We start from the raw sequence: 139,289 nt of genomic DNA, 5'->3' as shown, positions 1-139,289 counted from the left end.
CCTAAGATTAAATTAAGAGTTGTGCTCATCTGTGTTGAATAATTTATGCCATGTGCTCAGCCGATTTTACTTGCGTGAACGGATCCATGAGACGTTTGTGTTAGGCGAATTGCTTTTAAGGACTAATTCAAGGGTTTTTAAATAAAATTTTTCAAGAAATAATTTCTCTGTTTGTTGTTGTGTGTTCTTTCATTGATAACATTTGCTCAAGTTGCATTTGATGCTTCTCCCATTACATGCATCACTTTTGCGAATGTTGGTGAATTTCACAGAGTTTTTACTTTAAGGTTCAGTTTTTAGACACTTTTCGATACGCAGCTAATGAATTTTATTTGAAAGTATGTTTTTCTGCTTACACGTACACTGTATTCAAGATTTGTGCTCTAAGTATACTACACAGAGGGTCACTTAAGTATCGTTTTTACTTTGAAAATTGGCGCGCTCGTTTAAATGGGATAAGAGCTACAAACTCTAATATCTAGTTCAGAATGACGAAGCAGAAATCAATCTTCGCAGGACTATGGATAAATTTCTCATGACTTTTCAAAGGCAGACTGCAAAAGTTGATCCCGCAAATATTAATGTGGCTAAATATCATTTAGGCAAAGTTAAACTTCAGCGAGCTGGCTAGCGGTCTTCTCCCACTTCAGTATGTGACCTACGGGGTAGCCCGCGGGGAATTGCAGGGCTCCTTGTGTACCCTTTTGCTTGTGTTGCTTTGCATTGTAGCTTTGCTTACTGATCATAGCGGATCAATTTTTGCCTACTTGCCAATAATTGCGGATTCGGCACCTGCTCCCAAGCTCATCATTAGCGATGAGTTTAACAGATGATAAGAGACAACTGGGGACGAGTCAGTAATTTCCAGCTGTTTACAATTACATCGACAACAAAGCAACGCACACATGCACACTCTGTTTTCGTCTGGGTGTTTCCTGCCCGTTTGTCTCATATATGTCACCAAAGTGAATTGACTAAGAGGGAAAAATGCTGTACATTGACTACAGCTGTAGGCAAAGCCTCAATATGGGCCGCTTCAAGTGTTTGCTGGGTGATCAGAAAATCTCTCATAACTCGATAAAATATTTAAAAGATCAGATCAAGCAGATTGTAGTTTTAGTGTTAGGACATGAAAGTATTTCAGGAAATAAGCAAAATCTACTTTTTAAGCCACATCGGCTGGTCTGCTTTTATGGATACTATCTCTTAAATGCTAAGATAACCTTTCCCCAAGCTAAGGGAGACCCTGAACATAAATACAGGTTCGACTTCATGTTATGAAAATTATCCCTGGTCTGTGCATGTGCCAGTGGCTGAGTCTTACATGATCAATTAACTAAGTAAATCTACATATGTAGAATTGATCCATTCAAAGAACTCAACCAGATTTGTTTGTGTCATGGCTGCATGGCCCTCTCCTAGGGGATGGAACTTAATTGGTTGCCACGACAACCAAGACCAAAACAGTTTATTGGAAAACAAAATTATTACTGGTAAGCCCATCCCAGTATACTTTAAACTCATTAGAACCTAAAGATCTTGAGTTACATACATTACTGCAGGTTTCGATCAAAGCATGCTTTTACCTGTTGGTGGCATTGCAGACATTAGGATCTTCTTTGGCACCCTGGGGAGAGGAGTCATCAACATCCATTGGCTCTGTATCTTCCATTTAAAAAGACACCCAGTTTGGGATTAGGAATAACTCTGGAGAAGAAAGGTTTAGAAGATGTTTTGTGTTAGAAGGCAGAGACATAAAACCAGTCTAGGGCTACACTGAAAACTGTAAGTATGTGCACAGAAATATGTTAAACTGAGTTCCTTTCTGTGGTACATGTAGGGTCCAGTTCTAAAAAAAGGAGAAAAGAAAGAAATTCCCCCATGAGCTTGTCTGAGAAAATGTAGTTTCGCGCTTGGTCAACTACATGTACAAGTCTCTCTAGAAGCACTCATCCAACTAGATGACTGAAATTTACTGTGTGCAAAAGTAGGGTTGTCACAAATAACTCCACAGGCAACCAATGAAAATCAAGAGTCTTGACATTTTGTAAATCGGCGATTCTTACTATGTAAATAAATTCCTTGGCTGTAGCTGAAGCAGGGCTTCAAACTAGAATAAGCTATTTTACGTACATGTAAACTTTGATGCAAGTTACTTGCCTAGGTTTCCGCTTCACAATATCTCCATAGTTGTTGCTTAAAAGTTACAATGCGTTACTAGTGTTACTAAACTTGGTTCAGTCCGAATTTGCATGTTATTTGTGACATGCCATCTGTTTAAAGTAAACAATAATTTATTGTTTAAACAATAATTGTTTAAAGTACTGTAGTTCGATATCTTGTGTTATCTAAATAAAAATAGAAGCTTGTGTTAACAATAAAAATGTGTTATTTTGTTTGTTCTTGATAAGGATATAAACACTCTTTGCTGAAAACATATTGTAATAAGGGACTGGTCAAAAAGTATAGGGGGGGGGGGTCACCCTATTTTATTACATAGATAGGCACTAACTACTAACGAGACAGTTGACTACACTTGCTATGTAAAACACAGCCAGCTGGAATTATTGCTAAAATACTCACAAACCTGTTGTGCGAGAAAATACATAGGGTGACAGGCCGCACATCTATTCGGGCATGGAACCCTCTGTTAACCTTTTTTTTGGCTCTAACGAGCATGTCCTTTAATGATTTTCCTTTTTTGTAAGGAAATGATTGGTGGTTCTTTAAAAATTTATTGAAGTTATTGTTGGTTTCGTATAAGATTCCAGTTTTTCATTCAAGCCTCCTTTATAGTAGACTCTAAGGGCTGGTATTGTGTCACGAATGACAATATTTCTTTTTCCTTCTTGTTGTTTTATACTGTAGCAGCTATCCTAAGGTCCACTGTGATTGGCTCACAGAGTGTTAAGGGTTGGGAGGGTTTCAAACCAATAATGTTGTTCATAGGGTGTCACGTTCGTTATCAAAATAAATTGGTCACACGTTTTAAAATAAGTTAATTTAGTTTTCCTTAGACCAGCATTCTAGAGGGTTTTCATGGATTTTACGGGTTGCAAGGGTTTCAAGCGTCGCGAGGGTTGCTAGGGTTTCAAGCGTTGCGAGGGTGTCAAGTGTTGCGAGGGTTTCAAGGGTTGCAGGGTTTCAAGTGTTGCGAGGGTTTCAAGCGTTGCGAGGGTTGCAGGGTTTCAAGTGTTGCAAGGGTTTCAAGCGTTGCGAGGGTTTCAAGTGTTGCAAGGGTTTCAAGCGTTGCGAGGGTTTCAACCGGTAGATCGTCACACTGCTTGAGAACTCTGATAGAGTCATGCCCCTTATTTCCTTTTTTAATTATGTAGTCTTCATGATGGGTCAGTGATGGGTCCACTTCAGATCAACATAAACTCCAAGCAGCTTTATAAACTGTGACCCTTTCGATTCTGTTGCCATCAATGTATTCATGCCGATACCCTAAAAGTAACTTGAAGTCACCCTATTATTCTGATACAATTTATAATAATACAACTGACAGAGAACCACTCGAGTGTTGACATTATTGGCCACTTGTCTGAGTGTGGCAGTTTAACCGATTGTCAAACCCATGCATTAGTTAACAATGATAATTCCGAGCGAAGAGAGTTCATAATCTCGTCACGCGGGAATCCATTATTTTTGAATTCATTTGGTCAGGGAAAGTGTACATTTGACTGTCAGTCTGGGAAGTTCAAAACCTATGACTCTGGCAACCATGTCTCAACAACCTCATGCATGTTGAGAACTGAGAAACTGATCACCTTCAACATGACTTGTAACAGTTGTATGTGGACATTTCACTCTCGCATAAGTATTTGTTTCTCATGCATGTACAATTAGTTGTCAAGTGTGATTATATACTACCGGTATATAAATATTTTCTTCTCCAATTGCCAGCATTTGCTTGTTATTTTCACTGCAGCATTATCCCCTACCATTTCATCCACTCACTACTAATGACTTCACAAGTAGTTATTATTACACTTATTATTAAAGATGGCATTGGTTAGCTGCATTTATTTGCCTGCAGTTATCCACTGTCACACCCATTTCCTGTTGACTATAACTACACAAGTAGGAGGGTCAAACAGGATTACCGGGTAACTACATCTCACCTTCCAATGTTAGAGCCAATGTTGAAACTCGCGACCCTCCCAAGCTACACAATTTACTCAAATTCGTTCCCCCTTCCATCCGTGACATTTTATGGGCATTTCCTCCTCCCCCCTACCCCTCGCCTTGGTTCGCGAGGTTCTGCGATACACGTATTTCCAGTTAACTTGGATGTCTGAATAGACTGTACGGTCGACCCCTGGCTTTATATCTTTTAACTGAATGATTTTTTTCTTATACTCTAACCATCCTTGTCTACAGTATACAGACATGCAAGTCAAAACCCCTTAAAATGGATACGTATTGACTCGAGTCTTCAGTAAACATCAGTGGTAAAACAATTAAATATGTTTGGAAACAAGTTACTGTCCTTAACATATCACTAGTTGTTTAACGAACACGCATCCTCACCGATCTTAACGAGTCAAAAATACTCCGTACATAACCCTGTGCGTCGGACACAAAAAAATGGAGTTCTCGCCTTATTTTAGTCGAGAGACTACAATTTTAATTTGCCACTTTAGATGTCGACAGAAATTTAACTAGAATTTACTGAGACATATTTTGATCACTATTTTGAGGCTTTGCTGTCGGGTTCATTTTGCATATCTTGGCAGATTTTGAAACTGTTGCATGTACCTACATCCACATCTACATAAACTTTAAAATAATTGAATTGAGCTTACAGATGGCCAAATAAATAAATAATAAATAAATAAAATTAATACTGTAGTAGGTAAATAAAAAAAAATGGAAAATGAGATAAAAAATACTAATAATATTAATGTAGTAAATGTCATTTGCTCGTTTTTTCTTGATATACCTTTCCCTTTTCTCTGTTAATGTGATTTTGGAGCTCATCGCAACGCTTGAAACCCTTGCAACCCTTGCAACCCTTGAAACCCTTGCAACACTTGAAACCCTTACAACGCTTGAAACCCTTACAACGCTTGATACCCTTGCAACCCTCGCGATGCCTAAAACACTTGTAACGCTTGAAACGCTTGCAACCCTAACCTCACGACGCTTGAAACCCTCACAATGCTTGATACCCTTGAAACCCTTGCAACGCTCCAAACCCTTGCAACCTTACCCTCGCGACGCTTGAAACCCTCACAACGCTTGATATCCTTGAAACCCTTGCAACGCTTGAAACACTTGCAACGCTTGAAACCCCTGCAACGCTTGATACCCTTGCAATGCTTGATACCCTTGCAATGCTTGATACCCTTGAAACCCTTGCGACGCTTGAAACCCTCACAATGCTTGATACCCTTGAAACCCTTGCAACGCTTGAAACACTTGCAACGCTTGAAACCCTCGCAACGCTTGATACCCTTGCAATGCTTGATACCCTTGAAACCCTCGCAATGCTTGAAACCCTCACAATGCTTGCAACCCTCGCAACGCTTGATACCCTTGCAACCCTCGCAACTTGAAACTCCTTGGACCCTTAAAATCCATGAAAATCCTGTAGAACGTTGGTCTCCGTGACAGGCGAAAAAAGGGGAGAGTGAGAGAGTAGAAAGAAAGGCTCTCTTTCCCCCCTTTTTCCTTATGCCTTTCCTCTTCCCTTTTCGACGCCTGCTAGGCAGGCTACCTTATAAATATGTCTCTTTGTGTTAAGCTCTCTATACGCAATGCTTGCTTTCCATTCAAGTCTTAGAATGACGTACAATCTCTATTATGAAATTTAAATTAACATTCTAGTTTAATTACAATCAACTATCAAACATCATCTCAGGTTAAAAAATTATAAAGGGACAAATAAAAATTAATAAAACAAAGGAATAAGCTATTAGCCAATCAGAGGAGACCTTACGAAAGCTGCTACATCACTCCCTACAATGGGATGTAGCTGAACTGTAAAATGGAATCTATGGTCAAGATTTTAAAAAAAATACTATGTTCCTTCGCTAAATTATCACGATTGACATACCAGTTAAAATTTCAATCAAACTCTACGTAAATTTTCAACATAACATAAAATACCGCAATTACGCAAATGAAGCTGTAAAAGCGGCTAAATTAACCTGGAAATTAATTCATGTGTAACCAAATGTTACCACGGTAAACTAAACCTACGTTAAAATTTACCACGGCTTCGTTACGGTGGGAAATACCTTTACCGTGGTGTGTGTAACCGCACCCAATGTATTCCAATCGACTTTCGATTCTCCCCGGGCGATAAGATGATGCAATTGAGGTTTCAGGCGACGAAAGTGGCAATTCTCTATTTCCTTCTAGTTAGACAAGAATTATTAAACAAGTTTAATTTTGGGGGTTTGAATGACCAATAAATTAAACTCCTGCAGCTTGTGAACTCATTCGCACTGAGCAACGTCGATCATACTAATTTTCATCTCGACCGAAATATGCTTGATCAGCAGGTTTCATTTCCGTGGTCTATTGACGGCTGTATTGACAGAGGTTTCCTGTGAATTCTTTTCCCCAAGAACAGTAAAAAAACACTCAACCAATAATAAGGGTAAAAAAAGAAAGTTCTTACCTTTCACGATTGGATTTTGAGTTCAGTTACGGCCACTGACAGCAGCTACAAAAGAAAAAAAGCTCCACATGCTTTCATGACTCTCTTCTCGAAGCGGGCAAACAGGAGCTTATGTATGCGTAGTAAGATATCATCAGTATCCCCAATCTCGTTCCCAGAGGCCGCGTTGCTTTGTCAACCTGAACGGGCAACGGGGACTTCTGGGATAGTCCGTTTCAACTCGAGTTTTCATTGGCTGAACGTGTGAGCATGAGCAGTAGATTTAGAGTTTTCAAAATGGCGGACAAAACTCCAGTGAAGACTCTACCAGGTCGTGAACGCGTTTGCAGATGTTGTAATTCAGATGTCAAAAGCAATCCGATTGATTTATTTGGAGAAAAAGCAAAGGCTGAAAAACTCTTAAGCAATTTAGAGATAATTACAGGGCTTACTTTTGTTGCGGGTGACGAATTACCTACGTATATTTGTAGGAACTGTTTTAACTATACCGGGCACGATTTACGGACAGGTTTTCAGCGTAAGCTTTCGTGTAAGCCGCTTACAGGGCTTACAAGGCTTACAGATTAGAAATTAACATAAGGGTTACTCTTATTTAAAATTAGCTAGATTCCTTCATCTAAAAGTGGTTGCCATGGCAACGTCACTTAGGGGCTTACAGGGCTTACGGGCTTACAGGGCTTACAGGCTTACAGGCTTACAGGGCTTACGGGCTTACAGGGCTAACAGGGCTTACGGGCTTACATAGCTTACACGGCTTACAGGGCTTACGGGCTTACAGGGCTTACAGGGCTTACGGGCTTACAGGGCTTACAGACCTACAGGGCGTACGGGCTTACAGGGCTTTCAGGCTTGTAGGGCTTACAAGCTTACAGGGCTTACAGGCTTAGAGGCTTACGGTCAAGAAAAATTGCTTGAAGCCAGATTTAGAGTATCGCTCGCTAATATGGGAGAAGATTTGAGGATATTATTTAATCGTTCATACGGTAATAATTTCCTTTTCAGGCCTGCGAAACGTGGACAAGTGAGAGGTTGTGTATTTTAAGGTTGCTAAAACATTTAGCAGAGAGGACTATCCTTGAAGTTTTCTATGAAATCGTTGACTTTTTCGTGCTTGATATGTGCTCTAAACCTATACTTTGCTCAAAAATTACTCTCGTTTGCTCGACTTAGTTGCTCCAAACGCTAAAAGTTGCTGAAAAGTTGCCGAGCACAATTGGCACAGGCCTAAGCTACGCAATCATTTCCCATCATGGTTTACGAAGCAACCATTACACACACAGGAATTGACTTAAAGAAGAAAGCTAGAAACGTAGGTTTCATAATGAATAATAATTTGTCGTTTAGTGCTCACATCAATGAAGTTTGTAAAATTGCTACTCCAGCAATAAGATCAATAGGATGTTTACTTGGTTAATTAATGCTCTTGTTATTTCTCGATTAGATTACTGCAACAGTGTTTTATATGGCATACCTTAATATCAAAAAGATAAACTTCAAAAAATTCAGAATACTGCAGTGCGTTATATGATGAGTTCTAGTGACGTTTCGACCATTGCACGCCTTTATCAAAAAAACGTGCCCTGGCTACCAGTTCAGAAAAGGAGTGAATTCAACAGTCTCCCCTTAACCTCACTACAAGACCATAAATGGCCAGTTGGTAGACTACTTGAAGTCTCTAATAAAAGTCCATCATCCATCACGAACTATAAGATCAGGGTCACGTTCACTACTCTGCCTTATCAAAGAGCTAGAACTGAGCCATTTTGGTTGCGGCCCCTAAACTGTAGAATGGTGTGGAGTCACCCAGCAGGACGAGGCCTGTCAAAAGACGAATGAGCTTATTATGAGCCAACGGTTCGCATGCAGCTGGTGCTGTAAAGCTTCCTACTTTATCTCCAGCCACCTCGCCTATGTCCCGCGCAAGGGCCTAAACTTTCAGGGCGAGAGAGTGAGGCTCACGACACGGCGCAACTCTTCCACACCTTAATCCAATTCACGTGCAAGTGACTGAGATATCATACCCACTCATCCTTAAAGCTCTGTCGCAAAGGGCGTGTGACGAGGCCGCAGGTGCAGATTCACTGCCGCTGGAAGCTGTGGTCACAACATACTAGGTTCGTTCGCTACTGGACTGAAGGAGCGGTGGAGTTCGGCATCTCCCCTGAATTTCTGAGCATTCCCCTTTAGGAATTCTTCTGTGTTCCTCCATCACCTGAGGAAGGGGCTAGAAAAGATGCTCCCAACAAAGGCTGCCTTAGCTTACCGCGGCAGGAGGGGATCCTATCTATGCGGTCGAAACATCAAGATGAAAACAAAGCTCACATCGCGATCGATCGGCACATGGAATGTGCATACGCTCATGGACAGCACCAAAGTTTACAGACCTGAGACGGACAGCTCTAGTTGCAAGAGAATTGGGCAGATACAACATTCATATCCCAGCGTAGTGAGACAAGGTTAGCAAATAAAAGTCAGCTGATCGAAGCCTGGCTTTTTCTCGATCGATCGCTACAGTGAAGAACATCGTCAACCAGGAGTGGGATCTGCCGTCAAAACATATCTGATCAGTACATTTAACAAAATTCCCTAAGGAATCAACGATCGCCTCATGGCTTTTCGGCTCTCTCGCCGAGGAAACCGTTACGCCCCTGTTATCAGTAAATATGCTCCAACAATGACGAACCTTGAGGAGATGAAATATAAATTCTGCAAGGACTTAAAAGACATCATCGAAGGCATGCCAAAGTAGGACAAACGCATTATTGTCTACGCCTCTCATGCTAGAGTGGGCAATGGAGGGAGTCATAGGGAGAAATGGGGTTAGGACATGTAACAGTAATGGACTGTTACTTTTGGATGCCTGTGCATCTCACATGCAGTTTATCGTTTACCCACCTGCACACAGACGTAGTGGATGCACCCACGCGGCAAGCACTGGCATCTGATCGATTATGTTCTCGTCTGGAGAAGAGACAGGCAGGACGTTAGAGTGACAAGGGCGATGTGCAGAACAGACTGCCGGGAATTACCTGAAAACTCAACATGTACAACTAACCTCAAGGCGCTATGACTCCTGTTTCAATAAAAAGGCAGATGCTGACAATAACAAAACTAAACGCTTCTATAATGCCGTGAGGAACATTTATGGGCCTCAGTCCTCTGGAACATCACCACTAGAGGGAACAACGCTACATAGTGAGAAGAACGCCATCCTGGAGAGTTGGGTGGAATATTTCATCAGCGTCCTAAATACGCCCTAGTCCATCAACGTTGAAGCCATTGCCCACCTATATAAGTGAAAGTGAAACAGGCAATCGCGCGGCAATCACGGAGGGATTCCTCTGATAGTCATCGCTGGCGAGATCCTTGCAAGAATCCTCTTCAACCAATGGTCACTTCCCAGAGAGTGCGTATGGCTTCTGGAAGGGCTGTGAAACTGCCAACATGGTGCCGTTTGCTGCACGGCAACTTCAGGAAAAGTGTCAAGAACAGTATAGAAATTTCGACATAAAGTTTATAGACCTGACAAAGGCCTTTGACACTGTCAACTGCTAGGGAGTGTGGAAAATCGTGGCAACTTTGGCTGTCCAGATAAGTTCAACAGTATGGTGCGTCATTTCCACGATGACATGCTTGCTCGAGTACTGGACAATGGAAACTCCTCTGAAGCATTTCCAGTCACTAACGGACTCAAGCAAGTCTGTCTCGCTACCTCCACACTGTTAAGCAGGATGCTAACAGTCAATTTGTTGGCGGACTTCTTCTGCAACGTCGAAGAAAGTGATGGTGGTATCCTGATTACTAGGTACAGGACCGATGAAAGACTATTTACTTGGGTAGGCTACAGGCAATGACCAAGCTCAAAGAGGCTATAGTGTGTGATGTCTTTTTCGCAGATGACTGGATGCTCAACGCTGTCACCGAGTCCCCGTTGAAAAGAGTATCGACTGTCGACTGCTTTCCTAATGCTTCCCACAACTTTGGTCTAACAGTTAGTACCAAAAATACTCAAGTTCTTCACCAGCCTACCCCTTAGAAGGGGTAAGTGGTACCAGCTATCACTGTCAAAAAGGAGACACTCAAGTCCGTTGACAAGTTCACGTATATCTGCAGCAATCTTTCCAGATCTGCGAACATCTACCACAACTTCGTGAAAGTAATTAGAAAAGGAGAGGCAGTGAGACAATTGAGGCAAGAAAGTTGTAGTGAAGAAATTTACAGTATTATTTCGCAGTAAATGCCACACCTCGTGATGTCCGTAGTCATCGTTTACGATGATGAACAAACAACAGGCGTGACCTAGTGTGGGGTATCCGTCCTGACTATGTCTGTAAAGAGGCTGTTTTAAGAGGGAAAGATAAGTGAGACATTTCTAATTGTTAGGAAGGACAACATGCCCCTAGCGAACTGTGCTCGTGTACCCGATGGTGACTATTCAATTCCTGTCACATATTTATCGGTTGCGAGGAAAGTTCTACCTGTGAGAACATTATATGGACTTCTAGGTAATGCTTAAAATGTTTGCTGTTACACTGGCAGCACCAATCGCTATATCTTGAACTTTTCCTTCTCAGAATGCAGATGTCTTCGTGCTTGGAAGCCTGGTGTCATTCCTGACATTTCGGTGACTGTGTTTGACAAGGATTTGAGACCAATCACGGTAACATCCACATTATCCAATACCGTTGAAGCCGTTGTCATCAACAAATCCTTGAAGCCTACAGTTCTATCATCTACAGATCCTAAACAGTATAATTTAATCCCTGGAGCCTGGATCACCCACGACCTTAGCACTTACTGCTAGCTAGACGCTAGTGGCCAAACTCCATAGCTTGGGTGCAATGCCTAAAGCTACCACCATGAATCGGATTACAGACTTTTAAAAGACAGCAACAAAGGGTTAGGCTTGGTGGGGACTGTCACTCAGACCGGATGAGTGTTTTTGCGGCGGTCCCCTTGGGGAACTTGGCCCGGGCCATGGCTATTTCTCAGCTATTTCTCGCCATGATGAATCATCTTAAGGTCCAGGATATAAGACACTTACGGGGAAATTTGGTGAGGACAACGCCATTTGAGCTGATTCCACCATACAGTCACAGTGATATTCAACAAGCTATCAACCACATCAGCATTTAGTCCCGGCAAAATCTTTATCAAATGAATTCATCAAGTAAAAAGAAATGCTGACCCGTTTAACGAGGACTCCTGCTGATTATGCTCCTGACTATACTCTATTCCCAAGAAACCACAACTACTCAGCTGCGAAGCGATTCTTGTTTTGCTGACCGCTTGGTAATTCTAAATGATGATATAATACTTTCAGAGGATCAGAAAAAGGGATTGTGCAGAAATTCTTGAAACATTTTGGACTGTTGGGCATTTTGTTTCTTTAAGACCCTTCCCGGCTGCTGGACATGTAGACACAGCGTATAGTTTTATACTGTATTTCAGTTTTACAAATTTTTACTTCATGAACGATTTATCTAATTTATCTTATAAAAAGTGAGTAAAACAAAAAATATTCCAAGTAGTCCAAAAATCACGGTGCAAGATATTTTTAACACTTAATCCTTTGCGTTTCCTTATTCCAGAATACGATCAATAGAACGCTGCCGAAGTTGTCACCGTATTCTCTCTACTCTCCACGTATCATCTGGTGGTGAGTTTCACGTGCGCTCGCGTACTATCCCTGAGGAAACTAAGGGACAACTGATAGTCTAACATCCTTCCCGCTGTGATAATTTTGTCCGGAAATGGAGTAGTGATTTGGGAAGTTTCGGTTGTGATTCAAACGAATATATGCAGTCAAACCTGCATTAAACAGTAACCCCCTGACCGCGGACAGGTTTGATAAACCTACGAGTGAATCAAGATAATAAAGATGGTGACAAAACCGAGAAAGGGAGTTTACGGAAGCACGACGACAACGGCAGTGAAACGTCATCGCGATTTTTTTTTTCAACCCATTTAACTTCGCTTTCTGAAAGGTGTAGGTGACTTTCTCTAGGTATAAATTATTTGACACCGCATTCAAGATGGCTAAAGACAAGAAAACGGTTGGCTCTCTATCTAGTGGGGATTTCGAATCAAATGATTTCTTGATGAAACAGGGGCGTGGCAAAACACGTGATGTAGTTATAAACAATTTTTCAAAAGAAATTCGAAGATGTCTTAGTTATGATTGGCATGTTAAAAGATGTGGTGAAGAATTCTAGTTGCCACTTGGGCCCTTAATGAACAGGATTTGGGCACTATAGTGTGGAAATGTTAGGCTGAGGGGGATATTGGACGGGGGGGGGGGGGGGGGGGCAGTGGGAGAGAACTGGTGCTATGGAAGTAGGCTATGTTCAAATCCTAACCTGCCCTTTGAAAAACACATTTCTGCTTCCCCCCTAAAAAAATCCATTCTGGTATGCTAGCATGAATCGAATTCATGCATGTGCCCCAATTTCCCTGCATGAAAGTTATTAACTGGCCCTCCCCCTCTTTATAATGACTAGTCTCTAACCTTGAATAAAGGGCTGTTACTTTTTGGTGTTTTCAGTCAGTGGTAAAGAAGTCATGTCAAATTTTGGACATCATCTTTCTAGGACTTCTAGGAAGAATGGCTATGTTTTCTGTACAATATATAATTTTAGGAGATTCTAGATAATATCTAGGAGAACACACTATACAGAAAATAATCTGTACAATGAACAGCTGCGTGTGCACATATATATGGCCTGAGATGACATCATTAGGGAAATAAACAAAAATAATAGGACATGCAAGAGACTTTCAATTCCCTGCTTGCAGCCATTCCCTCCTGTCCCAGTGAACACTCAAAGTCAATGAGAATATGGTTGCTGGATATTGTTTCTTTGAAGTAGTTTTTGCTTGCATACTAAAATGCATGTTTGAGTATGAGTAAACTTAATTGTTTCTCTGTGTAATCTTTGCTAGAAAAAGTGCTGTGTATTACTCAAGTATAGTTGTAGTGACCCACAATAATATTATTAGTTGGGTAAGATACAGACAGCCAAGATTTGAAATCGAAGTTGCATGAGTAAGGGTTGGAGAGGAGTTCTGCCTCAAATTATGTCAAAGAAGTCAAAACAGTCCCTGTATCATTCAATGTAAGCTTATTGGAACAATGAAACACCCTTTAAGTATAATTAATCAAGAAATGCCATAAGACAAATTTTGCAGCATTGTGTTAATTGGTGTGGGGTAGAATGCAAATCAAATAAACAATAAACCAAACAGCTTATAATATTGGTATAATTACACATGAATCTGAGAACACCTTATAGGTTTTCTTTTTCTAGTTTTGATATTTTAGACTATAACATGTATGCATTGTTTGACATTGCATCAAATGGATAAATAAAACAGTTACATTATACGGTATTACAATAATTAAAGAATTATTATTGTCTTCAGTTGTAATATTGAAGTAAAATAATGAAAATAATGTTGTAGCTTGTGCACATTAACTATTACCTTAAGGCTTCAACTACATTGTCGCATGAGTGTAAGGCCAGGTTATCTCAGAGTGAAAACCCGTGAGCCTGAGAAGTAACATGTTTAAAGCTTGAAACCAAAAAAACCCGATAAATCAAAACAATGCACCCAACAAAAATAATATGGACAAAGCAAAGGAAAACATTTAATACAGGCTTTCACACTCGTCTGAGGATGAACCAAGAAAAATGTCTTAGAACATAATTGCTCTTTAATCTATCTTGGGAATTCTAAAAGTGAGTGTTTCTGTCTTGGGACCCAAAATAATATTCTAATAGGAGGAAAAGACAATCAAGGAGTTAACAAAGTGCAAACAACTGACAACTGGAATCCGTGATACACCTCCAACAGCGTGATACACCTTCAACAGCAGTCACGAAAATGTTTTAGCCCTGCTGTCAAAAGGCCATAAATTTTACAAAATATAAGCTTACTAGCTAAAGGTCCAAAAGCAAGCTGAAATTAAAAGACTAACCATGACAAAGATCATGCAGTGCTGATGTGAATTTGACTTGTGAACATGCGAATAACGACTGCAGTTCTCCAAATTCACCGTTAGTTTGTAATCTTATCTCTTTTATGTAGGGTGCTTCTATGTTTTAAAACTGCTTCATTCCAATATGGCCCTTGGTATTGAAAAAATGATATCCAAACGACTATGAAATAACTTTCACTTTAGCGTTTCAACGATTTCTCGCACTATGCAGTTAGTTCCCAGTTCCCCGCTCGGTTGTAAGCCCTGTAAGCGGCTTACACGAAAGCTTACGCTGAAAACCTGTCCGTAAATCGTGCCTCATGTGGTTTTAACCGTGTAAGACAATTTTCCGAATTTCGGGATTTGTGTATCAAGTCTCGAGCAAAGGAAGAGGCATCGGTGAGGTTAAAACGGGGTAAGAAGGTGACAGAGAGTCCGTCTACAGCAGAGCTACGGGAAGCCAAACGAGGAAAAGCGGACACTGCAACCCAGCGTGGGTCGTCATCGTCTGTTTATATGAGGAAGAGCTTGCAGATGGGGCCGGGGATTACTCCCACTTTACCCGGCAGAGATGGTGATGAAGCACCTGTTCAAAAGCAAGTTAGAATCCTGCCAAAGCCACTACAGCCAGCTCCAGTTGTTGAGCCAAGCCAGGAAGTACCAATACTTGCAAAGACCGGCCTTCGTAACTGTGAGGTTCGTTCTGAAATTTACAAGTCGCTTATCATTGAACATTTTCCAATTTCATTTTGTCATGAATAAGTAAGTTTGATTGTATTACTTTTTATTATAATTTGTGGAATAAAGTTGACAGTAAATTGTTAAACTCTCGTTGTGTTTGTATTGTTATAATCTAACAGTCTGACCTTGACACGCCATGAACGTAGTAAATGGCAATACTACAATGAACGCCTGAGTCGGGTTTGGATGTTAAATGCCATTTAGAAAACGACTGAATGTTGTCACCGAGGCATCTGACATAAGGGTAAATGCAAATACAAGGGGCTTTGCTCCTATTGTTGTCTACACCAATATTTAATTCATAACATTTTTACTGTTTTGCATGTTGTGTTATATATGACCCCACAAGCTTAACTGTTAATTTGAGTAAATAAAAATTGTCTAAATGAAATACTAATGAATAATATCTTATGTTGTTGTTTTACTAATTTTAAATGGCAAGTACAGCTGAGGTTGTGATATAAAGAATGCATACCTTTCACAGGGAATTTTTGATGATTCCCAAACTGGGAAAAAAACAGGAAATTCGTGGGGTTTTCTTGGGTTTTGGTTGTAATTTCCCAAATTGGGAAAATGCTACCAAAACCAATATTGGGTTCAAGTAAACCCAATAAAAACCCGCGAATTGGGATTTTAGTGTACCAACTTTAACCCACGAATGGAGTTTTCGCGTCCCATATTTATCCCATTAATGGGATTTTACCAACCCACAAAAACCCCAAAAATGTGATTCAATTGTCCCAGTTGAACCCCAATAGTGGGTTAATACTGGGCCATCTGAAACCCAATGTACGGATTATATTGGAACAGTAATACCCCAACCATGGGTTTTTATTGCCCCAGGTAATCCCCAATTAGTGGTATAAAGTTGGTCCACTTTTATCCCATTAAAGGGATAGTATTGGACCAATTTAAACCCGAGGTATGGGAATATATTGGGATAGTAATACTCCAAAGATGGGTTTTTATTGCCTCAGTTGATCTTCAATAGTGGGATGAAATTGGCCTACATATTTCCTGAATTATGGGATTTTTTTGGTCCAGAATGTCATTGTAATCAATCCAGCAGCCTTTAAAAATATTGGTCCAGTTGTAAAACACAAAATAAAGGTTCGACAATATTAAAATGGTTTACAGTAACATTTATTTTAGATGACAATGCAGGTGTCAATTCAAACTGGTTGATTGTTACTAAACAGGTATTTAATCTGTATCTCTTTATATGTATATATCGTCCAAAAAGTACAATATCATTGAAAAATGTATCATAAAAATATATTAAACTGTTTAACTTAAGTTCATTCATCAATCATAGAGCAATGCCGTTATGCAGAGTCATATTGTCGAAGGCTATTCCGTGCATATATCAAACAGCTCAATTCCTTTATGAACACATCAAATGTCCCTTAAATAACTTCATTTACATGGTTAAGAGCAACACTTATATCAGAACCACTATGGTATTTAGTTATAGCTAAGTCCTACCTGGTAAAAAACAGCGTCAAGTCATAATTATAATAAATGAACCAGTCTCTTGTATAGTTTTTACATAGCGAACATGTCAGAACATTCTTATATTTCCTCTAATACATCGAAGTCTTCGATTTCAATATTCCGCCAGAATATGATTATTCTAAAGGATTCCGTGGACGATTTGCAGCAAAGACCACAGTCATCTGTAGAAACAAACAAGGTGGAAACTTCATCTATAAAAACGAACAAATAGCACCCGACAAGAGACGATCTAGCCTCGTACGATCTCAACGGAGCAACCAAACACGAGTTTCCACACGTACCTTCCTCTTTAATGCGCGATCCAGCTGAGTCATTGTTTAATAGAAGACGATTTTGAAACAAGACAAATGTAAGCAAACCTCACAAGTGAATATTTTGCGTTAAAATCTTTGGATGCATTCATTATAAAGACAATCCGTTTGCAAACCACTGTTGTACTGCACAGAAGTCCGCCTAAAGATTTGAACCAAGAAAACCTGATCTTGTACACATTTCTATTGGTTCAAAAGCCGCACGTGATCGCGCGTCACTAAGCGAAGGCCTGGACGCCAGTTCAAGTACCAAACATGGCGGCAATTCGACGGCACGATGGAGAAGATTCTCTGTCTTTGAAAGCTTTAACTTGTGGTCCGTTTCAGAGTTAAATGCACTTTGCCGACGCTAGCGAAGAGTAAAGCAGTGAGAAGAAAATATTGTATTGTTCTCCCAGGTGAGGGAACCTTTGAAAAAAGGCAGCGGGCCTATTCACAGATGCAGCGAAAAATGTAGTTCGCCGAAAACTCCACGCGAAGCAATCTCATTAATCAGATTGGGCTCGAGTAATTGGGCAAATTTCAGCTCTCAACAGAAGACACCTTGATATCGAGAAAAGTTATGCGCCTAGTGGGATCATTTATAGTTAATTATATTGAAGCGGCTGCATACGATCAAGTGCGTGCACTGAATTACCATACTTTTGGTTTTCAAATAAGCCAACGAAACTTAAACTGTTTTGTTCTAAACTTAGCAGATATGATGTTTATAAAATTAAACTTTTTAAACATTAGTTGTACATTATGTATGTTGGTATTTCAAGAGCAATCTGTCATTTCTTTCAAAACTAAACTCAACATTTGGGAAGATTTACTTGTTACCAAACATTATGTGTATGAAAAATATTATTCTTAATCCTTTTCTGTTTTTGGATTGGAATTTATTCAATATTTCCCGTAAAAGAATATAATTATTGGCCTAACCCTTACACCGTAATGCTAACACAAGATTACTGTATACTTTCCCACCCAATATAATAGTCATAAGAATAACAAATCTAGATTTAATCAAATCCTTTTCCAAGGTGGGGATTTCTTGTCCCTTTCATTCTCCAAAATTGGGAATAACATGTTGCAATATTTCCCAACTTGTGGAAAAATAGCCCCATTATTTTCCCATATTTTGGGAAATAAACCCATTGGTTTCCCAATGTTGGGATCTTGGAATCTATATTGCATATTTTCCCAAACTAAACACGGCATCGGGAAAACGTAACCCTAACTTTAACCAACCCTTTCCCAAGGTGGGGATTTCTTGTCCCTTGCATTTCCCAAAATTGGGAATAACATGTTGAAATATTTCCCAACTTGTGAAAAAATAGTCCCATCATTTTCCCATATTCTGGGGAGAAAACCCATTGGATTCCCAACATTGGTATTTTAAAGAATATTTCGCTTCATTTCCCAAAGTGAACCCAGCATTGGGAAAAATAAACCCAAACTTTTACCAATCATTTCCCATGAGAGGAAAATGTTGTCCCAAACATTTCTCAATAATGGGAAAAATCCCCAACATTTTCCCAGTTTGGGAATTACAAAAAGTTTCCTGTGTTTGTCAGTATGCTGAGATTTTTGGTGTTTGGTTCTTTAAGACCTGTTATGGTTAGGGTACAGTTGAACAGTAAGGCAGGTAAGTAAAGTTGAATATTTTATTAGGAAAGATTTATGATGCTTTTGGATCGGTAAATACTTTGAGTTAATTCAATATTGTTTATAATTGACTGAAATAATCTGCTTTTATTTGTCCTATCAAACTGGATTACTTAGAGGCAAGATAAGGAACACTGCAAGGTCGAGATAAACCTGAACACAGTGGGTTATGTATTGTAGAGTAAAAACCCACGAGTAAGAACCTGAAAATTAAGAACCTGTTAGCCTAAAATTTGCCATTTATACCCCCTACAAACAAGAACCTGTTTAGCGTAGAAAATGAAAAACAGGTTCTTTTTTTTAAAAATCATATTTTATAGTGAAATGCAGCTGTAAAGCTGTGCAAGAATCCTGTTAGGAGAATTAGGAGCTTGGCATTGCTGTGCAAAACAAAAGTGCAAATTTATTGATGTAATAAAAAATAAAGTCCAAGAGGTTAATATTGTTGTATCGCATTTTGAAATTGAAAAGGAGGCTGATTAATTACCATCTTGTTTTGTAGCTTGTTTTTTTTTTGTTTACAGAAATAAGAACCTATTTAAGAACCTAAATAGCCTAAAATTGTGTTAACTACCATTTAAATAAGAACCTGTTTAGACTAACTCCAGAAAATTTAGGTTCTTACTCGCAGGTTTTTACTGTATATTAGTTATTGATCATTTCAACAGGTTAGTTTTCTCAATTGCTTATTTTAAAATATTATGTCATCTTCTTATGATGTATTAAAATTCCACTGAGCAATCTTTCATGTTTATCACTAGCTCTCATCTAGGATAAGGACTATGGGTCCAGAGGAGAGTGAAGAAACTATAGCTGCAGCTAACACCTCAAATTCATATATTCTTGCTGAAGCTGTTATGAAAATTCCCTCTTTGAGAAATGCTGTTAAAGGTTTATATCTAAAGTTAGTTGATGAGCAGTGTTCCAGACTTTGTTTAAGAACAACTGGAGAACCATCAGTCCTCCGTGTACCCAGTGCGCAGCATAAGAATCTTGTAGAATTCAAATGGGAGGCTATTTTGAAGGAGATGGAAGAACGAGCCCCAGATGTTTTGGACTTCTTGGTTGCCATGGCCATTCCGAAGCTAAAGGGCAATGATGGGCGTCAAGTCATACCCCTCTGCACAGCATATGGCATACTGATGAATGTTAGGTGCTGGGAGCTATCACTCGTACAAAAACTCAATGCCGTTGTTCTAGCTGTTGGAAATGCTACAAAAAGAGTAAATATTTACTAGTTAACTTCACTTTTTACAGTTGTGTGGTGCTATAAATAAAAATATTATAAATAATCTGATACAACATAATTTGTTGTATATTCTTTATACTGGCACTAAAACTTTTTTATTATATAAACTGCAGTGTTTTACAAGGATTTCTACCACCGAGAAATGTGGTCTCTGAACACACGTAAAAATACGATATTTTTACATGTGAAGATATCGATAATTTCACTGACATCAGGTTTGTCTCTTAAATTGTACTTAAATTCATTGGTGTATCATCGAAACATCTTCGGGTCTTCCTCGAAAGTGCTCGGCAATATTCGGAAATCTTCGGACATCTTGGGAAATTTTCGGAAATTCTCGGAAAATGTTTGGGAACGTTCGTCTGGCCTTTGGGACAATTTGAAAAATCTTCGGAAATCTTCGGAAGGTGGTCGGAAATCTTCGGAAAATCATCAAAAACACCGTCATCAGTATGTTTATATAATAAACAGAATAATACATGGACGCTTGGAAATATAGAATTTATCTTCTCGTGTTCACATTCGATATCTCACTCGTTCGCTGCGCTCACTCGTTCGATATCGATGTGAACACTCGAAGATAAATTCCATATCTCCGCGCGACCATGTATTATTCTCTATATGATTCTCTATTTAAGGTGAAAAATTTTTAAGAAACTGCACATGATTTAAAAAATAATTAATAAGTCGTTATAAAATTCTAAAGTGAAGAACGTGATATGCTGTTTCTCTTGGTGAAATTTATCTTAATATATTTTAGTATATTTAGCGGCATAATTTTGCAACCTAACAATTAACTCAAAATTTCTCTTCCCTTTCACTTACTTGAAGACCTTCAAGAGAATGAACAAGTCATGTATTGCACAATCCAGGGAAAGTCTCAGAAATATCATGGATATATAGCCTTGGTTCTATTAAAACCTAGCCTCAGTTGTTAAAGCACATGTCGAATCAGGTCAGGACTTGAGGGTTGTATTTGACAACTTGGATTTTAGAATCCTTGCAAATATTATCCTTAGAAATCACCGAAACTCTGACATGCACTGGATTGCCCATTATATTACATTTGAGAGAGTATCATCCAGACACCTAGACGATTCAAAGCCGATTGTTTCAGACATTAAAGACTTTGACAACATCAATTACCTCATGAGCAAAGATGAACTGGAGTGGCAGAGAAATGATTATATTGTCCTTGTTGCCAGAGTTCTCCTTGAGTTCTTTCCATCACTAGGGCCTCTCCGTCTTCCTTCTCATATTTTACACAGGTAATATAATATTTTTAAACATTATTATTATACTCTGTATTCATTTTGTGGTTCCAGAAATGATTCATAAACTACCCTTTTTCACAGAGGGTTAATATTATTCATAATCAGAGGGAGACCAAAATTTTATAAAGGCATTGAAGTTAAAAGCCTAGACTTTAACTTCTAGATGGGCACAGGGGAAGGGTATCTCATCAAAAATAATGCTTTCTATGGGATTTATTAATAGATATTTTCTGAATAAAAAAAGAAGCCATTGTATACAGTAATAACTAGTTGCATAACATATGGACCAGGCAGTTGACACTATGGTTTGAGTTGCCGTGTATAATCGGCTGTGAATTGAACTCCCAGCTATGGAATTAAGTTCTTTTTCAATTGGTTATACTTTTTTTTTTCTCATGATAGTCAGGGACAATCCCTGCCCTCCCTTTCTTGTTAACAGCCTTGTGTGGATTAATGTTTCTTTACAGTATTTTCTATGTTATCACTACCTTTCCCTGAGCCATAGTCTGCTTTAAAATAGCTAGTATGTGTTTTATACACAGCTGCTAGGCTCAGTGTAGTCCATATTTTATTCTCAGTTGCTATAGTTAAGTCTAGTCCATGTAAACTGCTGATTCTTTGTTTTAAGATACTCAAGTCAGATGGCTGGAAAGTCTTGTGTTGTGGGGCTGCCAGTAGTTCCCTTTAATCAAAGTAAAGTTGGGGATGTTTGTCAATACCTGCAGTGGCTAGAGGATTTTTTCTCTAAAGTTTTCACAACTCAGGTAATAATGACAATATTATTGCTGAGCTTGACTAGTTAATTTCCACTGCCTGAAGCAACTGCCGTACATTATCAAAACATAATAGAGTGTGTATAACTCAATGGGACGTAGATTACAGTTGAACTTCCACACTGTGGGTCTTCCACTGTGGGTTCAAAATAACTCAAGCAAGATTTTTCCTGAAGTGTGTTGTTAGTGTAACATATATTAGGCAAATTGGTTTAATGTTCACTTTAAGTTAGGCTGAGCACTCTTAAAAAGGACAATAATATTATTTGTTGGGGGGGAAAGGAGATGGTGTATAGAGGAGGGGGTAAGTTGTTGTGTTGAGTATTAAGTTTGTTGGGTTTTTGTTCCATGGTGTCAACAATTTTTTTCATGACCTGCAAGCCTTGTTATTCATTTCTGTAGGTTTTTTATTTCCAGTTTGTTACAAAGGATTAAAATTTACCCTAAAAACATTCAATAAATGTGACATGCCAAATAATGTCATGCATAAACAGGATGAATCTCCTGCAGCTGATAGCAGTGCTAGTCAAAACCAGCATGCTGCTAGCTCTGAGATGGTTTTGGAAAAAATCAGAGTACCATTGGCAGGTGATCTTCTTGGACGAGAAAGGGTGACCAGTGCAAAGAAGACTCGTTTGGGGTGTGATAGTTCTGTTGAACGCTTTGACAACATCGTGGAGTGTCCAGCCCTTTGGCATGCAAAGCAATCATTTCTCTCTGTAAGTCTGCTCTATAAGACTTTAATATCACCCTGTATTTCCTTAAAACCCTTAAGTCCCAAGAGTGACCAACATCAATTTTCTCCTAACAATATCAACTTATACAGAATTAAAGAAAAGTTTATGAGAATAAATAAAATGATCACCTAATATATAAGGGAACTGTTTTGATCTTTGAACAAATTCTCTCAACTATATAGCTACTGGTATATAGGAAATATATGAAATATATGTAAGGAAATTTATGGAGATTAGTTTGGAGAATTTGTATGTGGATTTTGGGGCTTAAAGTGTTACAGAATTAGTCAAGAGAATTTGATACAAGAACGAACCATTTTCTTATAGACTATAATTTTATAACAATTTTTTCTTTTGTTGATGTTAAGGGCAAAAAATGATTCTAAAGACCTAATGGCCAGATTAATGGGTATAAACTTTACTCAAGTTACCAAATACTTGAACGATATCCGGTTCCTAAAATTACAGATTTTAGTCATTTATGTAAACTCCACATAGCAGCAAAGATTTGCCAAAAAAACTTCTAAGGCTTTGTGTTTTGAGGTGGCCATTACATGTAAAACCGTGCCTTGAACGTATGAAAAAGGTGTCTGAAATGATGTTTATATTTCCTAACTAAAATGAGATAGACCGAGCACAGTACTTAAGCAGAATCCTGATCTGATGACATTGAATGATGATTGTGAACTTCCTCATCACATTTTGTTGCTGAGTTTCAAGTTGAGGTTTAGTGTTTTAAAGTGTTTGACCCTATTTTTAAATTGACTTTAGTATGTTTGGGAGCAATTGTACAACAACACATCCATTGGTGGAAGAGACATTGGTACACTTTATCACCTGAGGCAACATTTTAGATTGGTCAATGTCTCTATATAACAAAGTACAAAAAAACTACAAGAGTGCTGAAAGCCTCATGTTGTCTACAACCAAGGCGTATTTGTGTTCTGCTTTTATGAAATGGGCTGGTCTTCAGACGCTTGATGATAAACTAGTCAACTTGCCAAAACTTCCATCTGAGACCGACTCTGCTGAAGTGAAGAAAGATTTTCTTCACAAGCATATAGGAAAGTTTGTCGATGAATTTGTGCTTGTTGAATTTGATGTTGAGAGAGCTTGGAAGGAAGCTAGCCAAGAGCGCCAAGAGCAACAAAGAACACCCCTATCTGTAGCAGTACTCACAAGCCAGAGTCTAGGTTAATGTAAGGCAAAAAGTTAATTTAACTTTGGTTTGTAGCCCTTAGAGTTCACTCCTATAGGTATTAAAACATGATATTAGAATGCATGGCAGTCTGTACTATACAAAGGGCTGGGGATGGGGGTTAAATTCCTTTAACTAAAAGTATGACCCCCTGAGCTACTTGTTGAAAAGAAAACAAACTAAGAAAAAAACCTGATAATTAATTGCAGACACTCAGCAACTTCAAGATCTTTTTCTCAGACCTGAAAATTTATTATCAAGTAAAATGATTCATTTTCTTTTTTCATTAAAATTGGAAGTTATAATAATAGTCATTGTTTCAAGAGGTTCAGTCCAACAGCCATTACTGCAACCCCGTGCAGCTATTAATACAATAACACAACAAACCGCCTTGTATTGTACACTTAATGTATATCAACCTAGTTAGTAACGTACAGACATAATTGACCCTGGACAAATTGCTTATCTTCCAGCAGGTGGAAGAGGAGCAGTCCAACAGCCATTACTGCAACCCCGTGCTGCTGTTAACACAGTGTCACAACAAACCAGTAAGTGTTACAGCCTGGTATTGTGCCCTCAATGTATATCAACCTAGTAGTAACTTATACAGACTTAATTAACCCTGGATAAATGCTAATCTTCCAGCAGGTGGAAGAGGAGCAGTCCAACAGCTAAGCCATCACTGCAACCCCGTGCTGCTGTTAATACAGTGTCACAGCAAACCAGTTAGTGTATTAATAGCACTTAATTGGTATTAGTTAAGAGATATAATCTTAGACCAAGTAACGTACAGACTTAATTAACCCTGGATAAATTGCTTATTTTCCAGCACGTGGAAGAGGTACAGTCCAACAGCCATCACTGCAACCCCATAATTCTGTTAATACAGTGTCACAACAAACCGGTATTGTGTTACAGCACTCAGTATTAGTTAATAGATATAATCTTAGACCTAGTAACTTACAGACTTAATTAACCCTGGATAAATTGCTTATTTTCCAGCACGTGGAAGAGGTACAGTCCAACAGCCATTACTGCAACCCCATGCTGCTGTTAATACAGTGTCACAACAAACCGGTAAGTGTGTGTACACAGCACTTGGTATTAGTTAATAGCCACAATCTTAGACATAGTAACGGACAGACTTAATTAACCCTGGATAAATTGCTTATCTTCCAGCAGGTGGAAGAGGAGCAGTCCAACAGCCATTACTGCAACCCCGTGCTGCTGTTAACACAGTGTCACAGCAAACCGGTAAATAAGTGTTACAGCACTCCGTATTAGTTAATAGCCACAATCTTAGACCTAGTAACGGACAGACTTAATTAACCCTGGATAAATTGCTTATTTTCCAGCACGTGGAAGAGGTACAGTCCAACAGCCATTACTGCAACCCCATGCTGCTGTTAATACAGTGTCACAACAAACCGGTAAGTGTGTGTACACAGCACTTGGTATTAGTTAATAGCCACAATCTTAGACATAGTAACGGACAGACTTAATTAACCCTGGATAAATTGCTTATCTTCCAGCAGGTGGAAGAGGAGCAGTCCAACAGCCATTACTGCAACCCCGTGCTGCTGTTAACACAGTGTCACAACAAACCGGTAAATAAGTGTTACAGCACTCCGTATTAGTTAATAGATATAATCTTAGACCTAGTAACTTACAGACTTAATTAACCCTGGATAAATTGCTTATTTTCCAGCACGTGGAAAAGGTACAGTCCAACAGCCATTACTGCAACCCCATAATTCTGTTAACATAGTGTCACAACAAAGGGGTAAGTGTATACAGCCTGGTGTTGTACCCTCAATGTATATCAACCTATAGCTAGTAGTAAATTTAACTATCCCTGGATAAATTGGTTATTTTCCAGCAGGTGGAAGAGTTGCAGTCCACCAGCCATTACTGCAACCCTGTGCTACTGTTAACACGATGTCACAACAAACAGGTAAGTGTGTACAGCCTGGTATTGTACACTCAACGTATATCAACCTAATAGTAATTTACAGACTTAATTAACCCTGGATAAATTGCTAATCTTCCAGCAGATGGAAGAGGTGCAGTCCATGGCCAACAGCCATGCATTATTGCAACCAATACAGTATCACAAGAAACTGGTGCAAGTGTAATTTAAAAAGTACTTAGTATTAGTTAATAGAATTAATCTTAGACCTTGTAACTTACAGACTTAATTAGCCGCGGATAAATTGCTTATTTTCCAGCAGGTGGAAGAGTTGCAGTCCAACAGCCATTACTGCAACCCCGTGTTGCTGTTAATACAGTATCACAAACTGGTAAGTATATAAAGCACAAATTGGTATCAGTGTGTAATGTTACAGCTCAAATTGATTTCTTGTTAAATTTTGATTTAACTTAAGGTGATTGTCAATTTCCTTTGTTTTGTAGCTGTAATCGTCGTTATGAATACAGGTATGTAGATCAGTTAAGCATAAGTTACAGTTTCCAATAACACTGCACTAATAAGTTAATATTTACCAACAGCTGGAAGAGTTACCATGCCACATCCAGATCATGCAGATCGATCCCTCTGTGGCAGTGCTACCACTTGGTGAGATATACAGAATGTTACTTTTTTTCCCAGTCTGGAGTTAATAAGAATACTTAGAAATACTCCCTAGCAAGTACCACCTCTTCAATTTTACTGCAAACCTTGAGACGGAATCCACCAGGAAATTGAGTAATTTTAATTCTCAGTGGACAAAAACCTTGTACCAGAATATTGCATTCTTTCTTACATTTTTTTAAGGCCTAAAGATGTAATTAGTCATCTCTAATAACACCAAAGAAAATTTCTCATGGGAGTGTGAGAAAATAATGTGAAATTTCACAAGAATTGTGAAAACACAGGTAAATCTCTGAAAATTTCATGTGAAAGATGTATTTTTTTGAAATTTGACATTCATATTCTCAGGCTCCCATAAGAAATTTTCTTTGGTGTTATTACAATTAATGATTTATTACCTCTTTAGGTCTTGAAAAATGTAAAAAGGAATGCAATATGTTTCAAATTATTCATCTGGTACAAGTTTTTTGGGATCTTGTTTACTGTGGGTAATGTCGACCGAGATATCGGTCGATATAGCGGTCGATATAGCGGTCGACACTCGGTCGATGGTCGGTCGACACTCGGTCGACACTCGGTCGATACTCGGTCGACACTCGGTCGATACTCGGTCGACGCTCGGTCGACACTCGGTCGATATAGCGGTCGATAGTCGGTCGATAGTCGGTCGATAGTCGGTCGATAGTGGTTCGACACTCGGTCGAGACACCGTCGATAGTCGTTCCAGATGTGTCTCGGCCGATATAGCTTTTCGTTCACCGACACTTCGCCGACTTTTCGCCGACACTTCGCCGACATTACACCGACATTTCGCCGACACTTCGCCGATAGTTGGTCGATAGTTGGTCGATACTTGACCGATGTATCGGTCAGTAATTGGTCGACACTCCGTCGATGGTCGGTCGACACTTAGCATTTCCTACATTTTTTAGCTTGGAAAACAAGGAATTAGAAAGCATTTTCTGGCTTGGACCTAACTGTTTTTTTAAATTGTGTTCTGCTTTTTTAATTTCAAACTTCAATGTACTTAGCCAAAATTCCGGATTAATAGCTATTAGTCATTTATCTAGCCTTTTCTTTTAATTCATGTGAACGGGATTTAGCCTATCTGTATCGATGCCCACCACCTTTTCGCAGACGTTTCCTCCCGTCGTTTTTTTTTTCAGGGGTGGGAGTCTCGCTACGCGTTGCCGGCTAGAATTGAATCATGAAGAAGTCCGTCAAGTGAGAATGATAGGCCTTCAGCTTCTTGTTATGTGATTTATTCCCACCGTTTAAGGCCTATATCTGGCTGATTTTTCCTATGCCGAGAATTTTTCAACCGACTCAGAACTACATTGATGAAAAAATGTATTTACGGTTCATTTTTTCAAACTTGTTTTTCCTTAACAAGTTAAGATGATATTAATGTTAACGCGGCGCATACTGTTTTTCTTTTCGTGGATGACCAAAAGTGACTTACCATCCAATATTAATTTCTGTATACGCATGGTCGTCTCTATTTTGAACAAAATATAAATATAAAGCGAAAGGACAGAGCAAAAGGACAGGATAATGTAATGAGAACGTAGCGTATCCCACAATAAATGAATGTGTTCAGTCTGCTGGATATTTTTGTCACCTTCCTCGGCACATTATCAGCGCGTTTTATCAATAACTGATCGTTAAACAAAGGACTGTTCCCGTCTTCAATACAGAAATATAGAAGTTTAATTTGTGGTCTATGCACAAGCGAGAACTTGGCGTGATGAAGCAGGTCAATGCCCGATAATAAAACATGTGTATTCCTCGCTCTTAAAGCATGTCATGAACAGTAATTAATGACGTCTTTGCTTAAAAAAAAGCCATTGGACTCACCTGATAAATTAACACACGACTGATATTCGAACGACAGTTAACCGATATACCACCGACAGTTGACCGATATACCACCGACAGTTCACCGATATACCACCGACAGTTGACTGATATACCACCGACAGTTGACCGATATATCACCGACATATGACAGATAGCAAGTCGAGGTGCGTCGTCGAAATATCGACCGATACTCGGCCGATAGTCTATCTCACTGTCGACCGACTATCGACCGACTATCGACCGACTATCGACCGACTATCGACCGACCATCGACCGACTATCGACCGACTATCTACCGACTGTCGACCGACTATCGACCGACTGTCGACCGCTATATCGACCGCTATGTCGACCGATATCTCGGTCGACATTACCCACAGTAAACAAGATCCGTTTTTTGTCCACTGAAAATTAAAATTACTCAATTTCATGGTGGATTCCGTCTTAATTGGTTTTGCATTTTCTTGTGGTAAGCAATAAATTATTTTAAAATGATTCAATAAGATTGATAGAAAATCCACTTGAGAGGGCCACACTGCCAACTGAACTCCTGCCCACTTCACTTTGCAATTTCAGTCTGTAATTTATAAGGTCTTTCTTGATTTCTGCTTGAATACCCTCACTGAACAAAGGAGTTGGCTCATTATCTGACTGATCTCTTGAAGAATCACATGGTTGATCAGGGTACCTGGTATCTACACAGTCCATGTCATCTGCAGCTCTTGCCAATAGGCAGTCATCACAAGCACACTGAGCACTGTGAAAATCACAGCACATATGTGCTGGTCCTTGGGTGGAAGGAACTTTATGATCAAAATAATTTAGAATCATTTTTCTTTTACATTCTTTTGACTTAACGTAGTTTCTCATCACATCTGTCATATTTTTTCGTGATCTGGAGATGTCATGTGAGTTATAATATATGTCAGCCCTGGCAGGTAGACCATCTCTCCCAGCTCTGCCCACTTCTTGACAATAATCTTCCATTGAGTGTGGCACCCCAATGTGTACAACTCTTCGAATGTCATTACAGTCAATACCTAGTCCAAAAGCAATGGTTACAAAAAGAACACGATGGGTTGAAGTGCCCTGTACTAATTCCTCCACAATCCTAGAGCGTTCACTTTTGGGATATTGGGCATGATATTGGGTAAACAATCTGTTTTTGGCCAAGGGTTCAGCATTAATTGGGCGGATAAAATTGATCTTTACCCATCTTTGTGCTAAAATACAAAAAGCAGTCGGAAATAGTTTCAAGGCTTCCATAAATCAACGTAAGGGGCATCTTTACCTTATAGGCTTTCAACTCAGCAACTATGGGTTCCAAAATTGAATCAAGTTTCTCATCACCTCTGTCAGGACGAGTGTGCGATGCATAGTAAATGTTTGCTCTGTTTGGGTTACTTTCAACAATTTTTGGATTTGAAAGCCCCAATGTTTCCACTATGCTACATTTAGTGGCACTTGTTGCTGTTCCTGTCAGGGCCACAACTGGTACTAAGGGGAATAAATTGGTTAGAAACCCAATCTTCCCATATGCTGGCCTGAATGTGGACCTTAAATACAAAAGGGAAAAGCCCTTATTGAAAGAAAATTCACGTAATCTTTAGCAAAATCTTTTTTTATAATTATCTCAGTGACTCTGGCTTCCTGGCATAATTTAATTACGGCACTACTGTATATAATAATAATAAGAGTACTGTAATTAAATTAAGTTAAGCCAGGAAGCCAGAGTCACTGAGATAATATTAATAAGCTTATACCTTGCACATTAAAACTAGCTTTATTTTCTTGTTATTGGTGCAACAAAATGTTGTTGTTATCTACTACAGAAGGGACCAGTGGAAACATGTATTTTCAAAACTATATCAACATTATAAGCCAGTTCAGTTCCTGTATGAATGTCACAGGACAAGAAGGAACAACTATATTACTTTTTTTAAATAAGATCAACTTTCACTTCAAAATTCAGTATTAAAATCCAAGCTACATTGTGACTAAAACTTTTAAGAAGCTTAAGGCTTATATCTTATATGTAAATATTAAAATAGAAGATTTATTGACAGATAAATAAGATTTTAATATAGTACGCATGTTTACTATTCTATAAAAAAATCTGTATCTTGTTATTAATTTTAATTGGCTTCATTTAAAATAGTGTGCAAAATAGTGTCCGACTTTTAGTCTTTATTAGATAACTATTTTATTTTATTATTTATATTATTTGTTAATAACGTTCATATATAAGCTTAAATGTGTGATTAAGGGTGTGTTCCTTTCGGTGAATCCAAAAACGGATTTTAGATCTAAGAACGGATTTCGCGTTCCTTTCGGCAAATCCAAATCCAGATTTTTGATCTGGTGAATCCTTTTTGAAAAAGGATTCATTGGATTTGAAATCCAAAGAATCCAAATCCAGATTAACGGATTAGTGATCTACGCTGTTCCATTCACAGTGGATCCGAAATTAGTCAGATGATCCAGCGGTATTTCCAGTTGAAGTATTCCCATAGAGGCCGTAGAGTTTCCTCGTCGCTGTTATTTGCCGCAAAACATCTGAAAACATTAGAAGATTGTTCCTGGTACATTAAAATATCCGTATACTAACCATTTGTCTCTAAAGATTGCTTGAAATCAGAAATAAGTAGTAACAAATGAACTGCTATCTAACTACAAACTCGCTTGTAGACGCGACAGGCACTCGATCGTGTTACATAAAAAAATCCGAGCTATGGCACTGGATCAAACTGGCCGACATTCTTTAGATAATTTTCAATTTTAATGTGCTTCTTTCTTTGTCTGTTTTGTATGTTCCATCGTCGCTATTCGAACTGCCGACCGCTAAATTCTGCACGGTATAATCGCATAATTTGTCAAACAGTAGAAAACACGTCATTTTTTGAAAGGCTGTCGTGCATAATTGTACGCGTTGGCGAAAGGTTACCAAGGTTACAAATCCAATTTCGGATTTCACGTTCCTTTCGACCGCGAAATCTGGTAAATCTAGGATCAAAAATCCGTTTTTGGATTCGCCGAAAGGAACACACCCTAAGCTAAAGTACACTAACCATTGTTGAACTAGGTGCGCCTCATCGATTACTATCGCCTGAACACTTTCTTGGAAATGCTTTTCTTTAAGCATTTTCGCGGTGTTCTTGTGGTCAACAAAAACCTCAGGATGACCGAACAACAAACTGCATTTCCTCACATCTTGAGGCAAATTTACTTTATTCTCTCCTTCCTCGTCTTCCACACTTTGCACGACACAGACATTTAAAAATTATTCTTATTTTTTAAGTTGGTCCTTCATTAAGGCATTAAGAGGAGAAACAACTATAACGACAGAGTTTTCTTCTTGCTTGTCCCCTCTGCTTCGAAGGAAATCAAATATTGCAGGCAAAATTTGATAAATTAAAGATTTACCAAAACCCGTCGGCAATACGGCTAAAACGTCCTCTCTTTCAACACAGACAGCCCTGATGGGTTCAAATTGTTCCCTCTTTAGTTCCAGGTCTGGTTTGCCAAGTTTTTCCAAAGAGAACTTAATCGCCTCGTGAAACGAATCCTCTGAATTAGACGCCATTTTCCAAACTGGTTTGGGCGTGCGCTGTCGGGACGACAACAAGAATCCTGTTGTCGGGAAACGGATTATCCCAGAGGTCCCGATCCCTGTCGCTGACCAAAAGGATCGCGGCCTCTGGGAACGAGATTGCAGTATACCTCTCCCCAGTCTCCACCTGTATCCAACCAAACTCATGGCTTCGATGACGTCACCTTATCCCACTAATCAGAAGTTGTAAACAGGACATTTCCGACAAAATACTAGCGCATTGTAGCCCTTTTTATCGTGTGTTTTGACATGACTTGGATGCTTCACTGGGTCTGACCCTGAAACTGTGGAGTTCTGTAATGTTCTGGATGATTTCTTTCTTCTGCAGAAGAATCTTCATGTGACTCGTGATACTAGTAATCCTCAGGGGCGGATCTAGGGGGAGAGTGCAGGGGTGCGCACCCCCCTGAGATGACCTGCGCTTTTCTAATACAACTGGTATTCTGCGAAAAAAAAATATGTGGTTTGTGGTGTTGAAGTAGAGCAAGAGACGAGTGTTCCTTCTCCTAAAAAAAATCCTGGATCCGCCCCTGATCCTGGCTCCCATGGAAATATCCTTAGGGGTCCCTATCCTTGATCTTGTGCTCACCAACGATGAGTTTCTTGTCGATGACGTCTTGGTGCATCCAAATGCCTTTGACTCTGATCATCACCCTCTAACATTCAAGTTACATGTTAAGAAAACAAGGCCAAGAAATGCTCAACGTAAAGTTTATGTTACAGATCAGGGGATTTTAATGGTTTACAAGAGACATTAAGAACCCTACCCTGGGACCTGGTAACATCAGATACTAGTATTGATACAAGTTTAGATCTGCTGATTTATTTCTGAAATTTAAGGATCTTAGAAGGAAGACCAAGAAGCTTATTAATGTTAGCCATCAACAGTATCTTCAGTCTCTGTCTGGAAAACTCCAGGAAAATCCCAAGCATTTCTGGGCATTCTATTCTATCAAATCTAAGACAAAACGAATTCCTGAAACTGTTATCTATGGAGACACCAGGTCTAGAGATTTGAATTCGAAAGTGGAGTTGTTCAATGTGTTTTTTCATTAAGTCTACTCTAAATCCACTACTGATGTTAAACTGTTGGCCACAGATGTTGTTAATCCGAACTTGTTATTTGAAGTTGCAATAACAGCTCCAGAGCTTGAAGGAATTCTAAGTAAGATCGATGTAAACAAGGCACCTGGTGTGGACAACTTACCAGCCTGTATTTTACGTACTTGTGCAAAAGAGCTTTCTATTCCACTTTCCCATTTGTTTAATTTATCCCTGAGGGAAAATGCCCTCTTTATGGAAACCAGCCAATATTACCCCAATTCATAAGGGAGATAGCAGGGAGCTCGTTACCAACTACAGATCCATCTCGTTATTGCCAATCCCGGCCAAGTGATTAGAACGTATTGTTCATTCTGCTAGCTATGATCATGTCTCACCATTTTTAACTGAGTGGCTACATGGTTTGAACCTCAATTGATTTTAAGCCATCATCAATGGGCTACCGCCCTTGATAAAGGCAGACAAGTTGATGTAGTCTTTTTAGACTTTTCCAAAGCCTTTGATAAAGTGAACCATGCAGTTTTGTTGCAAAAGTTGTGCAACTTTGGGATCACTGGCTCATTATTACAATGGTGTGAAAGTTATTTAAGCAATCGCCAACAGAGAGTAGTGCTGGATGATGGTATATCCTCTTCCTGGTCCGATGTCTCATCTGGAGTTCCTCAGGGTTCTTTATTAGGGCCTTTATTTTTTGTTATATTTATTAGTGACCTTCCCGTAGTAGTAGTTCCTGGCAGTACTATTGCTCTTTATGCTGATGACTGTAAATGTTCTAGAATCATTGACACGACTGGTGATCTTGAATTGTTTCAACAGGACCTGGATAGTCTGCATCAGTGGAGTGTCCGGAATTTCATGAACTTCAATGTCAAGAAATGCAAAATTATGAAACTTACTAAGAAGATTCATCCACTCACTTCTAGTTTTTTCCTGGAAAACTCTGAACTGGAAGAGGTTAAAGAGTTTAAAGACTTGGGGATTATTACAAATCGTCACTTATCATGGAACCCACATATAGATTACGTAGTATCCAAGGCTAACAGAATGCTCGGTCTGATTAAGAGAACTTGTAAAGGTCTGGATGACCCTAAGACCTTGCGTACTCTTTACTGCTCATTGGTCCGCTCAAATTTGAAATATTGTTCAGTGGTGTGGTCCCCATATACAAAGAGAAATACTGATAAGCTGGAAAGAGTACACAGAAGAGCGACTAAACTTATCTTAAAAAGTGATGATCCCTATGACATTCGTTTGAAGAAGTTAAACCTCATGTCAGTGGAGAAGAGAAGATCACTGGCTGACGTGACTTTCTTATGGCAACATTGATATTGACATCAGTAAAATTATAGATTTCCACTCAGAAGCTGACCGCTTCTCACTTAGGGCTAAGGACTCTTTAACTTTAAAGAAGAAATATGCCAGAACTAATGTCTTGAAGTATAGTTTTTTCCATAGAATTACTGACCAGTGGAATCAATTACCATTAGACATTCGTGTTTCTGATAATGTAAATATTTTTAAGTCTAGAGTTAGGAAATTTTTCAGTGATTTTTAAGTAGCTTTTATATTCCTGTATTTTCTGAAACTATTATTTTATTGTGTTTCTATATATTTTTAGGTGATCTGTTTTTATTTGGGGTCTAGGACTCCTTTACAGTTCATCCTTTGGTTTTTAATCCATAGATTGTAATAAATAAATAAGACTTCATGGCGGCCATATTTGTGTCCCAAAACAATGAGATGGCGGCCATGTTTGTGTCCCAAAACAATGAGATGGCGGCCATGTTTGTGTCCCAAACCAGTCCTGTAGGACTTGAACTCTTTTCTTACGTAAACGCTTTCTTTTGTTCCAATAAATTTGCATAGATGCTGGCCACATGAGTGAAAACATTCAATTGCCATCAAAGTTTTCAATACTCGTGAACGAATAGCGACGCAGTTACTGCTCAAACTTGGGGGGTATTACCCCTGAAAATCCCCATCGAGCAAAATTAAAATGAGAGATGTCTGGCCAGACTTATTTCAAGTCTATTTATTTGTTTCACCACAGAAGAAAAAAGAATGAAAAGACGAGAACACAGAAAAAACACAGACACAAAGTGCTGCGGAAGCTCAAAAGGAAACCATAAGGCTTATAGATATTGGGCTCCCTCGGAGTAAAAAAGTATATGTTTACAAAGCCAGGTTCGAGAATAAATGTATAAAAAAGCATAGTAACAAATAATGGTACACTTTGGAAAAACAATAACTATTTATATATGGCAAGGCGGATATCCCCATCTGGGTGGGTTATCTCACATACCTGGGGACCCCACCTACATGTAAATAGGCCCTAACGAAAATCAACAGTAATTTACACAGGAACATCCTCCTGGCGAGTTCATGAATGCTCCCCATTATCAGGCAAAGATAATTTTTCAACCTCAGACAATAAATAATATAAGTGCGTTTGTTTCAGCCATGATTATATTTTATGTCAAGTCTTATTTTTCTTCCCAAAATGATTGACCATTCTCAAACACAATTAATTGCTACCTATTTACTCTTACTTTTAAATATAATAATCACTATAAAATATAAAAAATAAGTGTTTTAAAAGACCGTCTTCCACCTTACCAGTGACCAAACGAGTGACGCTGTCAGCAACTGGTATAAAATTAAAACCATTCAGGACGAAATCTTTTTGAGTACAACAAAATTGTACATGTGTGATCCCCAATAGCAACACAGTGATTATTAGCTGAGATTCTTCGTAATATCAGTGAGCGGGGTCATGAGATTTTTAGAGTGTTATCACCCAGGACTAATTCTCACAATATGTTTAGAAAAGTTTCGCCACTATTTTGATATGAAACGTGTTGGGTAGAAAAAAGAATATTAATTTGAGGATTGGTACTACTGTGGCTCATAAAGGACAGCAATATATTTCACAGTTTACATTTGCAACTCGGATTTTCATTGCAGAAATCCGGGTTGTTCGATTTCAAAATTGGCAACTCGAACTTTTACCGCAAAAATCCGAGTTCTGGGCATTTCAGAATATACAAGTGGAATTTTTACTTCAAAAATGCGAGTAGTGTGAATCTCAAAATATGTAACATGAATGTTTACCCCAAAAAATCCGAGTTGTGTGCATTTCAAAAATTACAAAACCAAAAAACTCCTAAAATATCATCAATGAACCAATGAATATCTTTTATCTGTAACTGGAAAACGGAGACTGGACCAGATCGAAGAATTCACCTCAAGATTTTAAGGAAGTAGTCCGTAACGTTTATAGTTCATGGACGGATCTAGGAGGAGGGTGCAGCGCACCCCCCTTCCCCCGCCACCCCCTGAGATGACCTGCGGTTTTCTAATACAACTGGTATTCTGCAACAAAAAAAACTATGTGGTTTATTGGTGTTGAAGTAGAGCAAGAGACGAGTGCACCACCTCCAAAAAAAAATCCTGGATCCGCCCCTGTAGTTTATACTTTTTGTCTGAAATATAAATTGAAAGAGCTCTCATTGAACGAAGTCACGAAAAAAAAACTGACAAAAACTAAATAAAAGAAAAGAGTTCGATTAGAGCCAAGTGAATAACTCATGACTGCTGGATTTACAATCATGGTATTTTCACTAAATATCTTCCCAAATTTGATATCTACTGTGTGCGAGAGGTGTATCACTTATAACATTTACTTAGTTTGATTCTTGTCTTGTTTTCTTTGATTTTGGTATTATGTCTTAGATTAAAAAGAAAAATATTTTGTGTTTTAGTGTTTCATTTTGATTTCTCAGCTTTAATAACTTTGATTTCCAAAATCTATCGCACATGATTTCTCAAACGGCGTTTTTTATTTTCAAAATGAGATAGATGCGGACTTACCCATGTGACAGCGTCAGAAGTGGGTGGTCAGCAATTCTCAAGGCCAGGACACTCATACAAATATCATGGCCAAACGAGACAGAGAGGGCGTTTTCGGAGGAAGCTCCGTCAACAACCATCAGACCAGTCGCAGAGACTGTTAAGCTAAAACAAAAGTATTTATTTCAACGGAGGGACTACTGGACATCGCGCTCACTAATCTCAAGAAAAACATCATACCTGAGGGGTGTACTTAAGGAAAGTGTGGGTAATTAAAGTTTTGCCGCCGATGCCATCAAACCCAGGCCCTTGCTTTTCGAACTAACATTGTGGAATTGGATTTTGGGGGAAAAAATTGTTTGTACCATAAATGTCGACTGCTTATATCCAACCTTCAAATTCTTGTAAAGGATTCCTGTCCCAGACCCTGAAAACTATGTCTTTCTCAGGGGCACATTACCTTCAAGGCCAAATAAGGGAGTGTCCCCCCCCCCCCCCCCCCTCCTTTCCGGGAAAACACGGCAAACATCTACAGAAGAAAGAATTCTCCAGACAATAAGTATATGATCTACCGTTCGAAAGAAAAAAAAACAAATATTAGCTGGAAGATCAAAATGGAACACTAAAACCAAGGATATTTTTATTTTGATCAAAGACAAAATATCAAAGTAAAACAAAACAAGACAAGAACCAAACTAAGTGAACTTTATAAGTGATACTCCTCGTTGCCCTCGAACACGGTAGACATCAAATCGGCAAGGTATTTTAGAAAATATTATATTTTTGTTTTTTTCTTGACTTCAGAAGCGGCTCTTTCAGCTATATTTCAGACAAAAAGGCTGGTAAGTATTCGTATAAAAGCAACGGACTACTTTCTTCAAATCCTCAGAAGTCGTTAAGTTGCGTGAATTCGATCGTTAGTCTGACCTAACCTACGTTTTTAATTTTCCAGCTTGATACAGATGAAAGAAATTTTTACTGATTCATCGATGAATTTTTAGGGGGCTTTTTGGTTTTGTACAAAGAGGGTCTTAATGGGGTTAACCGATAGGCGTAAAACGGCCGAAAATTTAGTCGATAGGTATTAAAATTGAAAAATTTTAACCGTTAGCCGTAAATAGGGTAAAAAAAAGTTAAGCGTAAAAGAAATTGTTCCCTAGATTTGCTACTTTTAAGGAAGGTACTAAACTCACTTATGGTTGCGTTTTTTATTTCGCGGCTAGTTTGGTTCTGTACGCACGTTAGGTAAAGCGCCTTTTAGGTGAAGACCAAGACCCATTTCCATTTCGGCCGCTCTCTCGGGGAACTTTTTTTTTTTCTATAGCGAAAGTGTGGCTTCTTGTTGGGGATTAATATTTGCAATTTTCAGGAGGTCGTGCCCTCGAAACACTTGTGAAACAACACGAAGAGATCTCACTGTTTGTAAAACAAGTTGCCGATAAACAACATTTCCCTGTTTTTCTCTGACGCTACAGTAGACATTGCCATCCCTAGTCCCTGTACGGCGTCTTCCCACGCAATTTCGGTCAAGGCATTTCGGTGGCGAACTCGATCGGACCACGTGACCCGAAACGCATTAGCCGCGCGAAATAATAAGGCCTACGGACAAGGCAAAACGGCTGACAGTGGTTCCGTACAGTCCTTCGCTACCATTAAAAACACTGGACACGGGAATTTTGTTATTGGTCGATTTCACACTAGAGCTAGAAACGGATTATCCGTCTGAGACTAGCCTGTGTACAGTATCCCCCTTTCCGACCGACACCCCCTCTCCGATTTTTTTTCTGAGGGGAAGGGGCGGTTGTACACAGGCTATCTGCAACGGATAATCCCGTCTTCAAACTGTCCGTCGAAGTTGAAGGATAAAGTCAGGCGGATTGTTCATGCAAAATTAAAAGAATTCCATTTTCAAATTAAGACGTATTACCTATCTGACGCGAATCATCAAACGGATAACCCGTCTCACACGAATAATCCGTCTTTAGTGTGAAAACGGCCATTTCTGTTCTAATGAATGTCGCGCCCCGGCCTTGAGTTAGGCGTTCGCGTGTGTGCTTTGCTTTTTCACAAAGATTATTTTTAAATTGACTATTGACATTTGTATGTGTAAAATAATATTAGAAGTGGAATACTTTATAAAAAGTATGATCTATCAAATGTTTTTCAAATTTTTCACTTTTTTGTTAACCGTAACTGAAAAAATTAGCCGATAGCCGTAAAAGAGCCAAAATTTTAGCCGATAACCGTAAATGCCACCACCCCATTGAGACCCTCGTGTAGCGAGCGAGTTGCTCGAACATATCCTCACAATAGTTTTGGTCAATCTATACAATCAATCTAACTCCCTTAGAATGGTAAAAAAAGGATTGCAAAAAAAAAGCCGATATTTTTACGCCGAATAAAAATATACTGGAATTCAGGTAAACTGTTTCCGCGTCCATCTGATCCTGGCAAGGAGATAAGAGAGAGAGACGTTTTTGGCCTAGTGAACTGACTGCATTTGGAATAGCCGTTATGGCTTTGCCGGCGATGCGAAGGCACTCCAGCAGAGAAAAAAACAACCGATCTGATTCGAAGCGTTTTGTTGAGACTACAGGGTCTGTTACAGAGAAGTGTAAACGTTAACCTAGGCCTTTCGTAATACATAGATAATTTTTGTAGCCCTTAATTTCTCGAGCCTTTAACTTTTGTAATGAACAGGTTAAGGCTTTATTGGTCGGCAGCGACCTTGCGGGAGCTACTGGAACTACAGAGCCAATGATAGATTCGTTAGAGACGAGTGATAGAAAGAAGATTGGACCGTAAAGAATGCTTAATATATATGCTTCTGACTATAGTTTTAAAAGTCCGTCCCTTCCGTCAATATTTCACTCTGATCGTCGGTTCAAACCCACATGCTGCGAACCAGAACTAATATTTCAGGTACGCAAGCCAGAGCGAGCACGGTGCCGGTACACGAATACAAGCAATAAAGTAAAATAAGTCCCTGTGCCGGGCACACGTATTTTTCTTGTTTAGTCCTGGACAATCCACTACTTTGCTTGCTCGTAACTCCCTGCTACGCTCACGTTTGAAAGTGGGTTTAGATAGGCAAAATGGAGGAAATATGCATGTGTACAGTTCACACGGTTACCCAAGGTGTGAAATGTACCAATACCCAGCCACTGGTCATGCTCGGGGGCCAAGTGTGAACAGCCCCTGGGAGAGACAGTCCGAGCCACTTGACAGAGGTCACCGACGTGTACAAATTAACCAGACTGCGTGCAAACAAAACTGTTAAAATGGTTTGAAGTATCCTAAAAATTTAAAAACGGAAATTGGCGAGGCAAAGCTGCTGGAGAATCCCAACTGGGAGTAACAAAGCCTAAAAGACATCGCGCAATTTTAAAGGAATGATAATTACACAAACAAACAGTACTTGTCTGCTCTTGTTGTCGCTGCTGTTCTTTCGTCACTTCTCCCACCAATAGTGATAATAATTATCATAAAACAAAGTAAAAATGGACAAGCCCGTTTTCACCCGAAACATGGATTCAGAATTTAGCCGGTATAAAACAAAATGTTAAACAAAAGTCAAAAAGGAGGCCGCTTATTTGCATAAAGGAAATACTGTAACTGAGGTTTTTAATGGCGGTTTCAAGGATGGAGTTGACACTAAATTTTTCTTGGTTAAAAAAACCTTGGGATGATTCGTTAGGGGCCGCTTAAAACAGGTTCATTGTGACTGAAAGTCAAACTGATGGGGATATGGGAAAAGATACGCTACGGCAGGCGACAATGGATAGATTTCAGAGTTTTGTTTGTCATTGGTGATATCGATTTTACTTAAAACCGTACATCTTGACAAACTTCAATTCATAGTCAATCACTGATGACAATTTTACAGCGATCGGACAAGGATCAGGGGCACCCAATGGATCTGTTCCTCAAAATATCTGTTCTTCAGGCACATTTTTGCTGGCTGGGAGATGTGGAAGAAATAATAGTCCTTGGAAGGAAAGTGTTGCTGAGAAAAAGATAATTCAGGGTGTGGGAGGGGATTTGAAGTCTAGAATAGCTGCTACGGGTTACTTGTATTGGTTACTTACCACTTAAGATCTGAATTGTGCCCTATGAAACTTCCCAGTAAGTCGGGTTGGAGGTTGTAAGTTTGCTGGCTGGGAACTCTTCCATCAGTCTTGCTGGGAGTGAGGAACAGATAATTTTTTTCCAGCAATCTCCCAAAATGCTTAAAATAGTCTCAGAAACTTTATTCACGCTTTGTTGTTGTTTTTAGGTCTTTTTCTCAAAATTTCCCGTTGGGTGCCCCCGAAGGATAAAATCACTTTTAAGGCGCTTGAAAAATATCGGTATATATGGTCTCCGAAAAACTGAATTGTTCTTGATTTCTAGACCGCACGGCGCGTACATGGAGATCGGTCTCAGTTTGCCTTACTGTGAAACTCGCAAAACCGTGGACACCAGAAATCTTTCTGGAATCTTATTAAATTGTGTTGCGAGAAATTAGCCAATAAAACTAGAGATGACTAAACCGCAAACAGCAACGGTAATTTTTCTGTGAATTTGAGGCCAGAATTCATTTCGGTTTTGCTTTGTTATTTAAATTTGTCAATCCCGCTGAGGATTAAAGAACAATAGCCTTAATTTGCACAAGAAGACAACAAACTCAAGGATTCTGTTAGTTGTAGTAAAATAACGTCATCGTGCAATTGTCCTAACAATCAACATTCCTGAAATTTTTCAGGTGTTCACGGTTTATCTGAATTTGACAGTTAGTACCTCAAGTCCAAAGGCGAATGCCCGGCAAATGCGCTTCGGGTCATGTGGTCCACGCAGAGACCAAGAGAGCAAGATCAATCATGACAAATGCTCTATCCAAGGGCCATCAAATCCCCAACCCATGCCCTGCTATAACGGAAATGACTGAAATGGAAAGAGGTAGACGGACTCGTGCATTTTGAATTTGCTTGACTTTTGCTGAGTTTCGAGTTGTTTATCACCAGAACTGCTACCCCTTCCCCAGTGTAATATTATTGCCTTGATAAATGCAGTTAAAGTTAGCTCCATCCATAAATTAATTAAAATGTTGCGCTTGGACATTGATTTCATCTGTTGGTAGTCTACGCATTGCTTAATTTTTAGAGACGATTTTAAGAACACCTTAAGAACATTTTCAGGCTGATTTTCGACAAACACCCGTTATATAAGAACAAAATCGGCCTGAACCCCCAAACTCAGGGACGTGTTCTTTTATGCGGGTTTTTACTGTATAACGTAAATCATTATTATTATTATCATTTAGAGGAATTTCATTGGCAAGGCGGGGCCCAGTTGTCGAGAAGTGGTCATTAAAAGCATTAGAAAGCTCACTAGAGTTGATCCTCGGAGACCCAGGAGCGGTTAGTCGGGCCGAGAGAACAGGCGGAAAAGCCCCTGGGTACCGACTCTCACCGGACCATTTCCAAACGGTCAAGCGAATGCTGGCTCCTGATTGGGCACAAAAAATTCTTTGTATTATTGTGCCCAATCAGCGAACAGCATCTCTGAGTTCTTTTCATGAGGGTCTCAATGGGGTGGTGGCATTTACGGTTATCGGCTAAAATTTTGGCTCTTTTACGGCTATCCGCTAATTTTTTTCAGTTACGGGTTAACAAAAAAGTGAAAAATTAACTTCTTTTGTTTCAAAAAGTTAAATATTAATTAACCTGTATTTTTTGTGTCTTTAAAGCAAAATAAAGGTCTTAGGATCATCTCGGGATATGAAATAAGCTATTCTTTTGAAAAATTTTAACATTTGATAGATCATACTTTTTATAAAGTATTCCACTTCTAATATTATTTTACACATACAAATGTCAATAGTCAATTTAAAAATAATCTTTGTGAAAAAGCAAAGCACACACGCGAACGCCTAACTCAAGGCCGGGGCGCGACATTCATTAGAACAGAAATGGCCGTTTTCACACTAAAGACGGATTATTCGTGTGAGACGGGTTATCCGTTTGATGATTCGCGTCAGATAGGTAATACGTCTTAATTTGAAAATGGAATTCTTTTAATTTTGCATGAACAATCCGCCTGACTTTATCCTTCAACTTCGACGGACAGTTTGAAGACGGGATTATCCGTTGCAGATAGCCTGTGTACAACCGCCCCTTCCCCTCAGAAAAAAAATCGGAGAGGGGGTGTCGGTCGGAAAGGGGGAGACTGTACACAGGCTAGTCTCAGACGGATAATCCGTTTCTAGCTCTAGTGTGAAATCGACCAATAACAAAATTCCCGTGTCCAGTGTTTTTAATGGTAGCGAAGGACTGTACGGAACCACTGTCAGCCGTTTTGCCTTGTCCGTAGGCCTTATTATTTCGCGCGGCTAATGCGTTTCGGGTCACGTGGTCCGATTGAGTTCGCCACCGAAATGCCTTGACCGAAATTGCGTGGGAAGACGCCGTACAGGGACTAGGGATGGCAATGTCTACCGTAGCGTCAGAGAAAAACAGGGAAATGTTGTTTATCGGCAACTTGTTTTACAAACAGTGAGATCTCTTCGTGTTGTTTCACAAGTGTTTCGAGGGCACGACCTCCTGAAAATTGCAAATATTAATCCCAACAAGAAGCCACACTTTCGCTATAGAAAAAAAAAAGTTCCCCGAGAGAGCGGCCGAAATGGAAATGGGTCTTGGTCTTCACCTAAAAGGCGCCTTACCTAACGTGCGTACAGAGCCAAACTAGCCGCGAAATAAAAAACGCAACCATAAGTGAGTTTAGTACCTTCCTTAAAAGTAGCAAATCTAGGGAACAATTTCTTTTACGCTTAACTTTTCTTTACCCTATTTACGGCTAACGGTTAAAATTTTTCAATTTTAACGCCTATCGACTAAATTTTTGGCCGTTTTACGCCTATCGGTTAACCTCATTAAGACCCTCCTACACAATGAGGTACCAGGAATCTGTTTTACATCTAGGCCTTTATTCTTGTTAATCTTCTTACGACTTCTACTTACTCTACTTTTCTCTACTTCTACTCACTAATTCAAGTATAGTAGCGGTTTTAATAGCCAAAGCTGGACATGTTTGGGTTAGCTGACCGGAAGAGTTTCTATTGTATATCTTATCGCTAACATTGTGACAGGTTTGCTATTGTTAGGGAATAGATTAGCCTATTGCTACGCACAGCCGCAACTAATAAGTACCAAAGAACGAAGGTCAGCTCTAACACCCCAAACACGACCACCTGTAAAAAACTAACATCTGACAATGCCAAGCGATTAACATTCCTAATGTGGCAATGAGTAAATTCGCGAGCTAAGCATAAATTCAAGTACAAGTAAAAACAAAAGATCAAAACAGGAAAACAGTACGTGGACAAAAACAAGACTTAATGAAACAAAAACTAAACTCAAAAGATAAGGTATATAGATCTGTCTTAAAAATAACTTTCAAAATACTTCACAACACTTTATAGAGCTAAGTAATAAAAAGGCTAGGAACATTTTCACAAATCTGTCATGAGACAGTCTGAATAAAACGCTGGGGTATAATAGGGTTCGTACTCTTTCGAGCTCTTCAAATTAGCTTCAAATTCCAAGATTTTCCATGACTAGTTTCTATGACGTTTTTAAGTTTTCCGTGGCCTTGGGTTTAGCTTTGACTTTACAAATTTTTAAAGCTTTTATGTTTTAGGGTATTTTTGACCTTAAACAGTTCAACAGACACCAACTCTGGTGTCCACCTATTAAAGTGTGCGCCGTTCGCGCTGTTCAATCACTTGTCTCCATCTTATCTTGTCAAGTGTTTTGTCATCTGCAGTAACTAATCCACCAAACGAAAGTACTTTACGGATTTGTTTTACTTCTCTCTTCTCTTCTCTGTGGTAATTCTTGTTTTCTCAGCAGCTTCGCTGTCGGGTTCAATCGGAGATTCCCTCCACAGATATCGCCCTGGTTTTGTATGATAAACAGAATTGTTCGAAATTTAAAAGATAATTTGTAAGAGTTACGTTTTTGGCCCGGCCACTGCCCTGAATGACATTCACCTCTTGGCAGGGGAGCCGGTAAGGATTTCCCAGAGGTACGCACAAAAAACTGTCTTCTAAAACAAGAAAAGGGTACAATGTCTCCTGCTAAGATTTATGTTAAGTCCTTTAGCAATTCCTCATGAAAAGTTCCCTTTCAGATTTTCACGGTAAATGAAAAACTTGACTAAAGGGCAATGAATTAAACGCACAACATTGGGTCTTGATGGAATCCAGCGGCGGATCACCGCAGGATCCAGACCTTCAGATAAGGGAAAGGGGGGGGAGTCATCCAGACCCTGCGATAGGGGAGGGGGGGCGGTCTCCAAATTTTTTTCCCCGCCCTTTGGGCCTCAGTTTGGTCTAAAAAGAAGGGGCAGTCGGGCCCCTCCCCTGGACCCGCCACTGGAATCACATAAATCCGTCTGCATCCTTTAAAATAACGAGCAAAGTCTTAGGGCTAGCTTACAATTGAAATTATCCCCATGATGATCACGCTTTTTAAAAATATTTTCACACACGGCAAATTCCTAACAATGTTGCGGTATTGCACACGGTCGCCCTTGGAATAATATATAATATACTTAGGAATCCATTCGCAACTTTAAGAAAGTAAATTTGAGGATAACCTGACCGGTTATGACGCTAAATTTTGAACTGTCATAATATGGTACGTTTCAGATGCCTTTCAGGGCATCAAGCTGAAAAATAAGGAAACTATTTCTTGGTTTCTATATAGCGTGAAAGTGAGTTTGTGCAGCACCTATTAAACGATATTCTGGCATCTTAAGGTGCTACGACAAGTAGCCCTGTCGTTTGTTTTGTAAGAAAATTGTCCTCCAGGGTAAAATCGCACTTAAAATAGTCTGACTACCGTATTTATTCGATTAAACGCCGAAGCGTTTATTAAATTTTTGGCGTTTATTCAAGGGCGCCGTTTATTTCGAAATCAGCGACAACAGTTATTGCATCGTTTGTAAATATTATGTAATTTAAAGGTTCCAATGTCTCCCCTATTTTGCTGAGACAGAGTCGTAAATGCCTGGATGGTGTAAATTTCCAAGTTGTACCGAGGTTTTTCTTTTTTATAGCTGCGGCGTTTATTCGAGGGCGGAGTCTATTGTCTTGTTAATTTTTCTTCCTCTGCGGCGTTTAATCGAATAAATACGGTAACTATTTGTGTTCAGAATGTAGAGGGAGAGGAGAGCACTGGAAAATAGGAGCACGGAGCACGGGCTGAAGGGGCACGGGAGGCGGAAGAGGAAAGAGCGGGAGTAAGAAGCTCTAAAAGAGTAGGAAGCGAAAAAAGAAGGGAGAAATTGGGTTAATATTTCGCAGGCGAAGAGCGGGTAGGGGTACGGGAAATGGGAGGGGTACGTTGGGCAGAAGAGGAAAGAAAAGGCGGAAGGTGGTAAATCTGAAAGGATAGAAAGTGGGAGAAGTAGTAAAAAGAATCCATAGGAGGAAATTCATCTCCATTTTAAAAAATATCTGTGGACGGGGCTTAAGGGAAAGTTTGGTCGTCTAGAAAGTTTTGTTGTTAGCTACTCTGATTGGTCTGGTCGATGTCCGAGGACATGTAGTAGCCATTCTTTCCTCCTCGAGATCCTAGGAGATAATTTGTACTTTTTTCCGAAATTTCCAGGAGACCTTTTTTAAAAATCGCAATATCTGAGTATTAATATGAAAAACATAACCCCCGAAAATTTTTTGGTTTAATTAGTGGTAGAAAAACTCGAAATATCTTCGACGACTGGAAATTAACTAAAGTAGGGCCGTACAGTGGAGCCAAGTAAAGGTCAAGTGCTAACAATTTCTCAGTTTCTTAGTTTTATTTATTTCATTTATAAATTTTTAACTGTTGTTGCGCTTTCAACTCACTGATAAAAGCGATCTATCTGAACTAAAAGTTCAAAAATCTACGATGTACTTACTAGGCTTTTTAAACCTACCATATCATTATTTACTAACTACTTATATAGACGTAAAAATGTCATACAAAAGATTTTACTTCTCAGCGAATTCAAGTCATAAGTTACACTTTCATTGCTAAATACATTAAGTTCCGATCTGCAGTGAGTTCACCGCACAACATTGTCATCTGTTTTTACATGAAAAAGAAAACGACGCCGGCGTGTTTCTTACCTCGGCCAATAAGAGGGCCCAAATGGCTTGACCATCGGACTCTAAAGAGGGATGGGCGTACAGAGAAATAAAAAATATCTGTATCCTTAAAAGAAAATAAAAAATTCCGTCGTTTTTACTCAAGAAGAGTGGAACAATAGTTTCCTTGTTTCGCGCCGCGGAGACGAGTGTTAAAATGTAAAAACACTTGTTGAGAAAACCTCACTGTAGCTATTCTAAAAAAACCCGCCTCTATCCTATCATACAAGAGTTGTATCACGTTCGTAAGACACGTAGGTAACAATAACTTAATCTGGAACTCAGATTTCACACTGTCTTACGCTCCCATTGGCCGTGGGAGATCTGGGTAAGAGAGTCACATATTCGCGGACTCCTACAAATATTTTCGGGATAGTTACGTACTTGTGCTCTTTCGCTTTTGTCCCCTTTTTTCTTTGGTCAGCAAAACTAGCTTAACCATTGCTCGAGTGGAAGCGCAATAAATAGACGCTTTTGGCCAGGCATATCCAGTGAGCGAGGCAATTATGTCAACGGCAATAACAACTGGCCGATCCAAACCACTGTACTTTCTGAAGGTGCTGACAACAATTTCGTCATCAGCATCATTATTTTCAGCATCCGTGGTTAAACCAAAATGCTCATACAGTTCAAATGTAATATCTCCTGGGATAGCCTGTTGCTTCCCAAACAAAACAGCTATATCGCGTTTCCCGTACCCCTCTTTCAGCAGCGACTTAAGTACTAGAATCAAATAAGCAATTTGTTTTCCCTCTGGGTACTTTACAGAAGAAACTTTTTCTCCGCTAAAATCGTGGCCTATTGTTAGTTGTCTTGTGGCCTCTTCACCAAGACGTCTTTTTGCATAATTGAAGATCTCTATGGAGTTTCGTATGACCTTTTTTAGTCTACGAGAAGGTTGAGGCATAGTTGGTATGCCTGTTGTGAAGGTATGATTGATCTGATTTCTGTCCAAGAAAATCCACAAATAGCCTGGGCCATCATCTTGGCTATTGTTGCAATCTGGATGAAATCCAGCGACTCCACTGGCTTCTTGTTCAGTGTCGGATTCGCTGGAAATCTCCCCATCACTTTCGTTATCACAGGCGGAGTTTGATTCGTGATTAGAGGCACGTTCAAAAACACTCGTATGTTGTCGGACGAGCCCTCTTGCTTTTTCTAGCCAATCTCCCTCTTTACGTCGAAAATTTTGGACCTCATCCAGAATAACGTGCCAGATTTGGGGAAACTCCTCATTCATGAAGGCTTGTCGTGTACGGCACTCACATATGCCAAGTTTCCTACAATAAAGAGGAAGAACAAGTGTATTGTACTAGAAAATAAAAACTCCTTATACGCAAGAATTGTTGCAGCTAAAGCATGCAGTTGCTTACTAACGCAGCAAGTACAGTCGGTTGCATCTTAGCGTGTGCACGTGATGAAAAAGCATGTTCTAATTGGATGCAAACATGACATGTTTTGCCGCTGAAAACTCGAAGTTTGGGATGGCTTTAGACGAATGTTAACGTGCAAAATAGGTGGCTGTCATACTCGTCCCCAAACCAGGTGACCAAAAGAAAGGAAGGGCTCTGAGGACGAGAACAGGTGGCTGTTTGTCGGTTAAAGCACCTTACTTGATTTGTTCTTGCTCAAAAAACAAAAAAAAAAACAGACAAAAACATTCATGGGAAGAATTTTTAGACGTTCCGCAGAATTTCTGGAGCTGCAAACTCCAAAGATTAATTCTTAAAAGAAAGTGTGCTATTCTGGGGTGAAATATTCCTGAAAGTGGAGAAACATTTCTTGCATTTTGGCGTAAACAACTGAAGCCAACAGCAGCTAAAGCTTTTGTATTTCACGTGTGAACGGCTTTTTGACCCAAATAGAGCAATCCGTTACGGTTAAACAAAAGTGACTACTAATTAAGATTAGCGAAACGTGCTGATAAAAAACACATCAACAACTTAAACCGCTCTGGCAGGACAATTTAGCGGCGAAATACCTAATATTTGGCACCCCATTCTCCGCCAGTTAGAACATGTTTTTGTCCTGAGTCCACGCTTTAATAGATGCAAGCGACCAGAGCGACGGTATTTGTTCTTTTTAAAGAGGGATATTGTAGTTCAGAAAACAATGAGTAATAGACCTGTTACGCGGCGGCGATTTTGTCTCAGGAGATTTAAAAAGCTTTGCTTATGCACGGCTAGCCTCGTAGAGAGAACAAGGCTAGCCGCGCAAAAACAAAGCTTTTTAAATCTCCTGAGACAAAATAGCCGCTGCGTGACAAGGGCGTATAGGCCTTATCAAGGTTTTGGAAGCTATCTTGGCGAGTAGGCAACCGTGCGAAAAATTTCAGTGTTTGTATTTAATGTCGAATAATTTCCGTAAAACGGCCGTTCTGAAAAAAAAAAAAGAATTGTAAACCAAAGCTTCACTCCTAACAATTATACTGAAAAACATTGAGGGCATTATATGCAGCTACATGCGCTAGAGCCACTTTTTAAACTTTTCTATACATTTGTCTGTGAACATTTTTCTTCCTGCCGACTAAAATTTCCCGGGAAAAATTGCAGACAAATATATAGAGAATTTAAAGCAAGAGTCTGGGGAATTTTAAGGACGGTAACGATCCCCGATTTGTTAGTAAAATCCTTTTCTGTGTAGCTTTAGTTTACAATTCATATTTTTTCAGAACAGCCGTTTTACGGAAATTATTCGACATTAGATTCTCATACAAACACTGTAATGCATGGTTTAATTTGACCTGTTACTATCCCCCCGAGACAAGTCAAGCCCTTCGGGCCAGGGGTGGGGAATTATTTGAAGCGGTCCTGTCCCGGGGGTAGGGGGGGTGGGGCAAATAAAAAATATCTTTCCTTTGATTTTGCGAAGAACGTGTCATTTTTTGTATTTTCAAGGAAAAACGTAGGAATTTGTCGGAGAGTGGTTGGAGAGGAATAACTTATCAAAAGTCTGTATTTAAGGATATGTTTTAAAATTTAAAACGAATGTGCGTATAATGTGTTATCGAATGGATTTTATTTTCTGGAAAAGAAGGACAGAAATATTTCTTCAGCCTAGCTTTAAATAATGATAAGGAACCTTACATTAAAACGAATACAAAGCTTTTGATATAGAGATGTAAAGATTCGGTCCAGTGTTCTTATGAAGTGTTCTATCATGGAGGCGCTTTTTGAAGATTTTTTCTTCTTCGTTTTCGCTTTTAAATTATTGTTCATGTTTTAACTACATTTATGACCTCAGGAAAACGTTTATAAAAGTTGTGAAAATGTCTCGATTTGCTTTTGTACGGATAAAGGTGTAAAGGTGTGTATGACGTCGATCACGAGCTCGGGGTGGGGAATTGTCTCTTTCTGCGTGCCCGGGGATGGGGAATAGACCCCCAAGAAAGAAAACAATGCAAATCTCCGGGGGTGTGCCCGGGAGGCATGGTTACAAGTCAAATTGAAGCATGCATAATTTCTCACGCGTTTGCCGACTCGTCAAAATGGTTTCCAAAACCGTGATAAGGCTATTTACCGGCAAAAAACGCACGTGCTTTCTGTTTTCTATGCTAGCGCTCCTTTACGTTGCCTCTACAAAACCGCCAGCTAGCAGCTACACAGGCTAATTGAAAAAACATACCTTATTTTGCTAAGTATTCCAAGGTTCTCACAAACGTACAAAATGTTTTTAGGTCTAAGGTGGAGATCGCGCCGAAGGAGCTCTTTGATAAATTCTACGGCTACTACCGTTTTTCCAGTACCCGCTACACCCTGAATCCATAGCTCTTTGTGTTCGTCTATCTCCTCGTACAGCAATTTGAACTGTTCTTTAGTAAGCAGATTAAAAAAGCTTAACCCCTGCTTGCTTGCGAGGAAAGAGGAAACTTGTGCCAGGACTCTTACTAGTGACTGGAGTATTTTGTGGATTTTTGCGCGCGGTGATTTCAAATGGTACTCCTTAGGATATCGATGGTCAGGAGTCAGTTCATAAAGTGGCTCAGTTCCTACTCTGTCGCAAGGAACCACGTGGGAGGTTATGTAAAACTTTTCATAGCAACCGCCATTCATTACTAAAGAATTCTTCACAGCTTTGGCTGTAGCATGGGCATACGCTGAGAACTGATCTTTTGTTCCGCTGTTAATAAGGGTGAAAAGGTGAAGTCCTCCCAACTCTCTATTAAGGAGGAGAAGGTCACAAATAACACCATCTTCTGTACTGTGCTTTTTGTCTCTTTCAACAGAAGACAGCATTGAAGGGGAGGCCACAAGAAGAGCACGATCACGTCCCTTCGAGTTTTGCTCTTGTATCTGTCGTATCACTTGTTGGGCGGTTTCTGGGAGGTTTGCCTCAAAACCTTTAGGCGATATTGGACATCCAGGCTCAACTAAATCAAAGTTGACAAAGAAAAACAAACCGAAAACGTTGTTAAAATGGTATCAGCCTAGAGAAACCTTCACAGCGCTATTCTGGGGTCTATCTTTTCGTCGAGGGTGGAAGGTAACATATTTGCCCCGTTTTAAAATTTCTTTAACTGAAATACAACTAGGTACCTGCGCGTGCCGGAGGGGGGATTTGTAACTCAACTCTCTAAGGAACTGTTTTGTCTTCTTGAGACGATATATACACTTACGCAATTTGTACACAAAAACGAAAGTCAGACAGTACTGCATAAAAAAATTACGGCGAAAAACTTGCCTAAAATGCCTTTAGCCAACTAGCCAAACAAGAATGAAAGCTTTCATATTCATATGCGACAAAAGTGTTTGGTGTATCGAGAACAGTCTGCAAAAAGTAAAATCCTCAAGCTTCGCGATACCTGAAGGTGAATTCCGGTGTAAACCACTAGATCTCCATTAGACACATTAGTTTTGTGAGAGAGAGTTAAAAAGCAATTCTGTTTTGAAGTACATGCATGATTGCCCAAATCAGACGTTTGTATGGTGGGGGGCGGGAAGGAAGTACGAACTTGCCCCTCACCATACAAACGTTTGTAAAATTCCGAAACTTTGCGGAGCTACATGTAAATCTTCATTAGTTTTCAACAAACCACTTTCCAGCTAAGGGTCTATTCTTTGAAATCTATTAGGTTCTATAAAAAACGAGTTGGGATGTCCCTTGCTATTTTGTTTAGTAAAATCCAACTGGTTGTCTATTATCAATGCTGCGTTCTGATTGGTTGAGCTACTATTAGGTTATATGTTATAGCCCTCTATTAAATAGCGAAAAGCGTCGGTTTTGAAAAGCAAAACAATGGCGGATTAAACGCGTTTGCTATCTGAGTTGTCTTGTCTCGATATTTTTGACCAACTAGTTGGATTTTACTAAAACAATTATTCCTCTCGCACTCATGGCCTCTGAGTCAATAGCCCATTTGGCCTTCGGCCTCGTGGGCTATTGACTCGAGGAATAATTGTTAATTAGTACATCTCACCCCTCTTCTCCTCACCCTAAAACATTTGGGGCTATTTTCACGGGGAAAAACGTCTTTGGCCTCGAGAGATTCAGTTAAATTCTGCCTCATTTATATTTTTTTTCCTGTCATTTCATGAAATCTATACATGTGTTTTATATTTTATAAATTACATTTTTTGTATACAAAAAGGGGGGAAGTTTTTACCCTCAACCCTCAACGAAAAGATAGACTGTTTCTTCAGCATGTCCAAGTCACGCAATTATAACTTTTTATTCATTCCCAAGACCTATTTGTAGGATGAATGAATACAAAACAAACCTTCTTTGTTACTCGCTTCTTTTTTATGTTAATTAAATAAACTCAACTAAACAGGGACGGTTGATGACAAAACAAAAAATAAAGTGGCACTTATACAATGTAAGCTGACAGCTGACACTTTTTGGGAGAAGAACCTTTGTACAGTCTATTGATGTTTAACTGTTGCACATGCATTTTTTGTCATTTTCCTATGCAGTCATGCATCCATTAGGAAGTACATGTAACAGGAAATAACAACATAGGCATATGAACTCCCATGGCCCATTATGTCCTGGCCCTAGTGGTTCAAAACGTGGACAGCGCCATCTGCCGGATAAATGTCTATCCAGTGGATAACACAATCGGTCTTCGTAATACTTATCGACTGGATAGTCATTTACCTGATGTAAAGCACCATTCAAAGTTTGAACAACCGCGGCCTGGCCTCACCAGACGTTCTTGGTACCACGGACACCAACCGGAAGTACTTTTGCAGCATGACTTCAAAACGCGAGTTCTCAGGTTGAAACCAGAGGTTCAGAAACATGAGAATGAACACAGTTAAAATTGTTCATATTTGATAACCAGTATAACAGTTTCCAATCCTTGTATGTTCTTTTGTTATGTTAGAACTTTAAAAGCCCAGAAGAATCTTTGAAAGACACTTTCAACTGAATTATTCTGTCCGCGTTCATGATGTTTTCATGTTGGTTTGCTTAATGATTTGCATTTGGCGCGTAAACCGCGTCCCCAATCCAGTTCTGCGCGGCCAGCCATGCCGTTCGTGAATCAAGAACGTCTGGTGCTTAAGTTCCCTATTATCATTTTTATGACACTGTTTGCAATTCAGTAGCATTCCTGGATGGCCTTAGTGTGGATAAGACGGACGTTAACGCGCTCGTACAATCAATTGGGTGTTCTTTACTTTCAATATACAAATATACATGTAAGTATGCTGAATAATGCATAAGGACGCCCAAAAAATGTTATTGAATGTCAATTAAAATGCAAAGATCATTACCGAATCTGATTTATGCACAAATGTTCATTTTATTGTGCTCATGAATGTATCTTTGCGCTATTGGTGGCTGTTTGACGCCAATGATAACGTATTTTCTCATAATGAACAGCAAAATATGTACTTGACCACTGGATAGTGATTTATCCAGTTGATAAGACTACCCAAGGCAACGTTTGAAAAACAGGGGCCAGGCATACATGGGACTCTTTAGTTCACTTAATACAGGTAATTCAAATAGAGGTACACTATACATTTTGTATATCTTCTGTGATTAGCCTGCAAACAAAGATGTAATTTCGGATGTGGTTTCTCTCCACCCAGGTGAAGAGTAACAAAGTAAAATATTCAACAAAGTAATTCTTGGAATATTACATGAGATATGATATCAAAAAAGGTCTACATCTTGCTTTCCAAGCTCTGAAAATAAAACGTTACATTGGATGAGTGGAATTTTCAAAACTGTGCAAACCCTGTGAAAATTACCTGGAAAGAAATCTTTCTGGATCTCTTCAACAGAACCTTGGAGAGTCAGCAAAGGTCCTTTGGAAATGGTCATCATTTTAAATTTTTTCCATACTTCCTTGACACCTAATAATTACATGCATGGCTCAGTCAATTCCAAGCGTGCCCATCTGGCATTTGTCATTTTGTTTAGGAAAAGCTGCAAATGCCCCATTGTGGGGCCGGGCGTTCATACAAAAAACCCCCAGGGTGTGGCTGACAAGATGACAAATGCCAGGGGAGAATAATAATATTGTTTGTAATAAATTGACGATTATTATTGACAAAAATGTCAACAAGATGGAAAAAGATTAGAAGATTGTCCATGTGTTCTTTCAGAAGATTACCATGTTGTCAGGTTGAAGGATAGTCTGGATTAGAGGACATGTGAGTTCACCCATATTTGAAGTGGAAGGAATCAAGGTGCGTGAGAATGGGATGGGTACAAGTGGAGCCTTTCTCGCTCCCGTGCATGCCCATCCCATTCTCCCATTCTTTTACTTTCTCTCTTCCACTTCAAATGCCTGCCACTCACGGACATGCTAATGGAACAACTACTAATAATCACTTTGATCTTGAGAAAGTTGATTTTTACCTTAGGTAAGCTAATCAGTGATGGCCATTATTAACTGAATGTACTCACCTTTACTTTCGCCTTTGCATGTGCTACTTAGCATTCTCTCCTCCCAGTGATTAAAATCAAGGGGGACAATCTTCTCCCTTCCACCACTTCCTGAAGCATTCTGCAGCTCAAAGCTTTTTGGGCATTTTGTGAAAATGCCACCCAGGTTCTGCATCCCAGCTATAAGAATTGCTATCACTGACCTTGATTCTTTAGCTTCAGTGACTGGAAAGAACTTAACATCCCAATGAACCCCCTGCGTGGGTGTAAAGCTCCACGTCTTACTCATCTCTTTGACCATCTCATTCAATCCACTCTCCAAATTTTTTTTCGAACCTGTTTCCATACTTTGGCCACGTACCTCTCCATTGTTTTTAATACCAATGAGAATTACGCCTCCAATTCCATTCCCAAAGGAAGAGATGTGTTTTGCAATCTCATCTTGAGCCTTTTGGTTATTGTTGTGAAAAAGTTCATTTTTTGAAGTGTAGTATTTCAGCTGCACTTGTTTGGATTCATGAAAATTCAGTACCTCCTTGTACATGAATTGGTCAGGAACCAAAGAAATAACGTCTGTTAAAGGAACCTGAGGACTATCTGTTTTCTCTTTAAATGCATCTCTCTTAGACAATAAGTTGCCCACTTTTTGCTTCGAGGGTAGCAACAGTCCTGCATCACCAGGTAAATATAAATTGTAGTCCACTGTGCAAAAATGCTCTGTTGCTCTGATGAAGAGACGAATTGTGTCTCCCTCACGTTTTTGATCAAAGACATCAGCATATGCTGATGGCTGGATCATTAGATTCAGTTTTGGTTGTAATGCTGACCAAAAGGTATCTAGACGATCGTTTAGGTCTTCAGGTTTTAACTTTGAGAAGCCATCGATCTTAATTTCTACCATGCCACCTCCCGAGTTGAGAACCCCGTTTATAGGCTTCACAACAGTTTCAACATCTTGTTTTTTGAGCGTTGTTGTGCAGTATTGCATATTCTCATGAAACTTCCTGAAAAGCAAGTAAGAATTTGGTACACTATATTTAGCATAATATGAATCAAACTAAAAGACTCTTTACGACCAAAAGACTTTGTTGGGCAGACACAAGATTATTTAATACAGGTAAGCCCAGTTAAGTTTAAGTTAAGTTAATTATTGTGTTTAAAACAATAAAAATTATCCACCTTAATATCTGAGAGGTATTTTAAGGTTAAGAGACAACAACAAGAAAAGGCAGTCTGTGAGTGCATGAGACTACTGCCTAAATTAGTTTTCGAAGAAAATGGTATCTTATTTTATGAAATTAAATCCACTCAAAAGCATAACTTAAAACATAGATGAATGTTTTTCTTGATGTTATCAAAAATATTTCAAGAGCAGTAATAGTAAACCAGTGACAATTGGCATGCATTATTCTTTATGAAAAATTGTGAAATTTATATGACTAACATAACTTAACAGATAAGCAACATTCAATAATCAGTTACTAATAATACAAAATAAAAATTATGTTCTAGATATTCATGTCTTTAATCATAAGATATGAATATCAAGACAAAAATATCATCTTATAATATTTTATAAAATAACTAAGATAGTATGCATGTTCTGATTGGTTAAAAACCTATGGATTATTGTGCCGGTAAACTCATAGTTTTTTACTTAAGGTTATTTTATAAAAGCAATAAATTATTATAGACCTCACTTTTATGCATGACTCACACAGTCATCTGGCATTACTCTGGCAGTGTTCATATGGTGTGGTCTACAAAGTGTGGTCTATATTGCTTAATTAAAATACTTTTTTTACTTGATGTTCTAATTAATATTATCAAAAACATTTCTAGAGCTCTAGCAATACTATGACAATTTGCAGTGTTGTTTATCAAAGACTGAAATTTTGAAAAATAATTTAACTTTACAAATAAGCAAACTTCAGTTGTCAGCTAATGTTAATATTCATGTCTTATGCTTTTATAATCAAAGAAAATAGTACACCAGTGACAACTTCCTGTACGAAACGTGCGTCGCTCGTGCAGCATTGCATTAGTAACTTGCAAGGGTTGCAGAATTGGCTAACTAACTGCACTTCAAGCGCTGCTGGAGTTTTGAAAAATGACTGCATGAAGGACATGTGAGCACTACTGGAGTAATGCCAGATGACTGTGTGAGTCATGCATATAAGCAACATACGCTTTTGTGAAGATCGATTATGTAGCAATTACACAACAAGAGAAAATATCGGCCATAAAAATTAATTGTGGCTTGAGAAATCGGGCATGATTTGAGCAGAATGAGTACAACTTACAATTATAAATTTTTTTATAATTATTTTCTTATAAAAGTCAGTGAAAGTTCGGGTAAAAAGTTTTTAGCATTTGCTATAATTTCAGTTAATTCTTACCAAAAACAGCACTAGGAAATCACAAGGGACTACTAGTATTAAACTGCAACAACTGTTCATTTTGAAATCCTTCTAATAGGAGAAACGTTCATTCCAGCTTAATATTCAGAGGCACTGAATGCAGTAATTCAAAATCAAAATGTTTCACGGCCACATCTTTCCTTAACTCAGCATGGGAATGAGAGTAGCTAAATGTCGTGGGTCATGGGTAGAGGTCCAGTGGCTCGTGGGTGTGGGTAAATGTCATGGGTAAAAAAAAGGATAGAAAAAAATAAAATAAAATAAATGAATAGAAAAAAAGTTGCAAAATATTAATTTTATGAAACAGGGTGATTTGAAAACATGACGTGTGTGAGACAAAATGACTACCCGTATTGCTTCAACTGAAAAGACGTTTCAGCGTCGAATGTTGACATCTTTGAGAAAGAACAGTTATATCCCTAGTTTTTCTTTTGCCTGTTTCAGGTGTTTACAAATTAAAGAATACATTATTTCTCTTATTTTGCACCTAAATGCCTTTTTAATGCCCATTTCTACTAATAAGTTATGGATTCGCTTATTTGCTTCGCTGACTGTGGACAAGGGGAATGGGACTGGTGTGTAAGTGGAGATTTATGTTTCACTAATTTTACATTTTTTTCTATTTAATTTGTTAATTTTTTTTCTATACTTTATTTTTATACCCATGACATCTACCCAGGAAGATTTTTAATTCATAAAATTAAAGTTTTACAACTTTTTTCTATTCATTTATTTGTTTTTATTTTCATTTTTTTTCTATACTTTTTTTTACCAACGTCATTTACCCACACGCACAACCCACAACCTCTACCCACTACCCATGACATTTAGCTACTCTCCATGGAGACAAGTCAGGCATGTTCCTCAAACGTGGTTATTCATGAATCAAAGACTGGCAATGGTCACACTATGAAAATGTGAAACCAGCAAGTTTTTCCATTAAGCTTCACTCATTTTATATCATCCTTGCATCGTTTCAAAATCAAGTTCATTCCACTTCTTTGAGCGGGTAAAAACCATGTATTACAGTAAAACATCAGCTAAAAAATCCACATCTTTGACATCTGTTGATGAACAATCCCTTGTGTCGACACTGTAACTTATGTTTGAGACATGAGACAGAGTAAACAGTTCCTTGGTATAAATTGTGGTTCAGGTGTATACTTGGTTTAAATTTTATTTTCTTTTGTTTATATCTATCTTATTATCATACATTATTATACCGAAAAACAATAGAGAATAAAATTTACACCAAGGAATAAATTGAACCACAACATAACATGGTATACAAATATTAATCATATGTTGTTACAAATCTTTCTTCCAGTTGAACTTCAGGTGCTTTTGTGCTTGAAAATATAAAAAAGGCGCCTAGTTTCCAACGGCTTTTGTGTAATACGAGCAATTATTGAACATGAGCATAGCTACCGTATGTTTTTATGTTTGAGCAATGATCTATCTGCGTAAACAATAAGCAAGGTTCACATTTCACTGGGATCATTCTCTGCATTATGGACTGTTTTCTCTGTTCGGTTTCTTTACCTGCGTACAAATCCACCTTTTTCAAACATCGACAAACTATACATTAAATGTTCATCAACTGATTGCTGATTTTTTCGTAAGCAGACGTGAAACAGCATAAGGGAAATGACAGTTGAATCAGTTGGAGTGCAGTAGATGCTTAGATCGCTCAATTCACGCTGTAGAAACCAATGGCCTAAATCACGACAGAAATTTTGTGCTGCAATTACCAGGCGAAAAATTTCTACGGTGAGTTCTCACTTTCATTGCAATATAAAATATTATAAACAGACTTTTATACCAAAATTTTTCCTTTTATTTTAAAGCTGTTGGTCAATACATATAGCTTCCATTTTCTCTGCAAAATACTTGTGCCATTGAAATGCATCACCAGAGACATTTTTTTTTAACCACTTTTCTTCAACCAGACCAAGATAGTGGGCTTCCTGTGCAAGTTATGGACTTACGGGCTATGCCTTCCTTAAAGGGAGGCAGTAGCCACAAAAACCTGAGAGGGGCTAACAAGCTGCAAGGGCTGCAACCTAATACAACTCGTTATCACAAGAACTGAGTAAAATACTTGGAGGCTATTGCTTGAAACAAGATTAAATTCTGATACCAGCTTTTCAGGTATTAGGTGTCTTAAAAGAGCCCTAAGCACATTGTCAGCTTTTAACAAAGAAGTCCGCCAGCTAAGATTTTAGCTAATTCTCAATAATATCTATATAATTGTGTAGTTAGGTTTTTTGTTGTGAATAGCTATATCACGTAATTTTAGACTTTATATATAAATAAGCTTTCTAAATCAGTTTTCAGATTTCCCTTTACTTCCCTCATATTTTATTTATTTGCAAAAAACAGTTTTTCTTCTTGACTTATTTGCATATTTACTTTTTCCTAGAGGTCTAACCAACCTCATCAAACCCGAGATTAAATAAAGCTTCATTCATTCTCATTGTTTATATTAAACCCTTTTAAGGGATTTCAGTTCAGGTTTCCAAAATATTGTGAATCCATCAAAAAATGCTTTTACCTACCTGTTGCTGACGTTACTGACATCAGGATGTTCTTCAGCACTCTGGGGGGAGGCATCATCAACAGCCATTGGCTCTATACCTTCCATTTTCAAAGCAATTTAGGTTAACTCTAAAAAAAAACATTTTGCAAAATGTTTTGTTAGTAGTAGAAGGCAGAGCTGTAAAGCCAGTCAAACCTACAGTGAAACCTCTATCAAGCGGACACCCTCTATTATGTAGACACTAAGCCGGGCCCTGAAATTAACATGTTATATTTCCCTTTATAATGAATCCCTCTATCAAGTGGATGTGGATCTAACAAAATAAATTGTGTTTGGCTAATTTCTATTAAGCAGACACCAGACTGAATTGACAATAGTAGTATTGGATTACATCCTTGAAATATGTACTGTAGTCGATTAGTTTAAGATAAATCAATACATTTAGCTGTCAACAAACTGCAGATTAGGACGATATCCAGCCTAAGAAAATTTGTCATCCACTGCCAAAGTTCACCCAAAAGTCTTGCACAAAGTACAACACAGCTATTCACAATCGAATTCTTCTCTGGCTAATTTTTAACAACATGGAACTTTATCACAGTATAGAATAACCAAGGCATTGAATGTTAAACATAAACAAACATTGCACAATTTTTATAAACCTCTGTTATGTGGACACTTGGGAAGGTCCAGAAGGTGTACGCTTAATAGAGGTTTCATTGTACTTAATTTTGTTGACAGCAACATGACAATAGCTATAGCAAGGGAATAAAGGGTGTCAGCTGATCTAAACACGACAACTAAAACTCCAAAAAGATTAAGTTTAGTTTAAAAATGCTTTTTACCACTGTACAAATATACACTACAACTAATAATGACAATCATCATCTTAAAAAAAAACCTATATATACAGTACGTAAAGGAAAGCAATAGGAGGAAACTGAATTCCCATTTAAAGAACTGCCCTCCAAACCTAAGAGACAATTAAAAATAGAATATCTAATATATAACTGTATGTCATCACAGCTGTGTGTAAGAAAAAAAGAGAAACTAGAGGAACTACTTAAATAATATTTTGAACAAAAAAATCCAAATATGAGTGAGAAATAACAAAGTACATGACTTATTACAAAGATAATTAAGTAATCAAGTTTTCAAACTAGGAGCTGACATGACAGAGTTAGGTAAAGAGTTTGGGTGTCTTGTTTCTCTCTGTAAAGGCTGGATTAGATGTCAATTGCTCGTAAAGTTGTTCTTTGGGTGATGCAATGTCGGGGCTACCTTGCAGCTGAACAAAAGGCAGAATTTTTTTCACACTTTATTGTTTTGAAGTAAAGCCGACTTCCGTTCAGCAAATTTAACCTCCTAGGTAATTTTTTTCAATGAGATTGTGACGGTAGCCACCAGTACGAACGCTTGTGAGTTAACTGAGTAGTTCTTTCTAAAACTGTAAGGTCTTCACCTTTCATGAGACCTTTCTGATCTTTTCTGGAGCTAAGTCAAGTGCAAAATTTCTCAAGGTCCAAAGTGGACTTCCCAGATCTGTAAGTCTGCTGTGATTGGTCGATATTTTTTTCCACTCAAATCAGAAGAGGTTAGTGGGGCAGAATGAGCGAGAACGCCTAAGAACATCTGCGTGGGAGGCTATTGGTCAAATGGCCTTGACTAAAATTAAATGTATCCTGATCGTGATACATTTGAGAAATAATGTACTGTAAAATGATCGAATAAGCACCACACTTTTACTGAAAATAATTCAATAAGTGCCGCTCTGGAATAAGGGCTGCGGTGCTAATTTTAGTAGTTACAAATAAACGTTCCACCATTATTTCCGCGCTTGATATAAAGAGATGTCACAATCATATTGCTTGATGATAAGACCACGATCGAAAATGCAACTCGTGAATTCTAAAGTTTAGGGAAACTCTTGAAACCGGGTTCTCATATAACAGTTTGAGGTGTACATATTATTTGTCCTTTTTCTTGCACAACTCTGAGTTCTCTCTTTATTCCCCTCAAAGTTTTACTCATTGTTGAAATAAACACAACTCTCAAATAAGCGCTGCTCCCAAATTAGCACCAAACCTTTAACATGGAAAATGAAATCACACCGTGGCACTTAATCATTTACAGTACCCCACTTGGGATACATTACAGCATGTGATCAAAGCATGGTGGAAAGTGGCATGACAGAAGGCGGGAAAAACACTGCCAGTTTTCATTTACATGAATGAACACAACAACACAAATATGAAACCTCAAGCTAAAAAGCAATGATTTTCAAAGTTATCCCAGAAGAGAAACAGCAGCTAGTGAAGGAAAAAGATGCAGATAGCATTACATAGGAAAAGCACTTGTAAATCATGCTTTCATTCACTGGTTTTGAGAATTAAATTTGTGTTTGTATACCAGTAAGTACAGAGACGACCATTTTGATTCGCTCCAGTTATTGTTTTGTTGCTGTAGAAGTGAAATCTAGAAACATATAACAAAACACTTAACTTAGGTCCCTTGGCAAACCAGTTAGTTTTGTTTTCCCTCTAGTCGTGATGTAACAAAACTAACTGTTTCCCTCAGGATATGACATTACATGTAAGTGTATTTCAAAATACACTTAACTGCAACACTGCAGCTTTGTCTTCTCACTAACTTTATGTACCTCATGACTGACTTTTGTTTTACAATAAGTTACATAATTGCAACATTGTTTTTCTAAATAGTTTTGGTCCACTGGGTACAACGGTTGAAATGGGTAGAACGTTATGCATGTTCTGATGCAGCGCCAAAATTTTTTTCTTCCTGTATTGTACTGACAAAAAACGATGATCGTGACATATTTAAGAAAGAAAGACATGAGTTTTAAAATTTGGAACACACTATTGAGATTTTAAAAGTTCGGATGACGTATTAGAAAACGATAACCCTTTATAAATAGTTTTCGCTCAATTTTAAGACTTAAGATCAGTTATTAATTAAATGCACAGCATATGGATAAGGATCGGAAGATGTATTATCTCTTTGCTGAGCTTTTGGCAGCAACGCGTTTCAATCGAACTGTCGACCGAAAGTCAATTTGCCCCTCGATCGAATTAAAGTAAACTCTGACCCTCCGATCGAATCATCAAAACAAATACTATAGAGATAACAAAATACATAACTAACCTCGGTGTGGATATTAAAGAACGACGGCGATCATGAAGATGCAACTCAACTTAAGTAAGCTTTATAATATTTGTAACCTTCGCGCTTGCTACGAGAGGTCATTTTTGAGGGAGCTGATCAAAAAAAGAAGGAGGTTGTAATTGCGTTTGAAACACCAATTTATCCCTTGCACTTTGATTTACGGTCGATCGAACGTTCCATTTCAGTCCTATTCTATAATTCCGAGCTGTCCACTAACATACTTAGAACAAACACAACTAAAATACTGCAAAAATGTAACTGCCCAATTGAAACAAAAACAAATTGCAATGATCTCACCTTAAACCCCCACAATTTCACGTAAGTTTAACGGCAAAGAAATCCAACATGGCTCCCCGTTTCTTCGAAAAGCCCGCGTTTAGAGCGCAACTTGGCGCGCATGGCGCTTGATGACGTCAGCCCTCTTCTAGTCGGTCCCTTTTTCCCGGAAGGCACAAGGTCCAGAGGAGTTTCGTGTGAATGAATTACTTAGTTAAAGGGCGCGATCCATTCAACCAAACTTACCAGAAATTTCGGTCCAAAACTCAATGGATCGGTTCGGTCCAACCGGAAAAGTTTCGAAAAAAACGGGTCCACCTTTTGAGGTGGTCCTCTTTTCCCGGTCGGACCGGTTGGAATTTTGGTTGAATGGATCGCGCCCAAAGTCTCATCTTGAAAAATGTCTATACCTGTCGCTTAGCACGATTAATAAGCCCAATGGGATCTTCATAAATCTACTGTAAACGATTATTTAATATCTGACCCCAGGAGGGAGTCATAAACTCGTCAGCGCGGCTGTCCGATGTGTCTGGCCATCGTGACGTCACAGCTAAGTGAAGCGTGCGTCGAGAAGATTTTCGTAAATGGCGGTGTTTTCGATTTCTGTGTTGTCATCTTCAAAACGTTTTTTTGCCATTTGGAAAGCGCCAAGATGAGTTTCATTTGATCGAGGAGGTTCTTCATCTTATTTTCCAACTGCAGAGGTACGTGGATTTTCATAATTGCTTCAAAATCTCGCAAAAAAACTTTTTGAACGTTTGTAGCGAATCTTCTCCCTTCGCATTTTGTGTATGGGCGAAACCTCATGCCGCATGCAAATTTTGCCGATATTTCTTGATGGGAAGCATGGGACATCTTGTAACTTGATCCTAGAATAGTTCTTGTCCAACAAAATGTGTATGGCGTGAATTTAATATCGATGAACACCTCATAAAAATGATCAGTCGATCTATTTTTCGTGCTGGATACCAAACATCAGTGCGTGTAGAACAACTTGAAGTATATTTATCTTACTAATTCAGTACCGGCAGTCAAAATTGCTTTTCATTTATAGCTTTCAGCAAACTTTAAAGCAGCTTAGGTTTCTTTGCAGAAGGTATGTCGTCTGTCATTCCGATTTTGCGTTTCGAAGGAGTGGTGTTGGGGCTTTGTTGTGTTGTGGGACTTTTACTAGTAGTCAAGGAACCGAGTATACATTGTTCATTTTCAAGGAGTTTGGCTCTCAGCTCCTGGTTTGAAGAACTTGCATTGACAGCTATAGAGCAGGACTTGAAAATGTTAATGTAATTCTGCTTTACTTGCTTGGCATTAGGAGTGATGTTACTTTGGAAGGCCACGGACATGATGTTCTTTAATGATGATGAGTGATCTTTCGAGCATGATGTCGTCGTGTTAACTTGTGACCTTTCGAACACTAACATGTACATGTATGATGCCGTTTTTACTTGGGGATGTTTTCCAACGTATTCAGCTTTGCCATTGTTCCACATATCATTGTACAAGTACCATCCCTCTCTGTACCATCCCAGGTATGCAAGTTCTTTGCTCTTCTTTCTATGAATCCAATTTATGTATAAGGGATTGGTTTATTTTACTCAGTATTAAAAGGTAGCTTGCGTCAAAAGTGGCGTCAGTCCATTTGGTTAATTACGCATCGCTACTTTTTTTTTTACAATTTTTAGGCGTTTAAAGAGCCATCAAACGGCTTTCATCTGCTATACATTACCGATTCCTGTTGTTTTATTCTCACTGACTCCAATTTTTTTTCGTAGATATCTTTTTTGGTTTAATTAGGTGGTGTTTCCCTTCTCTTTTTCTCGGCCGTCACGCAATGCACCTCCAGAAAGCAGTGTTTAAAGCCACTGATCATTTTTAAGAAATGGTTACAAGAAAGAATTTTTGTAAAATTGGAAAGAGTTTATACCCCCAAGTGTTATGTTTTTGTCGCTAAGTGAGATATTTCAGGGATCGTGAGATATGGGTCGTGAAAGGTGAACTTCATCTTGATTTGTGTCGATCGACCGAAGCGACCATGTACTCGTTTCAGTCCTACCACCGATTGGTTTTTTTATTTTGGGGACAAAAAGCTATCGAGAATACTTCTTAATAAGGAGACCGGGACATACCTTTCGATTTGTCATTGCTTCACTCTGTTGATTTACGAGAAATTAATCTGTAAGTAATGGGGAGGTAGCCATTTGTTTACCTTTTACCTTACTTCCCGGGCCGGCTTGAACGTGACGTCACGATGGCCCGACACATCGGATTTTCATTCGCCAATATCTCCTCTAGTGCCCAGGCCTAAGTTTATGACTCCCGACCCGGATCGACTTTTGAAAATCAGCAACCGCAAGCCTAGACTGTTCACAGTCCCCTATTTTTTCGTGAGATCGTTTGGATATACCGCGTCTTACCGCCACGGCTATCTTGATTTTCTTACGGAAAAATAGAGGACTGTGAACAGTCTACCGCAAGCCATATCCTCGCTGGCGCACGGCACGTCGCCCGAAGGGCGACCGAGGCACGAAGTGCCGAGTAAAATACTGTAAGCCGATCTTCCGAGCCCTCAGTCTCTTGGTTTGCGGTCTATAGAATGTGTAACGAAACTGTAACGCGATCAAAATAACCCATTTTTTCAGAGGTTTTCGACGGGTTCTGATGTTCTAACGACAAACACATCTCCTCTGGCCCCTGTGAGAAGGCACTAGATAACATCGACCTAAACCAGATCAGTCATCGATTTGTCAGCGGTGTCTTAAAAAATGACTGAAATGATCCCGTCGACTTCCGCTCACTTGATCGATCGTAGTTGAGTTAGTTTGAGTTATAAAACGGTCAATACTGTTCTTTTACAGTTGATATCACTAAAAAAAATGTTAAATCTGTAATAGACTCAGCTGTACTGCATTGAACGAATCGGCTTATGGTCGTCTCAAGAAACTCTGGTCACGGTCGATGTTATTTAGTTTCAACACGTCACGAAATCCTATCTAACATCGACCGAAACCTAACCGGAACTCGGCTGCGGCTACGAAGAATAAATCCCGCGAGAGTGCAATCCCATCCCAGTTTTACTGCTGTCATTTGAGTCTCAAACAGTAGTTTTCCAGCTTTTCGACTTTCACCTAAGAAAGTTTAAGAAGTTCATAATAAAAAAGTTCTACAACCTGACAATGGCTAGTTGTTGGAGATTCACCAAGAGGACAATTGGGCCCGGGAATTGGGCAGGCACGGATCCACACCGTTTTCCACCGTTTTACCCAAATCGGTCGGATTTTTCATACTACAAAATGGAAACTGGCCTTGATGAAATAATCCGGCGATTTGCAAGGCTTCATCTGAGGAGAATGGAACTGGCCAATATCCAGACCCCCATGGAAAGGGGACTTTAGGGCCGGAGTTAAAATCCACCAAAATTCCCTGGAATTGGCAATTTTAGATGCATTTTACGGCTTTAAAAAGGTTTGGTTTTTTCATTGCTCTCCCCCACACAGTTTCCAATCAGAAAAATATAGATTAACTTGGGATGGAAGGTGTAAAAAATTCAGCGTCCTTTTGAGCTTAACTCAAGCCCAGAGGGGGTACTCCGGATTTCAAGTGACAGGGATGATCGACGGGGGGGGGGGGGGGGGGGGGCAAAAATCAAAACCCAAAAAAATCCCTCGGGCTTAAAAAAAAAACAAAAACAAAAAAAACAAAAAAATCACTGGACCAAAATTTATCCCCCAAAAAATCCCATGCCGAATTTCCGAGCCATAATGAAAATTTCCAGGAAGCATAAAATGATATAACACGAAAAATAGAAAGATTAGGCCCGTTTCAAGTCGTGCTACTGCCGTGCCGAACTCAATTGATCGAATTAAATTCGGCAGTAGCTCGACTTGGTTTCAAACGCCGTGCTACCGCCGTGCCGAATTCAATTCATGAATTATAGACACATTAGAATATATTTAAAAGTTTGGTAAACCGTTTCTTTATTTTTTGTGTTTTGTTTTTGGCAACAGCCGTTCCATTCGACTGTCATTGTGTGAATTAAATTCCGCGACGTCTGAAACCAAGTCGTGCTTATAATGTCGTGCTGCAGTCGAGCTACAGTCGAGCCAGCTTAGCGCGGCAGTAGCTCGACGTTTAAAACAGGCCTTAATTCTGAATACCCCCAAAATCCCTACTCATAGCCAAATTCTTTGTATCGCGTGAGGGTTTTGAAAACTTCAAAGGAATTTTGGGTTTTTCTGTTCCGTCAATTATCTAGCGGACCTCTTGGGAAACACATCTTTACCTGTGATTGGTCAATTCGGGTTCGGGTTAGGGTTAGGGTTAGGGTTAGAGTTAAAATAAAATGAAATAAAATAAACTAGAAAACTATTTACATTTCAATGATAAAATAACGAATTTCTATGAATAACAATGATAGTAATAGGACGTTAATTTTAAAGACTATTTACATTTCAATAATAAAAAACTATCTATGAATTAAAAAGATATTTAAAAATTCTCTTTTTAAAAGCGTTAAAACTTCCAATGTCTCTTATATCTTTAGCTATACTGTTATAAAGTTTTGCTCCACGGTAGCTGAAAGTCTTTTGGCCAGTGGCCACCCTATACCGAGGCAACGTAAGGTCTTTGTTCTGTCTTGTGACTCTTTGCTGAGTTTTTGCGCGATATTGGAAGCGTCTGTGGAGGTAACCAGGTGTTAGGTTCTTTAAGCATTTGTACACCATCACTAGGTCGTTAAAAAGCAGTTTATCCCTTACGTTAAGCCATTTAAGGGACTTCAGGGCTTCTGAAACATGATCGTATTTTCTTAAACCAGCTAAGGGAGGGGGTTGGGGAGGGATAGAAAGGGCGTTAACTCTCTCAGGAGGCGGTTCCTGTCTCCCTTTCACGTTTTCTCCTATTCTCCTCTACCGTTTTGCCTGTACCTGTTGCGGAGGTCAAACCACAAACACTATCATAATCATTGAGACTGTTCATTGGCTAATCTTTCTTGGTATCATCTAACAGTATCCCCTGCAGAATCAAAAGTTGAGTCCAATAATTTACAGAGAGGAGAGCCCATTTGCAAAACTACGTGGTCGAGACATGTGGGCACTACCACGAAGCTTCAGTTTGTTTTGAATATAAAAAGAAATCCCTACTTAAATCAAGCTACGCAAAAAAATACTTGCGAAATTTTCCTACCCCAAAAAATCTCGGAATCAATAATTGTAAACCAAAAGTAGGCCTTCGAGTCACGTCCCTTGAAATCAAGAGAACTCCCCGCCCCCCCTCCTCCCTTGGGATTTTTATGATGGATAGGTGAACGCAAATGATTGTCTTGGTTTTACAATAAGGTTAGGGGATGATAAGGATGATATTGCTCATTGCAACATTTTTCAACTACACACGGGTGAATTCTGTCGTTTTGAGATTGCCTTATTATCACTTACTTTCGCGCGACTTTGATTTCGCGAATTTATGGTAGAAATATTTCGCCGGGCTTAAATTTCGCGATTTTGACGAATCACTGTTTTTAAGGGTAATTAAATTTCACGAATCAAGTACACTGGTGCTCGTTTCTTAAACTTCCATTACTGAATTCTATTTAACCATAACGGAATTTATTATATCTCTTACTTAGTACGCGCGCTGTGATTGGTCAATTTTACGGGCCGTATTCTACTGTACGGCCCGCTAAATTTTAAAGTTTCTTTCCCGCGCGCCCAATTCATAACCTCAGAGATACAACAAATATCTTACTAACCTTGTTTTTCTCGGTCCCTACTGTAGATTATGGATCCTAGTTTTTTTTCCGTTAATTTAAGTAATTTATAGCCCGCGCGCTTCGCGCCTGGGCCATAAATCAACCGGAAATGATCTCCTGAGTACGGACCGAGAAAAACGAGGTTAGTAAGAGGTATAGAGGTAGGTAGTTAGGTACAGAGGTATATAAGCAACCGAGGAACTAACAAAACTCGATTGCGCTGCCAATTAGCTTTTATATATATAGATAAGGATCGCCACAGTATGTCTTCAAATGGATCTTCAGGCGATAAGGTTGTCTCCCCTTGAAAAGTCTAAACAATAAGAACAAGTTCAGATATCTTGCCGCTTTGCTCCATCCTTTTGCAATTTACCGCTTTTCCACTCCCGCTAACTCGAACCAATTTTCGTTTCCGCTCAGGTCATTTTCTATATAATTTTACCCTCGATAACTTAGCCTGTTCCAAGCGTTCAGATAGTGGAGAGCGGTGCGAAGTAAAGAAAGCGATGAAAAGTAGAGGGGGACTGGAGAGAGAGGTGCGAGAGAGGGAAGCTCTCCCACCTCTCCTCCTCCCTCGCTTTTATTTTTTCGCGCTCCTTTTTACTTCGCACCGCTCCCCCACTACCTGAACGCCTGGAACAGGCTATCGACAACTCGAACCATGTTTTAAGCCCTTAAAAAGTCGGGAAAAAACCGTATACTGGCGTCCGAAACATTGAATTTTGGATTTTCTTATTGACGTGTTTTACGATTATAGTTTACTAGTGGAAGCTGATGTTGATTGTCACAGGCTAACGCGAAGCAGCTTTTCTTCTCAAAACAGTAAAACGCATGCTCTATTTAGACTATCTTTTGTTACGTTACGTTCTGATTTATAATCTAGAAGTATCTTTTAATTTTCACTTGACATTTCTTTAATTAAATGTGATTAAAATATTCACTGTGCAGTAAAAACTGTTTTTTACCTTACTCTCGGCTATTTTCTTCGAACTCCCGATAACTCGAACCTTTTTTCGATTTCCCTTGAAGGTTCGAGTTATCGGGAGTCGACTGTATGCCTAAAAACGAGTCAAATCTTATATTGAACACAAAACAGCTACGGATTTGCGTAACCGCTGCAAACCCATGGTTATACGTCCATTCATGAAACAGGTGGAGAAATATTATGTAAAGTGTGACATATCTTAGGCTCGATTTCCACCGTCTTCCCGGTCACGGTCCGGATGAGTGTGGGCTCATTTTCCCGAACAGCGGCTGGTAATCGAGCCTAGACATATCTGTAAGGGCGGTTTTGGGGTCCACCGTTTTAGCTAAGTACTCTTAGCAGATGAAAAACTTAAATGACTGTTTTTATAAAGGTCAATATATTTCGCGTCTTTAACTTTCGTGGCACCTTTTTTTCGCGAAAATCAGTGATAATAACGTAAATGAAATGATAGAGTGGGAGAAAATCGCACACAAGGGCTGTAATGACCGAAAACTCACACATTCGTTCTTGATTCTCCAGGCAAATACAAACAGAACAAAACAAAAAATAAGACATAAAACTGCCGCCCTTCGAAAAGGGTGAAAACAGTATCATTAAGAGAGAATAACGCCATTCTTTCTTCAGTATCTCCCACAGAATCAAAAGTGAGTCTAACAAATTTACAGAGAGGAGAGCCCACGGGGAGATTGTGTTTAAGTGTCCGGGTTCAAGGCTTGCCAACACTTTGTTTCTTAGACAAGAAACTACACTCCACGTTTATTTGTCTCTCTTCATCCAGGGTTTGATGAATAGGTACCGGTTACTTACTGCTAGGGACCCCACGATGGACTAGCCCTATCCCCTAGGGGGGGGGGGTACTTAATAAAGTTTTACACAGGTAGGCTCCACCCCGAAGTCCGACCTTATACCCTTTCTAACTATACACCATTTTTGAACTTTGGCCCTTTTATGAGGCCGGTCGTTTCGATACCAACTCAAGAGGTAAAATTCACAAAAAATTTGCCATCACTTCAAGTATAGTTTGAGCGAAAACAAGAACAATTCTTTGGGTAATATTCATCCGGTGACTTGTACCGAAACGTCTTTTCCGAAGAAACGACCGTAAACTTACCGAAATGACGTCCCTACATATTTTACGCCCTTCAACAAGTGAAACTCCTACCCTTTCATACACCTAGAGCCTGAAAAAGATACCCCTTCCGTACGGGGCCATTAGAGGAAGTATCCTCCAGGGTCATATTCAGGGCATATTCTTGGGTGCTTCATGCTACAGAAACCGGGTTAAGATCTGCTTTGGTTCTTCTGCACCGTTCCGTACCTTACCTAGCAAAAAAACTATTTGTTGAAATTTCAATTCTCTTAGTTAAACTGGATTTTATTTCAATTTTTTTATTTCCAAAAAGAAACAAAATGTTAGTGGTCAAGAACAAAAGCATCTTTCTCCACTGAAAACTTAACTCTATTTTCATGTAAATTATTCGAGAAAAGATTCTATTGGTTTGACTCCCAACATGGCCGCCTTGTCAAATGGTTGCAAACCAAGAATTCCTACACGCAACTACTAATTTTTCCTTAGATATATTTATTAATCAACTTATAAAAAAGGTTTTTAAAAGACCACCTTATATCTGACTAGCTACTAGTATAAAATCAAAACCATTTGAAATGATAGTCTTTTTGAGAACAATATATAGACAGTGATCATCACTAAATTTTCCTTGTAAAGTCAATTCTCAATCAACCAGGAGGGTTACGAGAATTAGATAGGACCATCCAGGATTACTTCTTTAAAAAGTCTTCACACTACTACTTCAATGGAATAAAAAAAGAAAAATTATAAACGTGTTGTTCCAGAAAATATCCATACCCCCTATGGAGGGCAACAGAAATGCGGAGGGTAGGGGGCGAAAGGGGTTTAACAGGAGGCAATTTCTGTGGGGCAGGGGGTGGCCTCTCGAGGTCTTTTTCCCTGGGCTCTGAATAAGATTGGTGAGTTAACACAGGAGCCCATAACCCGCAGCGGGCAACTTTCATTCGCTCGTATCACGGCGTTTTCACGGACCTGTTTATTTTCAGAACGGTTTTGGTGCGAATTTGAAATGTCATTTGAATTCCACAAACCAGTGAACAAAACCTACAGACCTAAAAAATGATATTTTTTGCCTTTTGATAACGTTTAACTTTCCTTTTTGATATCTTATACTTCGAATGTGCTCATGGACATGGTGGAGATATTCTAATTTCGTGGGAAAAACCTCTAAGATGTGTCCGCACGCCGTGACAAGGCCTAGTATGAGAGTTGCTCGCTCCGGGTTGTGGGCCCCTGGTTAACATAAATAGAAAGATTTTTCTCGCTTTATCGCAGAGACAAGTTTATCTTTCGCACAAAAGTATAGTACAGCGGCATTTCTGAGAAGTATTCTTTACAGGGAGCAACCAACCAAGTTGGAAAATTACGGAAATTCCAGGCTTTAGGGGTATGACAAGTATCCCCTAGAATGGAAATTCCCGTGAGGTGGGGGTCTAAAACAAAAATGCCCTCCGTGGGAGGTATGTATAGTTTTTGGAACTACACAATTTTTAAAATTTGCGCAGGAGCCCATAACCCGGGGCGACTAACTTCCATGTGCCCGTGTCACGGTGTTTTCAAGGACCAGTTTATATTTAGAACGGTTTTGGCGCGAATTTTGAATATCTTTTAAATTCCACAAAGCAGTCAACAAAACCTTCAGACAGAAAAATGATATTTTTCGCCTTTTAATAACGTTTGGTTTTCCTTTTTGATATCTTATACTTGGAATATTTTCGCGAGAAAAAGTGCCCTAGAAAGTATCTAAAACTGAATAAACTGGTCCGTAAAAACGCCGTGACATAGGCCTAGTATGGGAGTTGCTCGCTCCGAGTTATGGGCTCCTGATTTGCAAAATACGAATTAAGAAAAACAGGAACATGAAGTTCCTACATGTTTTTATAATGATTCGAACCGTGAGAGAAATTTTAAGTTCGGTTCTCCTGATACTAAGCCATGAAGGACAAACCGATAAGCTAACGCAAAACAATGGTGGTGGTCTATTTTAGAATGTTTTACTCGAAATTTCAATAAATAATTCATATTCTGATGTACTTTTAGTTTCTTAGCGATTAAAACAGCATTACAGCCAGACCTTCCCTAACTTTCGCTAGGGACCATACAGAGAGCGACAAGAAGCGGCTGTTTTCGCCGGCAATTCAGTAACTAGTCACAAAACCTCGACTAATTTTGCAGAAACTATTTAGCTTTTTCAAGGACTGTACATGGCCGTTCCGTAAATTCCGTCTCAGCTCGTCTCGCATCATCATTTCCAGTCCTCGTACGACAATCAGCGAGTACTGTAAAGGCTTTTTGACGTTAGAATCGTGAAAAAACACCAAAAGTCCCTATGACTTGTCTTGACTGCTGAATGTTCTTAAACCAAGTAAGTTTTTGTCAAAGAGATGACAAGTCGCAACAAAAGCACTGCAGCTATCAATGAAAATCGTATGTGCTACATCGCTGTTAGACAGGCTCACAGTGCGGCAAGCATGATCTTTACAAGCCGAATCGTCATCGGCCACTGTTTGGCCTGACTCATGGTTGTTACCGAGTTTGTAATTTAACTTCTTAACCTGTCTCAACTGTAACCCATGCACACGCGCAGTAGGTCACCATCCAAGCTAACTTGTGTGCGATCTTTTCTGTCTTCGTTCGCATTTTGGACACACTCCAGATTTGAAACATATTCTGCGAAAGACAAAAATATCAAATAAATATCGTAGGATTTGTATCTCTCATAATACAGGATATTTACGGCCAGCCATCTTTAACAAAAAAATTTACTTACTTGTGGAACACGGTCCTGCATTCCTTACACTGTGCTGCGTGTGGATCAAACGCAAAAATGATTTCATCTTTGCCGCAAAATTCGCAGACAAAACCCTTCGCTTGACAAAGCTATTAAAGTAAATCAATCAATCAGCCAATAAAATAAATATATCGATCAATCGATCAATCAGTCAATCAATCGATAAAACGAGAAGGCCCACGGATCACGCTACGATCAAGAAAGGTTAACTACAGTAAAAAGTTTAATCTAAGAACCATCAATACTCTGTTGAGTGCGATTTTGCGGTAGTTCTAATTAGTTGTAATAGTGGTCCTAAGATTACTTGTTGAGCTGAAGTAATCTTTTAAGTCACTGAAACTGAATGGTAGACACACAGTTGATAGTATGAAAGTCCTGACGATAGTTTTCATTGATCATGTCGGGTATAAAGCACGCCGACATTGGCTAAGGTTTGTAAGCAGCAGCTACTTACGGTAGGGAACAACTACCGTAAATTGTCTCTCTCAAATAAACGCCACTCCTCAATTAAGCGCCCCCACTTACAATTTTAAGTTTTGTAGTAGACGCCCCTCTAAAATAAACGCCCCCGGTCTAATAGAAGCCCTCGTTGAATACTGCTTCAAAATACTACGAAACAGAGCAAAATCACTTATTACAATTTATTCAGCTTTTTGCCTGACTAATAAAAGTTTGTGCATTGCCTCTAGTTCAACGTCGGGTTCAAAGTCTGAATTCTGACATCGACATCAAAACGGCCGAGACGCCTAGGTGGATGGACTGAGTAGCTGGCTGTTTATATACTGTGGTGATATAACAATATTCGCCCAAAACATATACGTTTTGTTGAGCCTGTTACGTTTATCAGAATAAACGCCTCTTATCGATTACGCTCCTTAAATTAACGAGACGCCCAGAACGTCTGCTAGATAATTTACGGTATTTGACAACTTGACTGACAACAAACTAATCACAACTGCAGTATCATTTCACGGAGCCCCTAACAATTAGATTTAAGTATCGTACATATTAAATAGTAACAATAAACCTGAACTCTACCGAGAACTTCTGCTCAGAAGTTGTCGAAAAACCAAAAGTCAATCACTGTAAGCGTGGAGAGCAGACCGCCTCCAGACCGCGCTACCAACTAACACTAGGTTACGCTATTTAAGAAAAACATCATTTTTGTTCTTACCTGACAGTCAGACTTGATGTGTGTGAGGAAGAGAGAGTGAATTTTCGTAAGGAAAGGTAAAAGCGAGCCTGAGTTTACATCAATAAGATCTTGAAGAGAGTACATACTGGAGCTGTCCACAAAGTGTTGTCTATCCTTTAACTAAGAAGACAAATAAGACTACGTTAATTGTGATAGAAAGCATTAACGCCGACAATGATTACAAAAATGATAATGATGATACGATGACGATGATGATGATCGTGGTGGTGGTAGTGGTGATGATGATGATGATAGGAACATTGTTTACGTTAGTAATGCTGTTAGCAATCACCCATCCTAATGAGCCCTAGATGTCGATTTAGAAAAGTGAATTTGGTTCATTTTCTCCAGGACTAAACTTTTCAGTGCATAATATTGCCAACGCAATGTAACGAATTTAGGGCGCTTTCCATTTGTCAGAACTGGCCGGCCGAACCATTGCCGCACCAGTCAGTTGGCAAATGAAACTGATCGGCTTTTTTCCAAGAATTTTCCTGAAAAACCATCTCCTTCGTGTATACTATTTAGGATTTGACTGATCTGGCTGAATAGTTTTGATTAAAAGTGAAATTCTCGTTTCGACAGGAATGGTCTGGCCGGTCAGTTCTTACAAAGGAAAACGCCCTTAGTAACATCGCGCGCGATTTAAATTCAACGGCGATTTCAAAATATGTAACACTGAAGATGGCGGATGTACCGTCGAAACATGTCTGGGAAATTAAAGAAAGTTGTTATGTTTATGCGGCTTTCTGTATTGTTGCTGCTATATAGTCCTTTTGGACTAAAGATTCATTTAAAAAGGCTCAAGGCTTATTAAAAAGGTAAGGTAACGAGCCAGATAAATTACTTTGTCAGTCGCTTTCTCCAAAACCAAACTAAATTACTCTGAGAGCAGTTTTCTAAGGTATTGATCTTTTCTCTGTAGTTTTGCAACAGAACGGGAACGTCAGATCAAACAACTGGCTTGACCAATGGCAGAGCGGCAAATTGGGCACCGGATGTCGTGTTTAGTCCTTTCCGCGCGCTTTCCCGTCGTCAACTGACGTTCCCGTCCTGTTGCTAAATATGCCTATTGCCAAATACCCCCAACAATAACAAGAACCAACAACAAAAGCACTTCCAAGACGCATACATACCTGTAATAACAACTTGGTTTCTAAGGCCTCGCGGCAGGTAACGAAGTATTTTTTCATTATAAGAATCTCTTCTCTAAGACGCTGTAGACAACAGAAAACAGATTAAGATTCTATTTCCTTATTTTAGATGCAGCTCGGAAAATCTCTATCAAATTAAGGAGGATTTGGTCTGTTTGCATTAACAGTAATAACTCTAGCAATCTTTGATTGCAAGTATGAGTAGGGGTACCGGGGTCTGAAGCCTCCAAGTAACTTCCGTTAGCCAGACCAGTTGTTCCTGAGATCTAGTAAGTAGACACTGGTGATCAATCCTTTGGTTATTGTTCCTAGTACCCTTGTAACATAAGAGAGGTTTAGCAAAGACAACGGCGCTGGCTACAAAGATGCCAAAAAAGCACCCGCGCATCACACATTTTGGTACATTTTTTGCCGTCTTTGTACGACTACGACTCGAAATTATCTAGTGTGACGGGTTAGGGAGGAGTTATAAACGCGACGAGGAATTGGTTTTTCTCTCTCTTAACTCGAGTGTACTTCCGTGAGTGAATTCACGCCAAGAAATGCAGAATTTGACGTATTATGCAGGTTGTAACAATCGTGACGAAGTTTGAAACAGCGCAGATTCATTTTACTAGTGACGTTTTTGCTGCCGACACTGTCGTCGTTGCAAAAAACTTTTGAACCTTGTCACCGGTATGGTATAGGAACCAAAGCCAATACTTACCTTTATTTCTCTAAGCTCCACGACGAATTTGAACAAAGATGGGTTGAGCCTTTCAATCTTGAGGAGTGGTCTTCCAGTCATGAGAGCTAGTAACTGTTTAGACTGTCTCGACACCTGAGTCGTACAAAAATACAGAAAGTTTTACTGCTAATTGTTTGTGGTAAAAGAAAAAGAAATTTGTGAACTCTGATGACACGAGCCCTTTTATAACGAACACCCCTCCATAAAGGACTTCAGTGTGTTTCTTACAACAAATATTTTCGATACACCTTATCGTCTGAAGAAGATTAACACCTGAAAAGTGTAACTCCCCTGTCAGGGCTTTTCAGTAACTATTTGCCCCATCAGTGAACTAATCATATGACCTTGAACGAAGTCTCTAACTAAAATGTACAAACTTGAGCCCGGTTCAAAGGTCGTATTTCATCACATGCGCCGAGTCAGATGTGGACTCCTTCGTAGCCGTTATTAGGGTCGTCACGCAACACTCCTTCCAACTAAAGAGCGTTGCGTGACGACCCTAACAACTGCTGCGAAGGCTAAATCTAAGGAAAATGAGCAAGAACAAAAGATTTTTCATATTAGCATTAAATTCGGACGGTATATGTGAAATGTGACGTTTGAACCGGGCCAAACAAATACAAATACCAGAAACCATTCGGTTTAAGCCGAGAATATACAGCAGAGCGAGTGAATGGTCCTTCATAGATTTTTTGAAAGCTTCAAACGAGAAACATTGTGTTAAATTAAAATTGTGATCCAAATTGTTAAAAATGTTAACCACTCACTGTCCAGTAGCCCATAAATACAGTGGTATAATAATTAAATGACGGTAATCAGTACCTTATAAAGGCTGAAGTCCCAGTTGTGAACGACTCTGGCAGGAATCACGACAAGATCGTTCCAATGGCATTCCTCGCAGTAATACTGACCACTATAATCACAGCGCCGAGCTTCAGAGCGTTCACCTCCTGCAAAAGATAAAAAAACCCTGCATTATTAGACCTTTCATTGAGGAAAGCAACGCAGGCGTTTACAGACAGGAAGGGAGAGGTGTACTAGATTTTGCTTCCTTATTTGAGGTCGGTAGCTCGAAGTAGTTACCGTCTGACTGACAAACCTAGGGTCCACGGTGCGCTCACTTCTTCCCCACCCCTCCCGTCCTCCTCTCCATTACTGGTCCGTTTCACGGGGAATTTAAAGCTACTTAAAGCTACACGGAAGAAGAAAGGTCGCACTACGAATAATACACGTTGTTAAAAGTGTTGATTTTAGCTCACACCTTACATCTCTCAAATAAGGTCGCACACTTAACAGCCATGCCAATCCTTGCACTAAATCACAAGGAAGGCAGGGGGGAAGGGGGGGGGGGGGGGCGGGGTGCGGAGAAGAAAGGCACGCCCGAATGATCCTACTTCCTTCTCACTCTGCACCGGGGTGGGGGGAATTAAGTACACTCATGTAGAGTCTTGGTCTGGGTCATAGGGTTTGGGAACACTTAACTTTTCTCTCGTCTATTTGGTACTGAATTTACAAGTAACCGACACTACCCTCATAAGTGGCCTTACCAAAATTTATTCCTCAACCCCCTTTAACACTTTAACAATATTTAAGTCCATATCCTGGGATGGATGAGAGTGCTAAACTTCTGACACCCAACACTATCCAGGGCGAAGAAGGCAGAGTAGTAAATTGAATGACAATTTCCGCATGAGCAATAAGACCACATTTTGCATCTCACTTCCCCTATGACGCAACACCACGGTTTCTTAAGAAACTCACCCCCCCCCCTTCCCCGTTTATCCAGTTATTTGTTCATACTCACTTGTCAGTCCTATCTGCTTCCTACACTCAGCGCATTTATACTGCTGTGACGATAATCCTGTTTCTGGACAAATACTCAAATTGTACGTGGTGACTGACACCTGCCAATAAACGAGGATAGCACCATGAGAGACAATACACTTTTAAGAGGGTGTGAATGGGGTTAACCGACTAGCGACAAAGGGCGAAAAATATTACTGACTACCGACAAAACGAGTAAAAAATTACCGACCACCGACAGGAAAAATATTAACCGACTACCGACATGGGCTGACATTATCAATACTTGTTTCAGTAAAAAGAGCATTTTGTATTTTTTTCTAGCCGTTAGGAAGTAACCTCTTTAAATTTATGACTCACCAGATGGTCTAACAGAAAGAACTTCCTCTTTTGTTGATACGGGTACATAACTACAACTAATATCATAATCACAGAAGCCACACCTTAAATATGCTACCGACTTTATAAATTTTATTGAAAAGACAAAGGTGAAAAAACTGAACGTTCCTTGTTTCGGTCCGAGAAATGCTTAGATTAATCGTCAAAGAAAATTCTTTCCAGTTTAATGGAAAGCACTATCAGTAAAAAACCACGGTACCGCGATGAGCACATACAGCAGTTTCCTTTCCACGTCACGTTTCCGTAGCTTATGATTGTGTTTGGCCTGTCAACACCGAATTTCCTGCTGTTTGATGAAGTACAATAGCAACGTCATTTGCTCGTCCCCCACTGTCGGCGCATGAATTCTCCCCTGGGAACCGTTCTTATTATAAATCTACTCGGGAAAGGGTTGACTCCAAGTGCTGTATGGGAGATGGAGGCTCCATTTGATGGGCTCCTGCTTTCCAACATTTTCATGGCCGCATATATTGAAACACAAAGTTTAAGCAAAACCGTCTTTAAACCAACTGTTTGAAAATGCTACATAGATGATATTTTTTCGCTAAGGGACATAAACCAGCTTAAACCAGACATGGTAGATTTCTTCAAATTCACGGAACAAGTAAACTTACTTCTCATACTTCACCCTACTGCTCTACTGGCTATGAAATTTACGGCCGAAATATCTGACACTGAGACAATCTTTTTAGACCCGGTTGTATACCAAGGCACAACATTCAACGAAAAATGAGAAAAAGCTATCATCGACGTAAAGACGCATTTTAAACGGAAACCTTCCAGTATAATTATACATTTTCACCTCTTACCACCCAATTATTGTTAAAATGGATTTGACAAACAAGAAGCCTTGACTATCTTACGAACAAACTCCGCTGAGGAAGTATTTCAGATTTCAAAAAGCGGTTGATGGACAGAGGCTGGCCACACAATTTTGAAAGAAAAATTGCTATTAGAAGTAAAACTCACAGAAGGAAAGCAGCGCTCCTGAAACAAAACAACAAGGAAGAAAAAGAAATAGTGCCTTTCGTGACACAATACAAGCCCTTAGTGTCTATTATAAAAGAAGCCTTAATGAAAAAGTGTAATCTCATACAAAACCAACCACTACCTTGCCAACTTAACCCACGGACGTACACGCAAAATCATACCCCCCCCCCCCCCCCACCATGGTACAAGAGGACGGTAGATGGAAGCCCTCCCCAGAGTTTTTGATATGTTGCAGTATTTCCAAGCGATTTTGCCTTCACTGAAAAGCCTTTGATCTTCTTAACAAGATGAGGTATATTTTATGAATGGTGGCGCTGCTGGAGGCCTGTTACGTCACCAACAATGGTCGCCATCTTCGCCGCCATTAAAAAGAATTAGAAATCAGGTTACAGCGGTGATTATATTGGCGTGAACACCTAAAATATGTCTGGAATGTTTATTGTGTTGCAACCAATCACAGGTGAGATCTTCACACCACAGAAACCACAGGCAACTAACGGTTTCCCATCGGTCATGGAACAAATTATTTTCGTTTTGTTTAAGGATACAAACTGCCTTATTAGGAACTTAAAACACCACTGTTCCCCAAGATCAGTGCCGAGGACCGCAGAAACCGTCGCGTGCGTAGGCCCGGCACATCGGCTTTGTAATTTATTTCAAAATCGCTCAAACCTGTATTCTTCGCTATTATAGCAAATACTGTAAACAAATAGGAAGGAAAAGCAATTGTTTACTTGTAAAAAGACTGAATGTTAAAACAAAATGAAAATAATTTGTTCCGTGACAGATAGGAAACCGTTCGTTGCCTGTGGTTTCCGTGGTCTGATGATCTCGTCTGTGATTGGTTACATCACAATAAACATTCCAGACATATTTTAGGTGTTCACGCCAATATGATCACCGCTGTAAAACAACGAGAAATGGTAATCGCTTGACATGAATAATAACACATAAATAAGCATTTTCCATGATTTTAGCTACGAGATTTATCTTTTATTGTTGAAAAAAGTTGAAAAAAACGTACATTTTCACTCATAATGGCTTGACCACCTGCTACTTATTACGTCATACCTCGTAACCATAGAAACTGATCATCACTGAACTTGTCTCAAAATGCGTGCGAGGGATAAACGATCATCTACTGAAAACGTCAGGTGCTGATGTTTTATCCTCTTGGTAAAATCCGAGAAAAACATAAAGGGGGGAGGGTGGCATCCAACCGCCCCCCCCCCCCCCCTCACCCCTTGTACGTCCGAGGGTTAAAGTGTTATTTCTTTGAGAAAGGAAAATTATGGCAAAGGACATGCTTGTTAGAGCCAAAACGTTAAAGGTATAGATGTGCAGCCTGTCACCCCTTGCAGTTTTTCAGTAAGAATACTGAATTTAGTCCAAAAGGCTGGAGTCCATTACTTAATTACTTTTTACTGTGCCCTGTAATCGACAGGGAAACCAAGTTGGCATTTACAATAAAAGGTTTGGTGATTCTATCAGTACTCATGATATTCATTTGGCAAACAATGGTGAAATAAACGATCATGCTGCATAAACAAACAAGAGTTAATGAAGTTTAAGTGCAATCAAATGATGCATTCTTACAAGTTTTACTCTTTCCTTAGGGATCAAAGTCTTGAAACTGGGTGAAATACATTAAAAAAATTAATAATTAACAAGCGTTTTTACTTATTAACTGAGATTGTCCGACAACCGACAAAAATCAAAAAGTTTAACCGACTATCGACAAAGATCGAAAATTTTAACCGACTACCGACAAAGTAATTGAATTTTAACCGACAACCGACAAGTGGACCCCCCCATTCAGACCCTCTTTTAATATTATTCATTTGAAACCTCGGTCCATTTCTAACTTGCGCAAATTCCCCCGCTGATTCTTCACAACCAGCTAGCCTTGACCAAATTTAGAAGACGTTCGCGATATCGGATAAAATAACGTTAATAGTTAAGGATAAAAGCCAGAAAAAGGGAGGGCAACCGAGAAGCCCTGAGGCGTTGTTTTGGCAGGGCTGGAGAAAAAAGCGGAAAAATTCACACGTAACAAAACAATTGTTGGATTCGGCTTTCGAATGATCTGAAGGACTTAAGCAGATATCGGATGGTGCTATCCACCCCGGCTGTTAACACCACCACATTTTTGCAAGGACTTAAGAATAAAGACGGCTTTGCAGTCCCTAATAATCTAATAGAACTACGTTAAAATGCCCCTAACAATAGCCATAAGTCTCATTAACTGCCAACTCAGGTATAAGGTTGAAATTTCCAAAGCCAATTTTGCCCTTACCTTTCTACTAGCACAGGGCCGACGAATCAGCTCCAAACAGCGCCTATGACTGCGGTAACTACAAGCTATTAACAGAAAGAAATCGTGATTCAATATCGAATTTTGAAAGATTTTTTTTTCTCGGACTGAAACAACTATTTTGCAAAAGATGAAAAGGAATCTGGGCCCAGTTAACTTTCGCAAAGGGTTCTGGGACTTTTACTTGGGACAAGGGAAAAATACCAATAGCAACCACGTCCCCAGGGTGCTTTTCCCTGGCTTTGGAGGTGGGGCGGGAAAAGCACCCTGGGGACGAGGTTGTACCGATAGCTGACCGGCGCATCCCAAGTAACTATCCCAGAAACAATTGTGGGACGCATTTCGGCTCCATTTCTCTTTTCGTTTCTAAAGTGGCGAATTATGGAATAGCCAGTACCGTTGCAAGTAAATAGTGATTGCCACATCCAAATTGTTTTTCCGCATTTATCGCAGCTCAACTTCTTCCCTCGTTCTTCTTCCTTTGTAAACGTATGTCCGAGTACTTTTCGTGCCTTTGAGTCACCCTCTGATTTCGAATCCTGAAAAAAAAAAAAACAGGTACAGAAGGAGAGGTGATATTGAGTCGTTCAGCAGATGATCAACTACACGCTTAAAGTAACAACTCAACGATTGCAAATCCAGAAGACCTTCAGCGGGGTTAAGCCCGCGCACGCGATGTCGTTCCGCATCTGGGTTGTCTGCCAGTGCAATATCCTATAGCTCGACTAGGTAAATAGAGGCTTTACAGTCCATGGTTACCTGGTCTGCGAGGCAGGCATTCGAAAGGGAGAGGAAAGCGAGAATTCGAATGCGCGAGGGAGGAGAGCCCCTTTCTCTTTTCGTACGAAAACCTGCCTCGCAAGCAAATGGACGCCTGCTTTGCGCACAGCTCACTCTCCGTACGTACACGGAATCAACCTCGGTGGTTTCCTCTTGAACTTTCTTTTGAATAAATTTTATGAACACAACGAGATTTTACTTTCAGCTTCAATCTGGCTGGTTCCCCTCTACCAGTAGGGGTTACTAATCCTGTTTTATTTGGGTAATTTTTTTTAACTGTTTTGCCAACAGTTTTTAAATGCTTTTAGAGGAAGAGAATTTCTTTCGCATGCCACTGCAAATATTTTTCTCTTGACCCACCCCCTCAAATACTCAAATAACCCTTCATAACAAAAACTGAATAAACAAAACACAGCAAAAATGCCCTTTTAGTACAGCCGTGTTCTCTAAGAGGATACAGAACCCTAAAAAGGACAAAAATAGTTTCCTATCAAGTATGGCAGTATTTGTACACAGGGCTAGATTCACTTTATTCCATTTTAAGACTAGCTAGACACCCTTAATAGCGCTTCACCATTAAATCACGAGAGAGGTATATCATACATCGACAAACCTGAGTTTCCTGAAGTTTGAGCCTGAGCTGAACCAATTTGGTAATGAGTTTCCGTTTCTCCTCCGAGTCGTCGGAAGTGGTGTTGATGAGGTCTTTACAGGCACTTATCGCATGCCGCAATTCTTCTGTAGTAGACACACCCATAAAGGACTAACAAAAAACGATACATATCGATGTATGAGACATAACTAAACATACATTATAGTAGCAGAATTCGTAACTAGAATGATATAGAAAATGGAATTGACGAAAACGCCAGTTCAAGAATGGGATTTGCCATGGTGAATTATGCAAAAAAGGTAAAGTAAAGTTACGAAACGATTTGTCCAAAAACAGAAGTTTCGATTTCTCGGCTGTGACACTGAGGAATATAAGGAGTATAAAAGCCTGCACATGACACATTTATTAAGTTTAAATGATATGCGACAATTCACTCTTCGCCCAAATCTGTGTGGAAAATTATTTAAACAAAGTGAGCTTAGTGAACTCATTCTTCTTTCAGCAATATAACTAGTGTGTGAATGCTCCTAAATTTCCTAAGTCATCTCAATGCAATGACAGCTTAGAAGATACGTAAGCTACCGATTCACTGACTTACGAGCTTTTTACTCGGTAAAAAGGCTTTATAAACGACATGCATGTACATGTGTATTGGCGGTTCGGTGACTTAAGTACAAAATTATCACGTTAACCGTGAGTTTTCTTCTTTAATATATAGCAAGACATCACGGTGCAGGCTCGATTTCCGCCGCCCTCTGGTCGGCCCCAAGAAGAGAGGGGAGGAGCGCGGGCTCATTTCCTGAACAGCGGCTGGTAATCGAGCTTAACCACAGAGCTTTTTTATACAGTAGACTCCCAATAGAGAGGAGAAGTGTGACGTCAGGTTACCATGGTAGTACTATTTCTGGATGACAACAAAACCAAGGACGACGGCGACGGCAAGGAGATCGGCAGAGATGATATGTTTATATTAACAAACAATAACTTTGCACGTGCATCACGCTATTTTGTACATTTCTTTGCCGTCGCTACACCACTACGACATGAAACTTCCTAATTTCACGAGCCCGCTTTATGGAGTAGGTTAACACAACACAAAAATTGTCGCTTTTTTTTTCTAAACTTAGATAATAATAGATACGGCTCCAAAGAAAACTTCGCCAAGATTTGTCAAATTAAATGAAATTGAATAAGATCGGTGAAGTTTGAAATAGTGCGAATAGACTTTTAAGTGACTTTTTCGGTTTGCTGTCATCCAAAAATTTTGCTACCATGGAAACGTGACGTAACGACTTCTCCTTCCTATAACTCGCACCTTGTCAGTACACTCCCTTATAAAGGGTAGCAAGAAAAAAAGATTGATACTTTGAAAAAGTAAGTAAGCAACAAAGCTTGATTGTTATAGAGCCTTGGACAATGAATTTGAACTGGAGAGACAAAAAAGTACAGACAAAGCATTGACGCGATGGTTTTGAAATAAATTCACCATTTCTGACTTCAATGTACCGATTTTTTTCTGACTTGTCACGCTTAAAACATGGTTCGAGTTATCGGGGGTAACCTTATAGAGAAATAATTTGAAGGGAAACAAAAATTACTTCGAGTTAGCGGGAGGTTCGAGTCACTGAGGGTTCGAGTTACCGAGGGTAAAATTACTTTAAATGTATGAAGGAAATCCAGGGCGGGAAATCGACTATGGTTCAAGTTGGCGCGAGGTTCGAGTTATCAGGAGTCAGCTGTATATATAATATTTTACAGGCTCACCTCTGGTGGAGAGAAATGATCCTCTTCTAATCCAATCAGCTCATCGAACATCTCAAATTCACTAAACTGACTCTCGCTACCAGGAGAGCCAATCGACAAATCCGCCTTGGAGCTCTTGCGACTGGAGAAACTATTTCTTCCCGGCCACGAACCAGGAGTAGAGCTAATCGTAAAGGTTCTGTTCATTGAATCCAAAGTATTGTTCCTGCTACTTCTCTGCGAGCCCGACCCGTTAAAACTCCCCGAACTCTCGCTTCGTGAACGCGTATCATAGCTTTTGTGAATCCCAGGTACAATGTTTAAGTCTTCGCCTTCGTAGCTAGCATTAAATTCAGCAGACATGCCTCGCTCCCTTTCAATTTGCCAAATACTATCGACTTTCTTTGGTGTGCCACATTCGAAAGCAGCCAATGCAGCATAATATTCTGGTGTTTCGGGTTCATTAGCTATAACTGTATCTGTGTCCTTTGGAGAAGTACTTACAGTCTCAACTTCTCCCTCGTCTTCAAAGGGATTTTGCGATGAAGACTTATTATCCATTTCTGGTGAGGTAATAATTGACGTTCTCTCAACAATGTCTCCCTGTCTCTCAGAATGTTCATTAGAGGAATGATTCCCGTCAATCACTTCCTCAGGTTTTAAAGCAAGCTCTTCTTTAATCAAATCACTCTCGTCGTTACTTTCTTCGTCAACACTTTTATTGCCATCTATTATTTTCTCTTCACAAGGGGCATTATTCAAAGAAACTTCCTCTTTATCAGACCCATTGACAAGTGGGAAAGTCTCGTTCGAGCCAGCAAGGAAACTAGTTTGTTCAAATTTATCCGTTGAAGACTGATGCAGAACCGTTTCAGCAACTGGTAATTCCATTGTTAAAGAAATTTCAGAAATATTATCTCCTGCAAGATCCACATCACCAGATGAATCATTCACAGGTTTTCTCTCTTCCGAATTTTGGTCGCCATCCAAAATTACACCAGAGATCATTTCACTGTGATTACTAGAACTGCCTGAGTCCAATCCTCTATGAATATCAATTGCTTTGTTAATAAAATCCGATTCTTCAAAATCTTCACTCTCGGCAATCATTGCCACTTCTGCCTTTTTTCTCTTCTTCTTTTTCTTTCCTGTTCCTTCAGTTGCGACGTTTCTTGCTCCCTGAGCGTACAAATGCACAGAATGTTCGTGTCCATTCCAGCTGCTAGAAGGTGATCCATAACCATTTACCAGGCTAGATCTTACAGGAAGATGAGTGATTCCAGCACCTGAAAACCAACAAAACACGCTGGAGTTCAAAATATTTATAAGACACAATCGGCGACAAAATTAGTTCATACTCTTTGCCTTAAGAGAGAAAGAGAAAGCGTTCAGAGCGTTTTACCGACTTCAAAAAGGGAAACAAAGCTTTTCCTCCCCCACCGTCCTTGAAATATTGGCTGCGGTCACATCTACGACGCAACTAAAGTTAGTGTCAAGTTACGTGACGTCATACCTAACTGTAGTTAGTGCTTTCGGTCGACATTGCGGTCATACCACGCAGTTAACAACACTTAGTTCTAATTAGCCTACGTAAATTTTTTGTTTGTTGTTTTTGGTTTCCCCTCGCCTCACGCTTGCTTTTTATTTTGCATATTTATATATGTTCATCTCGCACGTGCGAAAAAAAGTGTCACATTCTGATTGGTTGTTTGTTTGTAAACTTAAGAACCCACAAACCCTGCTTGGATTTAACTACAGTTAGTTTGTATTGTTTTGGATCACCGAGGCGTAAATTTTCTAACTATAGTTAGAGCGAACAGAGAAGCGGTCACATTACCGAAATAGCTAACTATAGTTACCCTCGTCTTAACTTTAGTTAGTAGGGAGCTTTAGCATCGACGACGGCAACGGCAGCGAAAACGTCAGTTTTAAAATGAATTCCCGTTTTTTCAACCTTTGTCGCGTTTATTCCAATTTGCTGAAAATGGCAAGTGTAGGCGAATTTCACTGAAGTTGATTTCTTGAGGACCGCACTCAAGTTTAGAGAGAAAAAAAGAGATTCGTCGTCGCTTGTTTACGTCCTCCATAAAACTTGCAATTAGGCATTTTCACGTCGTAGTCGTGCAAGGACAGTAAAGAAATGTACAAAAAAAGTGTGATGCACGCGCAAAGTTGTTGTTTTGCGTGATAAACCTATTGCTTTTTTGACGTCCTCGTTGCTAAAGCTCCCTAGTAGTCCAGATGTGACCGCAGCCGTTGTGCCGCTGTTCGAGCTACCTGTAGGAAACAATAAACACCCCAACGTTGAATGGAGGGGAGGGGGAGGGGTGTGGATTGTTTTGTTCTCTTATGTTACCTCATTTCAGGACACTATCTCAACAAATTTGACGGCTAACACGGCGGATTTTTTTTCCGGATAAATGTGTGCGAATTTGTTACGGTAATCCGATCCACAGGCGTTTACACAGATCAATTAATTCGAGAAAATTTAATTGTGGAAATAAAGTATTCACTTAAGATTCCTGAATTAAATTGTCTGGACACACAAGTGTAGTAGCCAAACAGTATCCAGCATTTGATTCATCTTGTCTGTTCACAGAATCAGCCATATAATGGAATCATATTCAGAAAAAACATATTTCAAATTGACTTAGTTTTCAAAATAGTCATTGTCTCTGAGAATGAGTGCCTCATATACATTGCAAGAATGCACCCTAAAACTATCACCAGACTCCAACTAACCATGCTCAAATTCAACAATGGCTGTTGCCATGGAAACTTACCTAAGCTAGCAATAATTGGAGCTGCTGCTTCAATGTCTAGAGTTCTCCTAGAACTGCTTGTCAGAGAACTGGAAAATATTTAACATGTGAGAAAAAAATATATAGAGGATATTACACGGAGGCGCGAAGGTATGAATTTTATTTTCTCGTGGCAAAAACAATATTTTACTCACTCGCTGTGCTCGTTCGTGAAATATTGTTTTGCCACTCGAAAATAAAATTCATATCTTCAAGCCGCTGTGTAATGTTCTTTTTATTATATAGACAAAAAGACATTGATAAAATAATAATAGAGGAAATTACCGAAATTAGGTAATCGATAGACTCACGTGTGAGATTATGGAAAATAAACCAATCGGGTCCCGGATGTAGTTTTTATGAATTTTACGAGTGGTATATTTTCCAGTAAAAAACTCGTGTCTATATAATAAAAAATCTTACTTGGCATGGCAACAACAGTTTAAATATTATCGCATAGTACTGTGTAATCACGGCTGTCAAGTGAGTCAATTCCTCTTAGTAATAATACAAAGCTTATTGACTTGGTAAAGGCAATAATTTGTTTACAGCTGATATGCTCTACCCCATTAAAGGTTATCATTTATTTTTCTTTTCTTTCATTAGAATCACTAATTCTTGGCAAGGTCACTGCAACAGCATAAAGGTTGTTGGAGATTTGGACCCATATTGGTCCCTCATCCCATTAACCCTTCAAGTCCCAATATCCACGTATAAATTCTCCAAACTGATGTCTATATATTTCCTTAAAGAATGAGTTGAGAGAATTGAGTTGAGAGATCTTCACTTCACTTCTCCTGTTGAGGAGAGAATTGTTTTTAAAATAAATTTAATAACTTTTAGAACATTGAATGACTCCGGTCCCTGATATCTTGAAGATATTTTAAAATTTTACCATCAAGCAAGGACATTACGGTCATCAAGGGATCATTTACGCCTTGAAGAACCAAATTTTAACATGAAAACTTATGGCCAGCGAGCGTTTTCCGTTGCTGCCTCCTCGACTATGGAACAAGCTCCCCTTTGAAATTCGAGCTTGTTCTGATGTTAATCTTTTTAAATCTAAGTTGAAAACGTTTCTTTTTAAAAAGGTATATGACATTTAGTTTCATCATATTTGTTTTTGTTTTCGTTTTCGTTTTTTTTTCTTTCTTTCCTTTTTAAGATGTGTACAGTAGGGTTATATGTAAGCTTGTGCTTAATGATATTCTTATGTCCTTTTTTACATTGTAAAGCGCTTAGAACAGCGATGTACAAGCACTATATAAATTCCATTATTATTATTATTATTATTATTATTATTATTATTATTATTTTGATAAAAGATCAAAGTGTTTCATCTTAGGTGATCATTTAATTAATTCTCATAACCTCATCTTATGATAATGTATGGGTATGGTTAGGAGAAAATTGCTGTTGGTCACTATTGGGACTTAAAGGGTTAAAGGTACAATGTAGACCACGATGGTGGACAAAAAACTGGCCCCCAGTACATGGACTACTCCTTTGGACTTCCCTAAAGTGGACTATACTGCTGCAGTTTAGTGATTAGGGTTAGGAAACTGAGTGAATCAAGTTCAGGTCAGTTTTCCAAGTATAATGACCCTAAATAGAACTTGATTCACACAGTTTCCTGACCCTAATCACTAAACGTACGTGGGGTAGTCCTTTTTAGGGTAGTCCAGAGGGGTAGCCCATGGGGGTAGTCCATCGACTTGGGGGTCAGCATTTTGTCCACCTCCTGTAGATCACATCACTGGCGTCTACATGTGATAAATGGATCAATTTAGGTTTCGGAGAAACTACCAACTAACTACCCTTTGTGACGTCATCAGTTTTAACGGTCAAGGACAACTTTCTTCGCTAACATGTGCAGAGTGAAGAGATCTTTCAAACCATACCAGAATGAGCAAAATTCAGTCAAGGACACCGGAGAAAGAAGCAAAAAACCACGTCACATGGACCTGAAAATCTCCATGAAAATCTTGTTCCATTGCCCACCTACCTTTCCTTTCACCTAATCCTAAGATCCTAAAAGCTTTCCTAAAAACTATTCCTACCAAAATGAAGCCTACTAAATGCCCAGCAAGAGAAAAAAAATGAGGCAAGAAAAGCGAAAAAAGAAGGGAGGAGAGAAAGCGAAAAATTTTGCTTTCTGTGCATGCCCGAACTTCGCAAGCTGATATTTTGCATCTGGATCAGAAGGCCGCGAAGTGTACAACCTGTAAACTGGTTTGTGGTAAGTTTTAGCTCTTTATAGCACGACAGTGACCAGAAAACCACTCGACTAGCTTCAAAACGCGTTTTTCGGCAAAATCTCCAGGAGCGAATGGGTTAATATGATGCTTAAATATTGGGACTTGTTTGGAACTGGAAAGATATACACCAGATCTTTCAAATTCACTTTTATCACAAACCTCTGTTATGAAAAGAGGAAAATAAATAAAGATTATGTAACACTTTGATAAACAAGTTTTGAATAAGTGTGCACCAACAAGCCCGACAATTTATATTAGTAAATTATCAGTTAAGCGCTAAATTAATGTTTAATACTACAGTGTCAGTCGGTTAGTCCAAAAAATTAATATTATTTTGAAATTCAATAAGAGGCAAGGCTCTCTTTCAAGTTAACAGAATTTCTTGTTGAGCATCCTTAGATCTTTGTTTTGCAACAGAATTTCTGGAGAGTCCTTTCAATACATTTTTTCACAAAGAAGTAGTTTCTGCTAATTCTGTACTCAAGAAGCAACATCCCATCAGGATTCTTTCTAGTTTTAATGCTTATTCATGTGTTCCAGGGAAGCTTACTTAGCAAAAACGAAATTCATTCATGCAGCTGTGTTGCACAAAAGTAAAAAGACAAACACAATGGAAGCAAACTTACATGTCAAAATCCAAGTGAGATATTCCATATGCTATCAACTTTTCTGTTTTCTCAGCCTTTTCTTTGTCACAGAGGAATGCATGAGGATGGTAGAATTCTCTGCAGCAAGCAACAAACTCATTATTATACGAGCTATAAACCTTAATTTGCACAAACACTAGCAACAGCTGGTGGCCCACAAATATGTAAATACCATTTACATGTTTTTGTCATTATTTTCTGAGTCCTTATTAGAATATGCTATAAAAATTTTAAAAGGATTACTTGCAGAAAAATTATGAGTGGATGTTGGTTGCAGCTAAAAAACATTTCAATAATACACTGTATAACCTTAATACTGCAACAGGGAAATAGCTCACACAAGCCCTCATCTGCTTTTCAAGTTGATTTTTGTCTGTCTTGTACAAGTGTTGTTATTTGATGCTTCAGTGAAAAAAAAAATACTTAAGTCACCTGCAAACATTTCTTTAAAATGAAAATATGTTTCCTGGGTGTCAAAAGTGATTTCTCACTTCTAATATTAAATTTTTCTTTCTGTACCATCAGTTGAAATATTCTTTATGTGACAATAGCTTCATTCAGTAGATTATATTATAATTATCATTATTATTATTATGAACATATTAGGAGTCCAACAAGTAGTGGGAAAAAATAATATTTATTTATATTGCTTATGTCTAAAACTGTGAAAAACAGCAAGTTTTTCAATGCATTGTATTAAGATGCTGTAAATCCTCTTCAAAACCCCCCGGGGGGGGGGGGGGGGTTATTTTTTTTTCAAACACATTTCAAGGGCTTATTTAATTTAGTGAAGATGTTGGTCTCAGTTCTCAATCAGGAACTAGCATGCAAAGTGGAAAAGCTCAAGTATGAGAAGTTGGAGGTCATGCAAACAAGGATCAAAAACAAATCCGAACTTCCAATATGTGAATAAACCATCATGGATCAGTCCAAATGAAGTTTTATAATCGTGATTAATACAATCTATCATGAAAACTAATGAGGGGGAGTGGAGAGCCGGGGGAGGGGGGGGGGCTTATTAACTTATTAGAGAGGGGGCTTAATAGAGGATTTACAGTGCACACAGATGCCTGATTTGAATCTTGCAATGTTTTAGTAAACTAGTTTAACAAAATAATTTATTATTATGGTTTGCTTATACATCGGTACGCCAATTCTGATCTCTGCACAACTGTGCTTTCTTCACTACATAACATGTTATGGTTCAAGGTAACCCTTGCTTTTTTGAATATTTTTCTTTCATTAGGAACTCATTATCGTACATATATAAACAACTGATTATCATATAACCAAAAACAGGAAATTAAAATTTGCCCTAAAGAAAAAATTAAACTATTGTACATTCAAAAACTTCATGTTATAATATTTTTTACTTTACTTAATAAAAGTACATTTGGTTGTATTTGTGAAAATAAAAAATCACTAACTAAAATATTAAAATAAACAATCTAATTTAGAAGATAATCACAATAATTTATAAAATCATATGAAGTGTACCTCAGAAGTTTTTCATCCTGACTGATAGCATTCAAGTAGCTGCTCAGTGTATTCTCCTTGAGACCTTGTCTTATCCATGCCATACATTTTTCTTGATCAGTTTTTAAGCGAAGCCTACATGAAACAAAAACAGGTTTTTAACTAGTTATATTTCAATGATAATTAATATTTGTTATTATAAACAAAGATCATAATTCAAATTAACATTGTAGTTGTGCAAAAGCTTGATCTCTAAAACAGGTTGCTTTTGAGATAAGATCTGCACTGAATGAAGCAGCCGCTCTTGGCAAGTTAACCACAATATTTTTTTAAGTATTTTGACTGAAAGCACTTCAAAATGTTTTAACCTGTAAAGAGTTTAACAGAGATAAATAATCTAAGCCACCAAAAATAAGAGTATTTTTGGTCTCAAAACAGTACAGGTAATATGATTTTTCCAGTTGTACTTGTGAGTAGTGCCTGCTTGCATGGTATGACTGAAATTTTTGTGGAATTTCTTGTGCCTACAGTGTAGGTAAAGAATCGATGATAAGTTGATCAAAGGTGTGCTCTAGCAGTGCCCAGTGAATCCTGGCACCTAACTTTTGCTCTCGGGCTACGAGAAAATCTTAATTGTTTTCATATAATTATAAATCATATGCTGGACACCCTGGATTTCACAGGTTCAGAGCTCTGGGCAAATGTCTATCTTTCTTGCACAGTCTTAAGCTTGGTTGATTAATAATGTTGACTTTAAAGGAAACACTAAAGTCAGGGATACAATGTAAAAAAATTGGACTGGGTTAACACAGTTGCCAATGCAATAGCTTTAAACGGGCTGGGGCAACTGCATGACTACAATTTCAGCGGCGACAGTGTACAAAACAAAAGAATTGTAGTATAGTGAAGTATGATATGTACACTAGTACTATCTCAAATAAAAATTAATATACACTGTAACTGCAACAAGTAGTTTCATTGGACAACATATACTTTTATTTCTTTTGTTTCTTAACCCATTCGCCCCTGAACCACCCGTAACCGCCCGTGCGGATCCACTCCTTTCTACCCTTCGTGACGTCATCAGTTTTAACAGTCAAGGACAACTTTGCCCGCTAACTTGTGCAGAGTGAAGAGATCTTTCAAACCATACCAGAATGAGTACAATTCAGTCAAGGATACCGGAGAAAGAGGCAAAAAACCATGTAACATTGACCTGAAAATCTCCATGAAAATCTTGTTCCATTGCCCACCTACCTTTCCTTTCCCCTAATCCTAAGATCCTAAAAGCTTTCCTAAAAACTATTCCCACCAAAATGAAGCCTACTAAATGCCCAGCAAGAGAAAAAAAAATGAGGCAAGAAAAGCAAAAAAAGAGGGGAGGAGAGAAAGCGAAAAGAAAAGTCAAGACTGCTGTGTCACTTTTAAACCCAAAAACTATCTCAAAATTTTGCTTTCTGCGCATGCCCAAACTTCGCAAGCTGATATTTTGCATCTGGATCAGAAGGCCATGAAGTGAACGACCTGTAAACCGGTTTCTGGTAAGTTTTAGCTCTTTATAGCACGACAGTGACCAGAAAACCACTCGACTAGCTTCAAAACGCGTTTTTCGGCAAAAACTCCAGGAGCGAATGGGTTAATATCATGGATTTTTGTTCTGAAGCAAAAAATTCTGAGCAGTTCACAAGGATTAGATCAAGCCGAACTGAGGGGGTCATTTGTTATTCACTACGACAGCTTTGAAGAGGTTCTATCAATAATTTATTACTTAACATGTATAAGACACAAGTGGGACACTCACCACAATAAATCAACATAAATTTACAATTATTTTTCCTGGTCAAGTACCTGTTAATGTCTTCTATATCCTTTTTACATGTCACTTTATTCGCTAGTGACCAAAAAGATACTTGATTATTTGAAGCCCAGCTGAGAAGCCTGCAAAAAAGACCGCCAATCTTAAACTAGAAAATGACAAAATCATTGAAACATTTTACAAAAAGAACTTTATCTGAGGATAAGAGTCTTACAACATCTTCCCTAGTTTCTTGGCAAGTCTTTCAACCTCAAGAATCAAAATAACACTGTACCACAACAGACATGAAACCTACACGTATAATGGCTCTAACAGTTTTTAGTCTGTAACAAGAAATCCTTTGTAGGTATTTGACCATCAAAGGAAACCTCTTCATAGGGTATTAAAATCACATCTGTTCAACACCATCAGGCACATGTATCAGTACTTAACTTCAAAGAACTATGAACCTTTTGTATGAAGATGTTACTTTTACTAAAAGTATCATTACCAGAATCCTTTAGGGTTTTGGTTTCTTGGGCAAGTTAGAGCTTTAATTTGGTGCTTAACCACCAACCTAAAGTTTTGTGAAAACTCCAATGACGGCCAAAAATCTTTGGTGTAGAGATTTAAAAAAACTTCCTTCAACAGCAGAACATACAAACTGTGTTAATTTGAAAATTCTGCAATCAATGCTGTTCAAAAGAATCTTAACCAACGTTTCGGCAATGCTGCCTTCTTCAGGGTTCAAACTGTACATGTGTTATCAGTTGTAACATACATTGTAACATCCATGTTTGCACTAGTTTGGATGTCTCTAATGGCTTCCCTTTCCCCCAACAAACAACATTGTGAAAAGAAAACTCTTTTCAGGACAGGGTGAACAAATTACAACTACATTGCTTGGGGTGAGAAAGGACGGGAGTCAGTTTAATTAAGTCTTATCATGTTGAGTGTGTTTGTAACGACTTTTGACCTCCATTGTGTTTTTTTCCGACAACTCTGCCACTGAGGCCTTCAAACCCTGATCCTGTACAGAAAAATTGCATTTCAATATTGCTTTTCAGACTGTCTAAAAGAAGAGACCTTATGACAAAATCACAACATCAGTCCCAAGAACACAAATGTTGATGGCACGCATTGTTTCTGGTGAATAAACTGCAGACAGGCTAGACACACCCTGCTTACATGTAAGATGCTCAATACACCGTACATGTACCAGAACATGCAGTGAAATCCATAACAGTGTTTAAAATGATGGATAAAGCATACCCTCTTCAGCCACAAGTCATTGCTTGGTTGCCCCTCCCCCTCCCCATGGGTAAAGCTCAAAGGTATAGTACTTGGTACTATACATTCCACAACTTCCCCCTAAACAATGTACGTCCTTGCATACAGATGTACTATTCTATTTTGCAATAGCAACATTACCATTAGTAGCAAAGAAAAAATTTTCTGTTAATTACATGCAGAGAATGCAACACACTAACCCCTCTTTCAGCCCATGGTTGAAAATATCTTCCATACAAAAGCATAAGTTATCCACTGCTTTGCAGTTCCAGATAACACTGTATCCTTGGGCAACTTGCCTTTGGATCTATGAGAAAAAAAATTGCACAACAATAAGTAGCAACGCAAAGAAAGTTGTGTCCAGTGGCCTACGGCTCGTGGATTTTGCAATTGGGCTAGTGAAAGCATATCAAGATTTTGGGGGGAAGCTAAATTACGTGGTGACCGTATTAATGAGGGTTTCTTTACAAGAAAATGTATGGTGGTTTTTGCTGAGCAGCCAAAAAAAGTGGTTGTGACAACAAGGTGACTGTATTACCGAGGTGGCTGTTAGGCGAGGTTCCACTGTATCCCTCCAAAGGGATAACCGAGCTCTTAAATAATTATTAAGATATCCTATCTATGTATATTCCTCAGACTGCCTAACCTGAACCTTTTTTTTTTTACCAATATTTCACATGAAAAAACAACCACACTGGTTCTCCAGCGAAATGATGTCTTAGAAACAAGCACAGAAATTCCATCCTGATGACGAGTCATTAGGTACCCAGATCTGGATAGTGCTTTTGATTGGTTCCAAATAGGTTTTGTCTAATCACAAACATAACCCAGATCTTGATAGTGACGCATTATCCGTATGGAATTTCTGTGCTTGTTTCTCAAATGTCATTTTGCAGGGAGACCTGGCGGTGTCACAAAATATTGGCTGTTTTCTCAGGGTAATATTTCACAATCCCTAATTTTCATTTATGACTTTTGACAAAAGTAAAAGGTGAAAAAGTAGGGGTTGATAATCCAAGAGAGGTGAGTTGCTATAAGTGGGGGTGGGGGTGGGGTACACTATACATGTACTATTATTCTACCCGCGAAAGGTTTGTAATTTTCACATGTAGGTATTTCGAATTAAGCTGAAATACCACTGCTCTTAGCCAATCAAATTGCAGAAATTTTTCACGTAGTAGTATAAGAATGTGTAATATTATCATTATTATTAAATTGTTACTGATTACCTTATTATTGTAAGTTTTTTTAGAAGTCTATGGACGACATAGACCTAAACATACCATTGATACAATTGAGCTATCTACATTCTAGATCAGCATTAAATCACATGGCACTGTTGAGCTTTTTTCATATGAATATTTTGTTTCCTTACTTTGACAACAGGTGGAAATAAAAATAAACTTAAATTGAAAGAAAAATTGTTTTAAAATTGAAATAAAATTTCTTTTACAATGCCTGTCATGAAAAAGGGAAAACAAAGAGGCAGAAGATCTCGAACGTAAACATGCCTCTTTAAGCGCAAAGTATCTCAATATCAGCCACTGAGCATGCTTTAGCTTAAATTGTTTTAGTTATTTTGTTAAGCTGTCAGCGAGCAAGACAAAAGTGCCTTTTTACAATACTGCAGTCGACTATGGCGCTCAGCTGCCATAAAGTATGATATTTTATCATTCTTACCTCTTCTACGGCAGTAGAAAGACTGCTGTATAAATCGTCGCTGAGTTGATCGTGCATGTCACGCGAAGTGAGCTTTGAAACTGGAGTCTCAGCTTAGGTTACGATTTCAGAGAACGAACGGCAAATCATCAGCTCATATTACAAAGTAAACATCCGCCCTCTATTTAAATCACTCTATTAGAGCATTTTTCGCTTAATTTTTCTTCCGTCTAAGGAAATGTACATTGAATGGGTCTCTGTGGTTTTCTCGAACAATCTCTACACGCAACCTGGAATATGTTGTTTTGGGTGACGCAACGATGAAAGATTTCCGGGACGCACTTCAGCGTCAGTTTCAAGACGAAGTGAAACCTTTACCAAGCTGAAACTATACCAGAGCACAGTTTAGCCATAACCTTCCGTTAAACGCGTTTTTTATAGGTCTCACGATGTTGTGATCGATCTATTTCATTTTGAAATACAACGACCCTCGCGCGTAGACTGAGCCAGCCATCTTTGTTTCTAATCCGGGAGACTGTAACTTGGGAGATAGCTGACCACGTTGTTATTGATCGCTGTTTCATTTTCAATATGGCGGTCGCACTAGAGGCATTGAAAATTTGTGAGAATTTGGAAGGAATCTTAAAGAAAACCTTTGGTCCGAACGGGCTTGATGTCATGTTAAATTCGTCTTCTGGTAATATTCTCATAACCAACAATGGTGCACTGATTTTGAAGTCACTCAGTTTGGATAATCACATCGGTAGAACCGTGGTTGATGGTGTTGTCTCACTGAGCAGCATTACAGGAGATGGGTCAACCTCGTTTATTTTACTGCTCACAGCTCTTTTAAGGGAAACTATGCAGTGTACGGGAACTTCAGGAAGAAGTAGTAAAGCAGAAATGTCCTCAAACCAAAGACAGTCTCTTCTCGCTTTATCTCGAGCTTTTATTCAATTTGAGTCGACGTTAATTGACGAAGTTGTTGTTCCATGTCTTCGAACAATCACCGTAACGACGGACCTGCAAGATGAAGATCTCTCGATGATAAAGCAAAAAATCAATAGACTGATATATTCAACATTGAATGGAAAATTTCCAGTCAACACAGTCTTTCTTTTTGCAGAAATTCTTTCTGACTTGATAAGAAAGACTCGGAAATCCCCAGTGTTGTCTCTAAGAGAATCGGTTTTGCACGTGATTGATGAATTTCCTCAGATTTGTATAGAAGTGCCAAGTCTACCAATTTCATCCTCACAAGTCAAACAAGGAATATTAATTCCTCGTCGATTTGCTTTTGATGTGGAAGAAATATTCACTACACTTCAAAACTTCAAGTTCATAGTCTTGAACTGTAGCCTTGACATATCTGAGCCACAGGTGCCATCATCTATCAGAACCAATGATCAAAGTTCATTTGACATGAATTTTCAGTGGAAAAGAAATAAAGTTCAAAGGTTGATAACAATGTTTCAACAACATGGGATCAGACTCATTTTATCATCAGAGAATGTGTCTGACCTTGTCTTACATTTCTGTAGGCAAACTGGAATAGCTGTTGTCAGTATGATCCCTGTCGAGTATACAGAATACATTTGCAAGTGCACTGGAGTACTTCCTGTTCATAATATTGACAGTAATAACCTTGATGAAGTCTTCTTAGGCACAAGTCTTTCGTGTGGTACTCAGAGACTAGGTCATCAAAAGTTTGTTTGCATGCAAGTCGACCCACGTAACCTTCAGTTCAGTCCACACTATTTAATTCTTTGCTCCCCAGCTCAAGGATTGTGTAAACAATACTACATTGCTCTTCACAATGCTTTAAAATGTGTCAAAATGTCTTTCAGTGAAGATGGGAATTGCCTGACATTTCTACCTGGTTGTGGTGCTGCTGAGTTTGCTATGAGCTTTAGTTTGAAGCTTCATTCACTCAGTGTAGTAGATTCCAATATGTCACAAGCCTTGGAAATATTAAGTAAAGCTTTGCAAACTATTCCACACACACTCCATCAAAATTCATTTTCTATTTCACACCAAAAAGAAAATTTTATGCATTGTCTACATGAAGTTGAGAAGTCTTGGAAGAACAATGGTATTGTTCTTGGAGTAGACTCTAAAACAGGAAAAGTTGTAGATGCTGGAAAGTTAGAAGTTTATGAACCCTTTTCAGGGAAGTATTTGTTGATACAGAGTGTGCTGCAATGCTTATCACAGCTGCTGAGGACAGAAAAATTCTTAGGTGTAAAAAAGCTGTAGGCTATTTATAGGGTTAAACCCTAATGTAGTGTCTCACACAGAATGCATATAATTGTATGATTGTATGTCTATTATAAATTCTGGAAGTTATCAGCTCCTGTATCTGAATAGGAAACATAAAAATATGCAGGCTTGTTTCAACTTTCTATGTATGTAGTCACATATGAAATCACATACAGAGTTTCAAATAAATGTGGCAGGATTATCTCAGTCTGGTAGAGCACTTGACTGCAGAGCAGGAGGTAGCGGTTTCGATTCCTGGGGTCAGACCCATACTCATACTGAGAAATGAAGGTACTACCTTTGCTCTGCAAATGGCCAGACCTTCGCGTGGCTCAGATAACCACATAAAATGGTGGTCCCGTCTCCAGTAGGAGATGTCTTAAAATATAGTGTCCCCAATTAGCACTTTCATGCTAAATACATTTACACTCAAATAAAGTGCATTTTTTAAATTATACATTGTACTCACCATCTGTTCTCTCATTGGTTAATAGCCTACAGTTAATTTTGGAAATCAGTGCAACCTACAGATTAGTGACAAATCTGTAGGTTGCATGCACAGTGCATGATTCCTAAGAGCAATGTCAAACTGAGTTCTCTGTGATCATGATGGATTTTGTGTAATAAGACAATATTATTATTAGATTTGGTTTTTTGTGATATTTGGAGTAATCAAGGTCTTGATAAGTGTTATCAGCCTCAGTCTTCAGCTTGGCTTATAACCGCTCAACCTTGAGTATTCCTAGCCTCCTACCCAGATGTACCAGGTATTACAAAAACCTCATCGTCCAATAACAGTCATACAGAGTTTAGGTATTATGATCTCGAAACTGATGTCACTGTTCTGAGGGAAAAGTACCAAAATCAGGCTCAATTTTTACATGCATATATAGCAAACTGTTGAGCTTTCTGAAACGGTGTAGTGATACCTTATTAATTGCCTTTGTTAGTTGCATTCAAAGGGAAAGGGGAATTCGGGCATGCCAGAACCCCAGGGAGGTACTCCAGATTTCAAGTGACAGGGGTGATTGAAGGACTTTTTGGGTTTGAAATTTTTGATTCTGAGATTTTTTGGTAAGAAATTCTGGCAAGTATTTTTTCGGATAGCTTGATTCAAGTAGGGAATTTTGGGGGTATTCAAAACAATTTGAAGATTCTTGGTAGTGCTTGCGTATCCTGGCTGCCAAGTTCTGTGTTTATAGTAGAACCACACTTTTTTGAAAGACTCTATTTTTCGTGTTATATTTTTTCTGGTAAATGTTAAGACTTGTAAATTTGGCTTGGGATTTTTGGGTGGGTTAAATTTTGGTTTAGGGATGTTTCAATGGCCAGTTTTGCTGGTAGCCCGTAGGGATAATTTTTGTTTTTGATTTTTGATCCCATTTGATCATCCCTGTTACTTGAAATCTGGAGTATTCCACGCAAGGCCAGAACCCAAAGGGCATATGTGGGAGCCTTCTTTCCCAGACAACACTGACTTTGTGGACACCTCATTAATTATAAAAACCCCAATAATAAATGGATAGGAGATGAAAGGTGCTGCAGAAATGCTTTTTACAAATGTTTCACTAAAGCAAACCACCGGCCCTCACCATTTTTTTTTTTTGAAAGTGAGTAGCTGAAACTCATCAAAGAACAAATAACCGGCCCGGATCAGGATAACGGAAGAGGAAAAAGAAAAAGGGGCACTTCATATTCGTCCTAGTCTCTGTCCATCAGCACACAGTACATTTCGTCTTCCATATATGACGCATCTACACAAAAAAATCAACATGGCGGCCAAACGAAAATCACAAGGTGGTCGCGAAGATGACGACGATTCTTCAATTTTGCCGCACAAACGACATGAAAACACGACTTCACAAGATGCAACGACTTATTATAGCACAGAATCTTCTTATGGCGTTCAGTGGTACGAACAGCGCGGCCAGTGGATAGCATTGTATGACTGGAATAGTGGACATTATTATTATCAAAATATCAGCGATCATAGAACGCAGTGGGAGCAGCCAGCAGATTGGGATTCTATTCACCCTCTGTATATACCAGTAAACCAGTACAGTGCGGGATTTTGTAATGAGTCGGTGAACAGAAAAGTCGATACATCAAAAGATGTTCACGAGGAAGAAAACTATAAGATATCTGCAGGCGATTTGGAAGCGAAGGTTCAGCTGTTTCTCAGTCGTCCTGCTCGCCGACAGATCGATCCGGAGGAGAAGAAAAAACTACACTGGATCCCTGAGGGAGCTACTGAATATAACATTTGGTATGATCGCTGGGTGGGAGAACACTGGAGAGCAGACAAAGACCATGGTCAGTTATGTGGTTAATTAGTTAAATCTTCTTCAACCTTGGAAACTTAGGTAAAAACAAATCTGTTTGATATACCCGGAATAGCGTAGTTTAATACAGTTATTAGTGAATGTGAGGCTTAAGTTGACTCTGGTTAACATTCCCCCTGGCACCCCAGGGACCCTCTGAATAGGTGCACAGAACTAACGCCCAAGAATAGCAAAAAAGGCACCTTATGGGTAGCATTTGATGCTCAAAAACACCTTTGCTTAAAAACCAATCATTATTCACCTTCAAACAGAAAAAGATGGACGACATCTTCATAGAGAAAAGAATATAAATTTACTTTTTTTGTGGTTCTGGCTTGCAATTTTTAGCATAATCACTGAACAGTTAAGAAGTATTTTCTGTTACACAAACAAAAAAATCATATCTGAGATATGTATACATTTTTTTTTGTTGAAGGCAAATAAATAGATCTATTGATATTATAAGTCACTGGTTCAAATATCTTCGCGAGTTTTGATTCCAAAATTAGTTTTTCTTGGTTATTTCTGACCAAAGAAGTTTTAGATTATTGCTACCACAGATGATAGTGAATAATATTATAGAGTCAAGTTTGAATTAATTGCCAAGAGAAAGTTCCTCTTTTGCCAGTAAATTTGCTTAATGTTCAGGATCTTTTAGCAAGCTTTCAAAACATCTTTTATCCTTTGGTAATCCTTAATTGCCTCCAAATCCGGCTCCCCTTATTTCTCATGTTTACCAAAATCTTTATTATTGGAATCAGAATCTGAGACACTGTGCCATTGGGTAGACTCCTTTTTCATCATTATTTTAGTAATAAGCTGAGCGTGATCTGGTGAACGTTCTAAATCTGAGAACTTTTCAATTGTTTCCAAGTCCAGCTCAAATTCATCTTCGGAATCATCTTCAAAGTCTGACTCAGAATTTTCATCATCATCATCATCATCTCTTAGGTCTGAATCACAGTCCTTATCTAAATAATAAGCTGGGTCTGTAGGTGGTACAAGTTGGAGTTGCTCCACAGTCTGCTGGTATTTTAACTCTGAGACAATTTCTTGTCCTTTCATCTCAGAAGGCAGACTGTCTTGTCTGATACCAACCTGTCCAACACTGACCGTGTTTTTATGTCTTAAATCCACTGCAGAATTTGTTGAAGAGTGCAGTTGTTGAAGCAATGTTACAGGCTCTTGAAACACTTGCTTTTGTGCCACTGATTGCATAATCTGTTGCTCATTTTTCTCAAACATTTCTAGTGAAGGAGCAAATGGTCTCTTGTTTCCTGGCAACTCCTCATGTGGACTTGCTAGTGACGTGAATTCCATCATCGGTTGTTGTGATAACTTACAAGCTGTACCTGGTGTTTCTAGATCAGCTGCTGATGCAATACACATGGTGTTGATAAAGGGTGTTGCCATTGCAAGACTTTCTTGAGTTATATCCATTTCTTCGTGATCCGCATTTGAAAATGGAAAAGGAACTACTTGTTGATCTACCTCCATTTCCTCTTCGCATGGTTTAAAGCTGAAGAGTGCTGACGAGGCCAAAAAAGATGGTAGGGAAAATGACAGAAGGTGCCACAACGAAGAATGTTCCTGCTCAGTCTCCATTGCATCACTTTCCACCAAAGCATTAGAACTCAATGGTGTCTGCAACATATCGCAAGCCTCTGTTAATGCCCCTGGGTTGTGGCCTATGTCCATTTCCTCCTGTCGTATTTTAGGTTCTGTAAATAGTTCATGCGTGACCTCCATTTCCTCTGGTATTATGATAGTGAAAGGAGTCTTGTTCCCACTTTCTGTCACCTCCATAAGCTCTACCTTCTCTTGAATACGTGTACCTTCACTTGGCAACTCTTCGACCGCTTTGGAGGTGTACATGGCTGAGGTTAGTGCTGTTGTTTGCATCCTGGAGATCGTCCCTGTTCTGCCTATAGTCTGTCTTTTGGTTTTCACTCCTGTTCCTGCTATAATCGTGGAGCCTCTACCATTCTCCATAGTAGAAGCTCTCTCCTCGCCATTAGATGATCGCTTCGGTCGAGAAGCTGCCTGCACCATCACTTTGTGCGTTGTAGCTTCAGACTCTTTCGCATTGTTAACGACACTAGATGTTTGTGTTTTTGTACTGACTTTTACCGGATCTAAACGCCTCTGCCTTGGTGACATGTTTCGAGTATGAGCTTTAGGAGAAGCAACCTTTCTCACATTAGAAGGTGGTAATAATCGTGGCGTAATTTTATCTTTTGTCTGGCAGGTAACTGATGGAGTCGATAGTCGTAGATCTTCATTTGCGGAAGTTACAACTCTCTTTTGTTGCCTCTTTCTGCCCACAGTGGCCAGGAAAGGTTTATCTCCAGTGAAGGATAACACCGAGCATAACGTTTCTTTGCCGCTCCTCTTGTCTTTTTTCAATGCTTTTGATTGCATCTCTCTAAGCATTGGCGGGTGGAAGTGATCCGCAGCCGATTTTCGCTTCCAAGTGCTGCGTGATCTACTGGGCTGTGGAGGAAAACTGATGCCAGGGTTTTGTGAGTTCTCAGAACAACAGCATTGGTAAGATTTGATTGGAATGTCTCCTTTCGTAATTGGTGTAAAACTAGAACCACCTGAATGGTCATCTTCACTATGAGGTGATAGTTGTTCTCGATGTACAACAGGAATAATGGCAGATCTGTCTACTTTGGAGCCTTTCTTGAAATTTGATAATACGTTCATCTCTTCGATAGATGTATTTTCTGGCATACTTAGTTTGCTTGCCATCAGCTGAGAGACTGCTTCTTGTATTCTGAAGCAAAACGCTGATACTATTGATTTTGAGTTTGAAACTGCACTTATAAAAAGGTCAACTGTTTTCCTTAGAACCCTCAAGGTAACATTCTTAGTTGCCTTCCCTTTTAGTGCATGAACGTAACTGCAAACCGCCTCCCGTGCGGAAAGCGTGAAAACTGTCATTGTATAAGCCATAATCATGGAAATTATATTTCTGCATTCCTTGACTCTCCAATTGTTTTTTATGCCTGCTAGAAAGCCTTTGAAGCAGACATAACTTGTCCGTTTTACGATCAGCACCAAACGAACCATTGCCTTAGTCACACTGCTTAAGACGTGAAATGTGTTGTGTCCTGGCACACAATCATTGCCTTTTTCTGGCGGAGAGGTAATGTTTTGTGATTCCTTTGATCTCATCGCAGGCGCATAGTCATTCTCAACCTCGCCATTTGGCGGGTCGTGACTTGCAGGTCTTTGCGTTTCCTCATCCATATCAACAGACCACAGTCGCACAAACCGTTTTGGTGCCGAGCTTGAAATTGGGTTACATTTCGTTTGCGGATTTATCTTTAAAACCTGGTTAAGCTGATCACTTTGATTGTTCAGTCCTTGACTGACGTGCTTCTCATTCCAAACGTCATACCTTTCCCAGTGACTACAGGTCGACTTTAAGCTCGAAACACCTTTTTCCGTTATAAGATCTTTGCCTTTCTTCTCCGCGTGTTCTTCAAATTTACGAGGCTTAAGTAGATGTTTGTAGTGAGTTCTTTCCTGTCTCTTACCACAAGATTCCCACAAAGAGGGTCTTGTACTAGGGACAGCTTTCTCTGTCCTACGAAAATTGCTTTTGCTTGAAACACATTCTTCAACTCTCGCTATCTTGTTGACGGTAAACGGAATTGGCAGCCTGTCGTTATTTGCGTTATTTCCGTCGAGCAGAGTCTCCTTTTGTTTGTAAGGTTTTTTGTTCCTCTCAGTTTGGTTTGGTTTCTTGACTTGGCGATTTCCTGTATTTTCAGATGCAACACGAGGTACTGTACCATTACCTCTGAAGGTAATTGTAGTCAGCGTAGGCTCTTTTTTCTGCCTTGCGGCCGTTCTAGCATTTATCTGCCTGAATACGCAAATAGAACTTTTACAAAACTTCCTTTCCATCCATTTCCACTTTTTCATCACCAACTTTAAGATAAAGAATGTGAACGCGCTGATAATAAATATACCGCTAACGCTATCCATGTTAGAGTTTTTCTTTCCACAAGATCTCTGACTAAACTTTTTTTCTTATTTCATTTGTGACGATATTCTATTGCTACTGTTGCGTCATCGCTTATTCCCGCGCGCGCCATTCAGCGCGCTGCTCAAAACACAGCAGTCACGAAAAGCTGACTTGATACTGACTATGGATAACTACATGGAACAAACCGAAAAATGAAGTATTGGCGTGGTAATAAACAATGCAAATGACAACCCAATGTTGAATTTTCTGGAAAACGTTCTCAGGGTATAGACAACATTTTCAACATTAAAATGTTTTTACGCATGTTTGTTCAGCTCGAAAGTGTACTTTAAGTAACGCATGTGTTAATCGAAGTTACTTACTGCCATGGGTGTCATTGGCTGAAATGTTGAAAACGATATTGCATTCGCAAAGAAACTGCTGTTTGGTGGAGAGGCGAGACATTCCGCTTGCAGAGAAAAAAACACCTTTCTGATTGGTTATCACTCGGAATGCTCCGTCAAAAAATGATCTGAGTGTCTAACAAAAACATAAGTAGAAAAAGTAGGAAAATAACTCTTTTAAACGGAGAGCTGTTTAAAAACATCTGTTTAAATGAATCAATAAAATAAATGAAGATGCATGATGGATTAAGTAAATCTATACTTGACATGTATTTTAATGTTTTTGCCTTGAAAATTAAAGCATTTTTAGTGATGTTAATATTATTCTGACAGACCACGCACTGAATGCCTTTAGAACCTTTGTAAGGAGTGAAATATTTTGGGCAATTACAGCATTTCTGAATTCCCAGTTTTTTGTAAAATGAATTCCCTTTTTTAAAAGTCAAACCCGAGACATCATCCCTGGAATGTTTTAGCAAATTATCAGTTTTTTACGAGCAAAGAGGTAAATGATAATTTAGTCATAAATATCTTTTCCCATTTACATGTTTACAGGTCCTTCAGAGACAAGGTGCTGTTTAGAAACAGATGCTGGATTCACAAAAGCCAACGTGTATGAACCGGGTGGAAACAAACATTATTTCTGTATCTACTTCGCTAGAGGGTGTTGCCATTTGGGGTCTGAATGTGGATACTTTCACGTGATACCCACAGATAAAGATGAACAAAGGTCAGTGGGTCTTGCTAAATACTCTGTTTTTCATTGATATTGAGAAAATCAATCTTCAGCGTTACCCGAACGGATGAAATTTAAGTAAAAGTCAGTAAGAGTGTTTTTAATTAAAGGTTTTACAAAGTAAGCATAATGGTGGTTGAGTTCCCCAGAGCCAAAAACACCAGTATAAGTGTTGCTAAAGCTTACAAAGGGGCCTTAGGAATACAAAAAAACAAACAAACAAACAAATCTCTTTCTCTGAATTTTATTGGTCCGTTTGCCAAAAAAACTTTGTTGAGAGTATTTTGTTTGCAAAAAACTTTGCGACTGTATAATCGTCTTCCAAGTGGCCCGGTTCAAGTAGTTGCACTTAAACACAGCTGATATTTCATTGTAGAATTGATCTTGCCCATGACGTTTTTGGCCGAGAGCGTCACCGCCTTCACAAGGATGATATGGGTGGAGTGGGTACATTTGACAAGGAATGCAGGACACTGTATGTTGGAGGATTGGCTAATCGAACTAAACTGGAGAAACTTCTGTGGTCTGAGTTTGGCGAGTGGGGTGAAATTGAGGTAAAATAAACATTGCCCGTAGTAAAAGCAAGAGGTTTACATAAGTAAAACAGCAACTTTGCACGTGCATCACGATTTTTGTACATTTCTTTGCTGTCACTGTACTACTATGACGTGGAAATGTCTATTTTTACGTTTTTTACACGTGGAGGACGTCAACACTCGACGTTCTTTTTCTTTTCCTGAACTTCGATACAGTCTTTTAGGATTCGACTGTAGATAAATTTGCTAACATTTGAGGATTTGAACGAGACTGAATTAATTCACTTGTAAGTGACTTTTTCGCAAGGATGAAGCTCGGTTTCGCCCTCAGATAGCAGAAGTTAGTGGAGGCTCTCGTGAACGGTCACCACCTCTATTACCGTCACTTTTAGACATTTCTCTTTGTGTTTATCTTCCGGAAAAAGACCACTGGAGACAAGCTTCGATCTGTAAGCCTTTGGCTCTTATTATATTTTTCATGGCCTTATTCTTTCCTTTTACCTTATAGGACTTGAGAGTAATACCAAAACGCAACATCGCGTTTGTGCGCTACAAGAACAGGGTGAATGCGGAGTTTGCAAAGGTGTGGTGTGAACTGTTTCGTTACAAAATTTAACCGGGTGCGTTAGGTTTGCAAAAGATAGACAACGGGGAAGGTTTTGGAAAGGAAGGAAGAGTGGGGGAGATCCGCGAACGCGCGAGGAGGTGTCCTTCCTCCTCGCGTGACCGTCACACTCTCACCCCCTTCCCCCTAGAGAACCTCCTTATCACAAACTATGCAGACAATGAATATTCCTAGTTTCTTAATGTTGTTACTTTTCTTCGTTTCGACCTTGAAGACTCTGTAACAGTGTTACTTTAACCCTTCGACTAAAACGCGAGAATCTCGAAAATATACCATTCGGTTCATTCAAAAAAACTCTTCATTTTTCTCTCACGAGAATTACCCGTCTCTCAGTTTTCCCCTTATTAAAGGCGATGTTAAACGAGACGATTCGCGACTACGATTTTTAGCGCAACACAGCGTAACTTGCAATGTTGGAACATTAGTGTAACTATTCGATACAATGATGCAACACTGTGTTGCGTCAAAAATCGTCGTTGCGAATCATCTCGTGTATCATCAGCGGCAAAAAGGCAATAGGTTAGATTAGCAAAACAACAATTTTGTACGTGCATCAGGCTTTTTTTAACATCTCTTAGCCGTCGTTGCACTACTGCAACGTGAGAGTGCCTAATTTTTCGTTTTGTGAAGGACGGGAACACAACCCCGCAAGACAACAACTTTCTTTTTCTTTTCCTGAACTTTGATAAAGTTCTTCAGAATTCAACTCCATTAAAATTTGCCCACATATGACAAGTTAAACGAGATGGAATAAGTGCGATAAAGTTTGAAGCAGCGCGAATCACAATTTTTTTAGTGACGTTTTCATAACCGACGCCGTCGTTGTTGCTTAAGCTCCCTAATGCAAATAGACTGATACGGGAAAGTAGTCCAGTCCAGCTTAGGTGTTATGAGGAGATGTCGTTGAGGACCCGTTAGCTTTTTTTGCGGCGAAGGTGTTCCAGATCGTTCCTTTGAAAACCTTCCTGGCACAGACGTGTCATTTGTGTTTTTAAGTATGATTATATTGAGATTTTTGTTCGTTCTGTAGATCGCAATGTCAGACCAGAAGTTAAACAATAGAGAATTGCTCAATGTAAGATGGGCTTTTGATGATCCTAATCCTAAAGCAAGGAAAGAGGTGAGCACATTCAGCGTTTCTAAAAAAAACATGTTAAATTGGTCTCTGTGAACTTCCTCGATTAATATAATGACCTTGCTTCCCCCGTTCAAACAAAAAGAGAAATTTATCGAGAATAGTGATCCCGTCAAAGAAAGGACAAATCCAAGCTATTTGCTCTTGCTTGTCTAAGTTCGAATCTGGCGTGGTTCTCAGGCGTTCCGAAGTAGCTCTTTTAAACATTGACAGTTTAAACTCGGATCGTCTGGGAACGAGGCTGTTGGAAAGCACCATATGAAGACTCTGATGACTTATCCATCGGTGATCCTCGACTTTACAAGTTAGCGTTATTTTCACTGCGCAATACTAACTTTAGTATGTTTCTGACCGACCTTTGTTTTGTTTATGTTTCTGGTTTTTTTTTCAGGAACTTTTAAGAGCGAAAAAGAAGGTACTCGAGGCCGCATCAGAGAGAGGTTTACTTCAAAAGGCGCTTTTGCGCCCCCGTGACCCACCAGGTGGCCAGATAACTGGGCCCTATCCAGATACAAACAACCAGTACCCCGTGGAATGTGGCCCAATGAGCAAGGAACAGTTCGAACAGGTATAGGTTTGCTTCGCTGTTTTAAACCTTTTTTTTACTCTTAGTTAATTTCCCTTTGGTTAAATATATAGTAAAATCAAATAAAATCATTTTTTATTGCTTCTCCCTTAACGTTAGTGTCTGTACACAAAATCCTAGGCCTTACTATGTTAATTAGCTTCAAACGGTACTCTTTTCGTGCTAGAACTAGGATTGTTCTTACTTTTGAGTCTGTGTAAGAAGGCAGATGAAATCAGGACTTTTCAACAGCAATTTCATATGACACTATTTGTGGTGTATAAATGGGATCTAACTTTTGGGTATGTGGATCGGGAATCATGTGTTAAAGAAGCTTGGCAAGGGGATGTGCGCGGGACACGAGAAAAAAAATAAAGAATGAGAACAAAACAGAGGATTGGAAATGAAGCTACTGATAGACCTGGGGTTCAAGTTAGGGTTTTGTTATTCTTGTTCTCATTTTTCATTTTCCCGTTCCCATTTTTCATTTTCCTGTTCCCCGTGCTCGTTGTGAGTGCCCCGTTTTTAGGTAGTAACATCCCAGTCTTTGGAAGTTCAAAAATATGAAACGATATGACAACGCATGCACTCTGCAGCCATAGAATTAAATCATACGGTTTTTTTTTCCTGTTTCAGGCTGAAATACTAGAGAATGTGTACACAGACTGTACGAGGTTGGACGAGGCTCTGAAGAGAGGAGAGGCTCTCCACGTTAAAGAGGCGGACAGTAGTCAAGCAGCTCATTCACAGTCCTCTGAATACTCTGAGTACAGTAGTGCAGAGAACACACAAGCTACAGAGACAGATTGGAACAGTGATAATAATTACTCAGGATATTATAGTTACGATTATAGCCAAGCATGGGACTATTCGCAGTATTATCAAACTGATGACTCGTGTTCAACTAAGGATCCTTACAGAGAGATACTTACGTCCAGCGCTAAAGACAATTCCGAAGCTTCCAATAGCTAACGAACCAAGGTCTGATCTTGAATCGACGGGTACGTTAGTATGCCAGGGAGTGCCCTACTTGCTAACGAACTTAGCTCCGATGACGGATCGATTGAGACCCAATTACACGTCAAAGAATCTACAGCTAGTAGCTAGCCTGCGTAGCAATCGTTTCCGTGCAGTTTAGGAACTAAGAAAGAGGAACGAGTGCCAAAGACCGCGATAAAAATGGCGCGAGTTAAAGAGCGGGGAGGGGGTGGGGAAGAAAGGGAGGAACTTCATATTTCCTTCCTTGCCCTTCCCCTCTCCCTCTTTCATTTTTTGGCTCTCGTTCCGTTTCCCTTTCTCATTTTTCGATCCCCGAATCGACTGAGGGCAGAAGAAACGCCCATGATTTCATTTACGAACTAAAGTTTGGATTCAGTTTTCCAAGTCTTTTCTCCCTTCTAGAATAAACCTTCTTCACAGGCTTTAGGATGGATGGGATAAAAGGGATGTCACATGGTATTTCCGGGGGGGGGGCAAACTGATGAAAACATTTGCCAATACGAGTAATCGCAGTCGAGTTTGTTTATTCTCTCAGATCGAGACCACAATTTTAGTCTCGCTGAGAATGCACAGTTCGAGGACCGACAGGTTTTTACGTCATTATCGCTTGCTATGAGGACGTGCACAGTCGCTGCTGTATCCAAAAATGGGAACAATGATCACTTTCAGCCACAATTTGCCATTATCGTCTCAACGATGACGTCGTTAATTTACTACAACAAACAAAATCCAAGCGTTTCTTTGAGATGATCGGGATCAGGATCAGTGATCCTACATCACTTGAACCATGGTAGATCAAATGAACCGATGAATCGTTGTCCGGATCACTGATTCTGATCAGGATCATCTCAAAGGAATGCACCCTAAGACTCCCGTTCCTTAAACCGCACTGGGATTAATAAATTTGAAGAAAAAAGAAAAAACGAAATGAATTGTGGTAGCTGTGGTTCAATGACGTCACTGTGGAGATGCACTGTGTTGCAGTGCGTTACAAAGCGTTTTCACTCACGTGACTTGCATCTATGTAAATGTATTGCAACAAAAGAAAGCGTTTTCATTAGAAAAGAGTGCAAATCCCACCGGATTTTGTTTGGAACACCAACATTGTCGACGTTAATTGTTTTGGAACAATGGCCGCAGTGACGTTTTGTGAGAACGTTCCCTACTGTCTGTACTCGTTAGAGAAATTTACATAAAACAAGATTTGTTTTCACCAATTTTAAACAATCTTCATATTCTGAATGTACAAAGAACTGATTTTTTTGTTACTACATTAGTTCTCACTCAGGTAATAGCTAGTAAAACCAGACGAGATCGCTTAAAGTCGCTTTAAAGGCGCTATGTGTTAGTACTAAAATGACTAAAGAGAATCAGAAAATGGAAAGTCCATGAGCCACTAGCAGAACACTTGACGGGGGGTCGCTCCTGACTCCCCACAAAAGATTTTTTTTTCGTTTTTGTTCGTCACGTGACGTTGGATGTTCTGTGTTGTCGTTTACGGGTACATTATTAGGGCCATTTATACGAGGAAAAATAAGACGCGTCTTAAATAAGACGCGAACTGTACCATTTATACGAGCATGTCTTATCTAATAAGACGCGTCTTAGCTAAGCCGCGTCTTATTTTAGACGAAATGTGCCATTTATACGGAAAGTTCGCGTCTTATTTAAGACGCGTCTTATGTAAGACGCGTCTTATTTTTCCTCGTATAAACGGCCCTATTACCATCATTGAAGCCGAGCAGTTCAGTAAGTTAGCATTTTTGGTTTTAGGCATTTTTTCCTTTCGTTTTTAGGTTTCAGAACAATTGTTATTGCAAACTTAAGTAGTTTTGCCTATAATTTTTCTTTATCAGAAAACCACCTACAGCTACGGGGTTGACGGTGTGCAAATCTTTGTTTGAGTAAGATTTTTGATGCTAGATATGTGGGTTTTCGACGTTCGAAAATATAGTTGCAGAAAAAAAAAATGAGTTCATATGAGTCCGTCGTGATTCGTATCTACAGGGGGTTATCCTAATGCATCCACCATTTTCCAAGCGCTGCAGGAACAACCGTGGACTTCCCTACCGGCCAGAGGCAATCTACTAATATCAAGTGCTCTATATATTGTAACGCTTTCAAAATGCAGTGTGACATTCCTCATTCGCCAGAATTAAACAGGGTCTTTTTTATTATTTGCACGCACATTTTCGAGTTTTGTGATCACAAACAAAACAGTAACAAAACACCCATCCGAACCCAGGCAATATCTCAGGGTCCGATAACTGGTCCGGATCCGATTTTTCCGTAGTCTTATTACTCCTTTACGAAAATTTAAAATTTGCCTCTATTTTTCTGAAAGACCTTTGTCACGCGGCGGCCATTTTGTCCCAACAGACTGAAAAAGCTTTGTGTTTGCACGGCTAGCCTTGTTCCCACCGCGGGGCTAACTGTCCAAAAAAAAAAAAACGCTCTTTTAATCTCCTAGGACAAAATGGCCTCCGCGTGACAAAGGTCTATTTCAGTCTCCCTTCGTTTCTCAGTTTACTAACGCGAAATTACCCCCACGAAGGAACACGTGACGTCACAATTGATAACATGGGTTACGAAAGAAAAATCATCTCTGAACCGCTTACTTTCTTGGGCGACAAGGAAAGGGGGAGTTGTACGCGCTTCTCAGGACTAAAATGCAACGGTCTGCTCGCACGTGTATGTCTTTCAAAAATGCGACATGTTAAAGAGGTTCCAAAGCGCATACGCAGTAACAACACAGAGTTTAAAAAAAGTATACAATTAGACTTTAATAAGAATGAAAAACAAAAAAATGTTGTCGAATATTTACAAGAGGAAGCCGAGTCTGTTTGAAGCATGATTAATCGTTCTATGATGAATATGTCATCAAATAAAAGAAACGTTAAACGTTTGTACAAATTATTGGACCGATGGACATTCATACAAAAACTACAATAAGCAAACTTTTCATGGTAGTTGCAATATGGGCATGCGGTGACCATCGCAGCTTGTCGCGCGGAGGACAAAAGTAAAACTTTAGCTTTTTTACCAAAGACAATCCAATTGCCGCATATCATCAGCTCATCCACTTGGCGCAGGTTGTTTCCACCATGTTCTAAGATGGAAAAAAAAGACAGACCAAAGTTAATCGTATCATCGATCGAACCGTTTTTAAGTGGTCCTTTGTAACCACAGAGTGAGTTCGCGAGAGTTTGCGAGATAGGTATTTCTAGTTACTATTATTATTATTATTATTATTATTATTATTATTATTATTAGAACATGCAAACTGAAGCCCACTACCCTAAGTTCCGACTCAGCAGCATCCCCCCTGCACAAGAAAGCCAGACAGTAATGATAAATAAAGGTTGACAATAGTTTACAGCCAGCTCATCTACTTGGTAGTTCTTTGCCCGTCTACCAGATCCCTGATCAAGTGTGGGCTGTTGAGGAGAGGGGCTGGGGCGGAAATCTGAGCACCGAGGAAAGAGTGCAGAATCAATAACAAACCCAACCAGCCGGCAAGAGCGTTGTCACTCCCAGGCAACAATGGTGGGAGCGAGGCGATTACTCTCACCAATACGCCCCACCTACTCCCTGGCACGATATGTACTGACTGTGCGCGCTATAAAGATACAGTCGAACTTCCCGTAGACGACCGCTAAAAATGCAAAGACTGAAGGGTTGCTTACGGGAGGTGGTCGTTTACAAGAATCTAACCACAAGGGGCCTCTTCCAAGAACAGGTCCGGGCACATCTACTTTATGGAAGATAGTTTATTACATACAATTTTTAAGTTACGCCATGCGTAGGTCCATGTTGTTGCTAAGTTCTTTGTATATTCTAAAAATAGGGTCATGTCAGGAAGCTGCTCGGAAGAGAAGTCACCAATGCTGCGTTTCCCAAACCCCAAACAATACTAAAACAATTGGAAGAATGACATGTCATTGTTTCCTGCGACCAGTTAGGAGAGACCTTCCGAGCAGCTGCTACAATAAACATTAGTTAGCACAGTCACATAGCCAATATAGAGATCAGAGAATGCCTCAAGTGGTCGCTTACAAGAGGTTAAAAACAATGCAAAATCTTTAACCGTCAGGCCCAAAAAGTGGTCGCAGTCGCTTACAGGAGGTGGTCGTTTACTAAAGGTTCCTACCGTAAGGCTTTGACTGGGAAGGTTTTGGTGTTTTGGATTAGCGGTCGCTTATGGGAGGTGGTTGCTTACGAGAGATGGTCGTGCACAGAGGTTCGACTGTAACAAAATCAGCGACTGAAGCAATTACAAGCCCGTGCTAGGTTACTTACAGAAACCATACTGTTATTAAGAGTTTAACTGGGAAAGAAAAAAATTATAAACTCTAACGGGATGGAATACTCTAGGGGAGCGGTAACCCTAAAAGCCCTCATTTGAATAGGTTTACTGACAAGCATAAAAAATGTGCGACTATATTGACAGTATTGGGTCTCTAAAGGTAGTTTACAAAACGCTACACAAGACAGTGGTAGATCCAGTCCTTCAGATAAGGGAGGGCAGTCATCCAGACCCTGAGACAAGGGGGCGGGGGGGGGGCGCCTCGCCCTGGCCCCTCCCCTGGATCCGCCACTACAAGAGCTTCGGAGACATTCTTATTCAATGGATGCGCGCGCACGCCGACAGATCACAGAGAGATTTGCAATCATATTTGCAATCATGTTTTGGAAAAGAAAACACAGTCAAGTGAACAAGAACCCAGGAAAGGATTCATCTAGCATCCTTCGCGGCAGACATTGCAAAAGTGCAGTACGCTAGCTTTGAGCACATCTTCATGCTATGGCTGCTTGAGAGTACAAGGCATCAGTACAAGGTCGTGGTACCCAGGCCGCCACACGGACAAGAATCTTACAACTCGAAAAACATCACGGTGAAAAAACGTGAGATGAATGATGAAGTGCCCAGGCCCCACTTCGACAATCACAAATAGTGCTGCTGCTCGCAGGAGCGTAGCATCCATATACGCACATACGCCCGTGTGTACAGCTGAAATCTCTGGAAAGGCAGGAAATAGAATTTCTCAGCGCCTAAATTTGCATTTTTTTTTCTTGGGGGTAGGGGGGTGGAACATACCCCTACACCCCTAATTTGCAGTACCTTCGAGGGTCTAACCTTTCTTTCCGTGCGCACACCTTCAAAACCTCACGTTACGACCACGGCTCGCAGCAACAAAAGTGATTTTATCCCAGAAGAGGAAGAAATTCTCTTACCTATATAAGAAAATATAAAGATATCACTACTAAACGGCTTTGGCCCATGGATCATAAAGAAATTGGTTATTAGTTAATTAAAGACGAAATCACTGTCATTGGACGTACTCATTTAGGGTGACTCTGCTGAGAAATTGACTGAGATTCATCACTAAAACATTCGGACAAAAACACTGTTTAATGGCGTAGAAACAATACTACTTTGTTTAATTTTTGAGGAATGTTTAGAAGGTTTACATCCATCACCATCTGTTACAAAACGTGAAAATCACCGTTCATTTTATCGCGCAAGAGAGTACCTCGGAGTTCAATGTTGTGCACTTTAACAGTGTAAATAGATGATGTGGTAGACTTACAGGAGTAGAGTCAGGGACCATACGTAGCCATAGCTCTTCTTTTCCAGTTGTTATCACCTTCACGAAAATTGTGGGTCATTTCCTTATAAAGGTTCGTGACAAACGAGATAGTTACTAATTCAAATCGTCCACGTGAAACATGGACGATTTGTGCATGCCTTCTCGCGCGCTGTTCTCCCTTGGACCTGTACCGAGTCAGTTACTCCAGTGTCAGTGTACAGATCGTTGAGTAAGAACCAAATTATTTTGCCCTTAAAGCAAACGCTATAATATGATGAAGAGTGAACAGTAAAGTAGGTGAATGCAGTCTATATGTAGATTTTAGTAGGTCTTCAGATGGCTGGTAGCACTATTTGTTTTATACCCTCATGAGAGAAGTACAAGAAATATGAGTACAAAATGGTGGGGGGGGTACTCCCTTATATAAGCCAATTTCGGTCTGGAATCGGGTATGGTTTTAGAAGGAATTACGGGAGTGTATGAACATATTTGTCTGGTTTGAACTCCAAATGAATTAGAACGAAGTGAGATTTTGGGGGTCTGAAATAGGGACAGGATTTGGAGAAACGGGCGGAACAACCAAACCAAGAGTACCTCCCAGGCAATAAGCCACGGTAACTTGCTCAAAAAATACCAAACTGATGACAGTGAGAACTAAACTTTGTTCTAAAGCCTAGGAGCCGCGTTGCCGCGCTGCTGATCGAGTCTTTCGAACAAGTGTAGAAAAGAGAATGAAATTCTGTATGTGTGAACATGTGGAGAACATCTTCGTGCAGAGTAGAGAATGAAATTTTTAAAATTGAACTTAGTGTATCATTATTTGTTGTGACGCTGACGTTTTTAATAAGTCATTATATCAATATAAGGTGTGGGCAATAAGACAGTGTCGACGAGAAGCCCAGAAATTAGAGTCACTAACGTGGTCATTTCAATTGTTTGAATGAGATTTACAATGTTAAAGTGTACCATAAACTCCCATATAAGGAAAAAAAAATGTTTGAAGGCTATTTCAAGTCGAAGAGGTCGTTTTTTTAATGATTTGGTTCCCTGTGTGATCCTATTTCTTCCCTAGTTACCTTCCATAACGCGCCACTAGGGAGAGCCGGGTTTCGAGAGACGACTGGGGACGAGTCAGTATGTGACCTGTGCTGTGGAATACGACCATCTAAAATCTGAATGGAATCGGAATATGTCGTACATCGTTTTACAATTCAATTGCGCTTTTAATTGGTAGGCTTTATCTACTATCAGTCGAAATTGTCCTACAAATTTGTTCCTCAAGGATTACTTTTTCTTGAGCGTTCAATATCTTTTTATCGCCGACTAGTTAGCACAATTGGTTGGGTACCAGCCTGACAATTAATTTTGGTACTCTTTAACCGCCCCCTTCCATACCCCTCTTGTTCATATATGATGGCTAACATAAATATTAAAAAATAATAATAAAACTACTTCTACGGTCTAGAAATAAAGAAAATCACAAACGAATCTGAACAATGTCTGTAGTGTCTTACGGATTTAACCAAGGATTGAATCGGATTTAACCACCAACACACACGAGGTTGCTGCTCGTGCAAACATGTGTATTCAATCTCATAACAGTCAAAGCGCATGCTCTATAATACAAACATGGGGGGTGGGGACGGTAGACCTAAATATTCACACATACTACAATGTCAGTTATGTACATCCTTATGTTGGTTGATAACTCTGCCGTACCGACTTTGTGAATATTTTTTGAAAGATCAAATTTCGGGTTAGACAGGCAGAGCTCGGTAAAAATCGATAGAAAAAATATTCAGAGTAAACTACAACTAAACAGTTTGCAACCGGTATTCAAGCACAGTCCAGTTAATGATTCAAAAACTAGTCGAGGGAGAGGCTGGACGTAATTGAGCCCTGAGTATAAGCCCATTGACACAACTGCACCCTCACTTTATTCGTGGTAGAGTTACTGGATCGTCTCAATTGCACAGGTTTTTTTTATGGTTTGTAGGTGCACACTGGTTCAATAGCTGAGAATATTCGGAAATGGCTCAAGCCAAGCTTCTACTTTATTTCAGGTTGAGGTGACAGAACAAGGTAAAAATCGATGGAAAGAAGAATTTTGAGAGTTAAATACAAAGGAACTATTTGCAACCGGTATTCAAGCACAAAGTCTAACAGCACAAATAACACGACCACACCTGCAAATCTATAATCGTGCTACAGTTCAGTTACTTTTTTGTTTCAAATGTACAGAATTTTTTTTATCTCACTTTGGAGGTGGAGACGGTTTCAATGGAAAATATTGCACGGATGGTTCAAATTCAAACCAGGACCCTAATCCACTTAAATATCAATGAAGAAATAATTTTGAGCGTTAATTACAACTGAATAATTTGCAACCGGTATTCAAGCACTGTCCAGTGAATTACCTAATACTAGACAAAAGAGAGGCTAAGTAAACCAGAAGTATAACCAGAGCACAAATAACAAAACCACACCGGCAATATTAGGTTCTTACAGTTCAGTAACTTCACTGTTCAAATGTACACGTTTAAACACCTTGCTTTGTAAGTATCGACGGTGTTTAAAGGATAACATTCAACAGGCAAATAGATTTTCAAAATAAAGAAAAAAAAGGACTTACCACGACAACAGGTTACAACTCTTGTACAATCCATCCCACATATAAATAATGTTTTGTGAGGTCCTTGGGCGGGAGGGGGGAGGGGTGCAAGGGAATACAGGAGAGAGAAGAGGGTAAGAGATGGAGCGAGGATTTGTAAGTAAACATTTCGTGTCGGCGTAAGGTGAGCCCATTATCATGAATAAAAAACAGGCAAATGGAAACCGACACTTTTATCTATCGATTGCCAGTAGAAAAGTCAGAATTGGCTCTCATAATCCAAGCTTCAATTTACCCCCTTTCTTGTAATTTTTCGGTTGTTTGCATATTCTTAGTGTACAACGGTACTTGGCAATTTACAATCAGAAATTTTGATTACACGGCTCTTATCTCATGGGTCAATCACGCTTGGACTAAAGTGAGGGGAGTAAGTCAAGGTTGTATTTCTGCCATTTCGCTGGTGGATAAGTCACGTTTTCACAATCACAAGCGAGAGTTCTCTATATGTGTGACGCAATGAAAATCTGCTCAAATGCTTAACCCAGACCATAGTTATTAAAGTGGAATGGTTATGAAACCCGTTAAACCCTTTTGTTTGTTAGCTTTTTTGGACCTGACCGTGCGCAACGTTCAATAGCATTCCTATCATTTTGAACTCACTGACCAATAGCAACATCGCATTAATTTGTTAAGTCACAAGTTGTGAACAAAAAGCACGGTCAGGGAGCTTCCAACATTAACTTCAGCACCGTTAGTTTTAACTTTGATGTTTGCCGGCTTTCCTAATCAGTCTCCTCTACTAACCACGCCCAAACGTTTTATCAAAGTTACATTTCTAATCTTGGTGTTGTGCAAACCATAATAGTTCGCTTTTTTGTTGTGCAGTGGGTATTAGTCAGTGTCTTCAATATTTTATATCACATAACTTGGTGATTGCACCCGTCCGTAACACCAAGAAACTACCACGTTACAATGTGGATTTCTCAGCTGAATTTTACTTTGTAGAATCTTAATGCCAACGTATGTATTGCTAGGCATTTAGCAGAGGATATCGACTACATTTTTTAATTTCAAGAACGTTCACATTCCTTGTGGGTTGTATTAAAATGACATAAGCAGTGAGGTCGGGTGAGGCTCGGGCATTGCCTTGTGCTTGACGTTCATCTTTGGAGCAACAATGGATCAAGAACACCAATAACAGGAAGACAGAAGCGCAAAAAAGAGATTTTATTACAACAAGACGTTACTATGAAAAATTTGTGTAAACTTGCGTAATTACCTCGTCGAGCGAGCCTGGTGGCTTCGGGAAGCCCGGACACAGAGCTGGTATCAAAGAGGTACCCAACGGGACAAACTCCCAAATGGCGTCACCAATGATACAGCAAAGGGCTGTTTGCCACACTTGACCAAATTGAGAAGACGATTGGTTGAACCCCTCACCGCCGCCCCCCCCCCCCCCCCCCTTCACCTACACCATATCTAAATGTGTCTGAGTTTTTGGCCCCTAAAGTATTATGGCGTGTATAACTTCTTGAGTAAATGGAGAAGATGAAAAGTTCACAAGTAAGCAAGAGTGGGACATGTTTCACACCAATACCGCGGTTATCACACATTTATAGGATACTGTTTCAGAAATTACGCAAAATTCATAGCGGCTGCTTTGTCGTTGTTATTGTGAAGGTAAACTTTGTTCTGTCACGGATAGAATTAAAAATCCTTTGTGATATGCATGTCCTTAGTGATACGCACGTAAGTAACTGTGCAAACATTTTGGATGGCTCTTCCAGGTGTTATGAAATTGATATAACATTTCAGGGCCGCCTGTGGAGTTGAATGCACTTTAGGCACCCTACTGACGGAAATTTATTACAATTTAATATTTGCAGGAGCAGAAGTCTTTCCTCTTCGAATAATATGATTTTTTAAAGAAAATTGCTGTTGTCAGTAAGTGTTGAAAGGATCGTTTGTTAAATGCTATGTGTATAATGTTTGCCATGAATTTGTCCACCAGGGAAGCGACCGACAACAGTCTTGACCTGGCTCTTCGGCAACTTGTAATAAACGTGCCCGATATCATTCTAACGTATTAGTCACTCTTTCCCGTAATCTCCACTACCTTCCCTCCATCAATTCGTATATAGTTCACTGGTAAGTAACGCCTGTAAATGAGCTTTTAGGAGTTTCGGTAAACTGTTTTAGTCGAGTACCTAAAGCGGTATTAACCCTTTCCTGATCAATCAAAGACAATAACCCCAAAACAAAATAAATAGCCAAGGAATGACTACTTACGATAGAAAAAATAATAATAATAATGGAGATTCTGCGAGTGCAGACTATTAAGCAATAAAAATTGTAAACACCCAAAATTTTAAATTAAGAAATATTGCAAGTTCAACGGAATGCACTGGCTAAATCTGTAGAGCGCTTGACTGCAATGCGGGAGGACGAGGGTTCGATCCCCGAGGCAGGACCAATACTCAGGGTCTTAAAATAACGAATAAATGACGGTATTGTCTTGGCTCTACAAACGGCTAGACCTTCGCATGGCTCGGATGACCACATAAAAAAAAAATACTCGGTTCAGTGGGAGACAAAAATAGTGTCTTTCATTAGTAGAACTTTTTGCTAAATACATCGACACTCAACCAAACCGCCAACGATCAACCACGTCAATGAGGTACAATTTGTTTTCACAACTTGTTAACAAAAGGGTATTTTCATCCTCTGACTTCAAGGAAGCTAAAAAAAACCGGAAGGCGACGAAGCGACAAATACTGTTCTAAATTTACGAAGAACTTTTGATTTCGCAGCCCTCAAAACCTTTGGTGAGCTACCTGTGTTGCAAACACACGAGCTTACACTTTTAAGTAGTAACTTATGTCGTTATTAATATATTCCTTCCGGATTTTTCTTAATCTCGCACTCTTGCATTTAGAACCGTCCCACTTTTGCGAGATGCCGCCGCAGCATAATTTATGCTTTTCGCGCAATCGAAAAGGAATCGACCCCGAGTTAGAGACATCTCCAACACAACACTTTCTTAGTTTGGCTGTTTCCCTACTTTTGTTATCACTTTGTCGCCAATAAGCAAAGTACTTTAACAACCAATATCCATTATAATCCCGTCACTGCCTCAGGTAGATTTAATCGAAGGCTGCCCCTTGACCTTTGTCGTTAGCAGAGGCCTTTAACTCTTTGTTAAATGGTCTATTCTATAACTCATAAACCACGTTCATGCCTACAAAGCCTGGACATTCCGTGGGTGTAGGAGTAGAGGGCCTATCCAACTTGGACATTTGCATGGATTTTTCTCGGTCAGACACAGCAATATTGTTTGATATCGCTTATACAATACAATCAGGTGCACATTTGTGCTGCCCTCTGTGAGAAAAACAGTTTTGTGCAATTTAACCTTTAACACTTGTCGTGACTTAACAATCTTTTTTAATCCATAAGGATTCAAGTTAATAGCAGCGACTCTGACGTACAAACTGTGGCATTACACACGCATTCATTGCGCTAATTTTCAGGTTGTGGTTTAAGGAAACTAAAAGAATTATGCAAACATCATCCGCATTGCCATTGTCTAAATTTAATTATGGTATTACTGCGAGCGACATAAAACCCGATTAACAACACTATTACATTTCTTCGGCGAAAGACTTTCTCACTTGAAGAAGATATTACAAATGCATTTCGAAAATTAGACTAAAGGACAGTCCGTTTGATAAAAACAAACAAGACGATAAAAATTACGAACTAAAATTAACATGAAACTGTCGTTGAGCAAGTTTCTAATAACAGCCACGATAAACGTTTTGGTAAGTATCTTAAAACTACACGATGTGTAAAAACTCCTTGAAATTTGGTATTTTAAGGCCCCAGAGGCAGAATACACGGAAAATGAAGGCAAAAAAAATATTCTAACAATACAACAATCACTGTTCCTGAAGCACGCTTTAAAAAACGTTCAGCATCCCTATTATGTTTATCAATATCCGCCGCGCCCCCCACCACGATATGGAGGTCCGCCTCGCATCATTGGCCTGCCTCGAGGAGCACCACGATTGGAGGTTATTGTACCTATGGGAGAGCCACGAGTCGCCAGAGTACCACGACCAGTAGGGGCACCGCGCAAATAAGGTGTACCACGAGTAACAGGAGTACCACGAGCGCCACTGGATGAGACAGGGGCACCACGAGGTGCTGGAGCCCCACGAGTGGCAGGAGCACCACGAGCCACAGGCACACCACGAGCCAGAGGCACACCACGAGTAGACGGGGCACCACGAGTAGCTGGGACACCACGGGTAGCACCCCGAGGAGTAGGAGTGCCACGAACAATAACAGCACCTCTCTGCGCAGAGCCACCTCTTGGGGTGGTGGCTTGAGTGGCAAAACTTCCACGACCTGTGGCAGAGGTTCCACCTGCACCGGCAACTCCACCTCGAACTGAGATTGCTCCTCCTCGAGAAGCAACAGTCTGACCTTGTAAACCAGCCGGGGAAGACGTCCTGACCACGCCCCGACCAACTGGCGAAGGGCCTCTTGGAGCAACCATCCGCACGCCCGGCGTCCCTGAAGATGTTGAGGTCCTTACAATTCCAGATGTTCTAAACCTCGGTGTTCCTACAGGAGGCGGCCCAAGCAAACCAGGAGAAGGAGTTCTCATCTGGCCACCTGCGGTGGGAACTGGTCTTACACCACCGACTGCAGTTGGCGCACCTGCACGTGGTGCCGAGTTAACAGCAGGTCTTGACCCCACAGCTGTTGTAATCGCCTTTCCACCAGGGCTGACTTTAGAAACCACAGGGATTGCTGCAGAAGTGCCTGATGATTGCTGACTAATCCTCTGTAACCAATTGGATTGGGATGCCGGGGCAGCAGATGTCTTCACACCATACACAGCACTTGAAGCAGAAGCAGCAGTAGCTTGGTTCGACACCGATGTATACGTGTTTTGGGACACTGGCTTGCTGACCTGATACGATCCAGCTTGGTTTCCTGCCACAGTTGCAATTGCATTGTAGGAGCTTGCAGGAGCAGTGGCTCTGTACGGTGACGCCGTCTTATATGCTTGGTTCGATGGAGTGGAATACAAAGGCTTTGCTGCTGCGGTGCCCCCAGGAGCTTTGACTGCTGACCCTGCAGTGCTAGCCGCAGGAGCAGCTGGTTTCTGTTGCGTTGGATACAGTGGAAATATTGGCTTCACTGTGGTGCTCAATGATGCTGGTTTTGCTGCACCTTGGGAAGCAGGTGCAGTGACAGCACCTTGTTTCTGAGTTGGTAAAATTGTTTGCTGAGATGCCAGGCTACCAGAGTTCTGCATACTGCCGGTTTTAGCACCACCACCGGGATTCAAAATGCTTAATATCTTCGCTTGTAGGTCAGCTTGTTGTTTGGCAATGGACTGAGGATCCACGGCTGGCTGACTGGATTGACTAACTGTAACGCCTGGCGAGAAAGTAGGTGCAAATGGACCAAGATGAACAATGAGTAACTATTAATTGAGCAAAATGAACGAAAAAAGCAAAAACAGCCAATGGATGACAATTTCCGTCATGCCTAATGGCCTTAATTTGTGATATTTTTAACTTCAACTTTTTGATCCAATGCAAAAAACCCACTTCGTTTGCTTGTGAATAGAAACCGACGATAGCAAAAAGAGAACTTGTCTTCAAGTACAAGTAATTATCAGTAGATTTAAATAAGAGCACAAACATTTGCGAAGTTCCAACAGAACAATAACAAAAGAACCTAGTTTGTAACGTCCAAAGTAACCGTGAAAAGACCTGACCGCAAAAAAGCCGGGTGGTTGCCATTATTGGAGAAAATTAAGTCCATACACGTTTATCAACGCATTTCTTTTTCTTTTCACACGAGGAGCATTTCTTTTTACTTTTAGTGGAGGGAGAGAGAAGTATTATTGTTTAACTACTCGCTTGTGGAATGATTCAAAACGTGCAATTTGAAAATAAAAGTAGATAATTTAAACCAGTTGTTTGTAAAAGAGTAGGTAGAACTGGTATTGGTATGTAATAGATATTTCTTTTGTATTGTTGTGACACCCCCTTTGCATTAAGAACTGGAAAATGTCCCGTTACAATCAATTCAACGAACTTACAGTACCACTGACCATAAAAGGATTCAACCAGGATTTAATGGAAACAACCCAGAGACTCCTTTTTGAGGAAGTAGTTTTGCACGCCTTTTGTAACGCTAGAACATTATTAAGGTCATGTGCATCATAGACGGTTTCAATTGTAGTAGTGTATATGGTGGAAAATGTTTTAGCAATGACGTACTTTTTTTTCATAAAAAGTAAGTAGTTTTGGCTAAGGACCAGTCACGCGCACAGTATAATAAAACAAACGTTAACCGCCCGCAGTGACTCGCTAATGTTGTCACATCCACTTGTACTTGAACAGACTGCATTCTTAACCTTGAACAGTTGCGAGGACAAACAAATAAGAAGTAACCGAAATAAAAAGATTATCTTTCACGAAGAACTGTGTTGAGTGCAGGAAAAGAATATGTTGCGTCATTACCTCCCTTGCCATTGGCTGCTGCGGAGTCTCCCAAAATTTGTTCTTGTCGTTTGGACAAATTGTCAATCAGCTTTGTTAGCTGATCTGCCGAAAGGTCTTCACCACTGGCTGCCTTACTAAGGAGTGACGTGATGTCCGACTTCGCGGTATCCTGGGGGGCCGTTGTCTTGGTGTTGCTACTTTCTTGGGTGCTGCTAGATTTCGCTCGTTCACGAAGGTCTTGCATGTATTGATCGAAATTTTGTCCCACGAGTCTCATAGCATCATCTAGAGGCATGTTTCTATGCTCTGTATGGAGATAAAATGGGTTGGAAGGTGAAACAAGAAACAACATAGCAAAAGGTTGACAAGCTATGGCATTCCTGTGAACGTGGTCATCGATCACATCTACTGCCAGCAAATTTACAAGTTGATCAATTACACAGCTGGAGTATCAAAATGACGGTTTCTGTGCCAATTACGAAAGGTCTGTTTTCTTTTTGTTCATGCTTTGGTTTTTATCCTAATTTTCAGTTGGAACTTTCCTGCTGTTACTATCATAGTGGTCAACCAATTAAGAAAACAACGCCTTTGCGTGCTAAAAAGTTAATTTTTAGAGTTTCAAATATTTTTTTTAAAACAAGAACTGCACTTTTGACAATTACTTTGAAACAGTTCTCTCTCTCTGATTCCCTTACCCACTTCCTTTTTCACCCTGACAAAACCTAAAGTCTGCATACAATCCAAGGAAGATTGCATACTTTTTGAAGAAAATATATACCGGCAAGAAGAACAGGGGGAACGTTTATGAAAAAAAAAGCTATTGGACTAAAAGCTGGATTCAGATAAAAATTGAGTAAAAAGGACAAATCCTGAAAGGTAATAATGTCCCAATAGTTTTGCCAACAGAACCTCCTGTCTTTCCGTGCCCAGAAGCTGTCAATGAAAAGAATCAGAATAATAACAAAGACAGAATATACTGGAAGGAAGAAATGCCAGGATTGTACTGTCTCAAGCAATCACTTAAACAACAAAAGAAAGGGAAGAAAATTTTGGGTTTTTTGCCCCTCCCAATTTTTTTTTTCTGCGACATTGAGACATATAACCATATTACAACAACGATAAAAAAAGTCAATGTGAACATAACAATGATGACGGAAATTGATGTCTGCGAAAAAACGTGGACTTGCTACGATAAAAATGATAAAGTTGTGGCGGATTTGGTTTGGGCCTCGGCCCGGCTGCATTAAGACCTGCACTTTAGTGCTCACTTAAGTAGGTCACTTACGAATCTGCTATGGGTACAATAACGGGTGTTGCATGGAACGCAGTCTCAGTTTTACGAGGTAACTTGCGTGCTCACACGTAACTTTGTTATAATACTTTATTAACGACTCCCTCTATTTTTTTTAAGCTAACGATGAGCGAGTGAAGAATGTGTCTAGTGGTTTCGAACACTTTTAAGCGTCTCATTGAAATAAGGTTTGCATGCAGTCGTTATTTTACTTCAATATCTACTGGAAATGTTTGTTCTTCTTCTTTTTTCTTAACGACGGCTACATGAGAGGTTGTATACATCAGAGATTAACACAGCGGATTACAATGAAATTATGTATGTAAAGAAAGAAACTTTTTTTTCACCTCTCAGTAGCAAGGATACGGGACCTACTTAGGTCCCGCAAATTTACGTGCTATTTTTCCCGTAAAAAAAAGTTTTATGCAACACCCGCAATTTTGGGACAATTTGGGGGGCAAATGCCGGAGAAAAATCTAGAAAATGACTTGTCATTGTGCAGTTTTGGTGTACTCGAATGCAGAATTTGTGTACTTGAACCGTGGTATTGACAGTTCATTTCAATCTTCCCAGGAGGCAATAAACACTGTAAAGTACATGTATTCAGTGCATCAACAAAATAAGATCTACATTGCGTAAACCACACCCGTTAACTTGAGCAGTTGAAATAGGAAGATAATACAATACAAATGTGGATATTAGAGAAAAACATTATTATAATGGAGATTTTTTGCTCAGCCAAAAAAAAACACACCCAACCCCAGTGCGGAAGAATGCCCATGCAGCCTAGTATAAAAAAAAGTACCAACAACAATAAGAACTCTCAGAGGGGTTCTATCAATTAAGTGAACTCTTTGGTAACCAAAGTCCATGTTTGGACCTGGTACTTCAAGGATCAACTAGGCTAAGAATTAAAATGAAATAGAGAGGGATGTAACAGTAAAAGCAATAACGTTTACTATAAAAATAGTAAAACAACTACAATTAAGCAACAACAACAATAATAATAATAATAATGACAATAACAATAATAATCATAATAATAAGTGGAAAGGGGGCAGGAAAAAAACGGTAAAAAGAAATTCCAAGAATAACGCAATACCACAATAACAAAACAAAAACCAACAAAAGCACACATCTATATTTAATTACATTACCTATGAACTGGAACCTTTCTTGCCAAAAAAAAGGGAAGGTATATTATATATGAGTCCACTAGTGTTGTCTTTGTAAGAACCGGTAGTACCTGTTATATCTTAACAGTCTTTTTATACTCTAAATTGGCAAATAGCTTTTAATATTACTGCCACGTCCTTTCATTATTAGAATTTCAGATTTCATGAATAATTTTTACACTCTCTAGTTTTCTTCAGGACCACTGATTTGTAAGGAATTACATAAGTGCCAACCTTTTCAAGAAGTAAAGAATTCATTTTCTTATCTTAAATTCACACTTATTTGTTTACTGACAGAAATCAACTTGTGAAAACAGTATATTACAACCCAAAATGTCGGCCAAGTGCATTCATTGCAGTTCAACTGATTCTGCAAGATGAACTCCATGACTCATCAAACGGTTCCCCTCCATAGGAAACTAATAAACTAATAAAATTTCTTTTCGTTTCTGTACGTTTACGTCATTTTGTTGTTAACATTATGTTAAAGGGGTGAATCAGGCTTAACTTTAATCACATGTTAACCCTGGGCAAATTGAGTATATTAGAATTAACTGACTTACAAAAATAAATAATATTTACATGAAAGAGAAACAGTGTTTCAGATAATTAGGAATCTTTCCCAAATAGGCAATGCTGCCAGCTAATATTTTTGGTCAAAATAATGTTTGCTGAGACTAAATGTTCATGGAAATAAATAAACTAAACTTGATTTAACAACACATCTTTGGGGTTCAATTACTCAAAGTCAAAACAGAGTGTAAGAAAAGAGGATGTAAAGGCTGCTTTCTTGAGCTTCCCTGAAGAACTCACTTACACTGTCAATTTTTGGAAAAGATTTGTTCAAAGGAGAGACAGTAAATCTTGATTCACAGATGTATATGTACACTACACTGTATCTGCAAAAGTACCCTCATTTAACCATTAACTGGGAAAAAAGGTCAGTTGGTATCAAACAACATCACAATCTAAACTGAAGCAATTTCAGTTCAAAATGTTGATCCATACTGTATTTACGAATGAGAAACTTTTTCGTTTTGGCATGGTTGAATCACTTTCATGTGCTTTCTGCCAAGCTGAGGTTGAATCCGACATCCACTTTTCCTTTTCCTGGTCGTGAGATTATAATATCTTTGTTGAGGATTTACAAGAAGGGGATATAATTTTCGGTACATTTGATATTCTTTTAATTAATCAAATCTTTGTTTCTTGGAAAAGTGTTACAATAATATTAATCACAAAAATGTCAGAAGGGTATATCCTCCATTCAGGGGGTTCATTGCCTGAACCAGGCATATTAATCAGGGATCGAAATTTAAAAAATCCTCAGGTCGCCTTTTGGCCACCAACTGGAGAAGAAAAGTCGCCAGATGCAAATTGTTAGTTGCCAGTTTGTACAATGTAAATGATGCAGCTCATAGTATGGCACAATCTATCAGATTTAATTGTTTGAAAATACGTATACCACAGACACAGGTCGGTATAAATTTGGAAGTAAACTGGCTTCGACGTGCGATTTGGCACATTTTTTAATGACGAAAGCAAAGCAAGATAAGATGAAATGTTACTTTTACCTTTACTCTTTTACTTTAAATCTAAATAATAGAGAAATCTGGTCGCCAAAGTGGTGACTAAACCAGAATTTTCAGTCGCCAAGGAGAAAATGTTGGTAATATGAATTCGGGACCATATCAGTCGCAATTTCGAGCCCTGTGTTTGCAACAATGAACTCTAAATTATTCTCAGGAATAAACATCTTAACAAGTGCGAAAAGTTGATCAATGTCATGTCCAAAATGTGTTATCAAAAATTAATTATCGACTTAAATATACAGATATATACAGATACTGTATTTACTTTTCATTTAGACATTTGTTTGCTGTAATAGCTTTTACTGTTTGGGCAGTTGAGGTTTAGGTATGACAATTTTGTTTTTGGATCAATTACCGTAATTTATTAATAATTATCATCATTTTATTATTTACTTGCTCTTATTTTTTTGTGTGTGTAGGGGCGAGTGTCAAGGTTTTTTTTTGCCCATGGTGAATTTAAGTCACAACTGTATATGTACACTAACCATAGTAATGATGCATGTCAGAACTCGACTGAGAATGATATTATTTTGAGGCAGTAAATGACATAGTGACCAACATAAAAAATCAGCAGGAAGTGAACTATTGATTCTCTTGTACATGTATGCAAGTTTTGTTTTACTTTACGCTGATTTTACTGCTGTTAATATGCTGGCTCTGGTCTTAAGTTCTTAAGAAAACGGCTGGGATCCTTCAGGTGTATGAACCTAGAATTACAATTACATATAACAGTGGGATGCTGAGCAATGTCGGCCAAATTTTAGTATCACAATTAATCACAGTTTTAGTCTCTCATATCCTTAGAACAAGCAAGCAAAGTTGTCATAGGGAATAACAATAAAAAAGCCTTTTCCTGACTGACGTCTATGAGCTGACGCAGATGCTGAGGAGTACTTACAGCTGTACGTCCGAGCTGACCCATACGTGTGTCTACTTTGCATATGCGTTGTTTGCTTAGTTTTGGCCTGCACTGTACTATTCAGCGTTTTGTTAAACACAAACAATACTTCTAGGGATATCAGATAACTTTTTCATTAATTTTGGATTGTAACTGATAGTTGGTGCACCACTGACTCAAGCACTACAGAAATGTGCCAAAATCTGGGTTTGATAAAAATTGTCCCTAAGGTTTATAAAATGGGAGCGTTGTTTTGTTTAAATAAATTATCACATACATGTAATTATTATAAAAACCTAGAGAGGGAACTGTACATTACATAAACTAACCAACAGTGTAAGTGGTATAGTATAGGTGCACTAGTATAAACAAACAAAACAACACTTTACAAACTTTTACACCACAACTGTTCCCTGGTTGTGATTCTCAATACATAAATGGTAGTAATAAATCAGTACTTAAGATGACAAATCGTTCTTAACTAATCTTATACGATTTACACTACGAAAAATGCCTAACTGTTTTTGTACTGTATAAGCATTGTATGTAGGTAGTGTCGTTGTTCTTTATAGTGACTTTGAAGCAGGTTTGTTATTGTCATAGGTCAAAGACGTCGTAGTGGACAAGTTGTGTGAGTATTTTGCAATCACTAAATATTCATATATTCAGCGCACAATAATAAACTGATAAGATGAATGTTTCTCAGGTAAATCTTCGGTTTTATACTTCCAAAAGGACTGGAAGTGTAATACTGAATGATTTCGTTTTCACTGTAAAAAAAACGTAAACATAATAAATAAACAATAACAACAGTAGAAATAATGTTAAATCACAAAAACAAAACCAATAGAATATGCCAATGCTCCTGGATTACCCAGAAGTCCAATTTTTCTTCAAAATGCGAATATTTTTATTCACAGCACAGTTTCTGGCATATACAAATACAAATATGCCAACTCTACCGGATTATTTGGGAGTCTCATTTCTTCTTTCGATTTTTCTATTCATAGCATGGTTTCTGGCGCATTTTTCAGATTATTATTTCATCACTGAGTGATTCAAGATAATTTTGTTATTACTTATAAAAGCGTTGATGGTATGTAAGACTTTCAAATAATATCCTATGTTATTTCCATGTCATAATTTGGGGTTGGGGATTATTTGTACTTATCAGCTTGGGGGGGGGGAGGGTGGTTTGAGGTCTTTTGACATCTGGGAGGGGAGTAATCCAACAGAGCAAATCCTCCCCGGAATGGGTGAAAAAATGAATAGTATGAAGAATAAAAATGGCCTTGGTAAAAACTTCAAAATTCATACATGTAAGAGCAAATTTAAGTCAGGTGGCAGCTTCACAGGTGGAAGGGCTTGCTCAAGCAGGTATAAAGAAGTTTGCTCAATGATAAAAAGCTTTAAAATTTAGCTGTTAAAGGAAAGTTGTTAGCTATGACAAAGTTTCTTTATTAACAAATGCTAATAATAGTATTGTTATAATCACTTTCTTTACTGCTTTGCTCTGCACCACTGCATTTTGCATGGTTTTGTTCACCCAAAAATAATGGACTGTACAGCACTGTACATATGCACAAAGTACAGAAACAACATAGATTACAATAAACAAATTTAAAACTGAGTTGACACTGTTAGCACACACTCGTGTACATACATAGTATAGACAGGTAGCCACGAGTAACACTAACGAAGCATACAGGTGACGTTATAATTTTCTTACTAGTAATCATGATGAGAAAATAAATTTCTGCAGTTTGTTTAAGTTGGGCTCCTAGAAGGCTAAGTAGAAGGCTGAAGTACATGCATTTTACTGTAGCAGATTTCAGTTAAATTCACAGAAAAAAATAAATGACAGGAGTCCAGCAGTTGTCATGGTTACATTGAGAATGGAACATTGTTTATGGGTTACTGTGTACATGTATAAATGGCAGAACCCTCCTAGTCAATAATTTTTGGCCGCTGTCTGGTTAAAAAACAAAGGTTCATGCAATCAGTGTTTGCCTTAGGAAAGAGAGCCACATAAATGGCAGTTCATATATCACAAGAGTGTGATGGGATAGGATAGCACTATTAAAAATTTAGACACATCATAAAAAAACTTGATCAAAAGTTAAGCCCAGAAGGCTGTACATGTATCATACATTTTACAATTTAAATTAATATTATGATACGTCATTCTATTTTAGATTTCATTCTAAGATACATGTAAAGTAAGCCAGGCCTTTGTTGGACTGCATGACATCCACGCACCCGCGTGTACACAGCAGTGTAATACATGTATACATCTGAAGACTTAAATTAATGGAACATCCTTAGGCTGAGCGTACAGAGTGGTTATAATACCACACCCCAAACTTGTATGTTTAAGGTACACTGTAGCATGAATCACTTCTGTGATATGTCTAATTAACATTATACAGTCACTTAATAAATGATGCAGTGGATGCTCTCACACTTTCATCTTCTTTCCTTAATATCATTTCATTTATTTTACGGTTAACCTTTTTGTGCCAAGAGAGACAAACATCAATTTTCTCCCAACAATTTCAAAACACAATCAAGGGAGAAGATTATGAGACTAAATAAAATAATGACCTAAGGTGAAATGCTTTGATCCTTTTATCAAAATTCTCTCCAGTTATTCTTTAAGGATATGTATGTTAAAGAGCTGTGTGGAGAATTTGTATGTGGATACTGGGGCTTAAAGGGTTACGCTAGAGTTTTCTCCTCAGCCCATGAACCCCTTACCGGTGTGTTTCTTTATCCTTGCAAGGAGATTTTGATCTTTACCTTGTGGATTTCCATGTAGAATGTTGACCGTCACTGAGCGATGAATCTCATGCTGACTGGTTATAACAATGGCATACAGCACACCACGACGAGCTACGTCATCCAGAAGTTCTGTAATTGGTTGGGTTCCATGAAAATGCAGCTCCACTACCAATCCCAAGGCCTTTAATCTTCTCTCTACCATTTCTGCATAACCTCTGAATAAACATAGTGTAGTGTTAATGGTTTGAACACAGAAGCTATCTCACTCACAAGTAGGTTCAACAATTTAATAAATATTATTGATCAAGGTGTGCACACATGTATAAACGTAAGTCCTAACTAGGACTGTCGTTGACAGTGAAATGACATCTAGAAAACATGTGTGGTGGTCATCTTTAGAGTCGAGCGAGTAAGTGAACATGGTATTATACAACTCACTTTGACTCCAAAGTTGACTTCTGAAAAGTTTGTCAAAACATCAGTCATTACAGGTCAACAACAACTTCTTATTCAGAACTACATACAACTGTACAATCTGAATAAAAAGACAAAAATAAAGATGTGCAATGTACAAATGCATTTATTGCAAGGTCTACTTATTATTTTTATACCACTGAATACAGCCGTAGCCTTAAGCAATTGATAAGCCTGATCAAGACCCCCTTTTTTCTCAGGGTACTATGGTTTTCCCTCTTCTCAAAAACCAACACTAAATTCCTCCAAATAATGTGGGTAAACTAACTACATCTACATTTTTCTGTATACTGTTCTACACAACATGTAAATTAATGTAAAAATGTCTGTGACATTAATGTTAGAGAGATGACTGACAGCTGTGACCATGAGAGTTACTACAGCTGCTAATAAGCTCTCATGTTGATTTTGCACACCTGCGAAAGTTGAAGGTAACAAAAATACTACCAACAACAGCAAAATTGTGTGCAAAAGATAGAGTTGATTTACTAGGAAAAAGTTTCTGCTTACAGACTCTAAACGTTAAGGACTGGTGATTTAAAACAATGTAGACTAATTTAAGCCACTATGATATTTTGTGAGTCTCCAGTATTGTGTGTAAGGTGTTTGTTTATGCGCTAGTTTGGATTGTAATGATCAATAAGCCTTAGCTTCATGATTACGTTAACACCAAACAATGATGCAAGGATGTGGGGGGTTCCGGTTGGCAAAACTCAAAAAGACTTACACAATGTAATGTTGTTTTGTTAAACATCAAAATAAAGCTCTGTTTAAAATGACCAGCCATTAAATTTTTGAGGCTTATTGTAACGTTACTACAATGTAGTGACATAAAAACGCATAAAAATCATCTTGTAAATTTTAAAGGAATTTCTTTCCTTCCACTACACAAATTTTGCAGCTTGCAATAGACCATTCCACAGTTATGAGCTTAGTACCCTAGTCTCTGAGAGCACGTGAGGCTGAGGTTGACCTTGTTTTGATACAAACCTCTTTCCTTTTCTTAAGAAAATCACTGTTAAAAAAACCAGTTAGCATAAGAATAACATGGAGTGACATAAAGCAGGAAGGGTTGTATCAAAACAAGGTCAAATCCAGAAACTTCAGGAGAAATTTAATACAAGTGTAAGTGAGAAGGAAAAGGCAGTTTGAGGGATGGAAACAAGGGCTTACCTGTTCAAAGGAGGAGCTTCAAAACTAGTGTACATGTACTCTATCTGTACACATAAATGTAATTTATTAATAATCATTAATACTCACCTTTGCTGTTTATTCATCACTACTATGACACAGTCTGTTGGTGCTTCAATGGTTTTACTACTGCTGTATGAGTCCTCTGGACGGTCATTGTAATCCATTCTGGGTCTCTTAGCCGCACCTGGATAATCGTCAGGCCGTGGATAATCACGCCCATACGAGTCATAGCGTTCATAACGATCATCTCGTCTATCAGGATATGGTCCCCTTGGGGAGTCATATGGATCACGTCGATCCCGGTCAAACGCATCACCCCTGTGGTCATAGGATTGTCGTGGGTATGGTTCTCTGTGGTGGGGAGGTTCATCCCTGTAACGGTCTCTCATGTAGTAATCATCGTGCCGACCATAACCTGGTCGGTCATCCATTCTACGAGGTGGAGGTGGAGAAGGGGACCTGCCACGACGTTCAAACGGAGGCTCAAAACGTGAGGGGAAACGGTCATAGTCCTCAAACCTGGGCCTTTCACGGGGAGGAGATCTTCTAAATGGTCTACCATCGCGGTCAAATTCACGTTCTCTTCTGAAGGGAAATGGTGGCCTGCTGTCTCTATCTCTTGGTCTGTCATCCATCTTGTTTGGTTTTCTTCGATCTCCAGCTAAATTGACATCTACAACAAAAAAGACATAATATTGTTAACATCAAGAATTAGAATGTTGTACAATTTGTAGAGATGAGCTGGCTGGAGCAACTAAGAGCTGATTTAGATTTAGGTGGCAGACCGGCAAATAAACACGGGAATGTCTCCAAGGGCTGGCTGGCAGCTGATTTCACAGGCTGAAAAAGAGCTTACCACCAGCTCAAAACAAAGACATGAGGAAACGTTTGGAAGTTGTCGTTGACTAATAAATCCAGCTTGCCAGGGTTGTCAAAAGTAGCCAGCTGCCAGCGAAAATCGCCAGCTACTCTGCTTGGCATTTCTTTATGGATGGTCTTTTTTTTAAAAAATATCTCTGGACTGGGCTGCTTACTTTGACAACTCAGCCATCTACTTCAAACCTTTCTGACAACCCTGGCTTGACTAATAAAAAGGCCTGCTTAGCTTTTCCTTACCGACATCCCTGTAAACACAACCTTCAGTCAAAGAAAGTTATAAATGTTATACAACTGTTTTAAAGATTAAAAAGAGAATTGAGATATCTAGGCCATTCTGCCTTTGGTTGTTAGCTGTGGCAATCACCACAACCTAGCAATTTGCCTCCGATACAGTAGATCAAGGAAAACCAAATGACAAGTTTAAGAGAAGTGAGAAGTGATAAAAGGAATGGACAAGCCAAAAGAAAACCATGCGTGAATCAATTCAACGAAGCTGAAAGCAAGTGACACCATATGTACCAAGTCACAAGTGTGTGAACAGGATGTATGATTTTAACTGCAATGTGTTGGAAGAACATTGCACTATAACCTTGACTGCACTTTTCAAAGAACAAACTCTAAAGTTCAAAACTTGACTAATTCCCACTGCCAGACAAACACCTTATAAAAAGGAACAACTTCTCTGTTCTAATTCAGTCTGAATTTGGTGCACTTCCAAAGACAATTTAAAAGAGTGTGTTATGTAAGAAATGCTGATGATAAAACTATGCATCAGTTTCCCTCTCAAACTGAAACACCCTGGAGCTAATCATGAAGATAAATTATTCACATATTGGAAGCAACCACAGCCTTCAACTTCTGTAAAGGCCCTGGTGTATATTTGGAATATATTTCCTTTCCTAAACTGTAACAAAGGGCACTCTTCCACAAATACAAGAACTATGATTATAACATTACGTCAGTAGACAAAATGGAACTTAAACATCTTGATTAATAAAAGCAGAGTCCATTTTGAACAAAAATATTTCTCCTAACTGCACTGGAGGCAAATAACCAAAAAAAAAAAAATACAGTACAAAGAGATAAAAGGTCAAAAAGGCAAAACAGGGATTGTCCAAGAAAAATCCGTACTCCCTCCTGCATAAAAACTTGGTTCCAGCTGTGCTTGCGACTGTTGAGATGAAAAAGAAAAAGTCTTGTAGATTCTGAGGATGCCAAAGGAGTTCTTGAGGTGCTCACTCACCTACTCGCTTGCCGTAATAAACTTTGCCATGTTCCTTTGCAACAGATGAATCAGCTGATTTGTCATCTTCAAACTGGACAAATCCAAAGTTATTATGAACTGATACGCCTACCACAGGGCCATATTGAGAAAAAGTTTCTTTGAGTTCCTTGCTGCTCATCTCGGATGGAAGATTGCCAATAAAAACTCGACAGCGAATAGATTGGGGATCATTTCTGTTGGTTTCTGTAGCCGCATCACTATCATGCCTGCCTCCCTTGCCCCATCTGTCGGGGGATTCCTTACGACTATCACGCAATCTTGCGTCACGTCTATCATTATCAGAGCTCATGCTGCTGATACTAGAAACAAAAAAAATCAGTCACCAACAAGGGCGAAAAAGGTTCCCCTCTCTGTTTGCTCAATTCCAAACACTACATTAATGCCTATTGAGTCCAATAAAAGTTAGTAAACTATAAAAAGGCCTTTGACACCTGGTAGGCAAACAAAAAGAGGTGCTTCAATGGAAAAGAGTTTACTATTTGTACACTGTAGCACAACCTTGTTTATTTCCAGAAAACAAATGACAGCAAGTTCTGATCCCAACAGGTTTTCAGCAACTCAATAAAATTGACTGGCAGGTCTAAAATCAATTCATTTTGTTTTGCTTTTCTATATTACACTAATAAAAGCTTCAGATGTATTGAGATCTTGAATAATACTTCTGTTTAAAATCTATGAGAGTCCTAGAAACAGATGTCAAGGTCACCCTGGGGGAGCCAATTTAGGTCAAGGCTGGGCTAGGGGGCCACAAAGGACTGCAGTGTGGGGTACAGGGACATTGCCCTGCAATTCAAGTCCCTCAAAGAAACAACAGTTGAAATTGTACAACGTATCTGCTAAGAGGAGTGTTTGCAATTTTGTGCAAAATCTTTGAACAGGTAAAGGATAAGTAATTTTACACATCATCATGAATTCCTCTGCCGTACATTGTACAATGTATAAGCCATCAATCATGCCTTTTTAACGGCAATAGTCTTTAAACAATAAATTCTTCACAAAAATAAAGGCTTGGCCTTTAATTCACACATGCATTACGGCAAGGAGCCCAAAAGTGTGACCGCTTTTGATTTATTCACATTCTTTTGTACAGATTTAATCCAATCAGAAGCCAGCTTGAAACTGTCCTCGACTTCTGATTGGTTAATGCCTGCATGAAAGAATGTGAGTTAATTAAAGGAGGTCACACTTTTGAACTCCTTACTGTGATACTTTCCAGTTAACATGTACTTTCTTAAAAATCATTGATCGTAGTATTTGCCTTACGATGAATAGCAGACTAAACAGAGCGTGCCTAAATGAAACAAAGGTCCAAAAAATACTGCATACTAAAAATATAAAATTGTCCATTATGTCTTTTTCAAAACATGCAGCATGCAGGAAGAATTGACTCCAAGGGAAGAGCCTATTGTCCACACAAAAGTGTTTTTTTTTTCTAATTTAAATTTAGTGGTACATCAGTTTCAATGTATTGCAAACAAAAAGAACAATGTGAATACATTTAATCTACAAACATCTTATCTCAAAAATTTCAAATCTGTACATGACAGCCCCATACAAACAGAGGCAAAATACAACGTAGCTACATTGGCAGCCAAAAATGATAACATGTCTGTACTTCCTAAACCATGCATTAAAATATCCCTTATTCTCTTCTTCAGAAGCCATATGAATACTAACCCATAAAATTAATATAACCATTTTCAAGACAACATTG

At 39.2% G+C, this 139,289-nt stretch overlaps 6 protein-coding genes and 1 pseudogene across 8 annotated transcripts in view; 4 read left to right on the top strand and 3 right to left on the bottom strand.

Moving 5' to 3' along the window:
* Window positions 1-20,962: 20,962 nt before the first annotated feature.
* LOC140925943 (uncharacterized) lies at window positions 20,963-27,139 on the top strand. The gene is made up of 13 exons (XM_073375766.1): window positions 20,963-21,343; window positions 21,978-22,113; window positions 22,617-22,841; window positions 23,631-24,058; window positions 24,531-24,605; window positions 24,887-25,134; window positions 25,237-25,311; window positions 25,413-25,487; window positions 25,590-25,664; window positions 25,937-26,011; window positions 26,286-26,357; window positions 26,566-26,632; window positions 27,054-27,139. Exons 6-13 carry the CDS (start codon window positions 25,102-25,104, stop codon window positions 27,137-27,139), a joined length of 558 nt encoding a protein of 185 aa, XP_073231867.1. The 5' UTR covers window positions 20,963-21,343; window positions 21,978-22,113; window positions 22,617-22,841; window positions 23,631-24,058; window positions 24,531-24,605; window positions 24,887-25,101.
* Window positions 27,140-33,768: 6,629 nt separating this feature from the next.
* Window positions 33,769-34,734, top strand: LOC140925942 (uncharacterized; annotated as a pseudogene).
* A 12,118-nt stretch (window positions 34,735-46,852) lies between these two features.
* Window positions 46,853-63,522, bottom strand: LOC140925940 (schlafen family member 13-like). The gene is made up of 6 exons (XM_073375765.1): window positions 63,481-63,522; window positions 60,020-60,128; window positions 55,063-56,045; window positions 54,402-54,506; window positions 50,827-51,571; window positions 46,853-48,482 (listed from the first exon to the last, which is right to left on the bottom strand). The coding sequence occupies exons 2-6, from the start codon at window positions 60,103-60,105 to the stop codon at window positions 47,579-47,581; spliced, it is 2,823 nt and encodes a 940-aa protein (XP_073231866.1). The 5' UTR covers window positions 60,106-60,128; window positions 63,481-63,522; the 3' UTR covers window positions 46,853-47,578.
* A 9,507-nt stretch (window positions 63,523-73,029) lies between these two features.
* Window positions 73,030-98,037, bottom strand: LOC140928182 (uncharacterized). The gene is made up of 17 exons (XM_073377893.1): window positions 97,737-98,037; window positions 96,257-96,363; window positions 94,820-94,909; window positions 92,993-93,106; window positions 91,475-91,573; window positions 88,573-88,640; window positions 85,811-87,075; window positions 84,047-84,196; window positions 83,051-83,192; window positions 82,636-82,700; window positions 78,952-79,051; window positions 77,970-78,097; window positions 77,127-77,240; window positions 76,403-76,483; window positions 75,246-75,386; window positions 74,051-74,160; window positions 73,030-73,950 (listed from the first exon to the last, which is right to left on the bottom strand). Exons 1-17 carry the CDS (start codon window positions 97,791-97,793, stop codon window positions 73,884-73,886), a joined length of 2,898 nt encoding a protein of 965 aa, XP_073233994.1. The 5' UTR covers window positions 97,794-98,037; the 3' UTR covers window positions 73,030-73,883.
* Window positions 98,038-98,230: 193 nt separating this feature from the next.
* Window positions 98,231-100,242, top strand: LOC140928183 (BBSome complex assembly protein BBS10-like). Its single transcript, XM_073377894.1, has one exon. The coding sequence runs from the start codon at window positions 98,307-98,309 to the stop codon at window positions 99,969-99,971; it is 1,665 nt and encodes a 554-aa protein (XP_073233995.1). The 5' UTR covers window positions 98,231-98,306; the 3' UTR covers window positions 99,972-100,242.
* Window positions 100,243-101,746: 1,504 nt separating this feature from the next.
* On the top strand, window positions 101,747-112,355 carry LOC140928184 (uncharacterized). Its single transcript, XM_073377895.1, has 7 exons — window positions 101,747-102,287; window positions 107,234-107,408; window positions 107,791-107,968; window positions 108,459-108,533; window positions 109,606-109,695; window positions 110,102-110,278; window positions 110,912-112,355. Exons 1-7 carry the CDS (start codon window positions 101,747-101,749, stop codon window positions 111,245-111,247), a joined length of 1,572 nt encoding a protein of 523 aa, XP_073233996.1. The 3' UTR covers window positions 111,248-112,355.
* Window positions 112,356-123,048: 10,693 nt separating this feature from the next.
* LOC140928180 (uncharacterized) overlaps window positions 123,049-139,289 on the bottom strand; it is a 22,071-nt gene continuing 5,830 nt past the window's right edge. Inside the window, exons 2-6 of one of the 3 annotated variants that reach the window (XM_073377890.1) lie at window positions 137,534-137,874; window positions 135,478-136,084; window positions 133,720-133,958; window positions 126,025-126,312; window positions 123,049-124,930 (exon numbers count right to left, since the gene is read on the bottom strand). In XM_073377890.1, the coding sequence (XP_073233991.1) occupies window positions 123,468-124,930; window positions 126,025-126,312; window positions 133,720-133,958; window positions 135,478-136,084; window positions 137,534-137,864 (2,928 nt within the window). In that variant the 5' untranslated portion in view covers window positions 137,865-137,874 and the 3' untranslated portion in view covers window positions 123,049-123,467. The remainder of the gene's footprint in view (window positions 124,931-126,024; window positions 126,313-133,719; window positions 133,959-135,477; window positions 136,085-137,533; window positions 137,875-139,289) is intronic. The other 2 variants (XM_073377891.1, XM_073377892.1) reach the window with 2 other exon arrangements.

The sequence above is a fragment of the Porites lutea genome, chromosome 2 (genome assembly GCF_958299795.1).
Source record: "Porites lutea chromosome 2, jaPorLute2.1, whole genome shotgun sequence".
In the NCBI taxonomy this organism is placed as follows: domain Eukaryota; kingdom Metazoa; phylum Cnidaria; class Anthozoa; order Scleractinia; family Poritidae; genus Porites; species Porites lutea.
This window is presented reverse-complemented; position numbering and strand designations above follow the sequence as displayed.

What these genes read in the sequence shown, in the direction of transcription:
- LOC140925943 (XM_073375766.1), top strand. Translation starts at nt 25,102, where the DNA reads ATGCTGCTGTTAATACAGTGTCACAACAAACCG. An exon ending in CACAGTGTCACAGCAAACCG is followed by an intron (nt 25,312 to 25,412) that starts GTAAATAAGTGT and finishes CTTATTTTCCAG; the next exon opens with CACGTGGAAGAGGTACAGTC. An exon ending in TACAGTGTCACAACAAACCG is followed by an intron (nt 25,488 to 25,589) that starts GTAAGTGTGTGT and finishes CTTATCTTCCAG; the next exon opens with CAGGTGGAAGAGGAGCAGTC.
- LOC140928182 (XM_073377893.1), bottom strand. Translation starts at nt 97,793, where the DNA reads ATGCACGATCAACTCAGCGACGATTTATACAGCAGTCTTTCTACTGCC. An exon ending in TCTCACTTGGATTTTGACAT is followed by an intron (nt 88,641 to 91,474) that starts GTAAGTTTGCTT and finishes AATATTTTCCAG; the next exon opens with TTCTCTGACAAGCAGTTCTA. An exon ending in TCAAACTTCAGGAAACTCAG is followed by an intron (nt 83,193 to 84,046) that starts GTTTGTCGATGT and finishes TTTTTTTTTCAG; the next exon opens with GATTCGAAATCAGAGGGTGA.
- LOC140925940 (XM_073375765.1), bottom strand. Translation starts at nt 60,105, where the DNA reads ATGGAAGGTATAGAGCCAATGGCTGTTGATGATGCCTCCCCCCAGAGT. An exon ending in GTCAGTAACGTCAGCAACAG is followed by an intron (nt 56,046 to 60,019) that starts GTAGGTAAAAGC and finishes CTTGCTTTTCAG; the next exon opens with GAAGTTTCATGAGAATATGC. An exon ending in ATGCAAAGGCGAAAGTAAAG is followed by an intron (nt 54,507 to 55,062) that starts GTGAGTACATTC and finishes TGTAATTATTAG; the next exon opens with GTGTCAAGGAAGTATGGAAA.
- LOC140928183 (XM_073377894.1), top strand. Translation starts at nt 98,307, where the DNA reads ATGGCGGTCGCACTAGAGGCATTGAAAATTTGTGAGAATTTGGAAGGA.
- LOC140928184 (XM_073377895.1), top strand. Translation starts at nt 101,747, where the DNA reads ATGGCGGCCAAACGAAAATCACAAGGTGGTCGCGAAGATGACGACGAT. An exon ending in GAGAGCAGACAAAGACCATG is followed by an intron (nt 102,288 to 107,233) that starts GTCAGTTATGTG and finishes ACATGTTTACAG; the next exon opens with GTCCTTCAGAGACAAGGTGC. An exon ending in GCGAGTGGGGTGAAATTGAG is followed by an intron (nt 107,969 to 108,458) that starts GTAAAATAAACA and finishes TTTACCTTATAG; the next exon opens with GACTTGAGAGTAATACCAAA.